Raw genomic sequence first — 144,179 nt, 5'->3', positions numbered from 1 at the left:
CATACTAAGCACACAGTAAATATTGATGGTAATTACCATAGTCTCCTGTGAGCCTATAACTGAGCCTATAATAAATAATATGTGTGTGACTCTTTATAATTTTCCATATAAACCAATCCCATTTAATCTTCATGAAATCCACATGCAATGTTATACGTATGGTTATTCCCAGTCCAGATAACGAATCTGAGAGTCAGAAGGGTTAAGTAACACATCCCAGGCTATAGAAACTGTTATTGTATGGTTTTGACTTGCACAAAGCACTCTTTCCTGTGTTCTTTCTATAGTTTATAGACTGTAACCTTTCATGTACATGTAAAGAATGATTGGTCTCACAGAAGAATCAAGGATCTCCAGATTGCAACCTCTTTTGGTATCTGTAGGTTTTCTCATATTTGCTTTTACATTAAGTTAAAAATGTTTTGAGGTTTGCAACTAAATAAAGGTGAAGGTAGTATTGTCCGAAGATATATACATCTGTTTGAGCCCGGACTACATTAAAGGTGAAAAGAGGAAAAACCTTATGAATCTCCTGGTTTGCAAAGTGGGATTATACAGCAAGACAATAGGATTGTAAACCAGGCTGTTGGTTTCAGAGAGAAATCCCCAAATGCCTTCTTGTCTGCTTTTACTTTATCTAGGGCTGAGAGGACCCAGTTCTTAACATATGATAGGAAAGACACAGAAGTAGCTGATCATTGGTAGGAGGCTTTAACTCAGGAGGTTTAAAGGAAAAGCCATTCTCTAACCTGGGGAGTTTGTTTGGAAGGAACAAAGAGAGAAATGGAGTGGGCAGATATACTCTGATGTTCCTCCCTCCAAGCCAAAAGCACAATCTGCACTGGATAAATGTGGGTAATATTAAGTGAATGGCTTCTGTTCTTATTAATTACTTTGGACTCTTAGAAACCTCTTAAGCTACCCTACGCTGTACACTGGGGCACAGTGTGGTTAGGCAGAGAGATGCAGAAGGTGAGGTAGAATGCTGGTTGCTGAGCTTAGCAGACATGGAACCCCACCTTAAGCTGAGTAGGGATGACTGGTCAGTGGGCCAGATGCAGAAAATGACAGAGACATGGGGGTCTGTAGCTTGTGGGAACTGAGGGCAAGGCAACCAGGCTTACACTAAGCTGCAGGAGAGAATGAGCTATGATGATTCACATGGTCCACCAGAGCAGAAAGGCAAGCAGAACCAAGCAATCAAGTGTCACAGCCTCAGAGACCAAAACAGGCAGATGTTGTTATGCCCAACGGTTCCAATTCTGCTTTGCTTTCTCAAGGGCTTCTTGTCCATGGCCTCCCCTGTCCATGCATCTCCAGACACTATAATAATGGAGGAACATAAGACGGAAGACACCATTCATGAAATGAAGCATTATTATTATTTTTTAAATAAGATTCACTGGGAACCATGTAAAAGGGCTTAAATTATTGGATTGTAATGAATTCAAACTGAGTTGGACATTTAGCTTCGCTTAGATTTTATTTTTCCTGCCAGCTGTCATGAGAGTTTGAGAACCCATACTGGGCTTATTAAAAAAATAAATAAGTTACATTTAATCTGCACATGTGAATTTCAAAGTGAGTTCATTTTGCCACAACCATAGATATATATTAAGATACCTTATTTTAAACAGCTCTTTATAGATTTAAAACACTGTATATATTGACATGTGATTCTCATACTATTTGTGTGACTTTGGCAGGTCATGGATTGTTTTCCCCCTTATCCTGATTAAGAAACTGAGAATTAGAGAAAACAAACTTCCCAGGAGTAAAGCTATGTGTGATAAGAAAGGATAGGACTTAAATTAGTATTCTGAATCTGAAGCCAGCATTTTCCCCACTATATCATTTGCTAAACTACCTGTGCATGGTACATATAGCCAAACATTATGTTTCCTGAGTGGTTATATTTTGAAGAGTATACATAAAAGAAAAAGTCATTCAGAATATGTGTAAGGGAAAAGCCATCCAGGGTGTTTGTTTAGGTGTCTGAAATAACAGAATCCTAAAAATGAGGAAAATGATTTAAACATATTGAATGTTTACTTTTATTTTAAGCACTATGTTAGGTATGTGGATTACAGAAATCAACAAGAATTATCCCTTTACTTAATGATCTTACAGTCTATTCTATAAAGTAGTTCCCAGTGTTACCAAAGTTCAGTGAACAATAGTGATGTCTAGCTTTGAGTAAATGTATTTGAAGAGAAAATAGCAGATTGTTTAAATTTATGGGTTTTAAAGTCAGAACACTGGATTTGAATCCCACTTGCATGATCAACTAACTTTAGTTGAACATTGAGGGAGATTAATTCATATCTTTACACTTACTTTTTTCTCTTAGTAAAATATGGGTGTAACATTAATATTTCTTCAGCATCTTTGAAGGATTTATATATTTTTAAAGTTTATTTATTTGAGAGAGAAATAGCACAAGCGGGGAAGAGGCAGAGAGAGGGAGAGAGAATCCCAAGCAGGCTTCCTGCTAGAAACACAGAGCCCGAGGTCAGGTTTGGACTCATGAAACCCTGGGATCCTGACCGGAGCCAAAACCAAGAGCCCCATGCTCAGCTGACTGAGCCACCCAGGTGCCTCCGAAGTATTTAACTACATAATCTAGGTAAAACTCTTAGAATAATACCCGATATATTTTAATAAGTAATGTTTGGCCTAATTATTAATAAATACTATTGTGTTCTGTTTTGGATATATTTTTGTCCAAATATCTATTAATAAAAAAGTAAAGATATAAAAAAAATAAATAAAAAATAAAAATAAGGAAAATATAGCAGAAATGTATAATTGTGCTTCTTCGGTATTTAATATCCTCCTGTGACCTATTCTTTTCCTGTGTATTTATTTTTATTCCACTTTGTCTAGAAACCCCTCTCCTTGAAGTTGTTACCCCTACATTCTGGAAAAGTCCTTAATCCAGCACTTTCCAAAACACGTGTTAGGGAACACAAGCTCCCTGGGATATAAATAGGTATAACAAGGGAAAAGAGTTCTAATGGCCAAATAAATTTGGAAAACACTGGGTTAATCAAATTAAATAGACCTCTTTACAAACAACTTTTTTAGAACCTTTGATGTTGCAAATGCTGTCTATGACTACTTGAGAAGTATAAAATATGGTACATTTCCCACCTTATTCGACCGTTTGACTGTTTTTGTCATTGGTCTTCTATATTACTGTGTTCTTTAAAGCACATGTTAACACTGCCACCTTAATCAATAACTCTGATGGATGGGAGAGAGTCAAGCTATGACATGGGTCATTCCACTGACCATTAGGGTTGATTCAGCTGACTGGATGGATGGATGGTTACATCCCGGTGCTACATGCTTCAGCACACAGTGCAATCTTCCCATGAGGACCATTATTAGGTCAAGTGACTATGGTACACTAAGATCTTGATTTCTGTTTGAGCACTACTTGCCATAATCCAATATCTGTGGCCATGAGTTATGATGGGAAGAAACCAGGTCTGGGTGAGAACCATGTCATGGAAATAAACCTCATCTATTAAAGCAACAAATATTTTTGAACACCTACTATGAGGCAGACATTGTGCTGTGTGCTGAGGATGCAGTGACAAATAAAGCATATTCATTCTGTAAGGGCATCCAATCTGGGAGGGGAGGGAAGATTAGGAAACAACATGGCATAGACACTAAAGTAGTAATCCGATGTGATATTATATAAGAAGTGTAGGCTTCAGTACAATGAGGCACAGGGCAAGGTGTGCCCTGGTCTGTTCAAAAGGATCAGGGAACACTTTGAAGAAGTAGTTATGCCAAGGCTGGGGCTTTGTAGAATGGGTAGTGTTTTTGCCTAGTGAAAATATACCATATCCCAAGAAAAGAGAAGAGCATGTGAGAGGAACTAGAATTCAACATGTACAAGAGGGCCCATCTTACATATGGAATATAGTAGCAGGCTTCTTCTAGGCAGAGGAATGGTTCAAGGTAGATCCATCACATGGGTAAAGTCATGCGTACCAGGACCCCAGCCTAGAACCACAATTTAGGCCATGCTCTAGTCTTGTCAGGGTATCTAAAACTAATCCTAACACCAAAATCAATGCTGAGCCTCATTAACTAAGCAAATGCTCCACGGATTCAGAAATGGACTACCGGCTATGGGACGACTGAGGGCTGGACAACTCATTTCAGAGGCCTCCTCCTCCTGGGGACTGAGCCCTCTTGCTAAATGCCTAATGGTTTACAACTATTATGTCATTTAGTCCTTATCAACGCTTGAAGTAGTTTCCCTATCGTTTTATACAAAAGGAAGCTGAGGCTTTGAGGCATAGCAGAACTTGCTCAAGTATACATAGACAGTTAGTAGGCAAGCCAGGGCAGACCCTGGTCTGTCCAACTCCAAAGTCTGATACAGTTCAGTGACCATGCTACAGTGGTTCTTGTTCTAACTTCCTGCCTCTCTGCAGCCTTGGTCAGTGTTGGCCAAAGGACTGCTGGGACTGAGACTCCCTTAGAGTTCCTTGATGCCAGCCACGCAGAACGGGGACAAATCGTGGCCCACTGTGTCTACTGGCAGTGGCACTCAAGGCTCACTTGCCTCATCGTCATGGCCTTCTATTCACTTCCATGCTCATCCTTTGTGAATGTCATCAGGTTCCTATGATAGCTTTCTCTAAAGAACTCAATACATCATGAAAAAATTATCTCAGTCCCCAGCCATTCATATGAAGCAGGAATCATTTCTAGTCCTTTATTTCCAGGTATCCAAGATAAAGTATAGCAAGGTCACTTCACAAACCTGGGGACTCCAGGATCCCCATCTAGGAAGAATATCCTGTTCATTTAATTTCTTTTCCTTCTTGAGGCTCTGCATCTTCTTCTATACCTTAGGGCCCTAGCCTAGCCATTTATATGGATCACTAAGATTGCTTAATTATCCATCGGTGAATTCCTACCAAATACCACTCAATTCAGATTGTGGCCCTAAGGGCTGACTATAGGTAAGACTCTTTCCTACTCAGAGCCTCAAGTTCCTCATTTATTAAGTGAGGGTATTAGCTTTGTGATCTTGAAAATCCTATTTGGCAATGTAATTCATATCCATTTTATAGATGATGGAATTAAAAATCATGAGGTTAATGATTCAAATAGTAAATTTCAGAACTGGAATACTTAGCCAGCTGGCAATGATTTATTTTCAAAGACATTAGCTGTTTAAAATATTTATTGAGCATCTATTATGTACAAGGCACTGTGTTGGGCACCAGGGATACATAAGTAAAAAGGAATCCTCCTGCTATCTAGACAAGTATTTATTTATTGGAGGAGAGAGATATATTAAAAAATTCCAACATGGTGTGAGATGAGTTACAGGAAAAGTATGAATGAGGTTTCACGAGAGAAGAAAGAGTTGTTACCTAAGTCAGGTACCTAAGAAAGCTTACAGCAAAGGTGGCACCTCATCTGGGAAGGGAGAGTTGACCTGTGAGTTAATGAAATTGACCTATGACCAGGTGCTCTTTGATAACATGTAGAAAAAGGCGACCTTATTTTTGCTGTTTTGGAATCTAAAAACTTCAGCAAATAGTCATAGTATCTATTCAATGGAGGAAGAACATAAAGAGATAATATACAAGAAAAAGTAGAAAGAGAACATCTTCAGAGATAGGGTAATATATACTTGGAATGCTTGCCTGCCATCTAGCAACAAATATGGCTGGCATAAAAATAAATACGTGTCTCTGACAAGAACAAGGGGAAATAAAAGGAAATGTCATTGATAATAACAGGAACCTGCACATTGTCCAAGCTATCCACAAAGCCTGGTGAGATTAGAATGATTTTAAGAGACAAACTCAAATTGATAAGGGAACACCAAGATGAGAATAGAGAGGGAGTTGACAGTAGGGACAGAGATAAATAACCTGTTTTTCAAGTACATGTCCAATAAGTCCTGGAAGGAGGGGTTGGCAGGGCCTCAGAGACTTGCCCAGTGTAATTTATTGACAGGGAAAAGTAGACATTCCTTTAAAAAATTAATTATTTGTCTTGGTGACTAGTAACAGGAGAGGTTGGGGAATGAATTCTGGGAGTGAACATAAATACCTTCTAGAGGGGAGAGAGTAGCAGTTGGAAGAAATAAAGGTGAATCCTGACAAGAAGAAGTTGATTAAGAAGTAAGCGCACTCAGAGATTGAGAGAGTGGTCATCCCTGGAGTGATTGATTGGCGGGTCTCACAAAGGCACGTTCTCAGTTGGATGTCTGAGCGTCCCTGGACATTCAGTGGTGGGTTGGGGATGTATCAATATGGGTTAGGAGCCTAGGTCTCAGGCACTCAGTGAGCTGCTTCCCTTTTGATGTACAAGAGGCTGAGAATGAGAGTCTGTTGAAAACGAAGTACATGCTCGGCAATGTGGTAGATGCTTTACATACATTGTCTCATTATTTTCTCATCATCCTCTGTAAGGTAGGTATTATTATAAGAAATCTGAGGGTCAGATAGATTAAATAACCTGTCCACGTTGACATGCTAAGTAGCAGATCCAGAATTTGAAATCCAGTCTGTCTGATTATAAAATCAATATACGTTTCTCAGGGTGCCTAGGTGGCTCAGTTGGTTGAGCATCCAACTCTTGATTTTAGCCCTGGTCATAACCTTATAGTCGTGAGATTGAGCCCTGCTTCATGCTCTGTGCCGAGCATGGAGCCTGCTCAACATTCTCTCTCCCTTTCTCTGTCCCTCCCTCTAAGTGCCTGAGCTCTCTCTCTCAAAAATAAAATAAACTAAAATAAATATACTCTTTTCATTCAGTGAAATACTCTTATACTTTTTGTTTCCATAATGAATATGTCAAGGCTAGTAGGTGGTAGGAGCTCACATAAAGGTAACTAGTAAAAAACAGAAGTAGGAATATCAAGGGGGGGGTCTGTGTAAATGGATCATAACACCTGTATGACTGAAAGGGAAGTTGTGAGAAACAAGATGATATATGGTAAACTCTGTCATAGGGTCAGCAGCCTAATAGTTCAAACACTAAGAGGTCCTTCTTTGGCACTGGACACCTTGTATCATACTTTTCTGTGTGTGTTCTATATGTTTGAACATCTCTAATAGGGTACCTGAGGGTAGAGATTTGCCTCCTTCATGTCTGTATTTCTCATTGGACTTTGCACGTAAAGGACTCTGGTCAAGATTTATTGAATGTGGACAAGTACAAATGAATGCATATTAGAAATACATAGTGTAAAAATTCCATCTTTGTCTTTACAATTACTAATGCCATTAATATTATTATTTTCTTTATTCCTATTAACATATCTACCATGCTTTAAATATATACACACGTGTGTGTGTGTGTGTGTGTGTGTGTGTGTGTGTGTGTATAATATCGCTTACCAGGTGCTTTATATAGATATATAACCAGTTTACTGAGGAATCCAAACTCAGTGATGTATAAACATGATTTTCCCCCATTTACTGCTTACAACATATTCTAAAATCTCCTTTCTCATTCCTTAATGATTTCGTGGGCAGAATTCATAACCTTCCATTTTCTGGAGTTAATGTTCATCCTGAACATTGTGACTTGGGAAACTTGGTGGGAGAAAGGTGTGTGGGGCTAGTTCTGGGATACTTCTCCCTCCCTTCCCCGTGCTCATTTCCTCTGGTGTTGGGGGCTGGAGGGGCAAACATTACTTTCTTACCAACCCATGGTAACTATCCTTCCCTGCTAGTTGGTTGTTGCTGCTTCCATGAGGACCCTCACTGTCCTTCATTGTCCTCTGTAAGGTATGGATGCAAAAGCTGGGTATATGTAGGGTTCTTGAGAGGCTGCAGTCCAGTAGACCCAGAACCATTTGACCTCTGTCACCTCATGTGTCATAGATCACACCAAAGCCTCTTGTTGCTGGGACCCTGATGAATAATCAAGACCACTCAAGACTAGCCAACTTCTGTCACTTTTAACCCCCCAGAACATCATTCATCCTTTCCAGGGCAAACCTTGGGAGTCAGGGCTGATGTGGGGTCACTCCCATTTTCTCCTCACCGTTTCTCCCTGGTTCTCTTGTCACATGGGCACAGGAAGCAGCTCGGCCAGTCTACTGTATGAGTAGCTATCTAAACAGGAAATGTCTGGGTTTCCCTCTTGTAGGCAACAGTCTCTGTGAGGGATCTCCTCAGCACATTATCTCCCTTGCCTTGAGGGCAGGCAGGTGGTGGTTCAGGAGGTGAAGGAAAAGCCCTCTGCACCAGGATGTCTGCCCTTCCAAGGCCTCCGGTGACTTCTTCCTCAGCACTGCTCCCCTCCCCCGAATTTGTTTTGCTTTGTTTGTTGTAAATGAAGGAGGGGAGAAAGGTAGAAGTGGTTTCAGAGGAGGGGGGGACAGCAAAGTCAGTTTTGCTGTTTTGTAATAAGTCCTAAGGGAGATGACTGGCCTCGGTTGTTGATGGCAGCTTCTAGATGTAGATTCTTTTGTCACAGCGTTGAGTTCTAGCTGCCAATTCTGAGGCAAAATGAAGAGTCTCAGTCTATCAATCTACACCTGGTTACAAACTTTTAACATACGTGTGTGTACCCTGTGAGGTAAAATTCATCATCTTCCTTTCAGTTAGGAAAACCAGGCTCAGAGAAGATAAAGCAAGTTGTCGCAAATTACACACAGTAAATGGCAGAGTTGGCTTCAAAGTGGGTCAGCCTGATTCCAGAATCCACCCAGAGTACCGGAGGGATGCTCTCTTAAGCAGAGGCAGGAAATAGTGGGAAGAGGTTTGGGTGGGGAGACATAGATCCTTTCATTCCCCTTTTGGGTGCATAACTGGAGAAAAAAGTGAGAGGGAATCATGGAAGGAGTCAGAGAGACTAGCTCTCCAGGTAGACTGCTCCCATCTGGCAAGGAGTCCGCTAGACAATGGCAATGACACAATGGCCCCTGGGACATAACCTTTAGAGCAGGGCCTGAAAACAAAGGGCCCCATTTCCTCTGGTGCTACTGTTTCAAAGACTTTCAGACATAGCAGGGCAAGCTGTTCCCCTCCCCAGTTAATGGGCCTAAAGCATCAGGGAGCCAAGGCGAAACCTTTACGTGACTACATCTGGTGACAGTCATCAGCTGAATGGGAAAGGCCCAAGTGACCAACACTGGGGACTGATGTGTTTTTAAGGGGCAAATGGCCCACAGCACAAGTCTAGTCCTGGGACTGAGCACAGAACGTCTCCTCCTATATTACATTAGTTAGCATTGTGGTTCTCAAAGTAGAGTTCCCAGCCATCAATCTCCACATCACCTGGGTTTTGTGGAGTACAAATGCAAAATCTTGCCTCCTCCCTGTCCCTAGACCTAAAAGAGAATCAGAAACTCCAGGGCTGAAGCCAAGCAATCTGTTTCACCAAGCTCTACAGGTGATTCTCTTTCATTAGTTTCAACCCAGGTTTACTGCAATATAATTGTCACACAGAAAACAGTTTGCCTTCTTCGATGTAAAATTTGAATAGGTATGATAAATAGGTCCAGTTCAAGCACCAAAATAAATATGTAAAATATTGCCATCACCCTCAAAAAGTTCCCTCCTGCTCCTTTGTAGTCACTATACTCTCCCCAACCTCCAATCCCTGGCAACCGCTGATCTGATTTCTGTCCCTTAAGTTTTGCCTTTTGTAGAGCATTGTGTAAATGGAATCATACAGTAGGCAGTCTTTTATGTTAGCTTCTTTGACTTCACATAATGCTTTTGAAAGTATCGATGTTGTTGCACATATTAGCAGCTCACTCCTTATTGCTGAATGGTGTTCCACTGTGTGAATGTACCTAAATTTTTTTTTTAATTCATTCCCCAGGTAATAGACCCCTTGTGTTGTTTCCAGTTCGGGGCTTCTAGGAATAAAGCTGCTACACATATTCATGTACAAGTGTTTTTGTGGACATTTATTTTCATTTCCCATGGGTATATAGCTAAGAGTGGGGTTGCTAGATCATCAAGTAAGTATATTTTAGCTTCATAAGAAACTGCTAAACTGTTTTCCAAAGTGAATGTAACGTTCGCATCCAACCAGTGATACAGTAAATAATACCTTTACTTGATCCGCATTCTCTCCATCCCTTGGTATTATCAGTTGTTTTGTTTTTTTGTTAACAAAACCGTTCTAATAGTTGTCTAGTGGTATCTAATTACAATTTTTTATTTCCCTCATGATAAATTATGTGGAGCATCTTTTCTTATGATGATTTGTCATTTACATCCCTTCTTTGATAAAGTGTTTATTTAAACTTTTCCCCATTTTAAAAATTGTCTTCTTATTGAGTTGTGAGAAGTCTTTGTATGTTATGCATACAAATCCTTTAAAAGATACGTGTTTTGTAAATATTTTCTCCCAATGCAGTTTATCTTTTATAGTTTTTTTGTCTTTTATAGTCTTAATAGTTTTTTGAAGAACTGAAATTTTTAATTTTGGTGAAGTTCAATTTATAGATTTTGTCTTTTACAGTTCATACTTTTTGTGTCCTTCATAAGCATTTTTCCCCAACCTATGATTGCACAGATTTTCTACTGTTTTCTTCTAGAAATTTTACAATTCTAGATTTTCAAAATAATGTTTACATATGGTATGAGGGTTTTTTTAATTTTCATATGAACATCTAACTGTTCTGGCACCATTTGTTTAAAAGACTTTTCTCCACTAAACTACCATTGCACCTACTTAGTAAATCAGTTGACTGTATATGTGCACACCTATTTTGGACCCTCTATTCTGTATCATTGATGTATTTTCCTACCTTTATAGCAATAGCCCCTGTCTTGATTGCTGTTGTTGTATAGTAAGTCTTGAAATCAGATAGTCTAAGTCCTCCAATTTTGTTCTTCTCTTTCAAAATTATTTTAGTCATGATAGGTCTTTACACTTTCATATAAATTTTGTAATTAACTTGTCAATTTCTTTTAAAAGTACCTACTACAATTTTGATTGAAATCACATTGAATCTTTCGATCAATTTGGAGATTATTGATTTGTTAATAATAGTGCGTTTTCCAGTTCACTGACATAGTTTATCTTTCCATTTGTTTAGGTCTTTTCTAATTTCTATCATTAATTCTTTTTATGATAGCAGGATCTGAATTTGCATTATCTTGTTAGAGTTATCCCAAGGTATTTCTTTTTTTTTTTTTTCTTAATGCTATTGTGGAGGATTAGCTATTGAAAAAAAAACAAAAACCAGTAATGGTATTTTATCCATAATGTTCCTTCCAGGATCCAACCGTGCCCAGCAGTGGTTAAGGTGGGATCTTTGCTATCAAACAAAACTATGTCTAAATCCAGGATCACCATTCTGGAAAAGCATGTGTTGAAGAGCCCACATTCTAGTGTCAGTCAACCTGGTTTTAAAGCCTCTCTCTACCACTTACTAACTTTATAACTGTGCATTCTCCAGAGTTCAGTTTCTTCACTGATAAAATGGGCATAATAATAATACCTATCTCTGAGGGTTGTTAAAAGATTAGATAAACAGTGTAAATCAATGTTAAGCATATAGACATAGCTCAAAACATGCTAGGTTTTATTATTTCTTCCTAGCTGTGTGACCTTGGGCAAGCTAACTTCAAAAAACTCCATATCCACATTTATAAATTAGAGATAATAATAGTATTAATATTGTTGTATTGAGGATTAAATTAAAATAAAACATTGAAAGTACAGAACACAGTGCCTGGCATATAGTAAGCCCTTATTAATACTAGCTACTAATAGCACATGTATTGACATGAAGCAAATGAATATTAAAAAATAAAACAGCTTCTGAACAATGAAGACTAACCTTGGAGAAAAGCTTGTAGGGAAAATTCAAAAGTTATAGAAGTAGCTGCTAGAATATTTAGATGATGCACAGACTGACTTATTGAAAACTGGTCCTTTTCAACCATTCATGCTAAATGGTTTTCTGTGGTCATCCAAAGAACTACTCCTCCCCCTACGTTGCTTCTAAACTCATTGCAGATAGTGGTGTTCAAGCTTCAAACTAAAATCAATCTATTTATTGTAGTGACTTCTAGTTACATACACCCAATTACCACTGTCATTAAGAAAGCAGTAGCTGCCGATACTGAATAGAAATGTGACATTAAGCGTTCAATGCTTGTTGTCCAAAGTATGTCCTCCTTACCAAGGAAAATTAAAAAACACTCAAGATAATACCTTTTGTCTTTAACTCTTTGCCTACTTCCTAAACAAAACAACTTTACCAACTAACTAATTTTGCACAAGACAGGGATGTGTGGTTCTAAAAGATATTAAGTACTGATTGAGCATTTTAGTTATAGCATAATATTGGCATAGATGGTAACATAATCTCTAGAGAAATTAGCCAGTTTGATGCTCTAGGCATGTATTAAGTATGTTTGCATGGATCTAAGCACCCTGGTTAATATGGGAAATCATAAATCAATGATTTATGGAAATATTGGCTCAAGATTTAAGCCATCAGTTTGAATGCCTAGCTCTGCTATGAGATTTATAAACTTGTGTGTCTCTAGCCAAGTCCTCTGCCCTGTCTTTTCATGGTCTTCACCTATAAAATATTGGGCTGGTGTAATGAGGTTGATTAGAACTTAATGATTCAGGTTTTATTCTCTGGTTTTAAGATGCATTATCTGCCTCCAAACTTGTTGCATTGTAGTTGGAAACAAGGGAGTCCTCCTGAAAAGGCAAATAATTGTCCTAAATACTCTTTGACTAAGAATGAAATTAATAACCTCCAAGGTAGTAAAAGTCAACATTATTGGAGGTATGAATTAAATGAGCATTGTAGAATATTTTCTCAGCTGTAAAATAGGTTTAATTATAATTGCTTTGCAGTGTGTAGAATTAGTGAGTTAATGTTTTTTTGGACTCCCAGAATATTAGAAGTACAATAAAAGTTAGTTGCTTTCCCCACTGAACCTATTGTCTATTTAAATCTCCCAAGATATTTTATCTTGATATAATAAGGAAAACTGTGCCCTGAAGACATTTGAATCATAAGTCTGCCCCAGGATGGGACAGATCAGTTTTACTATCTTCAAGGGACCAAATTATCTGATATTTTTAATACATTTACATTTTGCCCAGTTTTACCAGCACTGAATCATTTGTGCATTTTCTTCCTCGGTTCTTTTAAGCAGATCTAAGGACCCAGCTTTATAACTATACCATATTGGGGTCTGGTAAAACAACAACAACTTTGGAATCATATTGCCCTGTGTTTGTATCTCTTCTCTGCGACTTACACAACTGTATGATTTAGGTAAACTGCTAATTTTCTGGGAGCTTCAGTTTCTTCATCTGTAAAATGAGAATATCCTCACTTCATAGAGTTTTGGTTTTTGTTTTCGAGATTTTAAAGAGACCAAATAGGTAAAACCTTCAGCAGAATGCCAAGCCTATAACCAACTAATATGTATTGTTAGGTACACTTTCACACCATAGCAAAGTGGCAGTGGGTATTCATCAGATCTCATTCCATTGGCTCTAATATTGAACTCTACAAATAGCTTAAATTGAAGTAGCCTAAATGAAGCACCTTATTTTTTAAAAAAATTTTAATGTTTTATTTATTTTTGTGAAAGAGAGAGAGAGAGATGGAGAGAGAGAGCGGGGGAGGGGCAGAGAGAGAGAGATGGAGGCACAGAATGCGAAGCAGGCTCCAGGCTCTGAGCTGTCAGTACAGAGCCCAGTGCAGGGCTTGAACTCACAAACCACAAGATCATGACCTGAGCTGAAGTCAGATGCTTCACCGACTGAGCCACCCAGGGGTCCCAATGGAGCACCTTATTTTATCTCCAACCCTATAGAATATGGTTATTCTATATCTATCTTACAGAAAATTATTCAGCAGTAACATTAAGTCAGTAATATGAGGTATGTTATAAGGGAAGTTGAAAACATAATTAGGCACAGGCACCTGGGTGGCTCAGCTGGTTAAGTATCTAACTCTTGATTTTCACTCAGGTCATAATCTCATGGTTTGTGGGGTCAGGCCCTGCCTGGGACTCTGCTGACAGCACAGAGGCTGCTGGGATTCTCTCTCTGTCCCTCCCCTGCTCTTGTATGCATGCATGCACTCTCTCTCTCCCAAAATAAATAAATAAATAAACATTTTGAAAAAAGAACACATAATTAGGCAGGGAAAAATGTATATATACTGTGATACCAAATATATGAAATATGTATAGAACAAAAGGTTGGAAAGAAACAAGGCAGAAGCTTTAAAGTGGGTGGTAGTGAGAATATGATGATATTTTTCTGTTTTCTTCTTTTCAAAATATGGACAATTTTTATACCCTTAAAATATGGGTAATTTTTTTTCTTTTTGTATTTTCCACTTCTCAAAATTTTCTATTTTTTTAGACAGTGGACGTATGTTAAACAAATTACGAAATAGAAAGCCACATCTACTTGAATGCATAGGAACGAAGAAATCTATGTATATCAATTGTTAAAGAAATTTTGTACATAGTAAAAAAAAATGTTAAGATTATACCCCTCTCTGACAGGACTATGGTACTTAATAATCATTTTTAGTTTGGTGACTATTTATCAAATTTTCTCATAATCTATTTCAATTATCCTTCTTGCCTTTCCACCTTGGCCTTCTCCTTGGTATAACTTTAATTTAAGTACCTCTGCCGTGTGTGCACCAGATCACTGTGTTAACAGTGTATGAGGAATATAACTAGCCTATTATTGACATAATGTGTATGTATTTTTTAATTTGAAACGTGGAAACGCCAGGTGTTCAGAATCCCTACAACTCCAGTTTTGGTTCTTGCAATAGATACTCAGTTTGAAGCCATGGCCTCCCACTATGACCTCCAGGGGACTATCTAGCAGTGTGCACTCCTCAGGTCTAAAGATGGCTTAATTAGGCATGATTATTTTCTTCCTTAAAGTATCATTCTTCTATTTTAGCATTAGTCATTGGTAAGCACGGTGGAGAGATCAGAACCGTAAGAAAATTAGGAAATGGCTTTGAGGGTCTCAGACCCCTCTTCTTGGGGCAAAGTGGCACACAGTCTCCATAGTTAAACAAAGTTAAACTTCTCAATAAAATTTTGGCATTCAGACAGAAAAAACTTTCTCTCTTCCCCAAACACAGAGCATATAGTGTCTACTCAATAAATATTGGTGAATTTCAATTTTATCAACAGGCTTTTAAAATGTTAACACTGTTAAGAATTTTTATAAAGGAGATGGAATGATTTGGAAAAACAGAAATCATATTTTATTATCATTCTTGGGGCACCTGGGTGGCTCAGTCGGTTAAGCATCCAAGTGCAGCTCAGGTCATGATCTTGTTGTTTGTGGGTTCGAGCCCTGCGTTGGGATCTCTGTTGACAGCTCAGAACCTGGAGCCTGCTTTGGATTCTGTGTCTCCCTCTCTCTCTGCCCCTCCCCTGGTCATGCTTTCCCTCTCTTTCTCTCTCACTCTCTCTCTCTTTCTCTCTCTCAAAAATAAATAAACATTAAAAAAATTAAAATGTTGATCTTTCTTTTGCTAGCAAACAACAACAAAAACAGACAAGGTCTCTATGATGGATTTTCATGGCACTTAAAATAACCCTTAACTTTGGCCTACAAACCTTATGTGAATTGGTCCCTCCCAACCCATCTCTCTGTGTTTACCTCATAACACTGCTACCCTCTTTTGTTTTGCTCCCAACACATATTTTGTGATAAATATGCTGGTTCTTACCTCTGAGCTTTTGCAGTTGATGATCCCTGTGCATGGAATGCTTTTCTGTTCTTTTTATCTCCCTGGCAAATTCTTGTTTAGGTCTTATTATCTCCTCAGAGAGGACTTTCCTGATGCACATATGCGAAGTTATTCTCCTCAGTCACTGATCTCATCACTGTTTTATTCTTTCATAGAATTGTTCTCTATCTGAAATATCTTTTTTTTTTAAATATTTGTTCCCATATTTATTCTCATCAAAAGAAAAACTCACTGTAGGCAGGGGCTTTCTTGTCTTCTACTACTGATTCTCCCCTCCTGTAGAATATCTGTGGAAGGAAGGCAAAGAAGGAAAGAAGGAAGGAGGGAGGGAAGGAGTTTAAATCAAGTCATCCTTACAACCATCCTATGTGGTACAATCCATAATCTCAATTTTACAGATGAATAAACTGAGGTAAGGGAAAGTTATTTCTTTATATAGTCATCACAACTAGTGAATGGAATAACTGGGATTCTAAATAGAATCTTCTTGGATTCGAGAACAGCTCTTTATCCTAAAAGAACATTCTGGAACTGCTACTCCAACCGTGTTAGAATAACTATTACCAGATTTACCCTTGCATTGTAAACAACTAGAAAACTAGACAAAGTACATAAAATAGTTGATTTTAGGAGAGGGGTAATAGGAAGCTCAGAAATGTGATCCCTAATATCAAGGAAACAACCAAGGTGAAAACTGCTTGTTCTTGCTTTCTGCCTAGAGTACTTTCTGAATTGCAGCAGGCGGAAGGAGAAATCAAGCATAGCAGGGCAAAATGGAGGTGAGGAGGTTATGATCAGAATTCAGTGAAACTGAGGTGTCTTAAAGTAACAGGACAGAGATCCAGAGAAGAGGTGGGCATGTAGAAGAGCTCCAAAAATATGCATATGGGTCCCCTTTAGGCTGTTTACTGAATACAGACCTATGAATGTGGAGGGTACACCCCTACTCAGCTAAGCAAAGAATAACTAGCGAGTTGTAAACCAAACAATTCCCAGAGCTGACCAGGGAATTAGAGTTCTGAGCATCAAGAGTAGAGAGATACCAACACCCAGGAAATTCCTTAGACACCCAAGAAGGATCATGCCTTAGTGGTTGAGCTAAACACATTCTAGAGTAATGGCTACTCTAGACCTGCCATGACAAAGCTTAAAAACAAGCCTTGAAATGATCAGGCTGATCCACAAGTAATTGCCAAAATGAACTTTGACACTCTTTAAAGGAAGACAACAAAATCAAGAAAGTCAAAAACCAGAAACGTTTATAATAACCAACATCTAAGAAACAAAACAACAACAACAAACAAACAAAACTTATAAGACATGTGCAAAAGCAAGAAAATGTGACCTACAATTAGAAAATATAAAGTTAGGGGGCACCGGGTGGCTTAGTCGGTGAAGCATCCAACTTAAGCTCAGGTCATGGTTTGTGAGTTCGAGCCCCACGTCAGGCTCTATGCTGACAGCTCAAAGCCTGGAGCCTACTTTGGATCTGTTTCTCCCTCTCTCTCTGCCCCTCCCCTGCTTGCTCTCTCTCTCTCTCTCTCTCTCTCTCAAAAATAAACAAAAATTAAAATAAATAAATTTTTTTAAAAAAGAAAGAACAAAAAAGTTAGTAAATAAACACATAAGAAATGGCAGGCATGATGGAATTAATAAACAAGGACTTAAAAATAGCTATTATAAAAGCTTGTCTTTTAAAGAAAACATTGAACATGAGAAAGAAGAATGAAAAAATATATAAATATATTTAAGACTTGATCTAATATATGTAATTATATGTATACATATGTATATATAATTATATGTATATAATATTATCTGTATATATGTATACACATCAAATAGAACTTCATTTTTTATAATTTTTCTAATGTTTAATTGTTTTTGAAAGAGAGAGAGAGAGACACAGAGTGTGAGCAGGGAGGGGCACAGAGAGAGGGAGACACAGAATCCAAACAGGCTCCAGGCTCTGAGCTGTCAGCACAGAGCCCGATGCGGGGCTCAAACTAACAAACCGTGAGATCATGACCTGAGCTGCACTTGGATGCTTAACCGACTGAGCTACCCAGGCCCCCCTCAAATAGAACTTATAGAGTTGAAAAATTATGATATCTGAAATTTAAAATTCACTGAAAAGGCATAACATTAAACACTATTAAAGAAGAGATAAGAGAATTTTAAGACACAGCAGTAGAAATTACCCTAAAGGAAACACAAGAGAAAAAATACCTAAATAAATTTCGGTAACAGAAACAGTGAGGCAATATTCAGTGATTTATATACATACAATTAGAATCTCAGAAGGGGAGAGAGAGAGAGAGCAGAAAAATTATTTGAGGAAATAATGGATGGATTTTTTTTCAGGATGGCTGTAAACTCACAGAGAAAAGAAACTAAATGAAAATCAAGCAAGATAAACAAAAATAAAACTGGACCAGGACACATCACAGTCAGATATCTCAAAAACAGTGATAAAATGAATATCTTAAAAGAAGCCTGAGGAAAGGCACACATTAAATATAGAGGGGGAAAAAAAAAGAAATTCAATGAACTACATTAAATGTAGCTAATATAAGTGTAAGTAAAAAGGTAGAGATTATCACACTGGGTTAAAACTAAGGCCTAAGTACATACTGTCTACAAGAAACTCACTTTCTTTTAAAAAATTTTTTTTAATGTTTATTTATTTCTGAGACAGAGAGAGACAGAGCATGAACGGGGAGGGTCAGAGAGAGGGAGACACAGAATCTGAAACAGGCTCCAGGCTCTGAGCTGTCAGCACAGAGCCCGACGCGGGGCTCGAACTCACAGACCGCGAGATCATGACCTGAGCCGAAGCCGGCCGCCTAACCGACTGAGCCACCCAGGCACCCCGAAACTCACTTTCAACATATAGACACAAATAAGGTCTAAGTAAATAATGAGAATATTCAGATCATAACAAAACTGGAGAAGCTATATTAATGCCAGAAAAAGTAGGTTTCAGGACAAGAAACATTGCCAGGGATAACAATGAACATTGCATGATGATAAAAGGGTCAAGAATATATAACCAACCTACACATTTAAACCCATAACAACAGAGCTTCAAAATACATGAAGCAAAACTGAAATTAATAAAACCACTGAAATTAATAAAAAATTAATAAAAATTAGTTAAATTTAGAGATTACAACCCTCCTCTTTCAATAATTTATACTGACATTTTATAAAACTCAAATCCAACAGCAGCAGATTACACATTCTTTCCAGGTTCTCGTCAAACATTAATCAAAATAGGCAAGAAGTTAGATGTATCGGCAAATTGTTGGCAATAAAAAAGTTAGCAACATTTATAGAAGAAATGCAAAGTTGATTAACCCATTATATATTAAAAGTTGCAGGATTCAAATTCAGTATTCAAAAACTTACTGTATTTCTGTGTAAACAGTGAAATAAAAAATACTTTTCTTAACTACAAAACCGCCAGGCCTGCGCAACAAAAACTACAAAGCATGGCTGAAAGAAATTTTAAAACACTCAAACAAATGAAGAGCTTTACCATATTGCTGGATTAGAAAACTCAAAATTTATTGAAGTATAATTGGCAAAAAAAAATCTTATTAGTTTCATTTGTACATCAGAGTGATTTAGCATTTTTATACATTATGAAATGGGGCGCCTGGCTGGCTCAGTCAGAAAAGCATGCAACTCTTGATCTTGGGGTTGTGAGTTTGAGTCCCACGTTGGGTGAAGAGATTATTTAAAAAGAAAATCTTTAAAAAAAAAGAAATGAAATGAACTGCACCATAAGTGGTCCATATTCCCTATGCTATATACCTCCATGTCTCATTTATTTTATAACTAGAACTTTGTACCTTTTAATCTCCTTTACCTGTTTCGCTTGCTACCCTCCTCCTCCCCTTCTGGTAACCAGCGGTTTGTTTCCTTCATCTATTAGTCTGTTTCTGTTTTGTTTGTTTGTTTTTGCTTCGTTTTGTTTTAGATTACAAATGTAAGTGAAATCTCATGGTATCTGTCTTTCTCTGACGTTTCACTTAGCATAATACCCTCTTGGTCCATCTATGTTGTTGCAAATGGCAAGATTATATTCTTTGTATGACTGAGTAATACTCCTGTGTGTGTGTGTGTGTGTGTGTGTGTGTGTGTGTGTGTGTGTATCACTTCTTTATTCATGAATGTGTCAATGAGCACTTAGATTTCTTCCATTTCTTAGCTATTGTAAATAATGCTACAATAAACATAGAAGTGCATGTATCTCTTTGAATTAGTGTTTTCCTTCAGATGGATACACAGAAGTGGAATTGCTAGATTGTGTGATATTTCTATTTTACATTTTTTGAGGAACATGTATGCTGTTTTCCACAGTGGCTGCACCAGTTTGCATTCCCACCAACAATATATGAGAGTTCCTTTTTCTCCATGTCCTTACCAACACTTGCTATTTCTTGTCTTTTTCATACTAGCCATTCCAGGTGATGTGAGGTGATATCTCATTGTGGTGTTGATTTGCAGTCCCTTGATACTTAGTGATGCTGAACATCTTTTCATGTGCCTATTGTCCATGTGCATATCATCTTCGGGAAAATGTCTCTTCAGATCCCCTGCCCATTTTTAAATCAGGCTGGGTTTTTTTTTAATATATATTTCATTGTGTATGTTTTTAAATAGATTTTGGATATATTTATTAACCAATCCCTTATTGGTTGTATGATTTGCAAATATCTTCTCTCATTCAGTAGTTTGCCTTTTTGTTGTGTCGATGGTTTCCTTCACTGTGAAAAAGTTTTTTAATTTGATGTAATCCTATTTGTTTATTTTAGTTTTTGTTGCATTTGCCTGAGGACACTGGTCAAAAAAATATATATTGCTAAGACTGATGTCAAGAATTTACTCCTTATGTTTCTTCTGGGAGTTTTATGGTTTGGGATCTTATGTTCAAGTTTTAATCCATTTTGAATTTATTCTTAATTTTTTAATGTTTTTATTTTATTTTTTAGAGAGAGAGACACACAGTGAGAGCAGGGGAGGGACAGAGAGAGAGATGGAGACAGAATCTGAAGCAGGCTCTGGGCTCTGAGCTGTCGCGCAGAGCCCGACATGGGGCTTGAATTCACAGACTGCAAGATCATGACCTGAGCCGAAGTCGGACGCCCAACCGACTGAGCCACCCAGACACTCCTTGAATTTATTTTGATATATGGTATAAGATAGTGGTCCAGTTTCATTCTTTTTCATGGAGGTGTACAGTTTTTCAGCACCATTTATTGAAGAGACTGTCTTTTTCCCCCTTTTGTATTCTTGGCCTACTTTGTCATAGATTAATTTACCATATATGTGTGGATTTATTTCCAGGACCTATTGCATTGACCTGTGTTTCTGTTTTTGTGCCAGTACCATACTGATTTCATTACTATAGCTTTAGAGTATAGTTTAAAATCAAGATGCATAATACCTCTAGCTTTGTTCTTTCTTAAGACTGCGTTAGTTATTTGAAGTCTTTTGTGGTTTTATATAAATTTCAATTTTTTTTCTAGTTCTGTGAAAAATGCCATTGACATTTTGATGGGGCTTGTATTGAATCTGTAGATTGCCTTGAGTGGTATAGACATTTTAACAGCATTAATCCTCCCAATCCATAAGCACAGGATATTTTTCCATTTTTTCATGTTGTCTTCAATTTCATTCATCATTGTCTTTCAGTTTTCAGATCATAGGTCTTTCATTTCCTTGACTAAATTTATTCCTAGGTTACATTTTATTTTTTGATGCAATTATAAATAGAATTGTTTTCTTAATTTCTTTTTTCTGATAGCTCATTATTAGGGTATAAAAATGCAACCAATTTCTGTCTACTAATTTTGTAGCCTGTGACTTTACTGAATTCATTTATTAGTTCTAATAGTGTTTTGGTAGAGACTTTAGGGTTTTCTATATATAGTATCACGTCATCTGCATAAAGTGACAGTTTTACTCCTTTCTTTCCAATTTCGATGCCTGTCATTTGTTGTTCTTCCTAATTTCTGTGACTGGAATCTCAGTATTTTTAATGTGCCCATTCTCTCCCAGTGAACCACAGATCAATGCAGTCCCAAGCAAAATCACAGCAAGCTTTTTTTTAGCATTAAAATTGACAAGCCTATTCTAAAATTTATATGAAAATACAAAAAAAAAAAAAAAAAAGCCACTAGAATAGCCAAAACAACATTGAGAAAGACAAAGTTGGAAGACTTCTAATACTTTATTTCGGAACACTGTAAACTACAGTAGTCAACATAGAATAGAATTTATACAAGTATATTATTCAATGGAACAGAACAGAAATTCCAGAAATAGACCCACACATATATAGTAGTGCCCCCCATCCCCAATTTCACTTTTCATTGTTGAATTACCCACAATAAACTATTGTCTGAAACTAGGTGATCCTCCTCCTGACATATTGTTAGAAGGTCAATAGTAGCCTAATGGTACATCACAGTGTCTACGTCATTTACCTCACTTTATCTCATCACACAGGCATTGTCTTACATCATCACCAGAAGAAGACAGGCGAGTGCAGTATGATAAGATATCTTGAGGGACGAAGACCGCATTCCAATAACTTTTTTTACAGTATGTTTTTATAAGTGTTCTTTTTTACTATTCATTAGTGTTGTTAATCTTTTACTGTGTCTAACTTATAAACTCTACCTTAGATATGTATGCACAGGGAAAGAGTATATATAGGGTTCAGTACGTCTGTGGTTTCAGGCATCCACTAGGGGTCTTGGAACATACCCACCATAGATAATGGGGAATGACTGCATGTTTAATCAAATTTCACCAAAGTTGCTAAAGCAACTCCATGGAGAAAAAGACTCCTTTTTACCAAATAGTGATCGAATAACCGAATATTCATATGACAAGAAAAGTACTTGATCCTTGTCTTACACCATAAACCAAAATGACTTGAAGTGGATAATAGACCCACACAGAAGAGCTGAAACTATGAAACTTCTAAAGGAAAACAGATAAGCAAATACGATAACCTTCAGTTAGGTAGTGTTCTTTAGGACGCAAAGCATGAGACATAAGGAGAAATAGATAAATTTTGCTTCACCAAAATTAAGATGTTTGCTCCTGAAAGACACTGTTAAGGAAAAGAAAAACCAGAGAATGAAAGAAAATATGCATAAAGTAAATATCAGATAAATGACTTGTACTCAGAAGTGTGTATGTATGCATATATATATATATGTATATATATGTATACATATATATATGTATGTGTATATATATACGTATATATATACACATACATATATATGTATATATATACACATACATATATATGTATACATACATATACATATATATAAATATATGTATACATATATATACATATATATATTGTATATATATGTATACAACCCTATACATATATACAAATATATGTATACATATATATACATATATATATTGTATATATATGTATACAACTCAATAACAAGAAGATAAACAATCTTACTTTAAATGGGCCAAATATTTGAACATTGGCTTCACAAAGAAGATATATGATTAGCCAATTGGTACATGTAAAGATGCTGTTTCAGGTTCCTAGGGCACTTGTAAGTACTGTGAACTGGGTGACTAAATAGAACAGAAATTGATTCTCTCATAGGTCTCCACACTACAAGTCTGAAATCAAGGCATCAGTAGGGCTATGCTCCTTCTGAAGGCACTGGGGAAGTAGCTGTTCCATAGCATTCTTTTAGCTTCAAGTGGTTGTTGGCAACACTTGGCATTCCTAGACTTGTAGATACATCACTCCATTCTCTGCCTCCATCTTCACATGACATTCTTCTCTGTGTGTGCCAGAGAAGTGTGGCACAGAGTGTATATCTACATGAACTTTTTGTAAGGACTGGCCATTGGATTTACAGCCCACTAAAATCCAGTTTGACTTTATCTTAACTTGATTACATCTGCAAAGACCTCACTACCAAATAAGTTCACATTTATAAATACTGGGTGTTAGGTTAGGTCTTTAACGTATCTTTTTTGGGGGAAAAATCCAACACATAACAGATGCCCACCATCATCAGGGAATTACAAATTAAAACCACAGTTAGAATGCCTACTAGAATGGCTAATAGTTTTTGAGAATACTAAGTGTTGACATTGTAGAACAAATAGAATTCTCATGCTTTGCTAGCGGGTGGTAGAATGGTGCAGCCATTTTGGAAAATAGCCGATTTCTTATAAAGGTAAGTATGTTATCACCATAGGCCCAGAAATTTCACTCCTAGATATCTACCTAAAAGAAATTAAAACATACATCCAGACCCAGACCTGCACGTGAATATTCATAGCAGCTTTATGCACAATAACCAAACCTGGAAACAATTCAAATATTCATTAACAAGTGAATGGATAAACAAAATTGTTGTAGATCTACACAAGGGAACAACGGCAATAAAAGGGAATAAGTTTTGGGTGTATGTAAGGACTTGAATGCACCTCAAAATTAGTATGGTAAGCGCAAGAAGTCGGAGACTAAACATTACATAATGACTCAATTTATGTGACTGTCTAGAATAATCTATAATGACAAAAATCAGATGATGCTTTTCTTGAGTGGGGAGTGAAGAGGGGAAATTTTCTGAAAAACATCCGAAAACAACTTTTGGGAGTTGATGAAAATGTTCTATGTCTTGATTGTGGTGGTGGCTACATAAGTGTATACATTTGCTAAAACATAATGAGTATACTTAAAATAGGTTCATTTTATTTCATGTAAATTATGCATCAATAAACTGATTTTTTAAATATAGCCATCTGTTACTGGAATGGAGCTCCTCTGGGATAACTGCTCTTCTCTAACTCACATTTAAGCCAGGCACTTATGAGAAGTAAATAGAATAACACCCACTAACATCCTGTGCCCGCCCTATCATAAATAGTCAGAACACGTTCCTGTTTCTGGAAATTTTAGGACCTATGACATAGTGTTAATGTTTATATTTATATTTATTCAGTGGTTGCTAGTTATTCTATTTCACAGATGTGGACAATTATACCATTTTCTGAATTTTGCTGGTCTTGTAGCTTTCATAAATTACAAACTCTTAATATAAACTTGATTGTAGTATAGTGGAAAGAACCGATAGGCTTTAGGGCTAATCAGCTTGTGGTTTAAATTCTGGCCGGGCCATTTACCAGCTGGACAGCCTTCGTTCCTTTATTTAAAAATGTGTGTTAAGCAATTGTGATGTACCACAGGGGATGTGCATTAAGGAGATGTGCTCCTAGCCTCATGGAGCTTAAAGTCCCCTCCTTCAACTTGTTTTCCTTCTCCAGGTTGCTGGATTTTACCGTCTGTAAATTGGGTTGTACTGCCATTTTTACAGGGTGGTCGTGAGGATGAAGTGAGCGGACTGAATAATCTACTCAAGTTTCCTCTTGCCCTGCCTGTGTGTCTTTCCAACTTCTTACTGTGCTCTCCTTCTTTCCTGTCTATCCTATCATGTCCTATCCTCTCCCATCATGAATTTTTTTCATTATTGAAGTATAATTGACATGCAATGCTATATTCGTTTTACACGTATAATATATTGATTCAGCAATTCTATACGTTATTCAGCATCCCCCACGATAAGTGTAGTCACCATCTGTCACCGTACACATGATTACAATAATATTGACTAAATTCCCTATGCTGGGTTTTTCATCTCTGTGACTTATTTATTTTATAACTGGAAATTTGTACCTCTTAATCCGCTTCACCTATTTTACCCACCCCCTCTCTACCTCCCCTCTGGCAACCACCAGTTTGCTCTCTGTATTTAAGAATCTGTTTGTTTTTGCTTTTTGATCTTTTGTTTTCTTAGGTTCCCCATATAAATGACATCGTATGTTATTTGTCTTTCTCTGTCTGACTTATTTGCTTAGTGTAATACCCTCTAGATCCATTCCTGTCACAAATGGCAAAAATCTCAGTCAGATTGGCTAATATCAAAAACACAAGAAATAACAAGCATCAAGGAAGATTTGGAGAAAAGATTTGGCAAAGATTTGCAGAAAAGGTTTGGAGAAACAGTGCTCATGCACTGTTGGGGGTAATGCAAATTGGTGCAACCACTGTGGAAAACAGTATGGAAGTTCCTCAAAAATTGAAAATAGAAATGCCATACGATCCAGTAATTCCCTCATGAATCTTATTCATGTCTCCTTCTATACTATATAACACATCAAATTCCAATGCTTGTTTCTTTTTTTTAAAGAAATGCTATTTATTTATTTATTTATTTATTTATTTATTTATTTATGAGAGTGCATGAGTAGGGGAGAGAGGCAGGGGGGAGGGAGAGAGAGAGAGAGAATCTCTTTTAGTTTTTAATTTTTTTTTTTTTTACATTTATTTATTTTTGAGAAACAGAGTGAGACAAAGTGTGAGTGGGAGAGGGGCAGAGAGAAGGAGATACAGAATCTGAAGCAGGCTCCAGGCTCTGAGCAAGTGGTCAGCACAGAGCCTGATACAGGGCTCAAACCCACAAACTGTGAGATCATGACCTGAGCCAAAGTCGGACACTCAACCAACTGAGCCACCCAGGCACCCCAAGAGAGAGAGAATATCTTAAGCAGGTTCCACACTGAGCGTCGAGCCCAAAGTGAGGTTCTATCCCACGACCTTGGGATCATGACCTGAGCTGAAATCAAGAGTCAGACATTCAACCAACTGTGCCACCCAAGCACCCCCCAATACTTGTTTCTTTTCTCAGCTAAAATTATTTACATTTCTGAATGAATTCATTCAGCTGTTTTCCTATTTAAATTATTTTATTGTTAAACTTATATTGGATGATATTTAAAAAAAAAAAAAAAAGTTCCTGGAGTGATTTTTGGGTAACCAAAGTTAAGTAGACTATTATATTCCTTAACAATACCTGTTTATATTTGTATGGCATTTTACCTTTACAAAGCTTTTTTGTATCTATCATTTCATTTAATGATCTCAATAATCCTGTGAGGTCAGTGAAGGGATTATCATGTCTACTGTCTAGATTAGTGTACCAACGCATATCTATATTAAAAGAGTATTTACAGCAGAGACGTAATTTGAACCTGCTTATGCTTTTTATTTGTGTATGTATTCAGCCACATTTATTGGCTAGTGATTGTATCCTGGCTATAGTGTGATGCTGCCCTTAAGAAGTTAAATGTCTGTGAGGGCGTGCAGCCTGCAAATGGAGAGCAGTGACAGAGTATGGATGCACATACCAGATGTAGGTTGTCAGTAAGGAGCCAAGGATCAGCCTTGTAGGGACATGTGGAAAGGGGATTACAATGTGCCACTTAAGCAGAGTATTGAGGCTCATTGTGATTTCCCCATGTAAATGAGGAAGGAAAAGGCCTTCCTAAAATACGCCCAAACAAGAACCCTTAGGAGTCGATATTTAATCTCTACTCTCATTCATGCAAAATAATTCTTCACTATGATGAAAGAAAGAAAGAAAGAAAGAAAGAAAGAAAGAAAGAAAGAAAGAAAGAAAGAAAGAAAGAAAGAAAGGAGAAATGAAAAGAATCACAGAGAATAGTCACAATCCAGGCCCTCACCAACTATGCCCCCTTTTCTGGATAAAAGGAGGAAACAAGACTGGTTTCCTGCAACTATTTCTTGGGCCACTTTCCCTCAGACCCTGGTCCTGCTCAGGCTGGACAAAGCCTGTACAGGGAGGTAGGGAGAATGGTGTTTGTGTTCATCAGTGTACATTTCTTGAAACTGGCCACCAGTGAACAATCAAATCACCTTGGAATATTCTTAAGCTTCCTACATGTTTGATTAGTTTTTCCCAGTAGGAAATGAAATAAAAGAAGCAGTTATTAAGAGAGCTTGCTCTCTGCGTGGCCTAAGACTGGCTCCTGGAGTAACAGTGATCTTCAGAGCAGACAGGAAAGTCAGAGTCATTCCAGGTGTTTAACGGAAAGGCTGGAACTGGATGTGTGTGGTCTTCATAGTGGATGGGAGCAGAGGAGGGCGGGAGAATCTGAGGTCTCTTTTTGGCTGATCCACAGACTGATTGACACTCTTGGCTCAATTTTCCTCTTTGTAAAAGAAGATTATCCATGTGTAAGATTCTTCCATGTCTTCATTCTCTTGGTAGCCCACAGAGCATGGCCCTCTGCTAGGTGTCCAGCATGTAAGAGTAAGACATAAGTAAGATTCAGCTCTCTAGAGGAGTTCCTGCTGAAAATGGGGTGAGCCAACATAAAGGCTGAGGGTGGGTGAAGGGCACTGTGGGCCTAGATGATGGGCCAAGTCATCATGGAAGAGGCAGGGAACTGCATGGGAATGTGAAAAGGAGAATCCTGGCTGATGGTGTGGCCAAAGAGCAATTTTGGGGGAGAAGAGAAATATCTAAAGAAGACCTTTCATGTTTGGGCATGATATGTGATATAAGACCTCTCTTCCAAGACCCCTATTAAATATTAAGTAAAATTTATACTGCTCATTAATATTTGGTGAAGTGGATCATCTTTGGAAAGAAAGAAAAGAAGTACTGAGACCTGCTTCATGGTTTATGTGGGACACAAGAGACAAGACACAGGAAGAAAGTAAGCTTATATTTAAATATATAAATAAATACATACATATATATTTACATATGTGCATATATATACACACATATCTCTGTAACTAATCATATAGATCACATGTACATGTGTATGCACACTATCTATGTATATGTGAATATATGGTATATATGTACCTCTTCCTAAAAAAAAACTTCTCAGAGAACAAAAAGCAATGTTATCTGGATAACATGCTCTTAGTGAATGAACGTGAGCTAACACTTAAATACTTACTATGTACCACGTCCTTTTCTAGGTACCTTAAATGTAATATGTCTTCTTCAATCCTTACAATAACTTCATCAGGTAGGTACTACAATTATCATCCTTTTGCAGAGGAAGGAGGAATCTGAGAAACAGAGAATTTCAGTTATTTGCCGAAGGACACATAGCAAGTAAGAAATAAAGCTGAGCTTTGGATCCAGGCAGCCTGGATCTAGGACCTCAACTCTTAACTTCAGTGCCCTTAAATTACATAAGATGTGATTCACTTGTAATAGTTTTTGAATCCTTTAGGGAGCCTTAAGTACTGATGGAAGAATCAAGGCAGCTTTGATTCTCAAGTAGTCAAGTGTGGGGAACAGAAACTCCCTCTCTTCTTGGTGGCTTTAAGTGCATTGCTCCCTGAATTCAATTGTAGATCCTTAGACAAGATTTGCTAATTTGGTTCTTTTATTCAATAACTATTTACTGAGTAACCACTATGTGCCACAAATCCTTTGATGTTGTAGAAAAAGAATAGTAAAAAAAAATTATAATAAGCAAAATCCTGGGGCGCCTGGGTGGCTCAGTCAGTTGAGCATCCTACTTCGTCTCAGGTCATGATCTCACAGTGCATGGGTTTGAGCCCTGCGTCAGGCTCTGTGCTGACAGCTCAGAGCCTGGAGCCTGCTTTGGATTCTGTGTCTCCCTCTCTCTCTGCCCTCCCCCCTGCTCAAAAATAAATAAACATTAAAAAAAATTTTTTAAATAAGCAAAATCCCAGTTGTTATAGAGTTTACATAAAGACAACAGAAGAGCATTTTGATGGTTTGTAGAATCGTGATAACTGCCATAGAGATAAGGGGTGCATGAGAGTGCAGAGGAGGGAGGGAAGCTGCTATAAAATATAGGTGGTCCAGGGAAGACTTGTTGACATGGTGACTTTTGAGCAGAGACCTAAGGGAAATGAAGGATCAAGCCTGCAGTATCTGGAAGAAGAACACTGCAGGCCGAGGAAATGGCAAGTGGAAAAGCCTTGAGGTTCAGTTGAATTTAACACGTGTGAGGAGGAGGTGGAGACCAGTACGTCCGGAGTAGGCTGAGCTAGAATCAGAATCAGAGGGGTAAAATGGCAGGTGAGAAGTTGAACGAAGACTTTGGTTTTTCACTCTGGGATAAGTAACCACAGGAGTGCAGAGGCATGAAGCCATGGTTTTGTTTTTGTTTTTGTTTTTGTTTTTGTTTTTGTTTTTTGTTTTGTTTTGTTGTCTGCCTTGTCTCTTAAAAAGCTAATGATAAAGGGCAAGAGTGGACACAAATTATTGTTGCAAAAATTCAGGCAAGAGATGATGGGAGTAGTGTGGGAGGTGGTCAAAAGTGGTTGGGCTATATTTTGAAGGTAGAGTTAATCACATTTGGAAGTTTTCACTCCAAGGGTGATATGTATAGATGATAAAACAGGCTAAGATCACTTCTGGACGAAGTCTTGGTAGAGAAGGAAAAGTATTCATGGATGGAAGCCTGGGCACCTCTGACCTTGAGAGATTGAAGAGACAGGAGGGATCAACAAATGAGAACAAGAAGGAGTAGCCAGGGAAGAAAGGAACACTAAGGAGAGGAGCATGCTGGAAATCATGTAAAGAGTGTGCTTCACGGAGGAGGGTGACCAACTGTGCTGCATGATGCTAACAGTCGATAAAGACCGAGAACAGAGTGGTGGGTTAACAAAATGGAGGTCACTGGTGACCTTGACGAAAGCTGCTCCTGACTGGAGTAGGTTTAAGAGAAAATTGAGTTACCCGTGGACATGTTTTCACATGAGACTTTGATCTGAGTGAAAACGGAATCTGCTTTCACACTCCTCAGAGGCCTGAGTCTTGTCCTGACAAAACCAAGGCTCAGAGGCCCAGGGCTTTAGAAATAGCAAATAAGAAAGTGAAACCTTTGAACTTGGAAATAGTATTAAAGTTGTCATCGAGGGCTTGAAATGTTGGAGTCACACATCTTGCTCCAGGAAACAAAATGGACCAGTTGTTGGATTTATTCTGGTCCTCTGCCTAAGACAACAGCTAAAGAATCTCCTTTATGTATTTATCCAGGGACTTTGTCCTCACATCCTCCCTTGACAATAAAATGTAGTGTCCTCCAGAGTCTGGACTCCCTGGGAAAAAAAAAATAATTGTATCTCTCTGTCTCTCTCTCTCTCTCTGATGAAAATTTCTTCATCATAATTCATAGTTGGTGGAGCATGCTCTAAATGCCGGGTGTGGGTAGTGTGAGTGTTGAGTCTGGACATAGGGGAATGAATTCAATACTCTCTCACTAGTTTGTTGTGCAGAAATAATTATACCATTATATCCTTGTGTGCCTCAGCATCTCCATTTAGTTTGGCAGGATAACTTCCATATTCCCTTGAGTCTTACGTTCTCTGATCCATTCTAAAATTCATTTATGTTTTCCAAGTTGCTAATTTATCTCAGCCTTCCCTTATTTATATTAATCACACTTCCTCTTTGCAAGAGGAATAGGGACATTTTCCATCCAGTCATCTTTATGAATCTTGCATCCGTTTGGATACCTATAAATTGTGGAGAACAGCATTCAATCTTGTTTTCTCAGAAACTCAAGACTGGGCAGCTGAGACCTGGGGTCCTGGCCCCTCTGGTTGTTTGCTTTGACTCTTAGTGCTGGTGTCAGTGAATTCCCAGCTACCTTTGGCTGGCTTTGTGTACTTGGTCAAGGTAATTAACCTCTCTGTGCTTTGGCTTTTCAACTGAAAGAGGAATATCACTATCACATGTGTTGAGAAAACCTATGTGAGAGTCCTTGGGACTTACCTGAGAGTAGCAACCATTAGTGAACTCTCTACTTACCTGATAGATAACTGCCAATTGTAGCTATATGGCCATATCTACTCTAGTCAGAGTTTGCTATGCAAAAATAGCAAGAGAGGTTCTCTCAACTCAGGACTTGATGGAAACAACAAAGAAGTTAAATGAAAATCAAACACATGATCAAGAATGAAAGTCCTCCTTAAATGTTATTTATATATATCTTTGGAAATAAACCACTATACCCAGTTGTCCATGATAGCAATGGTGCTGTCATTTTAAGGCCTATCATCAATGAAAATAACTCCAAATTAACAGTAAATACTAGAATGGATTCCCTGAATGCACAGGAACTGACTTTACTAAGGCAAAAATAGTTCTTGCTGTCATTGTCACCATGTTCAGTGAATATTATGAGAATCAATTCACAATTGAATCAGCTGAGGTGGTTTTTCCTAATGGAAAATCACATACCTTTCCAGAACTGACTTAATGAAAGGAGATGATGATATCTGATCCAATTAACAAATATGTTGGAACCAGAGCAATTCCAGAAAATCCTGCGAAACTTCTGACTGGGATGGATTTAAAGTCAGAAGTCATAGGTTATGGGAATTGGATTGAGATTGAAATCTCTCCAACCAGAACTGACATTATCCATGCATGTGATATTGTAAAAGATGGAGCTATTGCTTATGGATATAGCAACATTCAGGTGGCTCTCCCAGAAACATACACTGTAACTAATCAGTTTCCTCTTAACAAGCTCAAAGGACTTCTAAGACATGACAGGGTAGCTGCTGGATTCACTGAAGACTCGGCTTTCGTCTGTGCCCCCAAGGAGGTATTGCTGATAAACTTGGTTTCGACATCTCTGCAACAAAGGCAGTTCATATAAGTGATCCTACAGCCATTTAATTTCAGATGGTACACATTGCCCTTCTTCCTGGCCTCCTAAAGACCATAGCCACAAATTATATGATGCCCTTCCTCTAAAACAAATCTCTGACACTGTAGTAAAAAATGCTAGCAGAGACGTAGATGAAAGAAACTACAGGCATCTCTGTGCTATTTATTACAGTAAGAATCCTTGGTTTGAAATAATCCGTGGGTTTCTGGACAGAATTATACAGCTGCTTCATGTGCCTCCTGGTGAAAAGAAGGGGGATGGTGTGATCACAGCATCAGAAGGCCCTTCCTTCTGGGGCATGCATCGAGATGCTTGCCAGCGATCAAAGCATCAGGAAGCTTAGGGTCAGTCCTTCATCCTGATGTCATCACCAAATTTGAGCTAACCTTGTCCTGCTCCTCCCTGGAAATCAGTATCGGGCCCGTTTTGTGAAGAGGGGTCTCTGTTGGGTGATTCTCTCCATGAGGCTTCCCTTCTCCTCCCCTGATGTCCTTTATTTGTCCCCACAGGGGACATCCATTTGTGCTTTAATGTTTAATTAAGTGGAAAGCAGTGAAAAGAAAAAGAATGAAAGCCCTCCTAAAAGTGTCTACCAGTCTGCATACTCTACAGTGGGTTTTGACATCAGCTTCCAGTTTGCCCTCACTTGGGCCCTATGATCAGGGGAGCCATGTCCCTTCTGGTGGGTCTACAACTCTCCTCCAGATTCTGCTGGCTGCCTTTCCCTTTGTCTCATGCTGTTTCTTTCCAGTGTGTGCACTGACACTGGTTTCTTCCTTTGGGCTCTTAGTACAAGGGTCAGTGAAGCCCCAGCCTTTGTAGAAGCAAACATTTAAAACCTACTTAAAAAACTTTTTTTAATGATTATTACTTTTCTTTTGAGAGAGAGAGAGAGAGAGGGAGAGAGACAGAGCGTGAGCAGGGGAGGGGCAGCGGGAGAGGGAGACCCAAAATCTGATGCAGGCTTCAGGCTCCAAGCTGTCAGCACAGAGCCTGATACAGGGCTTGAACACATCAACCATGAGATCATGACCTGAGCTGAAGTTGGACGCTTGACCAACTGAGCCACCCAGGGGACCCTAAAACCTCTGTTAAGGACTGAGATTACCACTGCATGGCTAGAGAGGCTATAGCAACGTGTCTGCAAACTTCCTGGCTGCATTCAAAGTGCTTCTTATGACACCCTCCATTCTCTAGTCTCTGTCACACGCCTCTAAAGGGAAGAGGCATTTTAAACTCCTTTGAGGAAAAGAATTCAATCATTCAGTTCTATTTGGGGTTTCGGACACTGAATGCAAATAAGAATTATGTGATACAACCTGGATAATATCATTATCCATTGTTATCCATTGTTATCCATTGTTTCCTTTGCTCCTTTGACTACCAGGGGGCGAGAGTAGTGGAGTGGGTGATGGTACCCACTTACACCCTTCTATCGTCTCCTCTTCTATAAGGTGAGCCCTTTAAGGAAGGGGTGCTGCCTTGCACTTCTCCATGTCTGATGTCTAGCTCAAGGCCTGGCCCCAACAAGGAACAGAGTCGATAGCTGTTGGAATGAATTGCTGCAGTGAACCCACCATCCCTGCTTTGGGGTATAGTACTAGGCATCATAGCATCATGGAGTCAAAGATAAAGGACTTCTCTTCTGGTGGTCCAGGAACAGAGATGGGACAGGGTGCCATGAACTCAGCTCTGGGAAATCCCAGAGAAGGTCATAGTTTTCCAAAGATTTACAGGCTGAGGAGGAATTCCCCACTCTGAAAACAGTGCTTCCAAAATCCTGGTGCACAGATTGATGCTGGCCACCAGTGAAATGAAAATGGACAAAATAGTCTTTTTTTTTTTTTAAGTTTAGTTTTCATTTTGAGAGAGAGTGAGTGAGTGAGCAGGGGAGGGGTGAGAGAAAAGGAGAGAGAGAGAGAATCCCAAGCACACTCCACGCTGCCAGCTTGGTGCCCAACGTGGGTCTTGAACCCACAAACCGTGAGCTTATGACCTGAGCCAAAATCAAGAGTTGGATGCTTCACTAACTGAGCCACCCAGGTGCCCGGTGTAGTCATTTTTTAAAAAAACAAAGCTGAATTAGTTTTTTAATCTGAGCTTATGGCCTTCCTGAAATGTTTTCTCATTTAGTGTAGTCCTGCTACACTAAAATAACCTTTTTGAAATTGTAGTGATGGTAAATGGCAAATGTTTTAACTTAATATATTCTATTAGGGGAAAATTACCCTTACCTTACGTTACTGCCCAGTTTAATTTCATTTTGTTTTGGCTTGACATTTTTCTGCCCCATGTATTCTCTCTAAGGAGCACTGTTAGGCCTGTGGTTTCTAACAAGACACGGACCATTTTGAGAATCTGAACTAAAGTTTTTGACCCTTTCTCCACAGAAACCTGTTTATGTGCACACACACAAACTTTTGCAGGTAATTTTGGAAGGTTCACAGGCCTTTTTAAGACCAACTGTGAGCTTCTGAAGAATCCAGAAAATCCAGTTAGGAATTCCTGGACAAGAAGGAGTGACAGTCCACTGTTGTGAGAAAAATTACCTTTCCCCATTCGTTTGCTTTTTAATGAAATATTTCATGTAAATAAAAAGTTTTCCCTCATTGCCCTCTAGGGCCATTAAAAGTCCAAGGAAGCATTGAGATCAGGGAGTTAACAAATATTTTGCAAAAGCAAATGGCGTGCTAAGGGAGCTGCTACCCAGCATTTGAACCAGCATTCTGTGGTCTCGGTGGGCACGGGAACCCCCTCCTCCCTTTGGCATTTTTTGCTGAGCATACATGGCAACCCGTCACCACTGACAGGGCTCCGTGCATCTCCCAGGATGTCTGGAGGAGTCTTTTTGAAGGCATTTCAGCCATCTGTTAGGGTTTCCTGCTCTCAAGGGTGCTTTGATGCCATGAGGAGATGTGACATGACATTTGGAATCTGGGCCCATGCATCACAATGCCAAGGGCAGGGACAGCCGCAGGGTGACTGACTCTGGCCCATTGTGCAGGGATGAGCATGTCAATCAAATACATCTGGCTGGGTAGTCATACTGGCAGCTGGGCTGCTCAAATTTAAAGGGGAGAGGGAAATGAAAGGTCGCAGAAAACTTCAGAAGAGAAGGACAACCCCCTTCCTCTGAGAAAGCTCATCTTCCTCTGAGAAAGCCTTGGGGTGGACGTGGAGACCACAGCTGGAGCAGTGAAGTCAACATTGATCACAGGATCTCAGAACCATAAAGATGGCCAAATCCAGAATTTCCCAAACTTCAGTTATTCCAGCCCATAGCCATGATTTTTTGCTCTCTGTGTGTCACCAATAATTCATATTTGCTTTAAATAGGTTCACATTTTTATTTAAAAACATGTATTTTTAAAGAAAATTTATAGAACTAACTAAAATCTGGCATTACTTGCTATAAATATACTGTAGTCAAAAATAAATGAAATGAAAACAGAGCACTCTTTGGAAATTCTAGCTCAACGCTTTGGTCTGCTAGCTCATTATTAAAAGGGGAAGTCAGCAAAGATTTTGGGCTTGTTATAGGAACTTACTCAGACTTTCTCCTTGATGTAGCTGGCCAGATTGAAAGCAAATTCAAAAGTGAATCGTCATCACTTTATGTGCTCAAAATTTGTTAATACCACATCTAAGAATTTACTAAAATTTATGTGCTAACTAAATTGATTTTACGTGCTACTGGAGGGCTGGATTTCACTCTGCAGGGCACATGGATCTGATCCAAGCTTTTTACGGAGGTGAGGATACCCAGAGGATGGAAAGGACTTGTCCAAGGTAACCATGGTTCTATATCTGTCCTGGTACCTATATACTGTTTAGCCAGGTAATTTTGCAGCTTCTGCCGGAGGCAGGTTGTACCTGCCTACACCTTGGCTTTGGACTCAGCCTTGTGACTTGTTTTGGCCAATGGGATGTAAGCAGATGCGACACGGGCAATGGCTTCAAATTGGATCATAGAGCTGGGCTTGCTTTCTTGCACTTGACCATGAAGAGGACACACCATGATCAGCCTGTCAGTCTGAGAATGATAGACTTGTGCAGGCCTGGATTCTGTCCGTGCAAAGATTCAGTATTGGACTCCCAGTTGCTCGTTCCCCTTTTTGGTGCAGTACGTGGGGCGTGTATGTGTGTGTGTATACGCATGCATGTTTGTGGTGTGAATATGTATGTATGAGACAGACAGACAGAGACAGAGAGAGGAGGGGGTGAAGAGAAAGGGAATGGAAACCTGGGCTGGGAAGATCAGTGTCCATATCTCCTCCATCTTCCGTCTTCTCAGAGTCTAACACAAGCTCTCAAAAATGTAGATGGTTAATAGATGCTTTATCTTTTACTCAGAAACTTGTAGAATTCAGGAAGTATTTACCAAGAACTCTGTTACATACATGGGACTGTGCTAAATATACCTGGGGGTACAAAAGAAGTCATTTTTGTGTCGTAGGGAATTACAATGTGTTTCAGTGGCAAAGGCACACCTGCATGGTGTGAATAAGCACCACTTCAGAGCTGTATTGTTCCTGTACAAAAGTGGCAAAGCACAGTGTTCCTCAAATATGGCAGCATCCTCTTCTGCCAGGCCTTGACCGTGCTACTCCCTCAGCCTACAGTGCAATTCTGGAACACCCCATGGAGAGGTTACGTTCTCCACAAAGCTGTACTTCCTGTCTTCTTCCTTCCTCTCTTCTTTTCCATACAGGCATTTCTACTTCCTTTTGTTGTGGTGGTTCTTTCTGCCTTTGACCCGGAATATTCATAGGACTTGCATACCTTTCAATGAGTTACTCTCCTGTCTAGTTGTTCTGCAACCTGGCACCGTCCTTCCCATTCCGCTCCCTTCTAGGAGTCCCGTGGAGTTGCCTGCAGTTCACATGTGGAGTCCATTTTACTCCATCTCCTCCCCCACTGCCATGGCCAATGCCCTTGTCATGCCTCACCTGCCTGGTTTCTTGGTATCGCCTTTGCCCAGGCTGTTCCCCATAGGGTAGTTGGAATAACTTTGTAAACTACTAATCTGATCATTTGATTCCCTTCCCCATAGGGTAGTTGGAATAACTTTGTAAACTACTAATCTGATCATTTGATTCCCCTGCTAAAAAGTGCCCCAATGGCATCTCTTTACAATTAGAAGAAACAAAACAAAACAAAACAAAACAAAACAAATACCTACAGACTCATTACTGTGTCCTATAACACTCTGCCTGATGTGGATGCTGTATAGATCCACTTTGCAAATCAAACTGAGGAGATATCACACAGGGCAAGTGGCACACCTTCTGACTCCCATGCCATCCATCATTCTTCATGCCAAGTAAGCAAACCACAGTCTTAGTTACCAGTTACTGAGTACGTACTCTAAGATGCACATAATTAAGCTCTTTATACATATTAACTTCTTTATTCCTCAAAGTTCTGTGAAGTAGGGACTATGTTTATCCCAGTTTTACAGATGAGGAAACTTAGGCACAGAATGTTCAAGTAATTTCCTTACCACATAGCTTGAAAATGACAGAGCTAAGATCAGAACCCAGACATTATAGCTCCCTTACTGCTGTTGGGCCATGCAATAACCATAAGACTGACAAATATGGAAGGAATATCCTCAAACTGCTACCTGCTTTCCCATCCCCATCATTTTTCTGGCTAGCTCTCCAGCTATCCATATCTTTCTATAGCTCAGGATGGTATTGGTTCTCCATCCTCAAGAGACGGCTCAGTATAACAGCAACATCAACAAAAATTAGGAATCAACCGTTGAAAATTGATAATGTCTCCAAGGGCTGAGATGGTCTTCCTCCAAAGAGGTAATTATGGGAATCTAGTAAGAATGGAAGGCTTTTTGCAGAAAATAGAGTATGAGCAATCCTCACAGAAATGTCAAAAGGATATTGTGTTTTGCAAATGTTTATTGCAAACAGACAAAAGTAGGTTCAATTACTCGTCACAGCCTACACATTTCTCTCTTTGTTGGCCGGAAAACACTCAGGTGTTTTGTTTGGTTTGTTTAATATTCTGCAGGATGGCATGGCGGTATTTTTAGCTTTGAAATTTTGATTGTGAATTTCTGTGGCCTATTAAAAAAAATGCCCATGCAGCCTTGCAACATGAAAAAGAATGACAAAAGCTGGTGAACATGATTAATCCACTGGACTTCATATATCATCTGTCCTTTGCCCCCTCCTTCCTCCATTCCCTGAGCTCTCTAAACATTTCATCTGTGATTCTGGGCACTTTGAAACCAGAATCTGTATTCAGCACATGTCCCTACATGATTAAATAAAAATAATAATCATCTTTCTCTGCTGTTGCCTCAGCAGGAAATAGTTTTTAACTCCACCTCCATTGCCAGTACCCCCAGTCTGGCTTGTTGGAGTGAGAACAAACATCACAGGCTTTGGAGAAAACTGGATGTTAAATCTTAATAATAGGGGTGCCTGGGTGGCTCAGTCAGTTAAGCATCCAACTTCAGCTCAGGTCATGATCTCATGGTTCATGGGTTCGGGCCCTGCGTTGGGCTCTGTGCTGACAGCTCAGAGCCTGGAGCCTGCTTCGGATTCTGTGTCTCCTTCTCTCTTGCCCCTCCCCCACTCCCGTTCTGTCTCTCTCTCTCTCTGTCTCTCAAAAATAAACATTACAAAATTTAAATCTTGATAATGGTGTGACTTTGTGCAAGTTTCTTGTCCTTGTTAAGTCACAGTCTCTTTTGATATCCACTGGGAATGATGATGGCTGCACCACAGGCCAGGTGGTGGTGATAGTTAAGTGAAATATATTTTATTTTATTTTTATTTTATTTTATTTTATTTTTTTAAATATGAAATTGATTGACAAGTTGGTTTCCATACAACACCCAGTGCGCATCCTAACAGGTGCCCTCCTCAATGCCCATCACCCACCCTTCCCTCCCTCCCACCCCCCATCAACTCTCAGTTTGTTCTCAATTTTTAAGAGTCTCTTAGGGGTGCCTGGGTGGCTCAGTCAAGTGTCTGACTTCGGCTCATGTCATGATCTCGTGGTTTGTGAGTTCAAGCCCCGTGTTGGGCTCTGTGCTGGCAGCTATAAGCCTGAAGCCTGCTTTGGATTCTGTGTCTCCCTCTCTGCCCCTCCCCTGCTCATGCTCTGTCTCTCTCTGTCTCAAAAACAAATAAAAGATTAAAAAAATTTTTTTTTAAATTAAGTGAGATATATTTTAAATGTCTAGTGCCAAGTAATATTTAGCCATATTGGTTTGAATCCTTATTGTGTGCTGGCACTCTGCCTTTATTATTCATTTAATTTAACTTCATAAAGTAGGAATTATTATTCCTATTATACAGATAAAGAAACTGAGGCTCAAAGCAGTGAAATAACTTGCCTCTTACAGGTTGAACTGCGCCCCTCTCCTCAATAAAAGACATATTGAATCCTAACCCCTGGTAGCTTAGAATATGGTTTCATTTGGAAATAGAGTCTTTATAGAAGTAATCAAGTTTGAATGGTAATTAGGGTAGACCCTCATCCAATGTGACTGGTGTTCTTATGAAAAGGGGATATTTTGACATAGAGACAGACACTCCCGGAGGGAAGACAATGTGAAGACACAGAATGAGAAGAAAGCCATGAGACTGGAGTGATGCAGCTGCAGGTCAAGGGGCACCAAAGATTGCTGGCAAATACAAGACACTAGTAGAGGCAAGGAAGTATTCACCTCTAAGCTGTCAGAAAGAGCACGGCCCTGTTAATGCCTTGAGTTTAGACTTTTAACCTCCAGATCTCTGAGATGAGATTTCTGTTGTTTTCGGCCACCCAGGTTTTGGTATTGTTATAGCAGCCCTGTAAACTAACAGATTCCTTAAGGTCACGCTGTGAGTAAGCACCAACACCAGGATTCAGGTCCTGGTCTGACTTACACCCGGGACTCACCCATTCCACTACCATTGCTTCTCAAACTGTGGTCCACGGACAAGCAGCATTGGCCTCACCTGGGAGCTTATTAAAAATGCAGAATCTCAGGCCCCCAACCCCAACCTACTAAATCAGAATCTGAATCTTGACAAGATGCCAGGAAATTCTTAGGTACTTGAAAGTTTGAGAAGCACTGTAGACAACCTTCCACAGAGACCAACAAACATGAATTCCTTTCTCTTCCTTTCCCTAGGTCCCCCTTTGTGTGCAGGTGCAAGTGAGTCTTTCCCTTTCTAGTGTGTTCTCTTTCTGACCCATTTCCCACTCTACTCCTCAATCCCCCAAGGCTAAGTTTGTCCTTTACACATGGCAGGGAAACTGGGTGCAGTGAAAAGACCACGGGCTTTGGGAGCCCTATTGAACTTGTTTCAAAATCCTGCTTTACTACTCAGAGGGCAAGTTGCTTATCTTTTCTTTTCTTTTTAATTAATTGTTTATTTTGAGAAAGAGAGAGAGAAAAAGAGAATCCCAAGCAGTCTCTGTGCTGACAGAGCTGACAGCACAGAGCCTGATGCAGGTCTCAAACTAACGAACTGCAAGATCATGACCTGAGTCAGATGCTTAACCGACTGAGCCACCCAGGCACCCCCGTCTTCTCTGAGCTTCAACTTTTTCATCTGTTCCTAGCGCCATTACCCTGGTGGAAGCCATGGTCATTATGTTCTGCCTGGACTACTGAAGTAGCCTTGTTGGTGGACTCCCTACCTCCCCAAGTCAATCTCAATCTGTTCTCCCCATTGCAACCTTAATGATCTCTCCAAACAGCAAATCTCCTTCTGTCATTTCCCGTGATTGCAAACCCCGTCCTGGTTAAAGTCTGAATTCCTGAACATGGCTCCCTGTCCTTTGCATCATGTGCCCATGTCTGCTTCTCCCCTCTCATATCTCCTGCCACTTCCCATGCTTACTTTATTATTTACCTTCTATGTGTCCTAACCTTCCTCTACATTCTCAAGCCAGCCATCACCTCTTCAGGGTCTTTGCCTACACCACACATCCCTCCCCTGAACTCCTATACTTTGCATGCCTTCTCTGTGCTTTTCTTCATCATATCAACCAAGCGTTTTATTAACTGCAATGTTGATTTATCTATATTCCTCATTAGACCACATGAGCATGAGGGCAAAGACCACGATGATCTTTGTGATGCTTGTATTGCAGCTCCTAGCCTGGTGTTGGGATATAACTCAGCCCTCAATATGTATTTGCTAAACAGATCAAAGAAATTGGGAGATGCCTCAGTTTTTAGGCCAGCATTGTGCATTCTGTTGAAGAAACATTTATTTCTGAAACCCCACTGCTGTTTTACAGATCAGGTGCCAGTTGTAGAGTGAGTACAGGAACAGCCAGTGTGTTCTTTCTGAAGTTTCTTTGTTCTTTCCCGCATGATTAAGCCGCCTAGATCCTACCTCGTTGAACAAAGCTAAAGTATTTACTCCTAATTGCTTTAAGTAAGGTCTGTGTGATCTAATCACTAATCAGATGCTTGCGTTTAAGAAAGAAAAATGGCTAATTAACGGAAGCCAGTACCTCCAATATTAAGGATCAGAGCTCTCTATGTGGCAGCATGGTAAGGGAAGACACACAGTGAGGCTTGGAGAGTCTTTGGGGCTTCCTTGGTTTTTTCAGGCCTCATTTCCAGAGAAGTTGAAACAACACACCCACACCTAATAGGAAGGAGACATTCTGAATGAATCCTAGGAAACTGTCCCCTCCTCCATGCGGTCAATAGTAAGAAATGCTGTGAGTTTGAAGTTAAAAGTTACGTTTTGTATTGTGAGAAATACAAAATGAGAATGCATGAGCCAGTTGTGAAATTTGCACAAGAATAACAACAGCGGTTAAGTTTAGGAAAAACAGAAAATCTTATTCACACAAGATGGGCCAGTTTGGACCTTGGATATACCACATGTTCAATAAATTCTTTTGTTGTTGTTAAAGGTTTCTTTATTTTTGAGAGACAGAGAAAGAGGGAGACAGAGAGAGAGAGACCACAAATGGGGAGGGGCAGAGAGAGAGAAAGGCACCAAGGATCCAAAGCCAGTTCTGTGCTGATAGCAGCGACCTTGATGGGAGCTCAAAATCAGGAACTGTGAGATCATCACATGAGCCGAAGTGAGACACTCAACCGACTGAGCCGCCCAGGTGCCCCATGCTCAGTACATTTTTACTGAGTGAATTTCTTGTCACACACACACACACACACACACACACACACACACCTTTATTAAAAAGCATAAAAGAGGGGCGCCTGGGTGGCTCAGTCATTTAAGCATCCGACTTCGGCTCAGGTCATGATCTCGTAGTTCATGAGTTCAAGCCCCACGTTCAAGCCTCCTTTGGATTCTGTGTCTCCCTCTCTCTCTGCCTCTCCCCCTCTCATGCTCTGTCTCTCTCAAAAATAAATAAACATTTTAAAAAATGTGGGTCACTCTGCAGACCCTGCTCTTTGAAAGAAAGAAAGAAAGAAAGAAAGAAAGAAAGAAAGAAAGAAAGAAAGAAAGAATAAGAGAAAACCTGAATAAATGGAGAAAACCTGAATAAATTTTCATGGAAGGGAAAACCAATACTATAAAGATGTCCCTTCTCCCCCGGTTAATCTAAAGATTCAAAGCTGTTGCAATCAAAACCCCAACAGAGTTTTTCAAGGAGATTGACAAGCTGAACCTAAAACTCACATGGAAGAGTAAGGGGCCAAGAATAGCCAAACATTTTTGAAAAAGGAGGAGATAAGAAAGAAAGAGTACTGACTTACTCTACAGAAAGATTTACTCTAAAGCTCCATGTAATTTTGAACAGTGGTTTCATTTTTGTGTTTGTTTGCTTGTTTTGCAAGCTCGTCATCCAGGGAACTGATTTTTGGCAAACTTTGCTACAATCACTCTACACTGAGGGATCTGAATGGAAAGTGAAGGCATGCAGTGTGAATTTGCTCAGCTCTGACCTGTGAGAGCTGCAGTTCAGGGAAGGGGAAAGAGCCAAGGTCAGATGCACCACGGCTAAGCTCCAGTTCTGCCTTCCACGCTGTGAGTTTTAGGGTCGGTTGCTAAACTTCTCTGAGTCTCCACTTCTTTTAATCTCTAAAATTCAATTAATAAAAATCCAGGTAGGAAAAAAAGATCTTGGTTGGGCTCTGTTGTAGTGCTTTTAAAATCTGTTTATTTGCATAGGAAATGGGCTTTCTGTAAAGTAGGTATTGCCTACTCAAATGTCTGCAGGGGCCAGGCAGTTCATTCACACCCACAGGTAGCAGTTACACAGAAGATAATGGGTAGAGGGATTAGGGCAACCTTGAGTGAGGGTAAAACAGAGCTGCAGCCAAATCAGCCCACACATCCCCAGGCTATAATTTCAGTTCAGGAGCCAAGAACCCAACACGGGAATCAGAAGAGGGACAGAGATGAACTCTCACTGTGGCTTTGCCTCAGACAGTGACGTGACTCCGGGCACATTATTTCACATTCTGAGCCCCATTTTTCCACCTTTAAAATGGGCACGTCAGACTTCCTGAGGGTGACAGTAGTTCTAACGTTATAAAATGCGTGTCCAGGATTCTAATTTATGGATGCGCTTGCCAGTCTCACTTCTAGAATTGGAAGACCAAGGTTCACACCCCAGCACTGACAATTGATAAATGCCACCCGAGAGTGTCCCAGGGCTTCACTGCAGTTCAGTTTCTATCACTAAAAATATGGAGGAAAAGTAATCATAATCTTTATGGAGCTGGGGTGACAAGTATGATAATTAGCTATCAAAATGTTTAATACACTGGACAACAGTGCAAAGGGATGTGGATTAACATAACGGAAAAGAAGGTAGATGAGTGGTCTACCAAGTCCCAGGTCCCTAATACCAACATTCTTTGCAAATCCAGCCTTCCTGGTACAGAGGTCCTGCTATACTCATGTTACAGATGCAAAAACTGAGATTTCAAATCATAGACCCACACAGGGGTTGAAATCTTTTCCTCCTGGTTCCAAGGCCCATGACTTCTTTCTTTCTTTTTCTTTTTTTAACATTTATTTATTATTGAAAGACAGAGTCAGAGCGTGAGCAGGGGAAGAGCCGAGAGATGGAGAGACACAGAATCTGCAGCAGGCTTTAGGCTCTGAGCCATCAGCACGGAGCCCGACGCAGGGCTCGAACTCACAAACTGCGAGATCATGACCTGAGGTGTTTTTTTTTTTTTTTTTTCCATGACTTATTTCCCTACCTGCTGCTTTATCAGGTGGGCCAGCCATGTCCACTGCTAGGAGCCAGAAGTTGTCGCCAGGTCGGGGACCGTGTCCAGGGGGATCCGCTGAAGTTAAGAGCACTAGGCACATTTCCATCCACCAAGCTGGCCAGGCTTCACTTCCTGTAAATGAGGTGGTTAGCCATGTTTGTACAGAGCAAGACTGAGGGCTTTCTCTATGCCTGCCGTTTAAACTGTCAGGTTGGGTGTGGGCAGCCTGAGACCCACGGTTTCTGGACGTGGGCAGAAGGCCAGGGACCCAGGTGAACTCACTACTGACTCAGGTAGAGCAGACTGCTGACAGGGATCACCTCTCATTCTCTTTATGCGACCAACATGCTGTTCTGGCCCCGAGGAACACAGGTCAGCAACTTCATGAATTACCCTTTTGCTTGTAATCTAGTTGCAGTGGTGAAATATTATGTTGCCTAGGGCAGGGCTATCCCTGGCTCTTAGTTGTTTAAATTGCGAAGTTTCCTTTTTGGAAGGAGGGAAGATTTATTGAATGCTTACCAAGCATCAGGCATGGTGCCCCTCACTGTGCACCTATGATTTTATTTCACAAACTGTAGACATTAGATTCTGTTGCTTCAGTTTATCAGATGTTAAAAGGGAAGCTCAGAGGGGATAAGTAAACTTACTAGAGGCCACAGGTTTAGTAAATACTAGAGCCAGGGGATTAGAATCTCTGGCTCTCGGACTCCATAGCCTGACTCTTTCCACACCGCCAGTCTGCCCACTGGTGTGACACTGATGGCAAATATGCCTGTAAAATCCAAATAGAGTTTCATTTATTAATGGTCTGCAATGGAAGAAGACCGACAGCCTGGCCAATAGAAAGCTCATTTGTTTTGTAAACAGAGAATAATTCATTCATTTGCTAATGCTCTCTCCCAGCGAAAGTCTGAGCCAATTCTGCCTTTAATCTGTGATATAGCTTGAGAGCACGGATGTCCCCACAGCCCATGCCTTTGAATATTCCATTTGGGACACGCAGGAATGGTGCTTCCTTTGTCTCAACATCAAAGCCCAGGGCTTCATGTCTTGACAGGTGTACATACATGTTGAAAAATATAAATAAGTGCTGAATATCAAACCCCTCAGATTGCCCAGTTGTCCCATTTTCCAAGAAAATGAAAGAGAGCATAACTTAAAATGAATAAAAATATACTCCCCATTTGGAAGTCTGAAATTGACAGTGTTTACCAGAAATTGTATGAGCGCAGAACACAGGCTTCGATTTGATTGTGGGTTAGAATCTGTGCTGCCTGGGCTCTGAGATTCTTCCTTTGTGAGTGATTGCTACTGCTGGGGGAATTGGCAGTGTGACCAGGCCGAGGGAAGGGATAAAATGATTAGGTCCAAGACTTCATTGCGAAGCTTCTTCCTCTGAGATTTAGAAACCATCTTTCTTTCAGCCTCTTAATGTTTCCTGAACACCGTGAATTTCTCCAGGGGGCTTTATGGCCAGAACTGATCGCATTCAATTCTCCCGGGAGGAAATAGGCAGGTTTGTCTTATTTATTTATTTATTTATTAAGTAAAGAACAAGAAAAGGAGAGGAGAGTCCTCTTATCTTGATGGTAGTGGTAGAGGACGGGTACAAACTGTAGAGTAACTGGCCCTCCGCCTGAATCGCTTCCCCATCGGACCAAACTGCCCTTACCCTGCCCTTCTTCTACCCTGCCCTTACTCTTCATCATTTTCCCCCGTGCTCTTTTTCCCCCCTTTCTTTTTTTTTTTTTTTCTCTCTTTTTTTCTCTGTCCACTTCCTTCTTTACCCTAATCTTTTCCAACAGACTTGAAGCCTCTGACGTGGTCAGCTTCTGTAATTAAAAGCCACCAAGTCTCCCAGTGTCACAAGTAAAAGCAGATATGCCAGAAGGACTGAAGCCAGGGAGCAGTCAGGGCTAAGGGTGCCGGGCTGAGAAGGGGCATCTGGTCTCCCCTTCCAGATACGACAGCGTCTCAGTGCCTGCTGCTCCTTGAGCTTGAATTTGCTGCAGCCCCTCAAGGGTGTGACTCTTCTTTGTGGACCTGGCTCCTCCTCACCTTTCTGTGTCCTTTCACTTTTAGTTCCTACTTCTAGCTACAGTCATGCTCCTCATAGCTCCTAACTCAGATCCCTGACAAGGAATCTGACTGATTGCATTAGGGTTCTCCAGAGAAAGAGAATAGGATATAGATTTAGAGTATAGATATAGAGAGAGACAGGGTATCTAGATATAGATCAGGCTTTTATGGTTTCTATAGAGAGAAAAATATATATATATATATGTAAGGGCGCCCAGGTGGCTCAGTCGGTTAAGCATCCTATTTAGGCTCAGGTCATGATCTCACAGGTTGTGAGTTTGAGCCCCATGTCAGGCTCTCTGCTGTCAGCACAGAGCCTGCTTCACATCCTGTGTTCCATCCTCCCTCTGCCTCTCCACTGCTTGCACTCTTTCTCTGTCTCTCTCAAAATAAATAAATAAACTTTAAATATATATATATATATATATATATGATTTTACATATATATACATATATATGTATAAATATATACATTTATATGTGTAAATATATATATACATATATGATTTATTACAAGTAATTGGCTCACGTGATTACAGATGCTAAGTTTCAAGACCTACGATCAACACACAAGAGACATAAGAAGAGTTGATACTTCAGTTCAAGTCCGAAGGCAGGAAAAATCTGATGATCCCAGCTCTAGGCAGTCAGATGGAAGGAATTCCCTCTTTCTCAGCCTTTTAGTTCCATTCAGACCTTCATCTGATTGGATGAAGCCCACCCACATTAGGGAGGGCAATCTCCTTTACTCAGTTTATCAATTTAAATTTAAACTCATCCCAAAATACCCAGAATAATGCTTGAACAAATGACTGGGCCCGGTCAAGTTGATACATAAAATGAACCATCACACTGTGTCCCGTTGCCTCTCTGGTGGTCTCTCTCCTTTATTTCTTTCACTCCCTCCCACCTGGCCACCTTGCAGGTAGCTGGTCTGGTCAGCCTTTGGATTAGTTGCCATAGGACTGGGTATTCATCTATATCCAATCACCTAAGACTAAGCCGTAAGCTTAGGGGACATATCAGCCAGCCACCTTGGCTGACCCTTAAGCAACAGCTTCAGGGAAGCAGTCTCCTTTAGAGAAGCTTGGTATGGAATGCTCAAATTGTCAAGAGTAGCCATACCGTCCACAGACCATGACACCAGTAAATACGGGGAGTTTATGTGGCTAGCTGCCAAGTTGGTGATGAAATCAGATATTTTACTGAGCCACAGGGTCATGCCAGGTTCTGTGGATACAAAGGTAAAAGGATGTGACCTCTGCATCCAAGGCTGTCACAGAGGGTAGAAGATGCAAATCAAGTATCCCTGCAGCTTAGTAAACATAGATCACTTGGCTACAAGACTTCTTGGAGATCTAGTCCAGCCTTCTCTATTACCCAGGTCAAGAAATAGAAGCCCAGAGAGGTTAACAGACTTGCCTAGGGTCACACAGCTAATTACAGGTAGAAATCTCATTTCAATTACCATGTATTAAATATGCAATAGGTGGAAGAGATTAGCCTAGACCTTTTCATGTGTGTTACTTCATGTAACCCTTATTACAATGATGTAAGGTAGACTTTATCCAGGGGAGAGACCTGAATTTCAGAGAGGTACACTGACTCCCTCCGTGTCACAAAGATAGGTAGGAGATAAATGAAAGAAGATTTTTTGTTATGTCAGTTTTGCAAAAAAAAAAAAAAAAAAAAAAAGACAGTGTTAGAAATTGTAAATAGGACTTTAAAATGTCTTTAAGAAAAGCATCCAATGCTCACCAGCATGATACTTACCTGCTCTTTGCAAGAACAAATATTTAATAGAAAAGAAGCAGGAGGAAGGACATTTTTGAGAGACTCGATAAGCAAGGAAGGTTATAGAAACACAAAAAGGGAGGGGGGTGACCATCTTTGAGATGACCAATAATAAAGACATTTTAATTAAGGACTTTTAAATATCTCAGGAAAAGATCCATTTCACAGGTGAATAGGATAATTTAGCAACAAAGAAGAAAGGGACAGAATCGGGGTAGTGAGGCAAGGCCTGCTCAGTGTACTAATGAGGCATTCTGGCCTTATTTTCCTTAACCTCAAGGACCTTGACTTGACCAAAGGGCTATGTGAAATATCATGCATATTGATTTTTTCCCCAGGCCGGGTTTGTAATTTTTCCTGAAGTAAGAGCATTCAGACCAGAATGGGTACTGAGCTACTTGATTCTGCAGGATAGGAAAGTTCCACTGGTCAATTGAGCAGAACACAGGCAGGATAATGTCTCTGACTGAAGCACTTGCGGCAGTTGTTTTGGATTTCTATGTCTCCCTCATCTCCTTCCCCTTCCATACCTGTCTTCCCCCTTCCCCTGTTCTACTACCTCTCATCCTCCTCTGTTTCTTGCCCATTACTTCCATTGCCCTATAGATAGGGACAATGACTCACATTGCCATCTGGGTCAATGGGCCACTAAAATTAGGATATAGTGTATGGGATAGAGAGGACTGTGGACATTTGGAAAGTGCATGCCTAAACCATAAGGGCCAATGGATACTTAACTCCACCTAATTGTTGCCATACTTGACCAGGGACCCTGTGTTGCCAAGTCTTTTAATGTTGCAAAAGCACCTGGAAATCTGGATTTAACTTTTATGAAATACCCCGATTTTTAAATCTTAACAATTAATTCAATTCTTCAAATTCTTACAGGCTGGTAATGATCCATGAGTCACCAGCTTTTGACCTCTGGTATATATATCATATAGGAACCATAGTTGAAATCATAGCTTCATTGCTTCTAGCTGTGTGACTCTAAGCATGCCTCTTAACCTCTCTGAATCTTAATATTATTGACTATCAAATATATAGAAGGTGGCATATTAAGCGCGAGGCTTACCGTCTCATACCAAGTAGATACACTATGGATAACAATTCACTCTTTTCCATTCTATCCCCTGACCATAGTGTCTCAATCATGTATACATCTGATTCCAGAGAGGAATATTCAGCTTATTACAAGACCGATGACTTCTGGAACATCAGCTTGCCTTTCTCCTGCAAACAATCAAATCACAAGAGCTTACAGCATATTCTTACCCTGCTTTGTTGAGAGCCATTTCCCCAAAATGCATCTTATGTGGGCAATGAGTCTCTATTCATGCACAATTTCACATGAAAAGATTTGCCCTTTTCATTGTACGCATGGCTTGAATCGGCCAGCCTGCATGAAAATATTTCCATTCATTAGCATGCCAAATGATGTCACTGGCCTGGAACTTGGGTGGATATTGCATGGACTGATAGAATCCTATTGCTCTAAGGATTCTCAGAGGAGGTTGTCTCTTCCAACCTTCCATGTCCAATGCAGCTTAAAACACCACCAGAATATGGTGAGGGCTCACTATTTGGGGAAGCTATCTTGGCCACTCTAGTTACTTCAGATATCTTCCTTGTATCACATTTAAATCTGAATTTCAGTAACTTCTGTCTGTTGGTTCAGATCTACCAGGAATCTGAGAGTCAGATTGGTCATAAGCAACGTGCTATCTCATTAAATAATCATAATGGCGGGAACTTATGTGACAACGTCAGGTCTGTTCTTGACGTCTTACAGGTATTTAGTTACTTAACATTCACAAAAACTCTATGAAACAGGTAATGAAGCATTCTGTTTTTCAGAATGAGTAAATAAATGTGAGGCACAGAGCAATTAAATGACATACCCAAGGTCTCACGGCTCGTAAGAGAGAGAGGAAGGAAGGAAGACAGGGTTGTCTGGCCTCCATGTGGTTAGGGACTACATCCCCCTGCCCCTCCATCAGAGGGTACCTGCACCAAGATCAACTGCAGAACCAAGGGCTCTGACGTTATCCAGAGCTGATTTGCATACTGGCCCTCCCACTCCAGCTCACAGCAGACTTGTGCAAACTTGTCCACATCTCTGACCTTTTATGCCACCTTTCAGTGGTCTTGGGAGTCAAATCTCTGCAAATTGTCTAGAGCAGAGTCTGGCAAATAATGGACATGCAAAGGGTTCTTGTTGAGTGAATGACATTTATCAACACCCCAGACCATGCATCACCTGGTCTTTTATCCTCACTACCATGGCAAACGTTCCAAGAGCCCTCTTCATACTAACTGCTCACTCTTCTTTGGCCACTCTCCATTTTCTTCTGTCCTTTTCAGCATGAAGGATATTTCAGGGTGGTCTTCCCTCCCTCAGAATACAGTGGTATTCTCACTAGCTTAACTCTCTGCTCCCATCACTGCTGCTAAGACTGTGCGAATACACTTCTCTCTCAAGTATCTATTCTTCTCCAGGCTCTCCATTGGGAACTGAGAATAAAAATGATCTAAGACAAGATCTCTGCCCTAAGGACCCCTCAGGTAGAGTAGAATTCATGGTACAAAGAGTTATGGAAAGAGTGAAAAGGGAGTATGCAGGAAGAATGACAACTCTACTCAGGGCAGGGTGAGACATAAAACATTTTTGAATAAGGATGGGAAAGGAAAGAAGGGAAGAAAATGTATGGATTAGGGGGCATCTGGTGGCTCAGTTGGTTATGCATACAACTCTTTTTTTTTAATTTTTTTTAATGTTTATTTATTTTTGAGACAGAGAGACAGAGCATGACCGGTGGAGGGTCAGAGAGAGAGGGAGACACAGAATCTGAAGCAGGCTCCAGGCTCTGAGTGGTCAGCACAGAGCCCAACGCAGGGCTCGAACTCACAGACCCTGAGATCATGACCTGAGCCGAAGTCGGACGCTTAACCGACTGAGCCACCCAGGCGCCCCTATGCATACAACTCTTGATTTTGGCTCAGGTCATGATCTCACCCCCGCATCGAGCTCTGTGCTGACAGTATGGATCCTGCTTGGGATTCTCTTTCTGTCTCTTTCTGCCCCTCCTCCATTCGTTCTCTGTAAACAAACAAACAAACAAACAAACATCAAAAAAAGGAAATGTATGATTTAGAACCTTGGGATAACCTACATGTCATAAAACAGACCTTAAAAATGGTTGCATGAACTCATGGTAGAATATCTAAATGCTCTTAAAATGAGTTGTAGGGAAATCCATAAATATGAAAAAAGAAAAACCCTAACATGTAAAAGATAAGATTGGTAAGTTTTACCAGTTAAAAATTTTAAATTAATGTATTATAAAAACAAAAACATGGGCCCTTGGGTGGCTCAGTTGGTTAAGCTTCCAACTTCAGCTCAGGTCATGATCTCACAATTCTTGAGTTCGAGCCCCACATCAGACTCTGTGCTGACAGTTCAGAGCCTGGAACCTGCTTCAGATTCTGTGTTTCCATCTCTCTCTGCCCCTCCCCCACTCAAGCTCTGTCTCTCTCTCTCTCTCTCTCTCTCTCTCTCTCTCAAAAATAAATAAACATTAAAAAAATTAAGAAAAAACTAAAACATAAAAAGCCACTGTGTAGCAAAAGTTGCTGATTGTGAGATCACCTGCAGATCTGAAGACACTTTCATCACATATAGCAAAGGACAAGTATCTAGGGAAATGCTAAACCAGTAAGTAAAAGACAAAGAATATATAGAAAAATGAGGAAAGAAAATGCACAGGAAATTCACATATGAGTAATTGTAAATACTCCCCAACCTTAATAATCAATCTGGGGAATTCAAATTGAAATAATAATGAGAAAAATAATTTCTCATCCATCAGACTAGGAAACATTTAAAGGTATGAAAAGAACAAGTGTTGGTGAAGGAATAAGGGAAAATTAGGATTATCCTGAATTTCTAGAGAAATATAAATTGATAATATACTTGCAAAGAGCAATTTGGCTGTCTTGAGTGTATGCATTCCCTATGACCCAGTAATTCTGATGCGCGCGCGCACGCACACACACACACACACACACACACACACACACATTTATACAATATGTACATACACTTCCAGACTCACTCTAGAGAATATTGTGGACATGTGCACAAACACACCTATACCAGAAAATTCATTGCAATTCTATTTAAAATGGAAGAAAAATATAAACCATCTTCATGCCCATTATTTGAAGAATGGATGGAATACTTAAGAAGTATTAGAATAGTTAAGAAGTACAAGGTAATGATGAGATCTGAAACACATAAGTTAAGTGAAAAAGTGTGCTAAATTATGTTTAGTACATGTACAATATGATGTCATTCATGGACATTTTTTTTAAAAACCCACAAACATTAAACGATACTGTATATTCATACATACAATGTTTTCAAAAACTTCAAATGGAAAAGATACTTAATCCATGAAAGTGGTGGCTACTAGAAAGGGAAGAAGAAATGAGACTCACATCAAAAACCAGAGGGGATGTCAATCTTACCTAAAATGTTTGATTTTCTTATTTAAAAAAAAACATTTAAGGCAGTTGTGACAAAAATGTTAATAATTACCAATTATTTGTCATAGACCCATGGATATTTATAATTCTTTGTCATTTTTGCTACTTTTATAAATGTCTTCAAAATTTAAATACTATCTCAGGAGATGAAGAGCTACCTTGAAAGTCTTGAATGAGTCATTTTGATGCTTGAGGGTCAGGATTCAGGTCAGAGTTTCTCTTGTCATTCCCTTCAAACGGCCCTAGGAAAATTCAAGCTCCAGCTCATGGGAAAGAAAGGTAACACAACAATCCAAGTGATTTTTGATGATATGTTTACAACTCTCAGAGGAACCAACCATATAAATTTACTTTTTGGCTAAAAATCAAATATGAAATATGAAGCAAAGAAAATTCCATATTTGTGGGGTGCCTGGGTGGCTCAGTCGTTTAAGCATCAGACTCTTGGTTTCGGCTCAGGTCATGATCTCAGGGTGGTGAGTCTGAGCCCCACATCAGGCTCCCCTCTGACAAAGTGGAGGCTGCTTGGGATTCTCTCTCTTTCTCTCTCTCTCTTTCTCTGCCCCTTCCCTGCTCACTCTCTCTCAAAATACATAAACTTAAAAAGTTTAGCAAATTCCATATTTGTTTATTCAAACTCATGTAATTAAACTTCCAGCACACATTGGGGAGTACTTTCCCCTGTGGAAGGTACACATGGATAATAAACCACTTTCTTGGGAGTAGAGCACCAAACTCACATTTTACTGGGCAGATACCCTCACTTCCATATCTCCCCCAGGTTACCTTTCTAAGTATTGCGTGCAAAAATGCTGAGAAGGAGGTATTACTATTCCCAATCTACAAATTAACATATTGACAGTGAACTAACCCAAGGTCATCATCAATTAGTAAGTGCCAGACTTTATTCTCAGACTCAGATTTTCTGACAGGAGCTTCCATGTTGCTAGAGCAGACATTGGATGTTTTCAGAGAAGTGAGATGCATATTAGCACTCTTTTGAGATGTACAGTGTTCTGTAGAAAGCAAAACTTTCCAACCTTTGCTTTTGTCCTTGAAACTGAGAAATAAAATTGGAAGTGGAACTAATAGTCTTTGGAAGGCAGGCCTGCCTACCATTTAGCGTTCATTCCCACTGGGCAGGAACCATGTCATCGGCCGTGGTTTGCTCTGTGCTGAGGGCATGGATGCTCAGGTGGAGAGTGCCCTCCGAGCATGCCTTGCACCTGCCAGTGACAAATTGTCATCTGGGAGGTCTGTGAGTACCTAATTGACTCTTCTTCATTCAGAGAACACATGCCCCTCGTGCAGAGAGCCCAAGGAGCAAGGTGCTGAAGTGCACAGGACGTAAGATCCAAGCTCCCAAAGTCACGGTTTCCTTTCAGCTTCCTTTGTGAGTTTAGCCAGAATGGCCTTTCTGATCCTTAAAACGCCTGCATTGAAAATGGTGCCAGTTCTTAGAATGCCAGTATGTTGATGGGACTAAATGAACAGAATATGCTGGGTAACAAAGCAATTGTTGAGCATTTTCCGATGGTCTGTCTTGATCCTCAAGTCCCCATCCTCTGAGGTAAAAAGGAAAATTCCTAAAACCTTCATTTCATGGTAGAGACCTCAGAGAGGTTACAGGACACTCTAGTGAACAGCTCCCTGATTTCTGAGAGGTATTTTCAGGCTAACGAGTACACGTGAGCCTTGACAGACGATCCACCAGTTATTATTCTGAGGCCTGACAGCAGCCTTCCAAAGTTGCCAAACAGCTGCCTCTTTTTTCTGAGTTAGGTGCAGCTCAGCCCTGCTCGCATCCTCCAGAGGGGATATATATATATCCTGCATATATACAGGTGTAGCCACTGGAGGACCTCTGTGTGTTAAACCTTTTTAACTCAGGAAAGTTTGGAAACAACCGGAGCCACTGTAGACGCTGAGTCCACAAAGTGGAATGAATTGTTTATATGTTACCAGTAAGTGATGTGTTCAGGGGTAAGTGCACATTCACATCCTGGGGTATACGGTGGTGCACAACACAAGCACGTAGCGATGGCATACTTGGGATGTTACCTTTCCACCCGGTATACTTGCCAAGAGTGTTGTTCCCCTTGCTTTCATGCCACTTGTGGTTCTCTCTGCCCCAATTACCATCTTGGGCCACCCTGTCATCCCATCCCACTATGCTTGTCTAAACCCCACTCTTCCTTCACATCGCTCCTCAGGAAGGACTCCTCGGCCCTCCCATATCTAGATTTGGTCATTCCCCCGCGTTCTTGCAGATAGCCCCCACTTTCTTTTGTGACGTGTAGCTCATCATATGAGTAATTATTGGCATCGTCTGTGCTGGAGACAGAGAAGTGCACCTGGGGAGGGCTCAAGAGTTTCTCAAGGACACAGGCCTATACACAGAATGAGGTTCCTGCCCTCGGGGTGGTCCCCCCAGGCCTCCTCAGTCACTTCATGCGTGGACTTCCCTTCTCGTGTCAGTATCATCAGGAGAAGAGCTCACTGCATGCTGTGTGGTCCCCTCCCACCATATCTCCTGACACCAGCTAGAGTTAAGGTGACTCAGCTCGGTTTTCACTAGTCCCTATCTTGGCGATCCTGCTTTCTTATAGAAACCTATCTTCCCTAGATTCATTGTTAATGTTATTTCTAAAATACCGTGTTACCTATTTTTATATTTTTATCTTATATCCCACCACCCACTTGTTTCCACACCTGTACAATAAGACGGTTGGAGAATATAAATCTTCAAGGTTCTTCCCAGGCTAATGGTCTGAGTCTGTGGAATGTCCCCTTAGTGGGTTAAGCCAAAAGAAATATCCCCCCGGTTTAAGCGGCTACTGTCTGAGGGCCACAGAAGCAGCTTAAATGAACACTATTGATACCAAAGATACTGTTGCCTTACTTATTTTTCTTCCCTTCCCACCTGTTCCAGGTGCTTAAACCTCCACCCCCACGGGCCTTGTGGAGCATCAGTGCTCCTGCGGAGATCCCATACATATTACTTGATGAACGCTGTGACATGGGCAAGTTAGCAGTGATTAGAATCTATTTGCCTTCACTTCATCTCGTGGCAGATTATACTTGTATATTAACTTGATAATTCTCTGATTACCGAGGAGTTCAACTGAGGCTCTCAGTCTCCTCCGTCCTCATTAGCCTTGTCTAGCTGAGCTTGGGCTGGGCTGAACCATCACTACAGTGTCTCACTCGGTGGCGGGCGTGACAATGATTCGTTCTGGGAACTGTATCTCTGTTGCTGTAAACTATTTGCATACCATGCGGACTTGCACAGACCTAGCCTGTGCGAGGTCCCAGAAGCAGTCTGCTTTCACCTCCCCCTTATCTGAGAAGTGGCTGTGCATTATTCAGTAAATGGCCCCATCCAAGGCATTGACATCACTCATGAAACAGAATTTAAATCTCGATATTTTGAGAGGCAACATGCCATAGTGGTTGTGTGCACATCCTTGGGACCAGAGAGCTATATTTTAGGCAACTAGGTGATTTTGCTAGAGTTACTTAAACTTTCTAAGCCTCAGAGTACTTATCTATAAAGTCAAAATAATAATAGTGCCCACCTCATACGATCGTTATGAGAATAAAATGAAATATATATAAAGTATATAGCAATATATTTGAGTTTCCATTATCGTTAATAGTAAGCAGTATCTTTCTATGGAACGATAGAAGTGCAGAGAGGCAAGAGAAAGAATGTTTATTTTATGAATAAGGAAATAAAGGTAGGCGAAGAGAAATGATTTCATACCCTCCTTATCAAGCACGTACCATGGGCCAGTCCCTCAACATCAGTAGCTAATGCCAGTCTCTGCCCTCAAACAGTAAGAAGTAGCTTATGAAATGTGCCTGTGGGAACAGAGAAGCCTTCCCAAGGGAAGTGTTGACTAAATTGTCTTGATGAACCATCTTTTAATACCCTAACTCATTTCTTAAAACCATCTCTAATGTTACCTCCTCCATGAAGCCCTCGTTATTCCCTCTTCCCTGCCCAATGCATAATCAACCACTTTCTCCTCTATGTAATTTCTGTAGTTTGTCTACACTATACATTTGCATATAAAATGCACATAAAAAGTGGAGATTTTTAAATTCTTCGTCAGTTGTCTCTAACACCGGCACATAGCCTGGTGTCTATGATGCAGCAAACGCAATTGTAATTGCTCACAGAGTGTTTAATGTGCGTACTGTGCATAGGCACCCCCATAAGTACTAGATTTATAACAACCTAACCTCCTGGTAACTCAGTGAGGGTGCTGAGACACAGACCACTATAGTGATGTGCTCTAAATTACTCAACAGCCAGGATCTGAACCCAAGTAGTGTGGCCCCGGAACTCCTGATCCTAACCAGTGTGTAATAACTCTCCACAAATGCTTGCTGAAATAGACATAGTAATAGTCATCAAGTGCAAGGCACTTTACACGTATTCTTAATACTATTCTGATCCTCATATTATAAATGTGTAAACTGAGGCCCAGCATGTTTATGTAGCTTTTCTCCTGCTGAACAGGAGGCTAGAGTACCTATGCAAGTGCTAGAGTATGTCATTTGTAACACTAAGCGAATGGTAATACAGTTGGATTATCGGTGTGAGAAGTTGGTGCGTAGATGGCTAAGCTTGAGAAGCTCTGTATTGCAATTCCCTGCCCCCCGCCCCAACATGTGGAAAGAACAGTAATGGAGACATGAAAGGACTCCAGAGTGTGAAAGTAGCAAAAGTGTGAAACCAAGAAAATGTTTGTTAAGTTTCACACGAGGTATTGTCTGGATTTGTCTGCCTGGAACTTTGAGCCTCATTCTCTAGAAAATGGAGAGGCTTCAAAAGATTTAGGACCAGAAGTGAACATGACATTGTCTGTTACTATTCCTCTTTTAAAGTCATTGCATGTTTATTATCCCTCTGAATTTATAATAGCTTAACACCAGATCTCTGGGTAAATACCAATGGATAAACACTTATAAATACGCATTTGCCACTAGCCCCCTAAACACAGTGCTCGGAGACAGTGCTATAAAACCCAGATCTTCACGATGCCAGCCTTGATGTACATGTGTGATTCAGGGCCCACTTCTACCATTCACCTGCGCCTTTTATAAATTAGGGCATTATCCTCCTTTTAGAAGTTGCTTCTAACCACCAACAGTGGTAATCTTGCATCTTTGTCTATTTGAAATCGTAAAACTAATTGAACAATTCATTGAACCTAATGGCTTTAGAAAAATCAATAATTGCCTCCCGTTATTGATATAGTGGAAACGTGTGTAAGAAATTATCCAATATAGAAATAAGCCAGTTAAAATAAATAATTCAATAAGCTGCCTGGCAGTCTATTCAAATTTTGAACTTGAACGATGACACAGAGTTTTTTAAGTATAAATAATGAAAAGAATATACTCAGTGTTGCCAGGGCGTAGACTAAAGCTACGGGCAGCCAGACGCCAGTTCCTGGCATTTACCCCACAACTCCTGACTTTGTGATCAGTAAAAAGGCTGTTGGCTGTAAGGTGTCTATGTGGGGTATGTATGAATGCTGGCTCCCAGTTAGCATGGTTAGCATTTGAGATCAGAGCATGGCAGTAATAATGTGTTCCTCAAATATATCTAGTAATTCAGGCACCTGGGTGGCTGAAGTTGGATGCCTGAGTTAAGCATCCAACTCTGGATTTCAGCTCAGGTCATGGTCTCATGGTTTGTGTAATTGAGTCTCAAGTAGGGCTCCACTGCTGAGTATGGAGCCTGCTTATGATTCTGTCTCCTCTTCTCTCTCTGCCCCTCCCCTGCTTGCATGCTCTCTCTCTCTCTCAAAATAAAAAAAAATAATAATAAATATATCTAGTAATTTACAAAGCACTTTCACATCTAGTCATATCTAGCTATCAGTCACCTAGATATTTTGCAAATGGGAAAACTAGGGGCTGGTAACATGAATTGACCTGTATGTAGTTACATTGCTAGTCCATACAAGAATTGAAATTATAACTCAAGGTTTTTTTTTTTTAATTTTTTTTTTCAACGTTTTTTATTTATTTTTGGGACAGAGAGAGACAGAGCATGAACGCGGGAGGGGCAGAGAGAGAGGAAGACACAGAATCGGAAACAGGCTCCAGGCTCCGAGCCATCAGCCCAGAGCCTGACGCGGGGCTCAAACTCACAGACCGCAAGATCGTGACCTGGCTGAAGTCGGACGCTTAACCGACTGCGCCACCCAGGCGCCCCATAACTCAAGTTTTTAAGCTCTGTCCACTGCTCAGCTTACTATTATTATTAGCTTTAACTTTTTATTCCCTTCTACATTCAAAAGAACCTGCACAACCCAAGTGCCTGTTTTCAATCCAAGGAACCTACAGTTAAGAAAGGTCATTTGGTCAAGGTCACACGGCTGAAACAGGAGAGAGCTAGGATTTAAACATGACTCTTTGGACTCCCAGTTTAGGGTGCCTTTCTTATACTCTTCAGTTTAGTGTATCTCTTCAAAGGTAATGAGGTGAGCTAACCAGGGAGAACACAATCCCTGGCTAAGAACCAGAGGTGTTCCAAAGCAGAACCTGGAACCTGGGACTGAGCCCAACCTTCAGCCAGTTTTTTTTTAACTTTATTTATTTATTTTGAGAGAGACAGAGACAGGGTGTGTGGGGGAGGGGCAGAGAGAGAGGGAGAAGGAGAGAGAATCCCAAGCAGGACCCACATTGCCAGCCCAGAGCACAATGTGGGGCTCGAATTCACGAAACTACAAGATCATGACCTAAGCCAAAACTGAGAGTTGAATGCTTCACCAACTGAGCCACCCAAGCTCCCCCAGCCAGTTTTTTAAGGTGACCTGCTTCTCTTCCCTCATTCTGAATCATTGGGGATACAGACAGATGGGGCAGATGTTTGTACCTGACAGAAACCTGGGTCATGGGTCCTGATGTCTTGAAGGCAAAAATTGTAGGAGGACTCTGAGAGGAAAATAAAATGGAATGATAACACTTGTCTTTCCTGCTGGTCTTTTTCCATTGCCTCAGAGTCTCAAAATGGTCACATCACAGGTGGTGAGTGCAAGCAAGAAAACAAAACAAAACAAAACACAGGGCGGGGAATGGTCCAGTGTGAGCTGTGGTTCAAGATACTCAGCCTTTCATTCACTCATTTTTCTTGTTCACCATTATATCCTATGTGTACAAACTGAACCTAAAATATACCACTTAGGATGTACCAGGCATTGTTCTTAAGTGATCATGAATCTTAATTCATCTAATCCTCATAGTAACCAGTGGGTAGATACTTCTATTACAACCATTTAACAGACATTGGGACATGGAAAGAGCAAGTGCCTCACCCAAGGAACCATAGTGGATGAACAAGGATTCCATTGAATGTAGGCCCCAAGTCTCTAGAACCCATATTCCAAAGTGCCATGCTACCCTCCAGTTCCCAGTATTCTGTGCGTGCCATCTGAGATCTGGTCTCGCACATGACACTGTGCCACTGAGCTCAGGGGCTGCATCAATGGACCTTCTTGCCTTCTGGCTTCTGGTTGGGTTTGGCCAATGGAAAGCACCAGCAGGAAGTCAGATGGAAGAAGATGGGTTAGTGCAGTTAGTCTCCTGACTCCCTCCCTGCCAAGGCCACAGGTTCCTCCACTTGAGGCCACAGCTCCTATGGAAAAGCCCTCTCCAATAGCTACAACACTTACCATGTCCTCCTGGCTCAGGGTAATGCATCTACTTGGTCCCTGAGGCTTAAGTGTGGTAAAGCCCCCCCCCCCCGCCCCACTGTCGTGACCCTGGGTGTTTCACCTTAACCATAGCCACACTTATGTCATCTCCTCAGTTTACTTCATGTGAATGAGCCACCTGTTCCATGCTGGGACCCTAACTGTTTTGGACTAAACCCGATAGTTGTTTCAATCTCCATAAAAAGTCCAAAATCGGGAATCTAACCACCTGTCTCATGCAGTGTTGTTTGCACGAGGTTAGCCCTCAATAATTTATGTGTTGGATAGAGAAAAGAAGGGAGTGAGGAGGGAAGAGAGGGAGGAGGAGGGAAGGACAGAAAGACAGGGAGGGAAGAATTATAGGCCCTATAAAGAAATTTAGAACACCATTCCAGCTCACTTCACCTGGATTAGTCATTTCCTTTTCTTACAAATAATCATAACTTGGGTCACAAAGCTCTATGACATGTTATTTCACTTTGAGCAGATATACTGGCATGCCCACTTTACAGTTCATAAAACTGATCATCAAAGAGGTGAAATAATTTGTGTTAAGTTCACATGTCAATGAAGTATATGAGCCTGGACTCAGCCCAGAAATTATGATTCCAAAGCCAATCCATTTTCCTCTCTAAAGCTGTAATCTGAGCATTAGGTGTCTGCTCTGTGACAATGACCCAGATCTTCAAAGTCACACCCACCTTGGAGGAACATCTCTCACTTCACCACAGCTTCAGTCATAATGGGAGTTTGACTTAGGGCCATTCCCATCACCAATGAGTTCTGCCTCTTTAGGTTTTCTCCTTGCTCTATGGCTCCATTGAACACTAATCTTAACCGCACCTTTGGAAGGGGACAAAAACAGTTCAAATGTTGAGAGGCACATTGGTTTTGTAAAGTTCCTTTCATTTTCTTCTTCCAAGGTAGCCCAAGAGCCATTTTTATAAACAGCATACACCAATCCATGTAGGGAGGCACAAATGTGCTTTTCTGATAATTCACTTTGAAAAATGTAAGTCTTTTTAAAAAAGAAAAAACGTAGATATTGATATTTGTACAGATGGGTGGCATTTGAATGTATCACCATGAAGTCCCCTGAGGACTTGGAAGGTCTCTCTGAGAAATGTTTATTTTGAGAATCAAAAAGGCCATCCCTTCTCCACATCCCGTTGATTTCATTCTCCTGGAAGGACATCAATCCTGGGCCCAGACAGCGCCTTTACAGTCGATTGGAAATACCAGTCATTTAAGAGCCCACATTTTTTTTTTTCTGATAGGGGGGAAAATGTATGATTATGTCTTTGAATATTTAACATTCTAAACAAGTGGCCAAAAAATGAACCGTGTAAGCATCTATTTGTGTGAGCAAAGGTCAAAGATATGAGATTGGATGGCTTATTTTGGACTAAACCAAGGAGTAGCTTCATTTTCTATAGTCTCAAATCAGGAATTTCTTAACTAAAAGGGAAATAACAGAACCGGAAAGACAGCACATTCCCTCTCTTGTCCCTTCCACTCTACAGCAAGCTTCTTATGAGAGAGGCAATTTCTTTTTGCTTCGTTTTCTGTCCTTCCAGCTAGCATACTACCTAACAGGTAGTCAGTGCTTCTTACGTCATTACTGAATGATTAACTGACTGGCTAAATGAATGGTTCATAAAACCTCTTATTTTTATTTTCATTTACTCCCCAAAATTCCAGTAAGATAAGCAAGGGTGGGAATCATTCTTACTGTGACTACCCAGTAAAAAATGGGCCGCAGATGCATCATAGATCTTGCCTAAAGTCACACAGAAAAGTAGCAGCAGAGTCAGGAGTAAAATCTTGGTCTTCTAATGACAAGGTCAGCAGTCTTTATAATTCTTTGACCTGGGCTCACTTCCTTTCCTTTGTTTTAGCTTTCATGTGGTTTACTAGCTTATACTTTGGAGGTGAAATGGCTTTTGGAAACTGCGGGACTGAAAACAAAGCTCTTCCTCGGTAGAAACCATGAAATCCCCAAATGAAATGGGAGGCATTGAATTTCCTGATACAGAGATCAATGTAATAGAAGAGAAGTGAATGACAGATATGAAATTAATGGCATTTAAATTTATGCAGTTACAATAGAAAACAATTCTTCTGGAATGCCTTCCTGAGTCTTTGATACGTAGTGGTAATTAAAAGAGCTCCTTTAAATCATTTATTATAATTATGTTTTAAATGATCCAGTCCTGAATGTAACCAGCTTTTTGTTGTTTACTGGTAGCTGGTGACATTTGGAATTGACTAGACATTTGCAATAATTTGACTACTTTTCACAGACAGAGAACTGAACTGCCTCTTGCAATTGGGAAAGCATAACAGATCCTCTGTGGACCCCTCACTTTCTACTGGGCCTCAGTGATCTGATACACTCCCTGGGCAAAAAGAATCAGCAAGAGTTAAGCCACGATGGAACTGAAGATCAGACACATTCTGCAACTTTCACAGGCAAAAGGTTTTAATGAAAAAGTGGAGAGCTCATGACATGCTTTGGTTGTAAGACTTGAGCCTCTGCAGTTCCAGGCTGTGAGTGAGATTTGCAGAGTTGGCTAAAATTTTGTGCTTCTGGGGTAGGGTTAGAAATGCAATCCACATTCCACTGTTCAGTGCACTGTTTTTCTCCCATTTTAGCTGTCTGCCATCTTTGCTTAAGGCTTTGTGGCTTACAGGCAAAGAAACTGAGGCTCAGAGAGGTTGAGAGTTTTGCCTAAGGCCACATAGCTCATATTGAGTTGGTGGAGGGGACTACTTTTGGCTCTTAGTTAGATGCCTTCTCCAGCTATGCCCCCAGGGCTGCTTTTGTGATTGTACAGTATTTTGCAAGGATTACCACCGTGTAGTACTTGTAAACTTGTACCCCATTTAAATGGTCAGGTTCAGAGCAGTAATGTGGCATTCGCCCAAAGCCACACTTTGAGTGGCGAGGACAAGACTTTGATGCAGGCTCCTGAGTCAAGTTTATGACTCTTTGATCAAAGCACAGCTTCCTGGCTTAGAGAAGTCAAGGAGGTATATATCCTGGGTCATCAGGGAGCTTGGGGAAGGACATGGCTAGGTCAGCAAGAAGTCATTCCTTCCCCATGTAAGGGCTGTGTCTCAAGGATGTTCACATTTTCTGAACTCTTATGATGATATCTGGAATATTTTTTCTTTACTTCCCTTTCCTGAGCTTCCTCTTCCCAAAGCAAGCCTCTAGGTATGCTTTCTTCAACATGCCAACCCCTCTGTTTGCCATGTCTCCCCATCCCAGCCCCCACTTCATCCTCCTCACCCTCTCTGCTTTTCTTCTCCTTCAGACTCTGGACTCTAATCCACTTCTGGAAGAGCATGAGTTTTCTCTCAGTTAGCATTTGGCAAATGAATCAATCTCTCTGAGCCTCAGGTTCTTCATTGTAAAGGAGTATCTCTAAATTGCAAATATCTAAATCGAGGGTGGTCCCCTAACTTATTTATATTTGTGCCCCTAGGGCCCGGCTCAGCTCCTACACATAGTAAATGAATGACCAAATCCTATAAGGATTAGATGAGATAAACCTGGAACTGGCCTACCACAGGTCTTAGCACATATTAGGTGTGCGATTCATTCTTTCATCTGTGGAAAATCCATTGAGGGCCACAGCATGCCAGGAGCCATTAGGCAATTTGGATATAACATTGGATTAAACAGCTAAAGATTTCCATCCTCTTGGAACTTAGGTTCTAGGAGGACAAGACAGACCCTAAATGATACTCATACTCAACAAGTAAAGCAGGTAGTAAATACCATTGAAAATGTTTTGAAAGAGAGCTGAGAAATGGGGATCAGAAGAGAGGTTAGAGGGAGCAGGTTGCAATTTCAGATAGGTCATCTTGGGCAGCCTTATGGAAAAAGCAACACATGAGTTCAAAGGTTTCAATTTCCTCATCTTCATCCTTTCCTATCTCCCTCTCTTTTTTCTCCCTCAACCCAAGTTCTTCCTATACAATGCTCAACTCACTGACAAGGTTAGAAAATACTGGAGAACGTAGGCACTCAGTCCTGTTGTTCTAGCTGCAGAAGTGGACACATAATCTGCAGGACCGAGTGCAAGAGGAAAATCAGAGCCCCTTATTCAAAGATCATTATAGATGTCAACACGGCAATAGCAGAACATTAAACCAAGTTCAGGGTCCTTCTGCACAGGTCACACAGTGGCTGCTTGTGGCCTACAGAGATCTGCCGTGTCACCACTGGAATTGTGTTGACTCAGGCCCAGCCTCTCCTCCCTCTGGCTATGGCAGTCAGTCTCACCACCTGCTTTCCCTTGCACCTGTCCTGGACCTGGAGTCAGTCTCGTTTCTCACCATCCTCCTGGCCTCTTCTACATAGGGCCCTGTATGGGCAGACCCGACACACAGGTACTGAGGGATTATTAAAGCCAGCATCTGTCCTTAGGAATCAGTAAACCATCCTGTGCCGGGTGTTTATTTTCTCCAGATTTAATGGCAAGGGAACATAAGTGGGTGGAGGACTTCAAGATTTATTTCCTTCTGATCACCAGAGCACTCTCTCTCTTAGGGCCATTTACCTGATAAATTGTACCAGTAGGTCTCAATGCTGATGAGCCTCCAACCTGCTCAGGCTGTTGCCCTGTCCTGACAGTGAGTGATCTGTTCCTGCCTTGCCCAGCCCAACACAACACTAGATTAACAGAGTTGCCTTAAAGGAGCACAGCACTTCAGTTGCCCCTTTTCCTCTACCACCCTTGTCCCACCCTGCATCTTACAGGTGAGGATACTAAACCTTGAGAGGAGACCTGACTTGCACAACACCCCACAGTAACTGTCGTGAGAGTTCAACTGGATCTTCTGACTCCAGCACCACTGTTCTTCCAAGTGTTGCTTTATGATGTGTGCATTTATTTTGCATCCCCTGCCTACTTCCTATGAAAGGACTTGACTGCAGAAATCTTATTCCAGAATGCACTTCCCCCACTAATGCCCTTTATCCTAAAATCACATGAGATGTCAGAGACTGGAGGTGCCAGAATGCCTTTGGTTCCTTGCCCAGGCCCGTATTATTCTGAAGAAGCAAATATAGTTCTCAAACATATACACATCCCAGTCTAAGTAAACAAGAGGGACAGAAATAGAAAAAGGAGAGGGGAAAAAAACACTATAGGATATGCACTTGTGATCTCCATCCGTCTAGGCATTGAGTCCTTTTTTTCCTACTGCTTTAGTATGGTAAAGGATATATAACCAAATTTATCATCATAACCATTTTTACATGTATGTTTCTGTGGTATTAAGTACATTCATATTGTTGTGCAATCATCAACACCATCTGTCTCCAGAACTTTTCATTCCAATTTTTTTTCTTGAATATGAAATGCTACTGGCTGAAACAGAATGCAGCCCACGATGGTGTTTGCTTCAGTGATATGCCAATTTAACACACCCTCACAGGCTGGAAATCAGTACCCTTCTTCCCTGAACCCTGAGAGCACTGAGAACAGAAAGGCCAAGTGCCCCCCGCCCTGGCAAATGTAGCCACAGTTAGCTAACTGGGGTACCATGTACCTGCATTTAAGAAAGAGCTTAGGAGAAGTCAGAGACAGGACTTGGGAAAGAACAAAAACCCTGATTTTATGAGAACAGCCCTTCCATTCCTGTCATTCTTACATGGATGCGGAAAATTTCCTGTGTGTATGAGAGCTTTGTATTAAGTGAGCCAACCTGGAAGAGGGCTCTGCCCTGAAAGCATAGAGTCTTCTTCAGGAAGAACAAAATATTCTTTCTGGGTTTGAGGTCTGAGAACTTAAGAGAGGGACCCAGAGACAGAAGCAGACAAGCATGGAAAAAGAGCTGGATGCTATGAAACAGACAAGCACCCGGAGTCATACGACAGACATGCCAGAAAAACACACACACGCAACCAAAAATACACATAGTCACTGACATTTATTGAATGCTTACTCAGTGCCCTGTGCTGTGCTAAGTGAAGAAAGAAAAGTACGGAGATTTTAAGGAACTTGCCCACGGTCACACAGCTCATTTAGTGAGCTTCAAGTAGTGCACTGTAATGGTGGAATTTAAATGTGTTGAATTAAATTTGTAAATCCCGTGACTTGAAAATAGAATGAAGATTGTAATATTCATGTCAGAGCTTAGTTTTCACCTAGCAGGCCATAGGGAGCCATTGAAGGCTTTTAAATATGGGAGTGATATAGTCACAAGAATGTGTTCAAATGATCCCTGTGATGAGGCTGCCTTCGATGCATTGGAATGGGAGGGGCTAGCAGTGCTCCTCTCAGGTGGAGAGGTGGGTGAGTTGGGAAGGATAACTCAAGTGAGCGGGGTCTCACAGACCTAAGGCTACTCCTACTCAAAGTAGCCTCCAATCCATCATTTTGCTTCCATTTATCCATGTCAGGTGTGATGGGCAGCTTTCGGGCCTGTTGCTCTGCCTTTTCACCTTCTAGAGGATTCTTTCTTCCTCATGAATCACGCATGAGCCCTTAGGCTCCCACAGTTGGAAAGGCATATATGAAATGGCAATGCAGAAGAACGTAAGATATTGAATATATCACATTGGTTATGAGATGCTATGAACTTTCTGGGTCTACTTCTCAGGTTATTCAGGGATGGAAAGTAGGCTTCACTCCCACATGCCTGGTGTCACCAATGGGTAGCTCCTATTGGAAACACCACATTAAGAAGTTTGAGAGGGTGCTCTGCTCAAGTCTTGGTGACACCGTTTTGTTGGTTAGGCAAGCCTTTTAAGGGTAGAGGGAAGGGAATTGATAGCACATATGACAAATAATTTGCCACTATTAGGCTATTGGAATTAGCTTCTTTGGAGTTCTTTTCTGTTCCCAAGGCTGCAGCTTTTCAGGCTCTATATGGAGTTTGAGTGTACAACCAAATCAGTTTCCTAGAACTCAACATACATAGCTGGGGCACCTGTTCAATGTATGGCAGACTCCTTGCTGCAGTCTCTATGTAAGGTGCAAAGTACTCCTTGCTTCTGGATGTTATGCCTATTCTTTTGAGACAGTACTGATGAGAAATGATGAGTCTCTGTATCTAGAAATTCTGCATACAAAGACTGAACTGGTTTTAGAAGACTTCATGCCATTGAGAACCTTTGGCAGAGGGTGGGCTAAGGGATTATTTAGCCTAGCTTAAAGTCTCTCCTTGGAAAAATTATATATTCACTCTATGTTTGATTTATTCTTCTATGTGTTTTAGAATAATAACTATGATGATATAACAAGAAGAGAAGAACGTATCTTAACAGTCTATTTCCTTAACCAACTGGTGAGATTAATCAACATTCCCTTTTCCTTCTATCAGTTGTGCTGCTGGATGCCCCCACCCTCGCATGCCAAATGCTCATGAGTAGGAGCCACTCTAAGGTGTACCTACTTACTTGTGTTGCAAGTGACCAGCTGCTAGTCATAGTCACATATTCTAAGAGGTTCCTTGTTCTCCTGTGCCCAGAAGCAGCATGGTCTAATGGCGAAGAGCCTGGATCCAGAACCCAGATTCAGAAACTTGGTTCAAATCCTGCTGTGTCACTTACTAGATGGCCTCAAGCAGATTACTTATCCTCTTTGTGCTCAGTTTCCTCATTTGTAAAATGAAAAAGTTAATCCTAACTATCTCATATGGGTTATTAAGAGGACTGCATGAGTCGGTATTTTTAAAGCACTGAAATAGTACTTGGTGCATACTAAGTGCTAATTACTGTTTTTTAAGGAAAATCAAGCATCTAGGCACTTGGTGGATTCTTACATATTAGATCTACCTTTCCTTCTAAATGCAAGCAGGAGGTTTTTATAATTTGCTGCTGGGTTTTGAAGAAAAGTATACATCCAAAGATGTTGGATATTTCGACTCCAGGCAATACATCGATTGTAGGAAGTGGTCTCCAACTAGCAGGATTGGGGTTCATTGCTCAACCATTGTTTTCCTTCATTGAAAATATCCTTTGCTTATGGCATCACAGGACTCTCTTGACAAGTTCCTCGAGGATGCTGAGTGGGAAAAGAGGGTGGCTGCAGGCCAGGAGTGAAGAGCTGAGGGAAGTCTGGGGGTGAGGAGTTGACTAGAAAATTGTAACATCAATATTAGCAGACAGGCTAATGAAGGAATGCAATTTGCAGATGCCTATCTCGCACTTTCCCTCCCTTCCAGGGAGCTGGCATATGCTAATCAGGATCATCTAAGCCTGGCCCAGGATCAGTGCCAGCTTTGTATCGGAGGAAGGGCTTTGAGGATGGGAGGGTGACCTCCCTAGTTTGAACAAATGATGACCTTTAAATGTTTGAAGTCTCTGTAGGCAAACCATGCACACTGATAGAACAAGCAGACAGCTGGAAAGAAATTGGTCAGAGCTTGAAAAAATATGAGAACACAGGAAAGGAGGAGGGGAAGAGAAAGGAAAATAGCTCATATGTATGTTCTGTGTGGCAGGCATTCTGCCAAGCATTTGATATTAGCTTATTTGTGCTTCAGCACAACCCCATTAGGTAAATATTGATATCCCCATATTACAGATGAGGAAATAGGCCTGGAGATCCCACCGTCACACAAGTCACATGGCAAGGTTACGATAAATGCCCAGGTCCATCTGATTCCATGCCTCGTGATCTTCTCTCACACTGTACTGCCTTCACAGAATTAATTATAATAATAACAACCCTCAGGGACATTTTCCTATTGTTATTACTGGCAGGACGGGTAGTGGTTAAAAGCTGGGTGCCAGAGTCAGACCTAAATTCAGTTCCACCTTGACAGTTTACCATCTCTGCTTTCCACCTGTCCCACGTTCTCTGAGCACTGATTTCTCCACTTGTGGGATGGAACCGGATTGCTTTGGGTATTGACTAGAGTAATGGAGAGAGTGGGAGATAATAAAGTGACAGAGAATAGTGTGCAGTGGTACATCATAAGTGCTCAGTAAACAGAATACACTTCCTCTCAGTATTTTCAGATTCGTTATTTTTATTGTTGATTTGATTCATCAGCTTAGGTGCGCCGGTCTTATCAAGTTGTGTATGTCTGAGCTCCTTGAAGACTGTAAGCCGAAATTAGAGCATCATCAAGGTTTAGAGCCTGAGAGAACCTCTCATATGGGAAAAACTAATCTCAAAAAAGGGAGTGGTTTGTCCAAGGTCAGGTAGAATAAGTAACACCTGTAATATCATAACACCCATCATGCTTCTAGGCATGTAGAAAAGTCTTTAAGAAATAATTATTAAAGGGCACCAGGGTGGCTCAGTAAGTTGAGCATCTGACTCTTAAGTTTGGCTCAGGTCATGATCTCACAGTTGGGGAGTTTGAGCCCCACATCAGGCTCTGTGCTGACAGTGTGGAGCCTGTCTGGGATTCTCTCTTCTCCTCTCTCTGCCCCTCCCCCATTAAAGCTCATGCTCTCTCTCAAAGGAAATAGATAAACTTTAAAACAAAATTTTAAAGAAATAATTATTAAAATAATTCTGCTTTAACCTCAGCATGTTTCTGTGCTTTTTCCCATTCGTGAACTGGTGGTATATATTGTTAGGAGGCTGCATCTGAATCTGGGGAATGTTTGTGGCAATTCTGGCCCACCTGCCTCTGGCTGATGGCTTCTCTTCCAAACCCACAAACCCTGCTTCCATTTTCTCCAGGGGAAGGCAAGAAATTAGCAGCTGTATTGGCTCCTGTGAACAGCAGAGCGGTTTTGATGGAGAACAAGGAAGAGTTTGCAATGTTGTGGTTGTTTGTGGCATTTCATCAGCCAGCAATGTAAATTAAATTAATTAAAAAGCATTGTACATTTTAATTCCAACACTGGATTCACTCAGTGGCCATGGAAATTTTGAATAATGGATAATAGTCATTTCTAATTTCTCAACATATGTTTTTTCACTTACACAGCTGTGAAAAAAATTATATTTATATTTTTGTTGATGCATAATTTCCAGCTTGAAAACAGAATTCATATTAGCATTAAACTGCCAACAGGTGTCGGGGTTTTTTTCCCCCCTTCTTCTTTCTGGTGAGCTGGAATAATCCCTTCTTTGGCAGGAAGTCAGTATTTTTTCACAGTCATTTTTGCATCCTTAAGAATGCCTTTAACATTATTTTCTACTTGATGAAACACATCCTCTCAAGGCTTCATTATTTTCACCCTGGTGTTATCTGATTGAATATTTCAATCACAAAAAGCTTGAAGATTTGAGTCATTCCTACTCAAGACTGCATAGAACTACAGCTGGATATGTCAATAACATTCTGATTTTTTTTTTTTTTGCTAGGAAATAGCCATGACTTTAAATGACCCAACTGCATTTTAAGCCTGGATACTGTTTATTCTAACTCTTGATTACAAAGCATCTTTTAGGTACAAGGTGATCGAGCCAAATGCAAATGATTACATTCCATTCTACGTAGTCTGTAGAAAAGGAACAAATCCCATGAAACCTTGTCAGTTTCTTCAAAGTTGCTTTTTCTTCTGGTCTACAAATTTTTTTTCTTGGAATCCAACAGTTTAAGAATTCAAAGCAAAGCAGAATGGAAGCCTGACAGTTATCCCAAAATTATTCCACTTCCTTGGGTATTCCTTCCCAGTTAGCATTACATCATCCATCGTTATCTCCACCCAGCAACACCATCCTAGACCAATTCTAAATGTCCTTTAACTGTTTTGTTGCTCTCTTCACATCCCTAGTCATAGGTCTACCCTTCTGGTTGAGTATTCTGTGTAAAAGTACATTTAATTAGACTATCTTGCTTAGCACCATTCAGTGGCTCTCCCTTGTCCTAGGGAATTCTGGAGATGTACACACAAAGTCTTTCATGCATGACCTGGTCCCCTTTTTCCTAACTCCTTTTCCAATACCATCCTCAGTTACTAACCTTGTCAAATCGATGTTGCAGCCATGTTGTGCTTTCTGGAGTTCCAAAAATAAATCTGTGATTCCGTTTCAAGTTTCAGTGACCTTATTCAAGCTACCTCCTCTGCCCAGTTGCCCCATAAGACACACCTCGGGGAGCTTCTCCCCAGCAAAGCCTTCCCTGTTTTATCACCAGGACCATTATCACTCTGACACCCTTCCACCCACACTATACATAGAGTGGCTGTCCCTTCTGATGCTTCACATCCATCTTTTGAGGTCAAAATGGGATATATCGTAATAGTTAAGAGCTTGGGTTTTAGAGCCAGATTGCCTGGGTTCACATCCCAGCTGACACTCACTTACTAGCTCTCTGTGCTTGATTTGCCAATTGTAAAATGGGAGAAATAATTATATTTACCTGATAAGGTACTTGTGAGAATTAACTGAGACAATATATGTAAAGTACTTGAAACAGTAGCTGGCAGGTTGTACATATAGAGCTGATGATTGATATAGGTTGATTTTTACCTGTATCACTTTACTAGATTTGTTTAAAGTTTACTTCCCCCACTAGACTGAGAGTTCCTTGAGGGCTGGAATGGAATTCTCTCATTTTTATATCTTGAATGCCTGGTACTGTGCCTGGCATATAACAGGTGCTCAGGAACAGATGTAGGTGGAATGAATGAATAAATCAGTGTAGACAGACAATCTGGAAGTTCAGCAAGCAAAAACACAGCCCCCCCCCTCAGTTATATAATGTAGTTATGATGTCCCTGACACTTCTTGTTTTTTTTTTTAACTAAAAAACTCTTCTTCTTCCATGATAACTAGCTAAAACATGGGATGAATGTTTGCTGCACATTTGCAAGAGGGTTTGAGTCCAACATCCACACTCTGGTGTCCTGCCTTGTTCTATTTTACTTTCCTTTGCCATTGCCAAAATGAATATCCATTGAAGGGATTTCTAGTATTCATCATATGCAGCCACCAGATGGATCTGAATAGTTTCTCTAACAACCAATTTGCATTTGGACTCTGCTTCCAAAATGCCTTCCCAATATAGCTTCCATTCGCCCTCCACACACTCCAACATCTTCCACTCTGTTCTAAAGGCCACACCTCTAATTTTGGAAATCGTGGATCGATTTGGTACAACTGAGCTACACCAAGTCAAAACAACAATTGTCATTTATTGCCAAATCATGACTTGCTCATATATTTCAACTTCTACCATGTAAAATAACAAAATTTTCATTATAATCATTTTTTTGTAGCAAATCCCAAGATACTGTTGCAAGACTGATTTTTTTTTCCCCCTGCACTGCTCCCAAGCTTTCATCTTTGGGTTATGTTCCTTAGTGGGCATGGTCCTTGATCCAAGTTCTTCTTCTTAAGGTTGTTATGCTTATGTGGGGCTCTGTTAGGTTTCATGAACTTAAATGAAGAGTAAGTAATAAATTCATAGAGGAAATTGGGTTAGCATGTGATTAACATCCCGGCTGATGCAGACGGGTGTACCAATGATGGAAACATGTGCTTGTATCATGATGAAATGCAGATTAGAGGCCCTGGAGCCAACCCAAGGATATCTGCCCAAAACTGTTTCATCTCTGTCAGCTTTAATCTGATCGAAAGAGAGCATGCTTCAATGCAGTGAGAAAAATGTGAACTCCTAAAATAACCAAGTGGCACTCTGTTTTCCATGCAGAAGCTATTAAAGTACTCACTTTTCATTGTGTTACAGTAGAAAGCATACTGAACTACAACTTAGAGGACCTGAATTCAAATCTCATCTCAGTCACTAACTTGGGCTGTGAAGTCTCACAGGCCCTTAGTTTCTACATCTGTAAAATGAATGTGCTGGGATACACTAATGGTATTCAATAGTTTTTTTTCTTCCCTTCATAAAACAAGTGACAAATCATATTTGTACACTCCCCAGGGTTATGCACAATTAGCCATGTACTAGTTATCTTTCCCCTTTCTATCTGCTCAGGTAAGCGTATCAGAAAGCACATGAGTGAGATTAGCATTTTAAGATAACCTTGAATGTCTAATTTATTTTAAAAATTAAAAATCAAATAATTTGGAAGCTTGGATACATCATTAAATTTTAAAAGATGATTTGCTACACAATTCTCAAAAGGTATGCCATGAAATGCAATTCTAGCAGTCTCTTGTGATGTTATCATTCTACATCTCTGTGAGTTAATCAAGGTGCCAGTGGAGAAAGGTCCAAGGCTTTGAGTCTTTAACTATTTGCTATTTGCAATTAAAAAAAAAAAAAAAACCAAGAAATACGTGTTTGTAGATAGTCCTCACTTTGGTGAGCATTCTCATTTCCCTTTGGAGAATTGCTTGTCGCAAGAGTAACTTTGGATTCTTAGGTTGACATGTTAAGCAGAGCTCTGTTTCTAAAATGAGGTAATAACATCCTTACTTGAAAGTAAGACGGAATCTTTTTTAAGAACTGAAAATATGTAGTACTTGACTAAAATAGTAGTGAGTTGTATCTTGGAATGTCTCATCATGGAATATTTATCGTAGGGGGGAGAAAAGTTTGTAGTATGGTGACTATTAAAAACCAGAATAATAGGGGAAAGAATTAAGATAAAAATTGCCAAAGGAGCAAAAAGTTTAATATAAGATTTGAGTATAAAAATGACCTATACAATTTCCCATCTCCAACAAGATGGTGGTCAAGATAATCTGAAGAGCTTTACACTGTTAAATACCAGGCTAAGTAAACTTTGTAAATTTAAGACTGACCTTATAAGAAATGAAGGGAAACTATAAGAATTCTAAAACAAAGGATGAACCAAAAATAACAATCAGCAGGTTGGGATGGTGACAATAAAGCTGTGGAGTGAAGAAGTGACAATACTGTAAGTTGGGGGTGTAGGCTTTAAGTCTACATTGAGAAAAGAGACTAGCTCTTAGGTTCTCTCATGTGTAAACTGAGTAAATCATAAACCGTGACTTCACATAAAAGAGTGGATTAAGTAAAATCTACCTATCAGCATAGAAAGACAGTAGTGAAGATTGTGCATCCTGTTTTGGATTATGAATGGTGAAAAAATTTTCCTTTAAGAATTAAAGATCATGAGGGACACCTGGGTGGTTCAGTCAGTTAAGGGTCCAATTCTTGATTTTGGTTCAGGTCATGATCTTGTGATCATGGTTTGTGAGATCAAGCCCTAGGTTGGGCTCTATGCTTACAGCACAGGGCCTGCTTGGGATTCTTTCTCTTCCTCTCTCTTCTTCCCTCTTTCTCTCTCAAAATAAAATAAAATAAATATTAACAAAAAAAAGGATTAAGGATTATGGAATTAGAGACTTAAATATATGAAACTCTAAAACAAAAACAAAACAAAAGCTGTGATACCTAGCAGATGCAAATAGCAAACTTCTGAAGAATACATCTTTAATTCAAGCATCACAGGATTCGCATAGCAAAATATGATGAAGAAATCAAAACCCAGCGTTGCAAAATGATACAAGAAAACATACTACCATGAGTGAATGTTGGCAGGCACCAACCAAAAACATTAAACACCCAAGAACTCTAGGTGATACAGAAGTTGAATAGAGATTATTAAAGAGGGATATTTAAATTAATAAAATATACAATAGAATTCAAAATATTAATAACTAATAAAGAAACATGAAACAAAGAAAGGAAAATCTTTGAAATTATCTAATGGAACTTCTACAAATGATGGGGCTAGGTCAGTTAGAGCATCCTACTCTTAATCTTGGAATCAAGATTCCCCACATTGGATTCTAGTGGAGATTACCTTAAAAGAATAAAATTAATTAAAAAATGAAAGACATGGCCATTAAAGTAAAGTCAATAAATGGGTTATACAGTAGTGTAGACAGAGCTGAAAATATAACTAACTAACTGGAGCACAAAATACCTGCAATAAAAAAAGAAAGATATAAAAAAAATTAAAGAGTAAAAGATAGATATGGAGAATAGGACAAAAATCCCAACCTACAATGTAATGGGATTTCTAGAAGGACAAAATAGAAAAAAATGAGGAATTAAAAATATTTCAAGAGTTAATGGCTCAAATTTTTTGGAATTGATGAAACTACATGAATCCTCAGAATCAGAACACATATACGTATATAAAACATACAAATCTATACTTAGATACATGATCATGTGCATGTAAAGTGATACAGCGGATTTGGAATATAGTTGGAAAGTTTCTTATAAGATTAAATATACACTTACTATGCAACTCATAAAACACACTCCTGGGTGCTCATCCCCAGAGAAATGAAAACTGGTCCACATAAAAACATACATGTGACTATTCATAACAGCTTTAATTTTAACAACTAAAAACTGAAAACAACCAAAGTGTTCTTCAATAGTTGAATAATTAAACTGTGGTACAACCATACCATGGAATGCTGCTCAGTAATAAAAAAAAGGTATGAACTATATTGATAGATATAATAATTTACATCTCAAGAGCATTATGTTGAATAAAAGAAATCCAATTTCAGAAGGTCACATAATTGTAAGATTTCATTTATATACAACAAAGCAACAAAACAAACAAAACAACAAAATTATAGAGATGAGAACAGATTAATCATTGCCAGGGATTAAAAAAGGTAGTACAGGAGTAGGGAGTAGTGGAGGAGGTTGAGGAAGATCTTTGTGTTGACAAAATAGTTCTATATCTTGGGTGGAGTGATTATTACATTAATCCATACATGGGATAAAGTGGCATAGAACTATGCATGCACATTGTATCAACATCAATTCTTTGGTTTTGTATTGTACTATAGTTATATAAGATGTAACTATAATGGGAAGCTGCATAAAGGGTGTATGAGACCACTTTATAGTATTTGGAAACTTTTTGTGAATCTATAACTATATCAAAATAAAAATTTACAGGTGGGGGAGGAGGGCAGCAAACACTCCAGACTATGGAAAGTTCCAGAAAAGTAACCCAAGAGAAAAGACCAATTATCTGTGAAGAAATAATTAGACTAACAACAAACCTTATCAAAAGTAATGACAGGGGCACCTGGGTGGCTCACTGGTTAAGTGTCTGATGCTGGATTTTGGCTCAGGTTATGATTTCAAGGTCATTGGTTCAAGACCCACATAGGGCTTCATGCTGACAGTGCAGAGCCTGCTTGGGATTCTCTCTCGTTCTCTCTTACTGCTCCTCCCCCACTTGCACTCTCTCTCTCTCAAAATAAATAAATAAACTTTAAAAAAAGTAATTACAGAAATCAGAAGGCAATAAAATAATCTTTAGAGTTTTGAGAAGAAATAACTTAGAATTCTATACCCAATTACATTATTATTTAAAGTATGGCTAAAACAAAGACATTTGCAGACAAAAAGGTGAGAATGTCTACTAACAAATTTAAGCTATATACTTTAAGATACACTTCTGAAAAAAAAAATCTAAACCATGAAAGATTTAAGAAAATGAAGGAAAGAGATATCGATAAACCTGTGGGTAAGCCTCATTCATTCAGTCAGTCCAAAAATATGTATTAAGTACTATATGGTAACTTTGTAAAAGGGTATGCAGCAGATAGGAGAGAGAAATGGTAAGCAATCACTAATTTGTGGATTTAAATATAAGATATACCTATAATTCTAGTCAAAAAGTGAAAGGTAATCAGAATTACATGAAGAAAGGTGATCAGAATTATAATGAATCTAAACCCTTTTTGTTTGTTTTGGAGTAGAGAGAACTTTTTTATTAAGACTACATTTTAAGTAAAATATCCCTACTAAAAGGCTAAAAATGAATGAATATCTTCTAAGCTGGTAGAGAGAAAAAAGAGATAAAAAATGTAAACCAATAGAAAATAGAAAGGAAGTGGAAATATCCTTTAATGCTGAGTAAATAGCACAAACTGTTGTAACAAAGCATTAAGCTATCACTAGTCACTATGTACATAATCAGACTAAACTCTGTTAAAATACACAGGTCACATTGGGGTAAAAATTTCAACTATTTGTACTTAAAAAGTTTTACTAAATAAACCTCTGGACCTATAAAAATATCAGACAAAGTATATATATTTTTACTAAAAAAAAAATCAAAATGTAAGATAGTCACTACATAATAGCATAAGTAATAATTGGCCAAGAAGTTATCAACTTACATGCACTTAATAACATATGCTTAAAACAATCAAGTGACAATTGACAACATGGTATAGTCATTAAACACAGACTCTGGAAACAAATTGCCTGGAGCTGAAATCCTAATTTCTTACTAGGTGTGTGATGTACGTAACTTCTTTTTTTTCCATAATTTTCCCATCTGTAAAGTAGGATAACAGTACAAATATCAACTCCAAAGGAATAGTATAAGAGCATATACATTTGTACATGTATGGTAAAACTGTCAGTGTTATTTATATCATCATTATCAACAAATAGAAGAAACAACAAATCCAAATTTGTCGCAGGAGATCCTCATACACTTCTCATTAATTGATAAAACAACTAATTTGCTGGTCATTTGCCTATTTATTTTCAGATTCATCCCCTGCCCTTTTCTTGCACTGCTTTCTATTCACCTTCTCTGTTTTGTAGGAAACCATATATTCAAGCTTTATTGCCGATTAGCTTCCAGGGAAGCACCAACATAAAGAATAAAGAGTGGGAGGAGGAAAGAATACCAGTATATCTCCACAAGACTCTAGCATGGTGTCTCCTCCTTGGCTAAAGCTCCAGGAAGACTACCCTTCCCATTGGGGTTCCCTGTTGCAGTTCCAGCTCCTGTTAGATGGTCTTAGCTTCTCGGCTCTGCTAACACCACCACCACTCCTTGTTCCTTCAGAAATAGTTGTGTAAGTCGCTTCCTGCTTTTACTGATCTCTAGTTTGTTTCACTGTTCCTCATTTGGCTTCTCAGCTGTTCCATAACATATGTAAACAATTCCCTCATCAAAATACCTAGAATGGTATCTGTTTTCTTGACTGGAACCTGATTGATGTAATCAGTAAGACAAAATGCTAGTACAAAAAACTTTAGTGCCCTATCAGTAAACTTAATCCAATAGATTGTTCAAAATTAACAGAAGTGAATTCAAATGAAATTCCCCGAAATGACAAATTCTAAAGTGGTTTCATACTTTTATGGGAGAGGGGAAGGAACCATCTGAAAAGTATTCTTCATAGGAGTGTGGATACTGTGGCAGTGAAATAGAATGCAAAGGATATGTTTGCTCTCCAGCTTACTATTACCTCAGTTAGAACCATTTCTTCTCTCCTCAGATATTTCTCTATTATGTTCTTGCCTCTTCATAATCCCAGAACTCAACCTGAAACTTCTTTATATAATATATATTATTGTGTGTGCATAATTTAAATATCATTATATATTATTATATATTTTCTACTTTAGAAATGAATGCACGGTTATTCTCTCTGCATGGTTATACTTTATTTCTCTAGCATATAGATCCAAATAATGTCACCAAATATCCACTATGTGCAAAGCACTAAGTTAGACATAGAGCCAAAAGACTTAATCAAATTTATTCTTTACTCTCTGGGAATTCATAACCTATTTGGGTAGACAGATATGTTTACAAAAAGCTCCAGTGCCATTCAAAGAGTGAGAAATTCTACGAAGAGGTAAAATCACAAATTATAATAGCATAGGAAGGAGTCTCCAATTGTGAGGATGTTGGAAGTCAACTATGAAACCTTATCTTTTCTATTCATTTTAGGTCACAAAATGCTTCCCTAACATTATTTTATTTAAAAGTATGTAAACAGTTATCCTTACATTGTTACCATCAAATAATTGGAGCTATAACCAGAAGGCAAACCACTTAACTGCTTGGAATGGAAGGTTAGTTTGGTCTTAGAGCAGGCATTTATGCAATAGATTGTTTTAGTACCACTGTGAACAAAATACTATGTAAAGGACTATGGATAATATAAAGATGATAGGCCACAACTTGTGACCATTCTCCTCTTATAATTTAGTGCTATTTGTATAATACCACATTAAACAGTTCAGATTTTCCATTCCCAGTCGCCTATATATTTGGCTATAAAGAGGAAAGTCACCCTTTTGTATTGAGCATACATACATCTTCAAACATATATACATAGAGTGGTAAGGGAGCAAGAAAGTAGTCCAACCAATCAGATAAGCCAATTCTCCTCTGGAACTCAGTGGGAAGACAAATCTTATAGCCAAATTGCATGTTATAGCCAGATCACCAAGTCTAGCCCTCATTGTTCAAATCAGGGCTTTGAACAAATCAGGACTAGTTCCCAGGCCTTCAATTTGGAATCTAGAAATTCTAGATATTTAGAAAGAGAAAGAGAAAGAGAAAGAGAAAGAGAAAGAGAAAGAGAAAGAGAAAGAGAAAGAGAAAGGAAAGAAAAGAGAGAAAGAAAGAAAACAAAGGAATGAAAGAAGGTAGGAAGGGAGGAAGGAAGGAAACAAGGAAACAAGGAAAGATAAGAGGAAAAAAAGACGTTTCCAAAGAGGGCATTTAAGAGTCACACCAACTGGTAAATAGTAAGTTCAATAGACTAATAGATCTATTGGAAACATTTGCATAATGCAATTAGAGACTATTAGAATTGTCCTAGTTTTCAAATTCTGCTTTCTTTGTTAGATATGTACCAAATTACATATTGATCAACACAGGAATAGAGTCTGCATTACTTTTCTTGAGTTGGCTCTTTCACCACAATGAGTTCTCGTCAACTTGTATTTTAACAGGCTTTTTCAAAAGAATAAAGAGGTCTTGAATTCTTCTGGTTTAAAAAGGAACCAAAACTGGAGTTGTCCAGCTTCCTTTGCTGATCTGAGTGTTTTTATTTATTTGAGAATAGTACTCAGAATCGTAGCACCTCAAGTTTGGAATGTATCATAACTAAAATTTAGTTCACCTCCTATCTCCAATGCTGCAATGTGTATTACCACACAAAAGGCCTTCAGATCCAGGGTGGGTAACTTAAATGACTGCAGCTAGCTGGAATTCTACAAGAGGGGTTGGTGGGGGCTACAGCAAACTAGAGAGTGCTTAGCCCTTGTGGAATCTCTTCTGTAGCTTAGGAATTCAGGTCTATTCCTGACAAATCTTCCTGTTTTCCAGAAGAAGCTAGAATTTTATAAGGAATTATCTGACTTGTTAAAACAAATTCAAAAATATTATTAAAATTCTTCTGTGTGCCAAGCATTGCTCTTGGTTCTAATGATACAGAAATGACCAAAACATGGTCTATATCCTCAAGGAGCTCAGATTATTGTTTAATAAGAATGTAATGAAGAAAGTAAAGCCATTCAATGTGTGCTAACATAGAGATAGATGTAAAGTATTAAAGGAGAACATGAGAATTTGGATGACTTTTTCAGGTTTGGGAAAGGGTAGACTTTGTTCCAGGAAGTGACTTCCTGGAGAAGCTGTAACTTTTGAATTATGCCTTAAAAGATAAAAGGGGATGCCTGAGTGGCTCAGTTGGTTAAGCAGCCAACTTTGGCCCAGGTCATGATCTCACGGTTCATGCGTTTGAGCCCCGTATCGCATCAGGCTCTGAGCTGACAGTGCAGAGCCTGCTTGGGTTTCTCTCTCTCTCTCCCTCTCTCTCTCCCTCTCTCTGTGCCCCTCCTCTACTCACACTCTATCCCTCTCTCAAAAATAAATAGACATTAAAGAAAGATTAAAGGATACTTACCTTTGTATAAGCAAAAGGAATAGAGTTATAAATATCTATAGCATGTTTAGTAAAAGATGAGAGGGATGGAGTAGCTGGAAATAAGCAAAGTGAAGTAGGTAGTACTACTACTAGGTTGGAGATAGATTTATACTCCAAGGGAAGGAATTTGTTCTCTGTCCTGGTAGAATGGGAAACATACAATGACTGTAGCCAAAGTTATTATTTTTTGTGTTAGTAGTAGTATTAGCATTTTATTTGAGAAAATAACATAATGGAGACTAGGAGCGCAAGTTAAGAATATTAAACTGGAATCATGAAGTCATGAAACCAGTTGAGAGACTGGGAAGATCTGAATTCAGGTAATGTATGTGAGGACAGAGTAAGGAAGACTGTATCTAACAGGCAAAGGAGAAGAAGTCAAATTAGGTGGGAGACTGATGGACTACTATAGAGGCCAAAGTCAGGCAGCCCCCAAATGGGCCACTTGGCATACAGTTTGTACCCAGATGAAAACAATCGAGGCACAAAAGACCAGAAAGAAACTTTGGCCTCACCCTCACTTTCCACTACCTAAAATAATTTAGATAGAGGACCTGCTCCAGGAAGAGAGCTATAACCATACATCACTGCATTAGAATATAAACTAGACATGGTAGAGAAGGAGGAACCTAGAAAAACCTATTGGATCAAAATCCTCTCTATGTCCAATTGGTTCTGAATGTCCCAGAAAACATTTGTTCACCAAAATTTAATCTTTTTCATTTTTCTGTGAATTACATTCCTTCCCTTTAAAGTCTCAGACCCTTACTTCCTTCTCCTTAGTTCAGGATGACATGTATACCTAATTTTGCCTGGCTGACTTTGGGAGCTCATGTCTATGTAGATTCCTTACATCTAAAAAATTAAATTTGGTTTTCTCCTGTTAATCTGTCTCATGTCAATGGGATTGTTAGTCCAGCTATAAGAACTTTGTATAGTAGAGTAAAATTATTTCCTCCCCTACAGTGGGGATGCTGGCAACAAGTTAGAAAAGGAAGAGGAGAAATTCAGGAAGGGAGGAGAGCAGAAAAATGATGGGGAGAGGACAATAATACCATTAAAATGCTATCTTTGAATTTTACATTAGACTTTTTTTTCACAACTTTCATTTGTCCTCCTCTTTGAATTTGTTTTTAAATTAGCATCACTTCTATGAAATATCTCTCCATTTTGTTATGTATCCTCTTCATCCCGATATTCCACCCTAAGGTTTCTTGATTATGTATGGGCAGCCCAGTTTGGGGACATCAAGTTTATTCACAAAATGGGTATTGACCAGTTCAGTGTGATGAGTCTTCTCTTATTGGGGTCTGTAAAAGTAATCCTGGAGAAAGCCATTTTCTAGTAGAATGATTTAGGGCAACGTTCTAAAGTTGTCATCTCAGTTGCTTAATTATAAAGTAGAAATAATAAAGATAGCCCTTATTTCAATATTAGCCTTCATTTCAAGATGTTGTAAAATCCTAAGGCATTATTACAAGTAAAGAACTTACTACTGAGAACATGGAAAGCGCTAGATGAATGTCAATTTGTATTGTTGTCATATTTAGTGAATCGAATTTAGATCATAAACTAATGTAGGCACTAAATTAGAATTTTGAAGATACCACAGTCTCTTCTGAAATTAGGGAGGAGAAGGAGAAGCTCCAAATGCCAAAGATGTCCAGATGGCCCGGACATCTTTGCTAAGGGAGCTACATGCTGATGAATATCTTCATTCATTCATTCATTCATTCATTACCGTGTTCATTTTTCAGTCACTTATCTCTTCATCTATCCATTGATTTGCTTATTCAAAAAAGTTGTTGCAGGTCTACTATTTACCAGGCATTGAGCTAAATATTAAGAACCCCCAGAAAACGTAAGCTCATTGAAAACATAAATAAATTAGTGACTATAATGATAACATGGTAAGCAGTACATGGAGACCCCCCAAATCAAAGAAAAAAATCATTCATAGCACAAAGGAGTAAGTTGTTTTTCCTGAAGACAGAAATCATTTGAATTACATCTTAAGAGGGAAATTTTGTCAGGCAAAAAAAAAAGTGGGGAGGTAAAGTATTTAAGACCAGGAGATCTGTCTGTGCAGAGTCACAGAGGCACCAAAGACCAAAGTGCTTAAGAGGAGTAACCTCTAGGTAGGTGAGAGGGGAACACAAAGAGGTTGGAGGAGCTTGTAAGAGATGTAGCTAGAAATCCAGGAGCTTTGAATCCAATGCTAAGGGGATTGATTTCTTTCCTGTGGCCACTGGGGGAACCCTGGAGGTATGTGAGTGACACACTGAGACTTGCATTTTTATAAAAATTTCCCTGGTGGCAGTGTGGATAATAAGGAAGGAGGACAGGTTAGTGGCAGTTCTTCGGTATCTCCAGCGTCCCAAGGAAACTAGAAAGTTATCATTTACAGGCTATGTTTGTTGAGCCGGTGCAAAACTGAAGGAAATTCCTAACTCCATTCTACCTTTCCTCCAAATCTTTAAAATTATGTAAGTCTCTATTATCTTAGGTCTTGAGATGTTAATGACTTAACTAATTGTCAACACTGGCAATTACAATGACTGATACCTTATCATTTCTTACAATGAGCAATGCTAATTAAAATTGATTGTGCGAGAGCTTTAGCAGCAATTGTCCCCCCCCCCTTTTTTTTTTTTGTTTAAAACATGAGCTTACTGTGCTGATTTGGTGAACTTCACACAAGGCAGGCTTATTATCCTGGTGTTTACTTCCTAGTTCTGCTTGTGAACCATATTAGCAACAATTATGAAATGTCAGAGAAATGATAGAAATAACTGAATTCGTGCCATAAGAAAGATTCCAGATTTTGATTCATTCATTCATTCAAGTGCTAGAACCTGTATTGGACATCTTCATATGCTAGGAACCATGCTAGGCATAGAGGAAGCAAATGAACAAGTAAGTTGAGGGATTTGCAGCCCAGTGAGAAAGACAGCCTCATTACAGGATAATCACCTATGGTATGTAAATACTACAGTTGGCAGATGTTAGTGAAGAATAGTGGCACATTTCACACAGAAGGTGACTTTTTATTGAGGGATTCAAAATGCGAGGAGGGACTTCTTCAACTTTTATTATTATTATTTGTATATACCACATGGATTTGTAAGACTTTATAAAGTATCTCAAAAGAAGACCTGTAATACCATGATGATAAACTAGCCAGAGAATTCAGGATTCAAGACCAGAAATTGTGCCCTGGAAAATCTAGGCTGAAAAGAAAGAAAAGGCATGCCAGTCAGTTATCATAAAGTATATAAACACCTAAAGAAGGTAAAAGGAAGCAATAACCTTGTAGGGGAGGAATTTTTTTTTTCTTTCTCCCCTTCTGGGTTCTTTGGCTAATCTAATAATTAACTTAACATAAGACAGATTAACAAGAGGAAAACAAATTTAATTACAGTATGTAAGTACATCCCAACAGTCAGGTAATTGAGGTTTATATGATATCCTGAGGTAAGAAGAAAGGGGTAGGGGTCTGGGATTTCAAAGGAGAGGAAAACAGTGCACAGGAAGGTGGGAAGAGCAAATGTTTGATAAACAAATGTTTGCCATGTCCTTTGAAGAAGTCTTTTTAATATAAAAAGTGTTATCACCTGAGGTAATAGTTCTCTTTCTGCTACAGGCTCCTTATCTAAATTCTTTTAGGAAGTTAAGGAGGATGTTAAATGTTTTTCTTAAATCTGTTAGGTCTTGATTTTCTTCAGCTTGAAATGATCCTCAGGCCAAACTGGCACATTCTGGAGCGGCCTACTCTGAACCCCATTAACGTGTTCTGAGAAGGATGAAAAGATCATGCTCAAGTACAGGTTGCCTGGAGGACAGTGACAGACAGGCAAGAGTTCTGGCTAAACAGTTCACTTAGACAAACACCAGTTGAGCATTGTGAGGGTACTCTGCCCAGAGCCCACCTTTAGGGCTGAACCATGCATAGTCCCCCAGGTGCTGGGAATGTCATAGTTGAGTCCCTCTTTAGGTACTTCCCTTGGCACAAGGGAATTGTTTTGCCCAGTGTTAATTCTCTGCCCTAAGAAGTAGCCTGTATTCAATAACTGGTTGATGAGGGTGGGGCACAATGGCCCAACCCCTTTTCAGGATTTGAGACAATTATGAAGAGTCATCCCAACCCCAGAGCTCCTTGTAGGGTCAGCTGAGGTTTCTCTTCCAATGCATCACAGTTAAACGTGTCCCTCTGTACCCTCCTACTTGCCATTTCTGTTATAGATATGGTTTCAGAGAGAAATCCTTGTTAGAGCCCCTGCTTGTAGACATCTGGGGTCTTAAGTCCGTTCTCTGGAGAACCAGGTTTAAAACAGTCATCCACTATGTGCCCAGTTGGGCGGTGGGCCGGGGCAGGGAGTAGATTCAACAATGCAACAAATAAGAACTCTGACCTCAAATGATTTACAGTTTGGATGGAAGTTAGGGCTTCTCAAGACAATGCAGAGCCTTGGAAAACAGTTGAGCCTATGAAATACAGAACAGAAGAATGGGGAGGGGAAAAAAAGATTTCTGAGTATATAGTCTAAAATTGTGCTCACAGAATAAATAGTTCTTGGGAATAAGAACTATAAATTCAATGTCTCTATAAATTCAAGTATCTTTAGAGTTAAAGAATGTAGCATTATTAGGGACCATAGTGGGGGAAAATTTCCCTCCTAAGACATTTGGTCATCCAGGCCTCATTTTCCTTTTTAGAGGACACAGATTTATGACCTCCCAAGGCAGCACATTCCAAGTTTTCCTAATTGGAAAGTCCTTCCTTATATTTTTCTGGAAACTTCTCTAGTTCTGTTCTCTGCAATCATATAGACCAAATTGCCCTCTCTTCTTCTGCAAGAGCCTTTTATTTATTTGAAAAGAAAAAACGATACACACATTAAAATTGTTTTTAAAAATTTTTTAGGAGATAATGGTAATTTGAGCATTTGCTGTATATTTATTGGTATTAAGGAATTTTTTTAAGGTATGATAACAGTGTATGCTGAAGTTTAAAAAACAATTTTCATATTGTACTATTATTTTTTGTATTATATTATTTTTATATTTTATATTATATTATTATTGTATTGTATGATTATTATATACATATTACACATACTGAAATATTTAGGGATGCAATAATATGATATGTAGGGTTTGCTTCAAAATCATCTGGAGGGAGAAATGGGTGAGGTTATAGAAGAAACAGGTTTGGCCATGTATATTGTTGATGCTGGATAATGAGGATTCATTACACTTTTCTGATACTTGTAGAAATTCTTAAAATTTTCCAAAATAAACACATTTTAGTATATTTTTATCTTATTAAAATAACACTTGCACATCATTGAAAAAAATCCTAAAGACAGAGAGGCTTATAATGTAAAGCAACAGTCCCTGCATCCCTCCTTCCCATAGCCCCACTCTCCAGAGGTAACTAGTTCTAACTCTGTTATTTTCTTGGGAGGGAATGTCTTTCTGGAGGTACCTCTATGAGCCTAAATAAGCAGTGCCTATGATGGTCTTAAGTGTTGTCTCTATATTGTCTGTGCATTCCTGCAGTGACCAGAGAAGGATTTTGTCCATTTCTTAGACCCACTCCTTCTAGTATACACTACCAGTTCCTTCTTGGGTCAGCCTCTCTTCTCACAGCACAATTCACATCTGTTTATTGTCCCACTATCCATCATAGCCAGTCTACCTCAACTCCCAGTTTTATAAGATGATGCCTTTGCTAAGCTCACCCTTCCACCCACATTTCTCCCCTACATCCAAAATTGATAACATCTGTTTTCTGTCCTGCAATGATGACTAAGCCTTCAGTGAGTTATTGGTAGTTTTATTCCAAACCTAAAAATGAATCATGGAACTTGAATTATCATCATTGTGTAGTAGTGTTCACAGTGGAGACAGTATTTTGTCCAGATTAGACCTCCTTTACTTCAAATTCTATGTCTCAATCCTTGCATCACTCAGAGAAGAAAAACTGAAGCATCAGGTTTAAATGGAATCTCCTTTTGCACTCAACCAATTGCCTTTCTTAGGTACCAATATTTCCCAAGTTCTAGATGATATTATTTAATCTTTTGAACCCCATCACCTCCTCTACCTCTCCTTACATTTGTTTTTTACCTGGTGGCCTCCTTTCTGGGGCCCAGGCATCTAAGCCAATCTGGACTTTCTCATCTTTCAGCTGTCATCCTATGACTTCCTTGAGTCATATATTATGCTATTTGGGTCCCAGATCATTTTCTTTCTTGGCTTACTAACTTATTTTGCAAGAGAGCTTCTCAAGAAAGCCAGATGAACTCCCTGATTCCTTAGCTGTTCTGAGTCTACCTTCAGTTTTAATTAGCTAGGGAAGAAATTTAAAATAAGTCTCATTTAAAAAATTAGAACTCATTTTTCTTCAGAATATTTTGGTTTTAACCGTATTTCCTTTGCTTGCTTTTAAAAAAAATTTAAGTTTATTTTTTAAAGAGAGAGAGAGAGAGAGAACATAAGTTGGAGAGGGGAGAGAGAGAGAGAGAGAGAGAGAGAGAGAGAGAATATGAATATGAATCCCAAACAGGCTCTGCTGTCAGCACAGAGCCCAATCTGGGACCTGAACTCACAAACTGCAAGATCATGATCTGAGCTAAAATCAAGAGTCAGGCGCTTAACCGACTAAGCCACCCAGGTACCCCTAACTTTATTGTCTTAATCTACTCTACATTTTCCTTTTCTTGTATTGTTTTATTGGAAGGCATATTTTAATTTCCAAATGTTCTTATTTTTACCTTATTTTAAGTTTATTTATTTTGAGAGAGAGAGACAGAGAGAGACAGAAAGAGAGAGAGAGAGAGAGAGAGAGTGTGTGTGTGTGTGTGTGTGTGTGTGTGTGTGTGTGTGTGTGTGTGTAATTGGGGGAGGGACAGAAAGGGAAAGGGAGAGAGAATCCCAAGCAGGCTGGCACTATCAGCATAGAGCCCAATGTGAGGCTTGAACTCATGAACTGTAAGATCATGACCTGAGCCGAAATCAAGAGTCAGACACTTAAATGACTGAGCCACCCAGGTGCCCCATTTTTACCTTTTTTTTAAAAGGGCATATTTTGCTTTATGGTTTTGATATCTTCTCAAATATTTTAATGAGATTTTTTAGAACACTGTCTTCTGGTTCCTGAATATTTCTGTGGCTATATATAATGATGGTTCCTTTTATTGTTGTTAGTGTTCCTCAGGTATCTGATCATTCTTGGTTGGCTCCTTCTGTTTCAGAATGAGACATTAGGAAGCCAGTTAAGGGCTCTGAGGAGATGGATGTGGCCAATGGGTGTTCGTGAGATTACCAAGCAAGGGCTTGACTGGGGCAGATGTCTGTCTGCTGGCTATTTAGTGCACTAGGGTACAGGGCTCATTTTTCCATTTATAAGACTCTCATCAATATCCCTGTTTTTCACCTCACATCTCAGTCCACATCTTCTATCACACTGGCTTTTCTAAATATGGAAACTCAGGAATTTAGCAGTGCACCTAGACTGTCTTCATTCATCACTAATCAGCTTCCATCCTCTCTGGTTTTCAGAGACTTTATGAAATCTCTCACCTACTGATGGTTCCCTTTCTATGTTTGACATAGTTTTGTATTTATACCCTTCTTTCTTCTTATTAAGAGGGAAAAGAGATCAATCCAAGTTTTCTCTTTGCCATCTTGAAACAGATGCCTCTCCATTTATTTGTTTGTTTGTTTAATAAAGACTCCCATTTACTCCATCTACTTTCCCTCGTATCCTCATTGGCCACTTAGAAATCTGTAAACAATAGTGTTATGAATTGAAGTATGTTCCCCTGCCCCACCAAAATATGTTGTGAAGTCCTAATCCTCCATACCTCAGAATGTGACCTTATTTGGAAATATGTCTATTGCAGCTGTAATTAGTTAAGATGAGGTCATACTGGAGTAGAGTGGTCTCCTAATCCAATAGCACTGGTGTTCTTATGAGAAAACAGCCTTATGAAGAAACCAGGGAGAATGCCATGTGATGCCAAAGGCAGAGATTAGAGTTATGTAGGTGCCAGTCAGTGAACACCAGGGAATGCCTGTAAATCACCAGGAGCCAGCAAGAGGCAAAGAAAGATTCTCTCTTACAAGTCTTAGAGGGATCATGGTCCTGCTGATATATTGATTTTGGGCTTCCAGCCTCCAGAGTATGAGATGGTTTCTGTTACAGCAAGCCATCCAGTGTCCTGGTACTTTGTTATGGCAGACCTAGGAAACTAATGTGAGTAGAGACATACAACAGTTAGGGACTTGACAAGCATTCAATTTAGAGATAAGGAGGTAACTGGTAGAAATACCTCCTCATCCTGCCCAGAAAAAAATGGTTAAAATGAGTGTGGAAAGTGAGACTGGGGGTAGAAAGGAGGCAGAGGAGTATTGATTTTCATGACTTCTCATTGCTTTCTGTACCATAACATTGTTTTCACACACCTTCTTACTTCCCTAGGTATTCTCTGGTTTGTCATCTAGTTTGTAAAGATCTGTGGCAGTCAAAATAACAGCAACCCCCACCCAAGATGTCCATGTCCTAGGCCCCAGAACCTGTGAATATGATACCTTACATGGCAAGGGAGAATATAGGTTCAAGATAGAATTAAGGTTGCTAATCAGCTGACTTTAAAATAGTGAGATAATTCTTAGCCCAATGTAATGATAAGAATCCTCGGAAGTGGAAGAGGGAGGCACGAGTCACAGAGATATGTCGGAAGCAGATCATTGGAGTGATGGAAGGATGTACTGGCAGAAGGACTCAAGAAGAAAGAGGATGAAAGACACAAGCCACAAAATGTGGATGGCCTCTAGATGCTGGAGGAGACAAGGAAACTGATTCTCCCCTGGAGACCTAGAAAGGAATCAAGCCCTCATGATATGCTCTTAGCCCAATGAGACCTATGTCAGACTTGACCTGCAGAACTGTGAAATACATTTGGGTGGTTTTAACTCACTGAGTTTGTGGTCATTTACTACAACAGCTATAGGAAACTAGTATACCATCCCTTTAAAAATGCAGGCTCAAAGCTAAAGCATAGTACCCCAGTCTGGAACTATCCACTGCTGACACCTGAAATTCTTTTCTTTCCTGTCCTAGACCTTAATCTAATTATATAGCCAACATTTGTTTTTGTAGCTGCCATCAGATGCGATTTTCTCACACCGAATTTGCGGAAAATGAAAGCCCATCAGACTGCAAATGTCCATGGAGAGATGGAACTTACCATATTGCCAATTCCATCATAGCACACTGGCTAAGGGCATAGAGTTAGGAAGGAACTAGGCTCTAATCCCTCACTAGCCACTTACTAGCTGTGTATCCTTGAGCCGTTTTACCTCTTGAAGCTTCCATTTCTTCATCAGTAAACGTGAGCTAGCAACTGCACCAACCTCATGTGGTTATTGTATTGTCTAAATTAGATGATGTTTTTAAGACACCACAATGCTTGGCCCATGGTGAGTGCACAATAAATAGTATGTTAAACTTGAAAAGCGAAGGAGTGGGATAATATTGGGCTTACCCCAGAAACTCTGTGTCTTGTTGTTATTTCCAAAGGCTTAGGTTGAAAATTTTCTGACTCTCCCACTTATTTTTGTATATATGGCAATGTATATGGTGTCCTAGAATACTAACAGGTATGTGTGTGTGCTGAATCCAAAACATGGCTCACAACTTCTGTTAGCAACATATTAGATGAAGAGGTTAAATCAAAACACAAACTTTAACATTATTAATTCAGTGGTTAATGCAAGGCAACCACTCGCTTCTCTCCCTCTTCCAGTCCCCTGGCCCTGGCCTAAAGACTATCAATGGTACTCTTGGGATGGTGAAAGATGATGAAGCACCTCCCCTGTGCTTCCACCTGTGACCCCTTCCATAGCTCTTGCTCTGAAGTCTGCAGACCATTCAACAGTTAATAGACATCTTAAGCTATCAGCTACCTACTCATTCTCAAAGTAGTCTCCCTCAACCACCTACAAAACCTGTTCTAATTTCAAGACATAGAGGGAAATCTTTTTTTTTTACTTTGTTTTCATTAATTTGTCTCCCCACTTCATCATCCCTTACAAGAATACCTAAAATTAAGAGAAATGGCTATACAGTCTCCTTCAGATCAGACCTAGATTCAAACCCTAACTTTGAAAGTTGTTTGTTTCTGGGCAAATTGTTTAATTTCCCTGTGTTCCATGTTCTTCCTGTCTAAAGTAGGGACACCTGCTTCACACAGGTGTCACTGTAGGTGTCACTACAGATAATACATGCAAAACAAAGCAAGATGCTTGGCATTGTAAGGCTGAATAATAGTAATAGTAATAAAGTATTATTACTACTTCATTGTTTCTGTTTTCCCTTCAACGATACCCTTTAGCCTCCCTTCAGGCCTTTTCTCCCAGCCTGTCCCCTGAGGTCTCATCTCTAGGGACATTCCTCTCCTATGCTGAGTTATGCCTCTTATGATGTTAAGTGCATAGCTGGTCCCCATAGTTTATATTACATTTGTTTCTGATTCAAGCAAAGAATGTACTTCAATATGGCATCATGTAATACAAGCCTAACCTGCCCCCTACCTGGCAGAGATGATGGGAGCTTATTAAGATAATGTCTTCCTACTACTTACAGCCCCTTGAAAGACATTTACTAAATAAACAGTGGTATTCGATTTTTTGTGTTGTTTGTTTTAGCTCTTAATGCACGCTCTCTGAATTGTATTAATAGGTTCTCTGCAATGCTTCTCACAATATGGGCACTTGTTAAATGCTACTAAATGCAGAGTGGCAGTGGATGTTACTTATTTGTGCCTCTGCTTTGCTCTTGCTCTCCTCCCTCTCCCTCTCTCCTACTCTCTGCTAAACCTGGAACCCCCCTCCTCCTTCTAGGTTCCTAGTCCACTGATTTTCAACCTTGGCTATATATCAGAATCACTAAGAACGCTTTTTAAGACTCTTGATAACCAGACATTACCCTAGACGACTTAAATAAAAATCTCTGGAATTGAGTTCCAGGCATCAGTGTTTTCTAATGTTTCCTAGCTGATTTCATTGTTTAGCCAAGGCTGACTCTTATATATCCAACCAGATCCCAATCAGATGACATATGTACAGAAAATTAACATTTAATGTCTTTTTTCTGCTCAGCTGTGAGTTCCTCAAGGGCCAGTATGATCTCTTATCTTTTTGCTTCCAGTCACTAACAGTCCCTGGCAAAGAGTGAATACTCAGTACATATTTCTTTTCTTGGCTGAAAGCATAGCCTTCCTAGCTCAAAGGATTTCCCCCATGCTCTGGTTTCTGTAACAGTGGACGTGAGTACCTCTTATTCATTCTAATTGTCTATCATTTTGGTTGTTCAGATTCTCTCAGGTCAAAACAAAACAAAACAAAACATTTTTTGTACTGTTTAGCAGGGAAAACACATCATTACCATGTGGTAAGGACTGCTGTCCTCTAGGAGTGTGCCAGGTACTATGGCTGCAGTCCAGAGGAAGGCCCGGGAGGTCGGGATGTGGGTTAGAAAGAGTACCGGCCTTCCAATCACACAAACCCAGGGCCAGATCTCCACTGTATGCCTACGGGCACATTCTTTCACCTCTCCGAGCTCTAGTCTCCTCTTTGTGGAAGAAGGGAAATGATGCCTATTCCGGAGTTTAGGGTCACTAAAGGACATAATGTAGGAAAAGAGACACAGGGACCATCTTTGTCTGCTTGGGCTGCCATAACAAAATACCACAGACTGCGTGGCTTAAACAACAGATTTTTTCCTCACAGTTCTGGAAACTGGAAGTCCAGTAGCAAGCTGTCAACAAGGTTGCATTCTGGTGACCGCCCCTTTCCTGGCTTGCTGATGGCCGCCTTCTCACTGTGTCTCACATGGAGCTCTCTGGTGACTCTTGGAAGGCCACTAATTCTTCTTATGACCCCCTTTAATCTTTGTTATCTTCTTGTAGTTCCTGTAGCAGTCACACTGGGGGGCTAGGGCTCCAATATATGAATTTTAGGGGTCACAGTTCAGGCCATGGCACTGACAGAGAGAGATACAAAGAATATTAGTATTACTGAACTCATATTCTTTGTATCTCTCTCTGTATCTCTCAAGTTCCCTTGAGAGAATCAGAAAAACATCAAGGGAGAGAGATCACAACTAGATCTTGTGGGTTGAGTGGGGATGTCTTAGGCAAACAAAGGCATTTCAAGCAGAGCAAACAGCAATTCAAGTCTGTTAAAAGACATGGCATATTTGGGGATCAGTTCTCACTGATTTTTCTCACCACTTTTCACCAGAAATTGGAGTGGATAAGAGTAAGGTTCATGGTAGAAAATATAAGAGATGTGGTTTGGGGCATATCATTCATAATAGTAAAGGCCACCAAGCTGAGGACTTAGGAATTTTTCATTGGCATAAAGGATTACTATGCCAGTAGCTTTTTTTTTTTTTCCGGATACCTCTTTGTTTCCCATTGAGCTGGTTGGATTCTTGAGGACAAGGACCTTGCCAAATGTTTCCCTGTAATCCACCCCTGAGCCTAGGATAATTCCTTAAAAATGTAGCAGGAATGAATTGCTCCAAAACTTTGGCATATAAAAGCTATCACCTTTTTCATTTGTTCAATTTGAAATAAAGCCACCCTGCTTCCTCTAGGTGGTATGAAAGCCAGCATTACTCTCTTGGGATTCCATCACCCCTATCTGTTCCCCGACTGCCCAAGAACCCTGGCTAATAATTGTGGCCAATAGAAGGTCATCTCTCCCTAAAAGGTAAGGGCCCCCTTGTCTGCCTGTTGAAGCAGGTTTTCCTGATTGCCTTGTGGGTGGTCTTCAGCATGGTTAACAGCTCTACTACTCCTTTATCATATGTCCACACTGCTTCTCCCTGCTCTAACAGTATCTCCCTGGCTCTTATGCTGTATTCACTGGATTGTCTTAATGCAAACTCCACTCCACTCTTCAAATGCCTATTCCACCCTGGATGCCTGAGTGGTAACCCTGGTTCCACTTCTTACTTAGCCCTTTGTGCTCAGAATTATTACTTCCTAAAGCCATGGTCTCCACCTCTGGGTGCTACTCTACTACTGGCTTGGCTGTCTGTCTCTTGCAGCTCCAAATTTCTCTCTCCCTCCCCTTGAGTCTTGAGATATTTTTGTGAATAATCTTCAAAACACAAAGCTTTTGTTTCTCCCCTTCCCTTGGGCAATATGAATTAATTGCCTTGACGGGCCTGACCTCTGAAACACAAATGCCTGTTTAAAATAAAAGGCTGATTATTACATAATGAACTATATTCAGTTTACTAAATAGTTAACTTAAACATAAATATATGTATACATTTATGCTGAATAGATGTATAATTTATGCTAATGATAATTACAAATAATACAAAAGCATAACTGGTATTCATTACCAGTGCTTCATTCTGCTTCTGCTTAAGAGCCATATACTGACAATTTGACAGGCCGCTGGTACTATGCTGGGCACTGAGGACACAGAGATGGCTATGGTATCATCTTTGTCCTCAAAGAGATTCGAGTTTAGTGGGGGAGTAAGATGTATCAAATTAGCTAATGTATTATGAAAGCCCTCATTAAGAAATGATTAGGCTGGGGCACCTGGGTGGCTCAGTGGGTTAAGTGCCCAACGGTTGATCTCAGTTCCGGTCTTGATCTCAGGGTTCTGCATACAAGCCCCACGTCGGCCTACTTGAAAAAAAAAAAAAGATTGGGCCGACACTGTTGTTTTATCGTGACTCTGAAGAGGTTCCTTGTTTGCTGTGCTGTGCCTGGTATTCACTTGGTCCGTGTCTACATTGGCCTTCATTTCCTTAGTCACTTCCTTGTGAGGTATATTATTTAGGCTTGGCTATGCTATGCTGCTGAAACTAAGTAACCCCCAAATCTCTGGATGGGAGATGGACATAGCAAAGTTTTGTTTTTCTTACAGCGACTAACCCTAATGTGATCAGGGAACATAGCTGCTCCATGTGGCCACTTAGGGATCCAGGCTCTCTGAGCATCTTACTTCCCATAGGGAGAGGGTGGTGGCACCATCGTAGCATGCATTGCAATGGAAAGGTGCAGCAGTTTTTAACCATTGCTACGCAGAAATAACACACATCATTTTTGTCACAGGCCATTAGCCAAAAGTTGTAACAGGACCCCAAACTAACAACAAGAAAGGCTGGAAAATGTAGGGGAGCCTGTGGATTATTAGATGATTGCTGCTGTTGCTGCCACCAGAGTAGTGATTTGAGAGCATGAGCTTTGAAGAATTTGAATCTTGACCCTGTTAGTTACTTTTGGAGTCCCCAAGGGGGAGGGCACATAAATAGCAACACTCTTCTCTGCTGAGTTCTGAGCTTAAGTGTGTGTGTGTGTGTGTGTGTGTGTGTGTGTGTGTGTGTGTGAAATAGGTGATGGGATTAAGGAGTACACTTGTGATGAGCACTCAGTGTTGTATGGAAGTATTGAATCACTATATTGTACACCTGAAACTAATATTATACTACATGCTAACTATAATTGGAATAAAAACTAAAATAAGGAATATATATGGAGGCCAAAATATCATCCATATTAATGGTCAAAGACAGGTTGTAGGATGTGGCTTTATTCTACTAGTCAAGCAGACCCCCTGGTGGAATCCCAGAATTAGGTTGACCTCTGGACCAGGTATGGCATGGTGGAACAGTAGAGAACTCATGTCTTCTGCAAGACAGATGACTCCTAAAAGAGGAGGAAGAAAGTGGGGATGAGCAGAGCACGACTAGTTACACTTCAACTACTTACCTATTAGGTAGGATATCTCACCTCTCTGGGAATAGATTAAGTCAAGAAGCTAGAAGAAACACTAGTGAAGCTCCCAAAGAAAACTCAAAGTAAGGGAAAAGAGTTTTGTTTCGTTTCGTTTTGTTTTGTTTTGTTTTTTATAACTCTTACTAGTTGTGACATTTGAGTCAGTCACTCAGCCTCTCTGGTCACCAATTTGCTCATCTATAAAATGCAGATGATAGTATCTCACGATATCTCTTCTTGGGTCTTTTACAACTGCTAGAAATTAGGAGATGTGCTAGACTGGTAATGGGGAAGAGTTCTTCAAATGTCTTCTATAAAATGCTCATAAATACTTGAGATAGAATTACTTACAAGTTTATAGAAACCAGATGGTTTTAAACACATCCCCCACCCCCAAAACACACATAATTTGAAAAATCTTCTTGGCTGTTTCTTTCCAAACACTTGCCCACTCAACAAGCATTTCCTCAACAATCCTGTAGGGTTGTTCTTGTTCCTAACAGTAAATGTCTGAAGCCACCCTTTTCTAGCAAAAGCAAAAGCTACCCAGTTAATGTCTCTCTCTGAAGGTTTCTCTTTTAACTCTTTCGTAACTATTGCCATTGAGGGTTTGAGTGGCTTTGTAGAATGGAAAATACCCAAATCAAAATAGTCATTTTCAGAAAAGTGAGCCTTCCATTTTCCTAGTGAAATACTAATTATTCTATGACCCAGAGAGTCCAAGGTTGAGGCTTCTTAGATAAGAAATTACTTTTTTCACATCTAAAAGATATTTAAAAGTAGAAATGCTTTAAATGAAAGTATTAAATTATACAATTACATGTGTAGACTGTGCCATTGAGGGAGTTATTTTCATGGTGTAGGCTGAATCCAGCATAAAAATATTTACTGCTCTGAAATGTCAATATAAAATAATCAGAATCTAAAATTAAATATTTACTGTATAATCAGCCTGCATTCATCCATCTACAATGTTCCATGAAAAACACTGATTACACTGAATTTGACCACCTGGATTTTCCTAATATTTTCAGGCTTAAGAAAAAAACCGCCAAAGTCTCACTCACAGGCATTTTCAAACAACTTTTCAAGGGAAATCTTTTGGAACAGGGAATTATGCAATGATGACTTAAGGAAGTTCCAGATAACACACGCACACACACACACACACACACATACACACACACAAACACACACACACATACACACACACACACACCAGAAGATGAACCTCTCTGCTGATCTTCCTTCATCACATATCTTAGGTTCAGTTGCATTTCAGCAAGTCAATAAATCTTCACAGATATTCACCAATTCTGTGATAAAACTGTGCCATGCAGTAGGGATAAAAATGTGGTCCGGAGCACCTGGGTGGCTCAGTTGGTTGAGCTTCCGACTTTGGCTCAGGTCATGATCTCACACTCCATGAATTCAAGCCCCACATCGGGCTCTGTGCTGACAGCTCAGAGCCTGGAGCCTGCTTTGGATTGTGTCTCCCTCTGTCTCTGCCCTTCCCCTATTCATGCTCTGTCTCTCTGTTTCTCAAAAATAAATAAATGTTTAAAAAAATTTTTTTTAAATGTGGTCTGTGTTCTTGGGGCACTCAGCATCAAATGTGAGAGACAGATTGCTAAGTAGCCAGTTATAATGCACTGTGATAAATCCTACATTAAGCATAAGCCCAGTGGCATCAGGTAAGAAGGGTCCTGAAGAGAATCATCAAACCTACTCTATTATTTCAGAATGAAGCCAAAGGCAATATTATTTACTTTATGAATGTCCATGCAATTGGAAGAACCAAACTCAATTTTAACTCATTGTCAAGACCACATTTTCAACACTCATTCTGAAGATTAACATGGAATCTGCCAATTTAGTGATGTGGATTGAAATTGACTCTAGGGGACAATCTTCTGAAAGTGCCAGAAAGGTCAAAACATGACCCAAAAAGTCCTAGGCTAGGCAGGAAGTAGGGGGTTAATTTGTTTGATCTTAGGTTAAAGATAAGTGCTTTCTGGAGCACCTGGGGTGGCTCAGTTGAATGTCTGACTCTTGATTTTGGCTCAGGTCATGATCTCATGGTTTATGAGTTGAGCCCCACACTGGGCTCTGAATTGACACTGTGGAGCCTGCTTGGGATTCGGTCTCTCCTTCTCTCTCTGCCCCTCCCCCACTCACTTTCTCTTTCTCTCTCTCTCTCCCTCCCTACCTCTCTCAAAATAAATATATTTTTTTAACTAAGCGTTTTGTCCTAGCTACTGTTTTACTATCTGAAAATAAGCTGGACCTGTTGATCTCTTAGGTTCTTTCTACCTCTGAATACATATGATAACTACAAATCATTCCCGTTAAAAAAAAAAAAATTAAAACATCCTAGAGGTGCCTCATCAGGGAATGACATTAGCCTAATTCAAGTTACAAATTTCCTTTGCTTATTCAATAATTGATGAGACTACATAACACTTGGGTGTCCATCAGAACTGGGTTTGAGTCCAAGCTTTGTCACTTTCCTGGTTATGAAGCCATGAGCAATTTATTTAATTTTTCTGGGCCTTTTTTATGTAAAATGAGGAAGTTAAAGCTTATCTGAGATGGGACTTATGGGATTAAATAAGATAATGAATGTAAGAGCTTAACTAGTGCCTCACACAAAAAAGGCTTTCAATTAACAGAATCATTTTTAATTTTTTTTTAATGTTTATTTTATTTCTGAGGGGGAGAGAGAGAGCATGAGCAGGGGAGAGGCAGAGAGAGAGGGGGACACAGAATTGGAAGAAGGCTTCAGGCTCTGAGCAGTCAGCACAGAGCCTGACGCAGGGCTCAAACTCACAAACTATGGGATAACAGCTGAGCCAAAGTCAGACACTTAACCGACTGAGCCGCCTAAGGACCCCCAACAGTATTATTTTTAATGAGTTTAGCTGTGGAGTTCACACTGTCCACAGTGCTGAAGAAAAACCTTGTCCCTGCTTATACTCTGGAAAGAAAGATGTGTGAAATCATCATGCCTAGTACAGAAGAAAAATATATAAGAGAGGCATGAACAAAGTATTGACTTAGAGCTTGAGAGAGGGGTAGAATCTAGAAAAGGCTACACAGAAGAAGTAATATGTCAACTGGATCTATACATGAGATCAGCAAGGCAGCCTGGGGTCATTTTGTGAAAAGTCACATGAAGGAATTTGAACTTCCAATAAGTGAGAACCCATCAAAAGTTGATTTACCGCATATTCATTTTTAATTATTTTGACTTCAGATTTCTTTACTCAGTCTGAATCCATAGTATTCTGTTGCTCCATTCGTCTAAATCAGGAGTGGACAAACAGCTTGAAGACCAAATCTGGTATGTGGCTCAAGCTTAGAGTGCTTTTATTGTTTTTTAAATTATTATTTTTTTTAATTTTAACTCTAATATAGTTAACATACAGTGTTATATTAGGTTCAGGTGGATAATATAGTGATTCAACAATTCTGTACTCAGTGCTCATCATGCTAAGCGTGCTCTTCAATCCCTAACACTGATTTCACCCATCCCCCACACACCTCCCCTCTGGAAACCGTCAGTTTGTTCTCTAAGGTTAACAGTCTTTTTCTTGGTTTGCCTCTCTCTCCTTTTCCTTTGTATGTTAGCTTTGTTTCTTAAATTCCACATATGCATGAAATCATGTGGGATTTGTCTTTCTCTGACTGACTTATTTCACTTAGCATTATGGTAGTAATAGTTCCATCCATGTCATTGCAAATGGCAAGATTTCATCCTTTTTATAGTTGAATAATATTCCATTGTGTGTGTATGTGTGTGTGTGTACATACATACCACATCTATCTCTCTCTATATATATATACATAGGTGTATATTTATCCATTCATCTATCTATGGACACTTGGGCTGCTTCCATAATTTGGCTATTGTAAATAAAACTGCCATAAACAGGGTGCATATATTTTTTTGAGTCAGTGTTTCTGTATTCTTTGGGTAAATACCCAGTAGTGTGATTATTAGCTTGTAGGATACTTCTATTTTTAACTTTTTGAAGAAACACCGTACTGTTTTCTACAGTGGCTGTACCAGTTTGCATTCCCACCAACAGTGCACAAGGGTTCCTTTTTGTCTACAACCTCTCTAACACCTGTTATTTCTTGTGTTTATTTTAGCCATTCTGACAGCTATAAGGTGATGTTGCATTATAGTTTTGATTTGCATTTCCCTGATGATGAGTGATGTTGAGCATTTTTTCATCTGTCTTTTGGTCATCTGTATGTCTTCTTTGGAGGAATATCTGTTCATGTCTTCTGCCCATTTTTAATTGCATTATTTCTTTTTTGGGTATTGAGTTGTATCAGTTCTTTCTATATTTTTGGGTACTCACCTTTTATCAGATATGTCATTTTCAAATATCCTCCTTCACTCAGTAGGTTGCTTTTTAGTTTTGTTGATTGTTTCCTTCACTGTGCAGAAGCATTTTATTATGATGTAGTCCCAGTAGTTTATTTTTGCTTTTATTTCCCTTGCCTTAGGAAGCATATCTAGAAAACTGTTGCTACAGTCAAAGTCAGAGAAATTCCTGCCTGTGTTCTTTTCTAGGATTTAATGGTTTCAGGTCTCACATTTAAGTCTTTAATCCATTTTGAGTTTATTTTTGTGTATGGTATAAGAATGGTCCAGTTTCATTCTTTTGCATACAGCTGTCCAGTTTTCCCAGAACCGTTTGTTGAAGAGACTGCCTTTTTCCCATTGCATATTCTTGCCTCTTTTGTGAAAAATTAATTGATTATAGGGGTGCCTGAGTGGATCAGTCACTTGGGCATCTGACTTCGACTCAGGTCATGGTATCACGGTTTGTGAGCTCGAGCCCCACGTTGGGCTCTGTGTTGGCAGCTCAGAGCCTGGAGCCTGCTTCGGATTCTGTGTGTCCCTGCTCACACTCTGTCTCTGTCTCTATCAAAAATAAATAAACATGAAAAGATTTTTTTTTCATTACTTGACTATATAATTGTGGGGTTTGTTTTTTGGACTTTCTATCCTGCTCCGTTGATCTACGTGTCTATTTTTATGCCAGGACCATCCTGTTTTGATTCCTACAGGTTTGTAGTGTAAGTTGAAATTTAAAATTGTGATACCTTTAGTTTTGTTTTTCTTTTTCAAGATTATTTTGGCTATTCAGGGTCCTTTGTGGTCCTGTACAAATTTTAGTATTTTTGGTCTAGTTCTATGAAAAATGCTTGGGTAGGAATCGCATTAAATGTGTAGAATCACTTTTGGTAGTATGGTCATTTTAGTAATATTTGTTCTTCCAATCCATAAGCTTGGAATATCTTTCTATTTGTTTGTGTTGTGGTTTTAAGACTTTTAAATGGTTAATGTGAGTAACTACATAATATGCTTGATTTTGCCCCTTGGCCAAAAAGCATAAAATATTATCTGACCCTTTAATAAAATTTTTGCTGACCACTGGCCTAAATGACTAATATTAAACACATAATGGGGTTTTTTTTTTTGTCAAAAGGCCACAATGTCTATAAACTTTATAAATATTTTCTTTGTGCCTCACATGTGTCTAGAATTATCTTTCTTCCTGAAAACATTCTTTCATACCCAGCCTATCTTTTGCATTGTACAACAGGTTCAGGATTCAGTGATGAGCTTTGCTTTCCTGTATCCTTTGCCTTCTTAGCTATACTTTATATTTTCTCTTGGATCTTATGATAATTAAACAATGGGAGTTTTATGCCGTTCTACCTTTTCTTTATCTTTCCAGAAGATACCCAATAGTTCTACTGGTACTGGTACTTCTGTTTTCTTGGCCTGAAAATAAGAATTTCGCTCTTTTCTAAGTGACCTATGTTGCAATTTTGTGTGGGATCCACATTAGCTGGACTATAAGTGATTGACCCATACATATGCAAAAGAGACATCAAACAATGGTGACTTAAAGTAGAGTGTATTTCTCTATCTCATATAATAGTCCTGGAGTAGTTGGCTACAGCTGGGATGGGGGCTCTGCTCCATAAGGGTTTGCAGGGATCTGGGCCCTTTCTATATTGTTTCCCATTCTTAAACAGGTTTCCCTTTTATGAGTGGTGTGAGATGACTCACTTACACATTATATTCCAAACACTTGAATCAAAGATGAGGAGAACATATTACCTCCCTTGCAATATTGTTGTAAAATGATAGATATGTAATGCACCTGAGCAAATGCTACAGCTACCTGTTATTACTAATAAATAGGTAATTGAAAAGGTTCTGATGAAGTGCCAGTTATTTAAACCTGTGCTGAAGAAAAATAATTTCAGTGGAGTTGAATAATGAATTAAATTTAAAGTTGCATTTTTGATCTTCTCCTTTGTTCTGGGAATATGATGGCTATTATAATGAGTGTACTAGTATTGGTTACATTTGAGAGGAATTTTATTGTTTTTTGTTATGAGCCAAAGATTGTCTAAAGGACTTCAATTCTAGTAAATTCTGAATTCATGCATAACTCAGCAGCAAATTCTTCGAATCCCTGTACCTTTTTTCAGACTTTTTGCCTGTAGCCAAATCCTATTAGATGTATTTCCATGTCATGTTGTGCTTAAATAATGTGGCAGGACAGAGCCTTGACTTAGAAAATGACACCCTTCCTCCGAGGAGGCTTCTATCACAATCATCTCATACAGAAATCATATCTTGTATTCTGCCTCTGTGGAAATGGGCGATGTTGTTAAAAATTTATTTTTGCTGCAAGAAAATCTGATTCTTGGTTTATTGTGTCAAACAGCTGCTAGTATATAGTCTGGGCAGCTGTCCAGCTGTGAGGTTCACATAAATTAATTTAACCCTTGGGTATATTGTGAGGCCAATTAGAATAGTGCCCCCCCACCAGGTGCAGCAGGAAATTAAGAACACTTTTCATCAGGGAGATCCAGATGATTTGATGACGCCCAAAGTTCTATATGGAGTATTTTCCAAATATCAAGGCAAATAATCATGTAAGATATGTTTATGACAGCTTGAATCCATATTCATATGTAAATATACACACATACATATATATATATATATATATATGCATATATATATATATATATACATATGTAAACAAATGGTGTGAAGGAAAATCATAATACTTAGGCACATATCACTTTACAGAATGTAATGTATATTTTCAGGAATAATTCAAGGTATTTGAATAAAATTGCATTGAATTCTGCCAATCAAAAATACTCCCTTTTCTTTCTTCTCATCTCCTTTCTTAGAACTAATTCTACTGAGACAGTGTTGGATTGGCTAAGTGTTATGCTTTTACTCATTTAAAAGCAAAAATATAAAATAAAATTATGTGGACCTTTAATGTGCCTCCTGTGGTCCTTGGTCCCTGGCTTGAGAAACATTGAATTAAAGGTTCAGCACTGTCATCCCTATAGGTAATTACTAGAATAGTCACAAAAGCTGGCTTAGAAATCTCATAGCTTTGCCCATTTGCAAAGTATTCAACCATATGATTTATAATATGCATATGTCAATGTTTAGAATTATAATAGTATAAAAGGAAAATTGTAAATTATCATATAGAGTTCTCAAACACCAAATAATAGGGCCATAACACTCTCCAGGGATCTTCACACATGGAGTTTTGAGAAGCACTGAATCAAATCCAATTTTGAAACTGCTTATTTTAAGGTTAAATGGACCCTTTCTAGGATCTACAGATTCTCCTCTTAAGTCTTACATGCCATTTCACTTGATACAGGTTTATTAAGAGGCAATATCATATGATGGTTCAGAGCCTGGGCTTTGGGGTCAGTTTGAAAGGCTCAAGTCCGAGTGTGGCCCTGTCCTTTGCTTTGGGAATGTTTGGCCACCATGTCTCCTGTCAACTTTCCCTCTCAGTATTTATTTAATCTATTTATAATTCTCTTTTAGAGCCTATCTCAACACACATGTCAAAATGAAACCTTTCCTCAATGCACAGATAAGAACTGGTCCCTGTTTTATATACTGGTACTCTCTGTGTAATAATAGCAACAGAAACAGGTGTTCCTGGATGACTCAGTTGGTTAAGCTTCTGACTTTCGATTTAGGTTCAGGTCATGGCCTCACAGTTCATGGGATCGACTCCTATATCATCGGGCTGCACACTGACAACGTGGGCCTGCTTGGGATCTCTCTCTCTCTCTCTCTCTCTCTCTCTCTCTCTCTCTCTCTCTCTCTCTACGTCACTCTGGCCCTCCCCTGCTCGCATGTGTAGCACTCTCTCTTTCTCAAAGTAAATTAATAAAACTTTAGAAAAATAATAATAACAGCAACAAGAATACAATAATGGCAAGCAATACTGAGCAGCTATAATGTACCAGGCACTATATACGATGTGCTTTACCTGCGTTGCCTCATTTAAACCTCACAACACCTCTGGGAGGTAGGTGTATCATTATTGTCCTCTTACAGATGAAGAAACTAGATAAAATAAAAAGTATACTAAAAATATAATGCAAGCCACATGTAATTTTGAATTGTCTAGTACCCACATTCAAAGAGTATAAAGAAGGTTGCCTGGGTGGCTCAGTCAGTTGACTGTCCAACTCTTGATTTCGGCTCAGGTCATGATCCCAGGGTTATGAGATTGAGCCCCAGGTTAGGATTTTCTCTCTCTCTACTTCTGCCCCTCTCTTCTGCTTACACACACACTCTGTCTAAAAAAAGTTTTAAAATTTAAAAAAAATAAAAACAAAATAAAACGAATATTTTAAGAAGTAAAAATAGTTTAAGCAATATCTTATGCAGTGCAGTGGTTAAAGTGAAATGCCCTATGGACGTGGTAAAGTTGAGTTTAGTGGAAAATTATTTCACACTGCTTCCATTTTAAAATTTTAATCAAAGTGAAAATTTCAACATTCAGTTCCTGAGTCACACTAGCCGTATTGCAAGTGCTCAATAATCTCACTTTGCTAGTGGCTACCACGTTGATAGTGTAAGCCTAGGTTCTGAGTAACTCGCCATAGGTCTTTTACTCAGTAAAAGACTTCACTCAGTAAATATTTACCACGTGCCTATTACACGACAGGTGCGGTTCTAATCTCTAGAGACATAGTAGTAAAAAAAAAAAAAAAAAAAATAGACAAAGTCACTGCTCCCGTGAAGCTATCGTTACAGTGGGATGAGAGAGACAATAAACAAATAATTAACTAAAAAATGCTTTCAGGTCGTATTAAGTAGCATGAAGGAGAATAAAGCAGGTGGAGAAATGGCAGTAGACAGAGCTGTTGTGTATAGCTTGTTGGGCTCTACACCGCCCAACTCCAAGGGACACCATTCACATTGTTTGTGATGTGAATGCCACTCCCTGGACTAATGCAGAACAGTAGCCCTGGGACTTGGGGCTGAAATCTTATGTATATTAATCAGGAAAGGTGCTCCAATAATGGAAGGTCATTTTAGCAAAGATAGGAAGGCAATGAGGGAACAAGCCATCTAGAAGTACTTTTCAGAGAGAATAGCCGGTGCAAAAAGCCCCACGGCAGGAAGAATGCCAAGCATGTTGGAAGGAAGCAGTGTAGAACGTATTAAACAGGGGGACACATAGTAGGAGATGCAGTCACAGCAGTAGCCAGAAGCTGGATCACTATAGGAGTTTGGCGTCCATGATTAGTACTTTGACTTTTATACTGAGTAAGATGGGAAACAATGACTCGATCTCCATCTCTCTTGCTCTCAATCAATCAAATCAAATCAATCAATCAAATTTTTCTTTTTCTTTCTTCTCTTTTCTTCTCTTTTTATTTTCTTTTTGAAGAATTGGCCTGGCTACTTCGTTGCGAACAGACTGAAGGGGGAGGTTAAGTTTCCGGAAGCCAGTAACCACACTATTGTAGTAATCCGGGTGAAAGATGATGATGGTTCAGATTAGAGTCACAGCAGGGGACATGGTGAAAGCTGGATTCAGAGTGACCAAGCAAGGAGAGTATTTGAAGTGGGAGCTTGAAGGGTAGAACTGGGATCATAACCTAGGGAGCCTTATTCCAGAACCCACACTTTGCACTTTTGTGTGGTGGGCTTTCCCCCACTAGAACCTAAGACAGAAAAGAGGTCATGGTTTGTCCTGTTCACAGTTCTGCCCTGCTGTCCTGCTGGTGTTGAGCCTTCAGTATGCATTTAATGAACAAATGAGCACTTAATGTATAAATCAGGAAACTGAGTCCCAAGGAGATTGGCAATGAATTAGTGATAAGTGGGATTGGAATTCATATGTACTGGTTGCACAAATATTTGCTAAGTCTTACAGACCAGCCTGCATATCCCTCCCAGTTTCTGTTGTCCAGCAAATACCATCGAAGCCAAGGCCCATTTCTTGTGAAACCCAGTGACCAGGTCCAACTTTGTTGTTCCTTTACACATGGCACCAATCTGTTCCACAAGTTAGTTGAAGGAGAACGACAATGAGCCGCATTATGCCTGCCTGCTTTGACATTCTATTCTAATGCCTTTCTGTTCATTATGGTCACCCTCCTCCTTTTTTTCCCTAAGCTCACATTTAAAAGATAAAGAAATATAATTTATCTTCCTATTTCCTTGCATGGTTTTCTGCAGCTGAACATGCTCCCCATAAAATTGATTTAAGATTCCTACCAGACTTTAAATTGATTGCAAACTGCCTTTAACTTCTATTGCTTTGTTTTTCCTCCAGCAACTTTCTTAACTTAGTTAAATGGGCAGATACTCCTCTAGCCACTGCTGCTTCGAAGGCTAGCTCCTCTAGACTTTCCTAAGGGCGCAAGAAGATCAAAAACTTTTCTATTTTTATTTCATAGAGAGGGTTTTCCACATTATAAAACTAACCCATACTCATTGAAGGAAGTTTGAAACATACATACATATACACACCCACACAAAAGAAAAAAAAGGAAGAAAATATCCAACCGTGTAACCCCAAGGTAGTGTCTTTAAAACTTTTTGGTGGGGGCGCCTGGCTGGCTCGGTCCGTTAAGCATCCAACTTCAGCTCGGGTCATGATCTCACGGTCCATGAGTTCAAGCCCCGCATCGGGCTCTGTGCTGACAGCTCAGAGCCTGGAGCCTGTTTCAGATTCTGTGTCTCCCTCTCTCTCTGCCCCTCCCCTGTTCATGCTCTGTCTCTCTCTGTCTCAAAAATAAATAAACGTTAAAAAAAATGACTTTTTGGTGTATTTTCTTGCCATCTATTTGCGTATGTGAATGAATGAGTGAGTGTGTGTGTGTGTGTATGTGCACACACACTACATACTTGTTGTGACTCATGCTTTTTCGCTTAACAAGCCATGCACATTTTACTGTCTAGAATCTTACATATTGTTTTAATAGCCATACGTTATTTAGTAATGAAAACGTTGCTATATCCCACTGATAGGCATCTTTCCACTTATCTGTTCACAAATAATGCCACACTGAACATTTTTGTTTATAATATAGATTCTGTATTTAGAGTGATTTCTAAATCATCCCCCAAGGCAAAATCACTTCTTAATTCCCAAAAGTAAGATCATTTAGTCAAATATAGCATTAAATTATACCATTTTAAACTTCTACCTAAACTGTATGCAAATATCTACCTCCCTACTAACACTAATTATTTAATAGTTGTCTTTTGGTCTCTTTTTATTTCAACTGTGCTCATTTAATAGGTTTAAAAGCCACCAAATTTTATTTATTTGCATGTGTTTGATTGATTCTAAACTTGAATATTTCCACATACCTGCCTATTCATTGTATTAATTATTTTCTTCATGCCTTTTTTATTTATTAGAATATCAAAATATTCTTCTTATCAATTTGCTTAACTTTTTAAAAATTTTTTAATGTTTATTTATTTTTTAGAGACAGAGAGAGAGAGCACAAGCAGGGGAGGGGGAGAGAGAGAGGGAGACACAGAATCTGAAGCAGGTTCCAAGTTCTGAGGTGTCAGCACAGAGCCTGATGTGGGGCTCGAACCCACGAACTGTGAGATCATGACGTGAGCCAAAATCGGATGCTTAATTGACTGAGCCACCCAGGCACCCCTGCTTAACTTTTATAGAATAAACATATTGCATTTGTCAAAATTTCTATTCAAATTGGTTTACCAGAATGCTGTTTGTGTGTCCATGTTTTTTATGGCATGATTTTAATATACATTTGGGAGGATCAGTAGTTTCTAAATTAAAAATAATTATGGGAGTAATTTTAGGAAATACAAATAAACACGAAGAAGAAAAAAATTCCCCCACATGTTTATGATAACCACTCATAATATTTGGGGCATTTTCTTTCATCTTTTTTGTTACACACTTAAGTACTTTCTACAAAAGTGGTCTCATCTTCTACATTCTGCCGCCTTTTTTTTCCACTTAAAATGTTAGGAATTTATTTTAATGGCATAAATATTCTTCTTCATTATCATTTTAATGGCTTCATAATATGCATAGATCAAAATTTATTTATTCAGACCACTGTTGTCAAACCTCTTTATTTCTAATATTTCACTGTTATAAAGATGCGTGGACATCTTTATGGCCAAATCTTTGGACATATCCATAATTATTTATTTAGGAAGAATTTCTAAAAGTGGGTCATAGGTTTAACCAAATTTTAAGGCTTTGTTATATATTGCTAAATTGCTCTTCAAACCTGTGTCTTAAGTTTATGGTATAGGATTTATTTTGCCTTATAGTTGTAAATGTTTGCATAGTACTTGAAATAATTTAAAAGGAGCAATTTACCTAGCTCTGCATATATTGGGAAGGAAAGACAAATATATCTACAATATGCCAGGAGCCCAAATTTCCAGAGTCTATAGTTCACAATTTATAAATCTTAGAGTTAGTTGAATACATTATGTATGGCTTCTTTCTTATATATATTAGAGAAAAATTGGTTTTAAAAACTCAACATTTTACTTTGTCTACATCAACTTGTCTTTGTTCTCACAAAGCCTTATTTTCTAGATCAACTAAAGATGTGGAGGCAGTGACTCAGGGGCCTAATAATAGACCTACCAAATGCTTACATTTGGTACAAATGCTTACAAATGCTACATGTACGAAGCCCTGGCTGACATTCATTCTTTCATTTGATCTCAGAATAGCTTCATTTTGGGGAAGGGGATACTGAGCTTCAGAATGGTTGAGGGGCTTCCAATTCACACAGAAGTTGCAGAACGATATCTATTTCACTCCAGAGGAGTATAGTTTTCACTAGTCTATGTTGCCTCTTCTTGGACTCTAAGACTTCGTGGATTTTACTTTCTCCCCACCCCCATCCTATCAACTTACACTTGCATTTACATTTATATTAAAAATTGACCTTTGAGAATTGCACACAAGTTCTGGTTTCAGCCTTTGCTCTCTCTCAGTTCTTGTTTATTTTAATTAGCCATTTAAACTTGTACATAGCACCCCAACAAAGGAGATTTTCATATTAATGAGGATTAATCACATGCATACTATAAAATAATATAAATTAACCCCAACAATGGTTACTTATATATTCTGAGATGTGTCTTAATATGCCTTCTATTCAACATTGAATAATGGGTTGTGGTTTTTAAAAACCATACGGTAGAAAATTTGGGGAGGGAAAGATATTCAACACTCATTACCACAGATAATTTAAAATGTATAATCAACAAAGTAGGGTATCATACAGTGTAGTGAGATCAGAAAAAAAATGAGTCATAAATGTTCAAGTTATTGACGTTTAGTAGAAAAGTTGATGATCTGAGGTCATACATCCTTTGCATTCCATCTTGGCCTCTTACTAATGTGGGACTTTGGACAAGCCCTTTCTTATCTCTGAGAGTCTATTTATATATCTTTAAGATCTAATGATATTTTCTTCAAATACTTAAGAGGGTTGAATTCAATATCCAACAGGTACTCTAAATTGCAAAGTTATGTTACAGTATTAGCAGAGGGAGAGCAGAATTTGGAATGTCACTATAATGGTCAAGAATGAGCACAGACCCACCACCCATGGTATCTCTGAGGAGTCCTGTGACCTGCCAGGCAATGAACAAACTGGCCTGGGGTCCCAATAAGAGACAAGGGAGTCGAACACAGTTTGGCAGAAAAGTTTTCATCTAGGGAGTAGGAAACCTCATTTTGGTGTTTTCTGTGTGGATTTGGCCACATTTTATTCTCTGAGCTTGTTTCTTGGGGTTGGTGTGTGACTATCTTTAGCATAGTTTTGTTTGTTTGTTTGTTTGTTTGTTTTGGCATATAATAGGCCCTCAATGAATGCAAACTCTGTCCCTGGCTCTCTTTATTTATAAAGTAAATGTTGGGTTAAATGTTATCTAAGTTCCTTTCAAATCCACATTTTTAAAATTTTTTTTTTAACGTTTATTTATTTTTGAGACAGAGAGAGACAGAGCATGAACGGGGGAGGGGCAGAGAGAGAGGGAGACACAGAATCGGAAGCAGGCTCCAGGCTCTGAGCCATCAGCCCAGAGCCCAACACGGGGCTCGAACTCATGGACCATGAGATCGTGACCTGAGTTGAAGTCGGACGCTTAACCGACTGAGCCACCCAGGCGCCCCTCCAAATCCACATTTTAATGGATTCTTAGATTTCATTTCATTTTCATTATGCATTGTTGATTGACTAAGTTCATAATAATCCTGGTCTGGTTTCATTTGGTTCCCATAATCTTAAAATGTCATAGCTGGAAGAAACCTCAGGAACCACCCAATCCGCTTATTTTACTGATGAGTAATTGAGCTCATTAGTAGGAGCAGGGGGGAAATTGACTTGATCAAGGTCACCCTGTAGGTAGTGACAGGGTAGAGAACACCGTCCATGTTTTCTGACCCATCCCAAGACTCACCACCTACCCCTTCCCCAACCTCCCGCTGCTGCTGATACGTTCCAGCCTGCAAAGCAGCACGATTTGCTTCTCTTGTGTTAACATTATTCTAGCATGTAATGTCTGTGTTTAAGGCAATGACCTGAGAAATACTTTTATTTCCAGTGATGCACTTATTTTGCAGGGTTTATTAATTTTATTTATGTATTTGATCTCTCCAATGAAATAATAAACTAATTAGCGGGACAATTTACTGGTGTGTTCCTCCAAGGATGTTTTACAGCCTCAGTGCAAGCTTGTCTAACTGTGGTATCAGCAGATCCACTTTTGCCCTGCTGCCCTTAATTTTAGCCATCAACACACATGGCAGTCAGCTCCATGCTGGGTACTTGTGCCTCCAGGGGCATCTGGAGATATCAGGTCATAGGGCAAAGGAACTTTTGCTTGGGAGCCTCCCCAGAATTTATTCAAGAGACAGGCTGCTTCATCAGGCTGAAAGGGGTGGGAGTTGGCCTCCCAGAGAATTGAGCCAGTGTATTACCTGAACTTCCCAGAATGTGAAGGTTAGAGAATGAGGCAAAGCAATGTATACAGAAGTGTTGAAAGTCACAGATGAAAAAGCCCATAGTCCATTAAGACCAAGAGCAAAGCAAGGAGTGTGATGAGAAGATTGATATGGACAGTAGCCGCAGGAACATTGCAAGATGCAGGAGCAAGGGTGAGAGATGCCAGATGACCCAGAGTCATTGGAACAAATAGCACAGTAGTACTGAAGTTTTCATTTGGTTTGATTTGGTTTGGTTTGTTTTTTTTTAACTGGCTTTAATATGAACTACATGGACTTCCTTCTCAGACAGCCCCCATCTGTGCTCTCTTAACAGCCAATACTTTCTCATCTGAGAATTATTCATAGTCTCATGTCATTATTTGCTTGCCTGTCCCCATTTAACTATGAGCACCATTATATCACCAGGGCCTAGAACCATGCCTAGAATATAACATAGCTCAATAAGCATTTGTTGAATGAAAGAAGGAAAGGGTGGATGGATGGGTAGATGGATAGATGGATAAATGAAGAAGTGAATCAGTCTGTCAAAGCTACTGGAGGGTCAAAGACTTGTGACCTATATGATATTCATGTGTCGTCTTTGATGTACCAAGCAGAACCCAACGAGAGATATTTTTGCCAATTATTTATATTTATTATAGAATTACTCACCCATAGCAAAGAAGTATCCAATATAAAAGTGTTTAATCTATCTTGACTAAACCTTCCTTCTTATTAATGTTTAATTACACCACACACAGAAACATATTCATTTGGAGTAGAGGTCAAAGGTCACAGTACCCTAAAACTTTAGGGGGTAACTCTGCCGGCCCACTAGTTGCCCCGTGGGTATGGATGCTGACACTGTCGTGGCTGCCACTAAACTGTCACTGTGGGTTGCATCTAGCATGAGGGTTCTTGTCCGAACAACTTCCAGACCTCTAGCCAGAGACTGGCTGGAACATTAGGAGGAGGAAGGTGGGGTGGGGGGTCCTGCAGTGGGAGCTATGCAAGCTCAGAATCCTCTCACTCCGTAGTAGGAACCCCTTTACTGAGATTGGCTCCCTTAGGGATGTTACCTTTGTTATGATTGGCTGCATGCAAATTAGGAAACCCTGCTGTGTTCATCGCAGATAGAGTGTATTCCCATCTAGGCCACCCCTATCCAACTGGCTGTAGAGTTTTGGGAGGCTGTGCAAATGAAGTAGCCCTAACTTGTTGATGCTGTTTACACGTGGCGGGACATAAGCAGTCCTCATGTGTTGGCGATGATAAAGTGCTAGGGCCAGATCTGGGACTTGTGGTCCTAATTTATGTATTTACCTTCTGTATGCTCAGAGCACCTGGGATTCTAGATAGGGATTCTAGATTCCAGGCAGATACCAGGAATTGGGCATGTCTTTGAGATCTTTGGTGAATACATAGAATTATTTGTAAAACAATTTAATTATAAGGCCTGCCATTTGTTCCGTGACTACCACACAGCAGACACAATACCAAGGTCTTTCAATATAGTACTTAGTGATCACAATTCTGCAATTAGGTATTCTTATCCCATTTTAAAGTGAGGAGACTGAAATTCAGAAGGGTGAAATAACTTGTCCAGTTTCACACAGGGCCCATTGTGTTGATAAGAAAACATACTAAGTTTCATAAGGAGTAGCAATGATAACTGCCAAAGATGGAAAAACTGGCAAAAAAAAAAAAATCCTTGAAAAAGCAACTCTCCATTGGCTCTTTTACTCCAAGAACTAAGGAAGGTAGCAAAAATGGTGCATATTATATTTTAGCTGCAATATACCTACAGACAACTTGCAAAGCACTGGTGTTTTTCTGGAAGCTGTGTTTGGGGGCTCTGGGCTTATTCCCACATCTCCAAAAGCAGAGTCTGTCCCAGGCTTCCATACTGTCCAGCTGACAAATCATAGTCTCATTTTGATTCTGTGTCGTTCGTCAAGGACCAGACAGCATGCATGTGTGCCCACATCTCTCCTTCTAGATGACTAAAATAGACTCTCCTATGTAGTCACGACCTGGCAAGGAAAGGCTGCAATTTTATACGCCGTCCCTCATGGGTAGAGGTTCTTCACCAAAAGTTGTAAACTCAATAGATTCCAAGCATGAGCATTGTTTATTTTTTCTGCAAACTCTAGGTCTGGTGTATATTGAAAAGGAGTGTTTTTTTCATTGTTGTTGTCCCATTAGATTTTTCAGTTTATTGTATCAGGCATTAACACCTGGATGATAATCTGCTGAATGATCTTCCCCTATGTCACGTTTCTTCATGGCACTTATCATCTGGCATACTTTGTATTTATTGCTTTGTTTAATTTGGTGTCTGTCTCCATCCCCTGGAATGTAACTTCATGAGGGCAGAAATATTCATTTAGTGTGTTCTTGAATCTCCAGTGATCAAAGCAGTATTTAGCACAACTATGGTCTCAGCAAATATTTATGAATAATAACAATGGAAGGGTAGATGTAGGTATATATGGATAGATGGACAGATGGGTAGGCCCTGTCAACTGTGAAAATTTAGGGTGAAATTATAGTAATCAAGGTAAAACAGGTTTGCACAGGACTATGAAACTAGACCAACAGAATAAAATCTAGAGCCCAAAATAGACTTTACTGACTGAAAACTTTGTACATGATAAATATATCACTATAAATCAATGCAGAAATCATAGACTAAGATATAAATGGTACAAGGAGGATGCATAAATATACAGAAAATGTACTGAATCCTAACCTGACACCATGTAAAGAATATCAATTCCAAGTAAATTAAATGCAAGAGGCATAGCTTTAAAAACTTTAGAACGAATTATAGGACAATGTCTTTATGACGCAGGGGTAGGAAAGGATGTAATGAATAAAATAAAATAAAATAAAAAAGCACCTACCTTAAAAGAAGTACTAATAGATTGCCTTACATTAACATTTTAAACATTGTATATGTTTGTTTTTTTTTTAAAAACAAAAAGACACGCTTTGGACCAGGAGAAATGGTTGGAACATACGTAACTGCAAGAGGGTTGAATCCCCAGCATGCAGATTAGTATAGAACGTAATTATAACATATCCAGAGGTACCACTACATATTTTGATTAAATATTATCATTTTACCGTTTTGCTGTTTCTTTCCATGGCTTATGCCCACACCAAATTTAGGACTTTGCTAAATGTCATTTTCCAGGTAAGGTCTTCCCTAACTACCTTTTTTGAACTTGAGGTCTCACCTTAGCGCCTTCATTACCCCCTCTGCTTCTGCTTTCGTCATGACACCTATGATCATATGACACACTAGACATTTCTGCTTTCCTATATGTTTAGTGTATGTTGTTTCCTCCCTGGAACACCTCAATAGAAAAAAAAAAAGGGGGCATATGTTAAAGTAGCCAAAAAACCATTACAAAAATATAAAACAAAAATAACAAGAGAATGTTCAATGTCACCAGTAATCAGAGAAGTGCATGCTAATAATAGAAGATATTTTATATCCATCTTTTTGGAAAACTTTTAAAGTCTGGCAATACCAAATGTTGGCAGTGCTATGAACTCAGGCTAGATTCGTATGCATTACTACTGCCACACTGGAGAGCCATGTGTTACATCTAATAACTTTGAAGATGCATACACCATAGAGAAACCTCATACACGTGTGTCGAAGGAGTTTAACTGCAGCATTACTCCTGTTAGCTCAGTTTGGAAACAGCCCAAATGTTCACCAATATGAATGATTAAGTCAATCTAAATACCTAATAAAATATTACCTAAATATTAAAATGAATGAATGTAAGCCAATTCTATCAAAGTGGCAAAATCTTTAAAACATATTTAAGAAAATAAGCTTCAGATGGATGCCTACTGAGGGATATCATTTAAACGAAATTTTAAAACATGCAAAACACTGCTATATGTTTTTTATGGAGGCAAAGCATGTATTAGAAGCAAAAAAGCATGCATGGAAATTTAGGAGTATAGTTATTTTTGTGGAAATGGGAAGGAATTCATGGGATAATTTGTTTATATTTATAATGTTTATTTTTAAAAGAAAATGTTTAAAGCGAATATGACAGGGTGGTAATATCTGACCAGGCTGAGTGGCAGTACATAAGTTTTGGTTATAATTATGTCTGTGCTCAACTTCATGCTTGAAATATTTAATAAGAAAAGAAATAGGAGGGTACTTAAGTGTGACTGACAAGGAATAAAGTTTAAGCCATAGCATATCAAATAATATGGTGTGACATGGCAAAATTGTAAACTGAATTTTGTTATTAGACAAAGACTATATACAAACCCAGATTCAATGCCTTCTTTTCATAGCGGTTCATGAGATTAGGCTTTGGAACCTGACATTCTAGGTTCAAGTCTTGACTCATACTTAATAACTGTTTAAAATTAGGCATCAGTTTTCTCACCTATAAAGTGGAAAAATGAGATAAAATAGAAATTATTTTAAAAAGAGAGAAACTCAACAAAGCCAAGAGTTGATTCTTCAAAAGGATCAACAAAACTTACAAACTTTTAGCTAGAATGATTAAGAAAAAAAGAGAAGACACAAATTACTAAAATGAGAAACGAAAGAGGGGACATTACTACCAACATTACAGAAATAAAAAGGATTATAAAGTGGAAAAATAGTGCCTCCTCATAACAAATATTCTGAGGATGAAATGAAATCCTATTTGTGCAGTGTTCAACACATGTCATGGCACATAATGAAACCGAAGATCAGTATTGATGTAAACAGGCATAAGCTTGAAGTCAATTTTGAATGCCATGCTTTCTCTCATTTTATTTGTTTTCTCCATTAACCCTACCAAGTTGGTGTTATTATTAGCCCATTTTATATGTAAGAAAACTGAGCCTGAGAAGGTCAAATAACTTGCCCAAGATTTTCCATCTCTTAAAAAGAGAGATGAGATTCAAACCAGATCTATCTCCAGAAAAACATAACTGTAACTTAATGTCCTGGCTATATTTCACTAGTTTTATGAGTAAACTAAATTGAATTCATTTACAATAAAACATTATAATAATCTATCCCTTAGCTTTATATTTTTCTTTGAGTAGGAAGTCAACCAGCCATTGCTGATTAAAACTAATAACAAGTGTCTACTTAGTGTATGTGTATATAAGTTCACACATGTAAAGTAACTGAGTTGCCATAATGGGCTGTTGTTACTAGATAAATATTCCTGCCTTAAGCAGATTCTTGGGCTTGGAATATATTGGAAGATCAGTAGGCTGTGGTATTCTATTATGTTGAGTTTTTCTCTCTTTTTTTTTTAACCATGGGCTCTTCTTTTATTTTTATTTATTGATTTATTGATTGATTGATTTATTTATTTATTTATTTATTTATTTATGTTTCACTGTCTTACCAGAAAAATTGTTATCTCTCTGCTTTCCATCTTCTTCCATCCTCTGTGAATCCAAATGGAACTTAACTTTTATTGTCACTGATTATTTTGAATGAACATGTTTCTTAATGTAATTTCTGTCAGGTCAATTCCATTTCTTATGTCTTTTATTCATTCATACATTCATGCATGCATGCAGCACACATTGAGTGGTGACTATGAACTTGCTTCTGGATTAGGTTCCTGGGAAGTAAGGGTTAATAAGTCTGTAGAGAGAGGCAGAGGTGGAAATGGACAATCCCCGGGCAGTTTTATCTACTGGATGGAATTGGTACTACGGAGCATGGGGTCCCCCATTTTGATGGCGGGGGGTGGGGGAGGGGCGCGGGTGTGGAGAAGTGACACAGAAATGGTGATGTTGCCCCTGAAACTCCTATTTGTATGTTTATTTACCATCTAGAAAATAATGCACGATTGTAGAAAACTTGGTAAGCATAAAGACAAGAGAAAAATAACCCATGATCGTGCTACAATGAGCCACTGTTAGCAGCTGATATATTTTTTAAGACCAACTTGTACATGGATGAGCTCAAATTTTTAAGTAATTTTATTATATTCTACATATTTTCTCATATCCTGAAAATTTTTTTAAATTATTTTTATATGTGCGTTAATATTCTTAATATGTTAATATGTACAAACACTAACACTCATTTTATCATTCCTGTAACAGTTGTCTCTTTCTTACAAATAACATTGTGATGATAATCTCTGTGCATATTGTTTCCTTGAGAAGGAATCCTGAAGGCGAATTACAGATTAAAGTGTATGATCACTTTTAAGACTTTTGACATTTTCTCCAGTGCCCTCTTCTTTACTGATATCAAGGCAAGAGCTCATGCCTTTAAGAGAGTCAGATGAATTAGAAGTTGGAGAAATTCTTTAATAATTCCTACACATGTGTAGATATGCACATGAATGTGTACACACACATTTTAGGCACATACACATGTATCCTGACTCCCTCCTACCTGGGGGGCATTGTGTAACACCTCTTGCCTAGTACTTAAAATGGGCTGATTTGTTGATTTTGTTGTTGTTGGTGGTGGTGGTGTTTTTGTTTTAGCCACCTCTGTATTTCCAGTGCCTGGTATATGGTAGGAATTTAGGAAATGTTTCTTGAATGAAAGAGAGGAAAGAAAAATAAGGCCATTAAATAATTATTTACTTTCTTAAACATCTTATTTTATTTGTTTTCAGCCTTCGGCAAGACATGGTGGTGAACCCTGGCTCTAAATCTTCATGATTGAGGGACTCTTTGACACAACACAAAGGTAAATATTTGAGGCTGGTTGACTCACGGGTATGAGGAAAATCTTCCTCTCTGGGAAAATGGCTCATAAGTGTCTCTGAGTCCTCTTCAAGTGTGGCTTTGTGCTTTGTGTTCCTCCTTAAAACATCCTGGAGGGTTCATGGAGCCTTTGGGAATTGGAGCTTAGGGTCACTTTTCTCTGGTCTATTTTGTGTTTGTGCTTAGAGAAAGGGAATAGTGATTCCCTTTCTTCTCTTCTTTAACTATCTAGGAAGTGTCATTAGGAGTTTTAAGTTTTCCTGCCTGGGTTTTAGCCTCTCCCAGTAGGTGATCTCAAAATGGTTTGCTTTTATTTTTATTTTTTTTTCAATATATGAAGTTTATTGTCAGATTGGTTTCCATACAACACCCAGTGCTCATCCCAAAAGGTGCCCTCCTCAATACCCATCAAATGGTTTGCTTTTAAACACAACTATGTTAGCTCTCCTCAAATGCCCTCTGTTTCAATATATTTACCAACAGAAGGAACCATTTTCAATTGTTGAAACTAAAGTCAAACCATATGTAAGATAAATGTTTCTACATTGAAAACAGACTCGGAGATTTACGAGCTTAAGGAGCAAGTACTATTATTTTGAGGTCCTAAACTTTTAAATGATGGCAACACTGAAATCTGTACTTCATACGGGGAGCCAAGAAGACACAATTGAAAATGCCTATTCTTTTGACAAATTAGAAGCATTCATTGCAGTATCTATTTCTTGTTTACCAGGGATAATGCTGAATGAATCACAGACTGGTAGATGGATGTCCCTTCTGAACACTTTTAATTAGCACTGCCTATTAGGATGAACAGAGTGTTGCTTTCCTGCCATAGATTACCCCCAACCCCCCTTAAATGAAATAGAAATCTTATTCTCCACAAGGTAATATTCATCTCTTCCCCAACCAGACAGGCATAGAAAATTAAACAATGGTCCGTTAAAAAGCCCAGATAATGTATTTATCATTTCCAGTTTATGTGAGTTTGCAAGGCAAATAGGAGTAGCTATTCGTTATGGGACCTTGGGGAACAACAGCGGGACTGGGGAGGGAGCTGAGAGGCTGGAGGATCTGAGACTTGTAAAAATTCATTAAAAATATGAGGTACCATTGGAGATAGAGGAAATTAATTACTCTCAGGGACTCAAATGTCACTCCTCATTTAAGTGACCTGGCAAGGAGGCTGAGAAACTTGTTCTGTGAGGGTTTCTGTAGTGGAGAAGGCTGGGAGCTGGGATTCCTCAGCTGTCAATTTTTGCATTTCCTTGGTGACTTATTGACATGTTAACCTGGCTTGTGCCCTAGCCTCCTCTAATGAGTAGAGTTAAATGAGAAATGGGGGTTTGGAGGTGGGGGAAGCACTCTCCCCTGTAGCTGGCCAGGTTATTCAGACCAGCTCCCCAAGCATGTAAGCAACTTCAGACCTGGGGGAAGCCTGTGATTTACCACAATGGAGAGAAGAGACTGATCATTTGCAGCTGGACTGAGTTTGGTCTTTTATTATTGCTTTTCCATCCACAAAGCTATTCTCTGAGGGGGAGTGAATTTGGAAAGACAAATTAAGGTTTTCTACCTAAGGAGGACGGGGGGAGCAGTAGCTTCTGAAAACAGTCATCTTTTCTAGATTGCCTGTCCAATAAATCTTTCTAATGCATTCTGCCTATAGACAGAGGTTGAAAATATATAGATATGTGATGACTTAAAAGTTTAAAATCAGTAAACCCCCAGAATAATGGAGTAGAAGCTTTCTCAGATGTGTGCCTTACCTAGACTGGGAATGCAAGGTTTTATTCTTGAACTCTGCCATTAATCAACTGAGATGTTGCACAAGCCATCACAGTGCTCCAAGCCTCTGTTGTATTATTTATAAAATGGGAACAATAATATCTATCTTATGTGATTATTAAGGACAATGTGCCCAAAAGATCTTTGAATGGTAGAAATATACAGGTATGTATAACACCTATTGATACAGTTTGTCTTGAAAGTCCTGATTTTTAAAAATTAAGGCTGCTCAGTGGTCTGTGTTCCTCTGTGGGTCAAAGTTAAAGGGCTCTGAAGTATTTTCTTGGCTTGTTCAATTAGGAAGGGTGAATCAACAAGCCAAAGAAGGAAGCACTGCTTTTGGGAGAAAGTATGCCCTGGTGTTAAAAAAAAAATGTGAAGCATAGCTTTGGAGGAAGTTGGAGCCCTGGAAGTTCACCTCTGGGAGCAGTCCTAAGAGCTTGTCTTCAATTCAAGAAAGTCCTGTCCTTTTGAAGCAGAGACAAATCGTGCATTGAGGGTGGCAGAAGAGATATTTGAAGATTATTCACCTATTCCTAGAAAGAGATGATGATGAGATAAACTTGGGCAGGGTCAGTGGGGACAGAGGACAGAGAACTTTGAAAGGCCTTGGAAAGGAAGGAATTCTAGGCTTTCACATAGTCATGGTGGTGTGCACTTTGTGGAGGGTGCAATGCAGTGACTAAGCCACAGAGCATCCCCAAGGTACTTGTAATGTTATTAATAGAAATGTGAGAAAATGCAGGATACAGTCCTTCTGCTCAAGTTGCTCAGAGAAGTCAGCAATTATCATACAGACCAGACAGCAATAAGCCCAGAAGAGCAATGCTGGAGACAGCACTGAGAGGGAGGTGCCTCAAAAGATGAGCAACACTTTGCTGGGTGAGAAGGGGTTTGAGGCTGGGCATTGCACAAAACAGCTGCTCCCAGCCACACGGAACCATAGCTGCTCAGCCACATATTACAGATGCTGGTTTGAGAGCTGTGCACTTGACCTGTTACATTTCCTCAGCAACCAGGTTTTGTACGCCAGCTTGCACTCAGTGATTTTCCAAGGCTTCTGTGCTGTTGGTGTCTCCTGAAAGTAGACTTGAAGGACCGTCTGCCTGTTCTCATCAGCCAACCCTATAGTGACCCACCCTAAGCATGCAGAGAAGGCATCCCTGGGAACCCAATTCTGAATAGTTGCTAAAACCACTGTCCCCATTCCTTGGTGTTCTTTTGGAGCTTTTAGGCCACTTACCTTTAAAAATTGCCTGAAAGCCATCTGTTGACATAACTGAGCCGTTGGCTCTTTATTTCTTGCGTTAACTAGATGTGTCCATTTGAATTCATTTATAGCCATGGTGTCATCATGGTGAGATAGTAATAAGACAAGAAAAATTTTTCTCACCAGTCTTCCTCCTCTTTTTCCTCCTTTTAGAATTCCTAGTGTCTCCTATTTGCCGACTTGTTGATTTTCTCAGATCCTGTTTACCCTTTTACTTTTCCTCTCCTGATAAAACCACACATTCTTCAACTTGGATGGAAGTAAGAGATTCTTGACACCAGGGGGTTCAACTGTAAAAACCTTAAACGTGTTCTTAACCACATGGCAGTTCTCTTTATCTGGTATGTTTGATGTTTGTGGTGTTGCTTTCCAAAGTGGAATGTCTTAGATTGCAATCCCCGCTCCAACATGTAACAGCTGTCTAACATTGAGCAAATCAATTTCTTTAGGCTTGAATTTTCGCATCAGTAAACTTAAGGTAACAGCAATACTTTTCATATAGGATTGTTGTAAGAATTTAATGAGAGAGTCCATGTGAAAGAGTCTGGCTGTTATCTATTGTCAATGAATGTTAGCCACTGTTGCTTATAACAATACATGCCATTATAAATTTTTGAAATGAAAAGGCAGATGTGTTGATCTTTGGCAACAAGGAAGAGGGAAGCTAGAAAGACACTCTCCCACTCTTTGGCTGGGCTTAGAAAAGGGAAGTCCCTAGTGATGAAGACATTGAAAGCAGCTAAGTCTGTGGGTGCACAGGGAGCCCTCCCTGTCCAGACAGTGGCCTGGCTGCTGAACAGTCAGAAGGTCTGCTGGGCTCCCTGAGCTGCTTCTGGGCATCTGAAGAGTATCTAAGCCAACCCTGCCCTATGTACAGTGTTCATCGCAGATAGTATGGTGGTTTTGTAATATGTCAATGTGGCAAATGGGATTACCTTACTCAGAATTCAGTTTCCTATATGTTTCTAGTTAAGTGAGCCATGGGAGAGTTTCTTGGGAGGTCGGAGGATGGAGGGAAGCAGCAGCCACTCTGCAGCTCACCTGTTGTTGGTGATCTGTGGACTCACCCTGTCGGCACAAAGCGGCGTCTGGGCCCACAACTGCTCTTCCTTTCCCCATATCCTCCTCCCGCTTCCCAAGGCCTCATCCAGATGTGTGTGTTTAGCCACTTAAGAAAAGGCCCCGGTTACAGCAGGCCATCCACATCGGCAAGCTGGGAAGCAGTGAAAGCCAAGGTTCCAGTAAGTTTTCATGGAGTTTCAGTGCCTGTTTGTGGATTCCAGGCTGCTCTTGATTCTCCCCATTTATAACCATCTTTCCCTCCTAACCGCCTGCCCAGTGGACTTCAAGCTCCATCATCAGACATAATTGAACAGACTTAAAACTGCTTAACCAGTTCCCGCAATCGCTTGCCAAATTCCTCTATTAAATAAATAATAAATATATATTTATTTTTCATATATATAGTACATATAGTGTGTATGTGTGTGTGTATAGATACATATGGCATTTATTATCAGACGAACAGAACCAAGCACTAGGAAATTGTGTGTGTGTGTGTGTGTGTGTGTGTGTGTGTACATCTAACACTGCTTGTTTCTGTTTCCATGATTGATCCCCACCTGATACAGCTGCTCATAGCTTTCTATAATGCAGAATTCTCCACTCACAAGGAAAGCCCATTCCTGTTCTACCTCCCATCCACCATTCCTCTTTCTGTCCGTCATGTAACAAAAGAGAAATTAAACTCATAATCCAAAAATGTTGTTTTTCAGCCCAGGATATATCCCACTTTTTCCTCAGGACTTCTGCCCCTCCCAACCTGAAATAGTTGCATAAACTCACTGCTGTGACCTCATCCACGGAATTTTTTTCTCTCTCGCTTCTCATCTTTTGAAGCTTAAGAATCAGACTCTTCATGAAGTTAACCCAATAAATGTGAATATACTAGAGAGGTACTTCTAGTCGTTCAGTTTCCCCAGACCTGTCTCCTCTTCATCCTCCCCATGCCTTGTAAAGACAATACCTTGATTCTGAATGTTTACAAAGTATCCTGTGATATGGTGGGAGGGGACGGAAGCATGGAACTTAGAATATGAATACCTGTGCTTGTCTTCTGCCACCACAGAGGGCTGACTGCATCTGCTTGTTATGTAGTTTCTAATGGCTTCAGTTTCCTCAGATGTAAAATAGGTATACTAATAGCCAGCCTGCTATTCTCAGGCCCTCTGTGAGTCCAGGGATCCCTGAGCAGCTCTGGATATGTGAGGCCCTCTGTTCTTGACATCTGTGTCCCAGTCTCAGATTAGCTCACACCTCGGTTAGGGAAATGCCAGTTATGATGAGATGTTAAACCTTAGAAATCACAAGAGAGTAGCAGATCAGGGCACTCTTATTTTTTAATGAAAATAAACACCTTGACATGTTCGTAACCTGATTTCTTACACTATTCAGGGTCTACCATAGTAACTTTTTGCCTAAGTTGTTTCTTGAAGATGCAGATTGAAGAAATTGAGCGAAGAGTGGTTTCTGTTAAGATGGGCATGTATTTCAAAAGCACTTGTAAAAAATATTACAGAGCTGACCAAAAAGGGCAAGAGGCTTCCAATATGAAAGAATGACTAAAAATTCTCCTATGTTTGTTAAAACTAACAAAAATCAAATGCAAAAAATAGAACATGACAGAACAGCCTATTATTGAGATGACTGCAAAAAAGAACTCAAAGTTATAATGGAGGGAGTTTTACAAAGTGACACAACCAAGTGATGAAATCAAGAATATACAAAGGAAACTGTTATGAACGGATAACGTAGATGTCCATTCAAAGAAAAGAGCCTCTCCGTCATCTCTGGCACAGGAGGGTCTCCGTGTGAGTAGGACAGATGGCTCTGGGAACATCCTATTCTTAAGTGTGACATAGGCAACCAATTATGAGCTCACAAACCTGGTTAGAAAAATCTCAGTAATTGGCAGGTGTATGACTTCCAGATAAAGATGTGGAGGATGTGTTTGACAGCTGCAAGCCACATTTGTGGCCAAGCCTCACCCTGTTCCCCTGCACACATTTATCATTGAACAACAGCCAAAGTTGAAAAACTAGCTGGCTTACCTTCCCTCTCACTGCATGTGTGTGTGTGCGCGCGCACACACACACACACGCACACGCACACACCCTGCCTTCTTACAAGGATCAAATGAGTACTATAGCACAATGGCATGTTGGTGGGTTCTCAAGAAGGTGTTTGTTGGATGGATGTGTGTATTAATGAATTGCCTAGGAACTCAAGGGGAAAGTCTAGAAATATCAGTAGACATTATGACAGCATCCTGGACAAAATGAAATGGGGAAAAAATGCCCAGGAGAATTACTTTACTGAAGATTTAACACGTTGATGTTCATAACACCTCACCTGCCAAAGGTATCCTATTCAAAACGAATGAAGCAACAGAACAGGATTAAATTGGCACAGCTGGAGGAGGTCTGCCTGCATGTGAGGAGCTGAATGTTATCTCCAGGCAACGGATGGAGTTGTAACATGAGGATTCTTATTTTTAGTGTTGGGGAGAAAATGAATTTGAACCAGAAGACACCGAGGGTTGATAAGGGAAGAACGGGGCTTGAGGGAGGGAGTGGATGTATAATAAGCCCAGACCAAGAGGGCTAAGCAAAGAACTGGAATCAAGGGAGGCCTGTGGAAGGGGATCTTGTTATTTCAGAGTGGCACAATAAAGCATAATGAGGTCCGCTAGGGCATCTGGTCAACTCAGACCCCCCTGCTTAGGACAGTAGACACCTAAGGGTCAGAGAATCAGTTTCCTATGGGTGAGGAAGACCAGCATCAATCCTGTGTGAACATGTCTGTATCCTTTGGGGAGCGGTGAAATTCTTTATTAAATCAACTAGCATGGTTTATTGCATTCTTCTCTCACTCTTAATGTCCTATGGGACCAGGTCTATAGTTTTTTTGCGTTTTTTTTTTTTCCTGAATCTATTTCTAACATCTAACTCTAGGTATTAAAAAAAGAATCACTGAGAACCCCCATATGCTAATGATGATAAACCCCAACCCAGACATGTAAGGAAGCTATTGTTACCCCCATTTATAGGTAAATGTCAAGAGGATCAGAGAAGTGAAACAATTTAGTCAAAGTCCTGCAGCTGGTAAATTGCTACGCTAAGACTTGAAACTAGACCTGTCTGACTGAAATCTGTGATCTGCCCACTATCCCCCTAAGCCTCAGATCCCACAATTGAGTAGATGTTCCCTAAAGATTTCTTAGAGAGGAGGGAGAGAAAGAGGGATGATAGATAATGATAAGGTAGAGGAGAACATTTGGGTACAAACAGCCTTTTGGAAGATCTGTTCTGAACAGATTGTAGACAAATGTGCCTAACACATGTATTATTCAGAGATCATCCAGAATGGACTGAACCTCACAGAGAGGAAACTGGGAGAGAGTTAAACCACTAAACTTTGGGATACACCCATGGAGAAGCTAGAACGTGGCCAAAATCAAGTGTAAGAATGTCAGAATGTTGGGAAAGGGAATGAGACCAAGTCTTGGATAAAGCAGAAAACTCTGCTGACTGGCTTTTCTGCTGTGAACTAACCCCACCCACCTACCCCACCTCTACCCTCCTGTCTCATTTTGCTAGTTTTGCTCCTATAGCAGCCTTAAGAGGAAATTATTTTCATGTCTAGAAAATTTTCATGACAAAATTAAGACTCAAATTAAGAGTTTTGTGGAACTCACTAATGCCAGAAGTAAGTTTGAATGCAAACCACCAGCACTAACCTACCTAGGCACCAAATATTGTGAGAGTGTCTCCATTTGCTGTACGATGATTCTTTCAAAGGAAATTTCTGTAGGAATTTTATTTGACAGGTAATTTTCTTGAGGCCAAGCATGTATCTTCCTGGGAACATTACCAGGGGAAATAAAAAGACCATCTAGAGCTTGTGTGCCCCTAGATTTTTCACCTTTCTGTGTTTAACACGTGGATTTAATGTTACTGAAATGCTGGTGTCTTTATTTATCAGCGTCTCTTCACTAGGGACACTAGTTCTGGATGTCCCACTGAAGGTAATGCTTCCAGATGGCTTACAAATTAGGTTCAATAAAATGTAGTCATTCTTCCTTTTAGTGAGTTCTTGGTGCTGAACCTATTTGACTTACCTAATATCCTGTTTGAGTTGTTAAATCCTAAACATAGATTGATTAGAACAGGAGAATAAGCTGTCGGGTTAATGCGTTGAGCTTTTGAAGTGGATAAAAGAACCACTTTGGCACTAAAAGGCTGACTTAACGTACACTTCGCCATTTGTCTGTGTGGACTCAGTGTCTTGTATCTCCTCCCTCTCTTGCTCATGTAACTGCAAATCCCCTCACCTATAAAAATGGGAGTCGGAGGTGACTGGGAAGAGAAAGTGGTACTGTGCATGTGAAAGTACTTGGTAAAGTACACATGGTTATAGAACTCTAAGTTGGTGTAATAAATTTAAATACCAATTGTGAATAAGAGTGTATTATATCCCTGGAGATACACTCGTTCATTCAGAAACTTTAGGAAGCAAAAATGGGATCAGGACATTCTAGGAGTAGAAGGGATCTCAGAGATTATCTGCTTTAGTTTCCTTGCTGACAGACAAGGCACTAGAGTCTGCAAGCGAGGTAGTAACTTCTGCTCAATCCCATAACAAATGCTACGCAGAGCTGAGCCTGCAACTCATGTGATTTGCTTCTCCATTCTTGTCCTTCTGCCCATGAGCCTCTGCGCTGTCCCTTGTCATGCTTCTGTGGACTCTATCCACTGTGGCCCTTGATGGAACTATTCAAACCCCGAGCTTCAGACTTCACATGCCAGGGAGAAAGCCCATACCCATAATGCCTGTCTTTTCCAGTGTATATGTGGGAACTTTCTTTTAGCTGCAATTAAGAGAATGAATGTTGTAGGCTTTGGAATGATAGCCTATCTATTGTGACTTCTGCTGGACTTCGTGGAGTTTGTCCTTTTAAGCACTGAAGAGTGTGTTAAAAGGACCTGTGGATTCTGCCTCTGAAAGATACTGAAACATTTCCTTCTCTCTCCAGCGCATTATACTATAAGCTCCCTGAGGGCAGGGACCTTGTCTGTCTCCCCTTTTGCAGTATATCCCCAGTGCTTAGCAAAGCAGAATGTGTGGCTCATAGCAGATGCTCAAAAGGTATTCGTTCAATGAAAGAGTGAATCCCAGCTGCCATTACCTTTGTCCAAGGTCACATCGTCCTCTGAGCCTCATAAGTGCTCAACCTTTAGTCTCGCTCCTTCCAAACACTGCTCTGTCCTTTATCCTGCTAATTACAGATATAAAAAGGCTACTCCTCTGCTGAAAATGTGTCAGTGGCTCCCCTTTGCCTAGTGGAATTGGCAAAGTGTCTTAATGGAGACTTCAGAGGTCTTCATAATCCGGCCCTGTCCTAACTTCCCAAACTCATCTGTAGAATCTTCTCTGCCATTCCCACCTTTCAGTGTGTGCGTGCGTGCACACACACACTTATTTGCTTCTACCTGTAATACCCTATCCTGCCTTTACCTAATGTGGTGAATTCCTACCTATTCTTCTGGCCCTTCCCAGAGGCTCATTCCCTACCTTCTTTGGTGTCTTCCTCAGTTATTAGGCAGATCCTTCCAGAGCATGAGCTGTATCTTTAATCCCTATGGATTAGAAAATGGGAGATAATGCTGAACGGTTGCCCCCTCCCTCCAACATGGCAGATTACTGAGATCAGGTCAAAACTTAGCTGAGTTGTAATGAGAACAGTATTTGGGCCAGATCTAAAGTGAGAGCACCAAGAAAGGAATCGTTTGTGAGCCAGAACCTGGAGAAGAGTGGGGCTGGCTCACTCTCTCAGAGAATGTGCCTTCTCAGTGGGCCCCAGTCTTGTGACCTGACACTCCTTACCCAGGACTGCTGAAAACCTGTACTTCATAAGAAGAAAATAATGTAAATACTGATTTTTATCTCCTCATGCAACTCTGATAAAGTTATCATACGTGATATATTGTTTTCATTAATTAAAAATAACAAAAATATGCTTTTGTAAGCAACTTTTTGATTTTTTATCATTAATTTCAACTTTAAAACTAAACATATTACATGATGTTAATAAATTAGAGAAAAAACAAACAAAACCCATGATCCATCATTTGGGTATGTTCCTTTGAGTCTTTATATAGACATATTTTATATATGTTATATGTTTATATATTTTTTTATATGTTATCAGATTATACATATAAATATAAAGCCTGGCTTATTTCACTCATATCATAAGCATTTTTTATGGTGCTAGGTACTGTTCATATCAATCACTTTAAATGACTGAGTAATATTCCACTGAGTGAATGGACTATTAGGTAGATCCACCATAATTCATTTGGTCATTTCCATATTGCTAAAGGTTGGTTTCCTTGCAATATTTTGCTTTGTCAATAATACATGAAGATTCCTTCATAGACAGTGATTTCCCCCTCTTTGGGGTTATTTCCTTAAAATGACTCTGACCCCAATTACTAATTTGCACACACTTCCTCTGTTAAAGCCACTCAGTAACCCCTCACACCCTTCCTCTCTGCGTGGTAGTTAACCCCTCATTCCACAAGAAGGAATTTGAAGGCCTAGGGATTTGAAGTCCCAGAGTCATAAGTTGATCACCCTTGCATCTCCTGGTAGCCCCAACCCCCTGACTTGTCTACTGTCCTAACGCCCACCAACCTGTCCTTTCCTCTCTGTGCTGTTGCTCATGCTGGCCCTGTGACTTCAATCACCCCTGCACATACCCTGCATATACCAACCCTTTGCCTCAAACCCATACCTGATGGCACCTCCTTTGGGAAGCTTCTGCTTTTCCAGTGAGATGATTTAGGCCCCCCTCTCCAGGGATTCCAAGATTCCCTATGCACGTCTCTGTCATCACCCTATCACACTGTGTTGAAAATGCATGCTGGTGGATCTTTTTCATCGTTTCCCAGTTACCATCACAGTACTCGACACTTTGTTTCCCCAGTTACTAGCACAGTACTCAACACATAGTTCCTTTCTTTCCTACTCCACCTGCCATCCACAAGCATGCTGTGCTGACTCAACCTCCGACCTACATTCAGAATTCAGCCCCCTCTCACCACTCTCTACGGCTACCACGCTGGTCTGAGCAGCTACCATCATTTTTCCTGGATTAGTGTAATAATCTCCTACCTCATTTCTTAGCTTTCAGCCTTGCTCCCGTATTTAACACACCAAAGCAAAAGTGTCCTTTTGGACATCCCATCCTTACCTAAAGCTTTCTAATGGCTGCCCTTCTAAAAGTCTTTGCTGTTGTCTTTAGTGTCCTGGGGCTGCCATAGCAAAATAACAAAAGCCTGGGTGGCTTAAACAATAGCCATTATCTTCGGGCAGTTCTGGAGGTTAGAAGATCTGAGATCAAGCTGCCAGCTCATTTGGTTTCTGGTGAGACCTGTCTTCCTGGCTTGGAGATAGCTGCCTTCTCCCTAGTCCTCACAAGGCGCTTTGTCTCTGTACACGCAAAGATAGCTCTTCTTATACGGAGACCAGTCCTATTGGATTGGAGCCTGACCCTTCCAACTTTATTTAACCTTAATTATTTCCAGAAAGGCCCTATCTCCTAATATCATCACAGTGGGTATTGGGGCTTTAACATAGAATTTGAGGGGATTCAACTGAGTCCCTAACACATGGCCTACAAATTCCCATGTGATCCACAGCGAACTCACCCCACCTCCCTTAGCTGCTCCAGCCAAACTGGGCTCCTTAACGGCACCCCGAACATACCCAACATGCTCCCATCTCAGGAATATTAGACTATCACCCCACATGGACTGTCCTCCAGACATCTGTCTGATTCACCCCTTGTGTCCTTCAGGTCTCTGTTCAAGTGCCCTTTACTGGCTATTTCTTCCTTGACCATCTTTTACAGAATTGCACAGCTGTTCTACCTCAGCCTGATCCTCTTAACCTCACCTTACTTTTCCCTAATGATTTGCCTTACTTTTCCCTACTTTTCACTACCTGACTTTATACATTTGTGTATTCATCTCTCACTCCTCCACTCTAGTGGCAGAAACACAAGCTCCATGAGGGCAGAAGTTTTATCCTCGCTTGTTTACAGGTGTATTGCTGGCACTTAGAATAGTCTGGGCACGCAAAAGATACGCAACAAATACTTGTTGAATGAGAGCATGAATGAATAGAAATTTCATTCATATCCATTATCTTATTTCGGCCTAAAACAAAACCTGGAAGAGGATGGGGTTGATGTGTGTTCTATTTTCACAGATGAGGAAAACTAATATTCATAAGAGTAAGATTTCATATATGTAGTGATAATTTCATTTGCCAAGTGTTTAATATTGCCAAGGGATATGCATACTATCATACTGGCTTTCATTTCATCCTCGGACTAATCCTGAAAGATTATATATTATTATCCCTATTTTAACACAATTACGCCTTAGAAAGTTTCAATAACTTGCCTAAGGGAATCACTACTAAGTGACAGCCAAGATATGAACCCTAATCTGACTTCAAAGAGCTTGTTTTTATCTATTATTATAGTTCATATCCTTTTAGCACAACACCATGTGCCAGATACTATGCGAACTCTTAAAATAACACTGTGATGTCCGGACCACTATTATCTTCACTTTGCAGATGAGTTAACTAAAGCTCAGAGATGTTAACTTGTCCAAGGTCATACCCCCCTGACCTAAAAGTCTGACTGTCGGCTCTTAGCCACCTCCCTCAAAGAGCTGGTAGGAGGCCGGACACTCCTTACCTTCCCTTTCTCTGCCTTTGTACATGGACTGAACTGCCTGAATTAGCCCCCTGGTCCAGGATGTCCCAACTATGCACACCTTAAGTTTATATTTGCAATGCTGATCTCAGTGATCCTTATGAGACAGAATGCTTTGGCTGATAAAGCAAATTAATTTGTTCATTAAAAGTATTGACAAATGCTACATGGTGTAATCATTTTTAAAAGAAAGCATAGTCTCCATCAGCCTCTTCCAGATGAGGTCTGTGTTCTGTACCTATTCTCTCTCTTCTTAGATACCTGGAAAAATGTATGTGTGATTCACTCAACCTCTCTCGCTGCTTCTAATGGCACAGCGTAGGTCAATAGTGGAGAAGGATAATTGAATCTATTTTTCAGACTTTCATCGGTAGGCTCTATTCTGGGCACATATTATTAGAATTGTGAGAAACAGACATTTCTTTAAAGTGGAGTGTTGGGCTCCACTAGAAAGATTATTAAAAGACTTTACAATGCCAGCCTTAGAAATATATAGGGCACCTAGATTCCTCCCTCTGTCCCTCCCCTCACAGCACAAAGCCTATTCAAATGCCTTTCCAGGATCAGCCTTCCTCCCTCCGCCCGTCCTGTGTAGCCTGCCCTTGCTGCACACTTGCTCACTGGTATTGGGCCAGTGGTTCTCCAAGCGTGGTCCCAGGACCAGCGGCATCGGCATCACCCGTGACGTCGTTAGAAATGCAAATTCTCAGGCTCTGCCACAGACCCACAAAATCAGAAACTCTGACGTTGGCGCCCAGCACCCCACCTGTTTTCACAGGCCCTCCAGATGATTTCGATGCAGGCTCAAATTTGACAGCCCATGTATTAGGAAAGTGTCACTTCCCCCCACCCCACGCCCCCCGGCTGGCCCGCTCCTCACAAGGACACAGCTGCTCTAGATCCTGCTCCTTGGTTGCAGCCGCAACAGAGGTGACAAAGAGGTCCGTTAGGGAACTCCATTCCTGGCATACATGGTACAGTTTTACGCATGGTTTTGGCAACAATATTTTTAACTGTAAAACATACAGACCCGGCACCTTTACTGAGTAATTGTTGTCTGCTTTAGGGAAAGGTTATGACTAACCTTTTCTATTTTGGTCATATCTTTAGTCTTATCTAACAGACCATAATGATAACTACTGTTTACTCATAAATATTCTGTTTTAATTTTTAAAAAAATTATTCGTATAATACATTTAAAACAAATAGTACTACAACCCCTATTGAAAAATAGCAATCCTCTATGTTTCATAGACCCAGCACCGCGAAACTCATCATTTTTCCTGCCGCTTCTGCTATTTAACTCCATGTTTCTAAAGAGCACATGTCTGTTGCTGTCAATTTCAGACATTGCTTCCTGGCTTCCGCTTATTGTAATTAGGAATTAATTTTCCTGGGGCGCCTGGGTGGCTCAGTCGGTTGAGCGTCCAACTTCGCTGAGGTCATGATCTCCCGGTTCCTGAGTTCGAGTCCCGAATTAGGCTGGATGCTGTCAGTGCAGAGCAGAACCTGCCTTGGATCCTCTGTCTTTGCCTTCCCCCTGCTCTCTCTCGCTTGCTCTCTCTCTCTCTCTCTCTCTCTCAAAAAGAAATAAGCATTACCAAAAAAAAAAAAAAAAAAAAAAAAAAAAGAATTTTCCTTTCTGTTACCCCCTCACAGTTTTTCTCTCCACTGTTTCAGCTCCTCCCCCACCTTACTCTGTCTCTCCCTTCTGGGTGGGACTTCCTTCTAGGTGAACGAGTGTGCACACTATTGGCATTCAAGCCCCTACCCATCCCACCCTAGATACTCTGCTAAGTCCTACCCCTCCTCCTTTTGCTTCCAGGCTCCTAGGGTACACTGAAATCTCCCCTCTGTGGTGATCATGCTAAACTCACACCAAGTTATGCACAAATACCATTAAGAGAAGATTTACTTTGTTTTTTAATAAATGTTTATTTTTCATAACTTACCTGCTAATATTTTATACTAGAGGAGTGTTACATTTTATATAAATTAGTATTTTCAAGTGATGTTTTGGGTTATGGTTATAAACTTCTGTTTTCAAAATGCAAGTTGAATGTTGTAATTTTTAAAATTCTCTTTTTACCACTCTCTCACTTGGGATATGCTGAGTTCTTAGGTTTCCAATGACGATCCTAATAATCACTTGGCTTGAGAGGCATATAGCAACCTGAACTCTTACCATGGACTAGGGGTTATTCTAAACCCTTCACATATATTAATCACACCATTCTCTTTACCACTGTGTGAGTTACATGCGCATTGTTGTTAACACCATTGTACAGATGAGAAAATTGAGTCACGCGAGGTTAAACAATTTGCTCTGGGTTCCATAGCTATGCAGCACTACCCTGAACCACTTCTTGTAATAATTCCTGGTGTGTAATGTGGGGTCCTCAGAGATTACCAAATATATAATTCTTCCAGCAGGTCTGCGATTTAGGTAGACTAGGTGCCTGGCCTCCCTATTTCAATACACTTCCAGACCATAATCTCCCACTCCCTGCAGGTCATTTCCTCAGAAGTCCACAGTGGAATATTTGTTGTACCTGACATCACACTATCCCACTTCCCTGATTAATAAATCTGCCAGATCTCCTGATACTAATAGTGGCTTATGGTCTACCAGAAGGCCCTCTATCCTGCTAACATCAAGCAGGGAAAGTACCAATCTCAAGTGAGAGAAAACTCGGACCCCTTTGCTTCTGCTCATTTGGGCTACTGACCCCTCCTTTGAGTCCTGGTACATTTCCCTGCCCAATAGCATGTTAATTTCAGTATGGCTAACTCCATTTTAGTGATTACAATGCTGCAGCAAGATAATAATTCTGTTACTTCAGTATTTATTTTACATACTATCAATATTTTATTTTCAAAGTGCACAGAATTTATAAAATAGAAAGCTCAAGGAAACGAAATTATTTAATGTACTTTAAATAAAAAAAAACATATAAATATGTTACAAACAATGGGGAAAATGTAAATTTACAAAAGATAAACATTCTAACCATAATATAAATTATTGGCGAATAAAAATTCATTAAGATAAATATTTACAATATAAACTAAAAAGCATATAACTCAGGAAAACCTAATCAGTTATGGAAGTTGAAAACAAAAATATTGTTTGCTCTTTTTAAAAATGTGGTAGTTAAATAATAAAGTGGGTCAATGACATCATTGGGTTGCAAATGTATTTTTGTGCAAGCTTTTCTTGCTGCTAAAAAAGCTCTTTCTGGTGATTTTCTGACCACTCAGAAGAATGGTGAGGAAATACTTAGGGACTAACCCTAAATATTTTAATCCAGATTTCATCTTCAAATAATTTTATTTCTTGTTATTTACAAGGAGTTCATTTTTTTTTTATTTGAAAGAGAGAGAGAGCACAGCAGCGGAGAGGGACAGAGAGAGAGAGAAAGAGAGGGAGAGAATCTTAAGCAGGCTTTATGCTGAGCATTGAGCCCGACTCAGGATTGCATCCTGTGAACCATGAGATCATGACTTGACCTGAAATCAAGAGGATGTTCGGCTGACTGAGCCACCCAGGCACCCCTGATACTCAGGAGGAGTTCTTGTTTGAATAACTGATTCTCCCACGCCCACCCCAACAAAGACTAGGTTTCACATTGATAAGGAGCTACACGTCCCACCCCAGACCCGCCCCTGCCAAAGAAAACATTTGATTTGCCTTTGTCTTCTGCATTTTCATCATAGATATTTGCTACATCTGATGCCCGAGTACCTGGACTCATTTCCGTGCTCGCACATTCATATTCTACTTTTCAGAAATTCTTTTCTTTGAAGTGCAATAATAATTATTCCTTCAATAGGAGCTTTGCAAGACCACAATGTGGTTGCTTATTGCTATTCACACAGGCCTGGAGCTGTCTAGACTTGTCTTTTCACATCATTTGAATAACTGAACCATTGATCTTGCTCTCCAGATATTAATAACTCGAATTTCAGATGTTTTAAAAATTAAAATAGCGCACCAACAAATATGTGGATATTTCAGACTTAAAAATAGTACAGTGTACTACTGTCATACCACAATTGGGTATTCACGACTTTCTCCTTACAGGGAGTACCCAGCATGCTTCAGGGCCAAGCCTCCATTTTATAAATGGGGAAAATGGTGCTCAAATAAGTGAAGTAATGAAGCTCAGGTCGCACAGCTAGCAAGTGTCAGCGCTGACATTTGAACCCAGTTCTTTGGACTCTAAAGCCACAGTAGCCTATACTGTCTCTTATTCAAAAAGTTACCCAGTCACTGTTCTATAAATAGACTCCACATTATCTGCCCTTTGGGTGAAACAAATGACCCGCATTTTTTCCCAGCCCAAACACTTAGCTCTAAGAGGCATCTTCCTGAGGTGAGCATTGTCGAACACCAGAATGGGCTCTTGTGGCAGGTTATACAATTTCCTCTTCCGTCATTCTCAAAAATAACCGAGATGAGGAGTTGTGACATTTACACAAGTTCCAGATGACTCTCTTGAGGTCTCCCCACTCTATGAATTCAGCAGGACTATGAAAATTAAGAGGCAATTGAAATCTGAAGTCAGTTCTGATATCTGATCCTTTAGCTGTTTGTTACCATACAAATGAAACATCTGGATGACAGAACTGAGTGACTTTCTCCCTCTTGTTTTTGAGCCTCATGTAGCCACAGACTTTGCTGTCTGTTGTGCCATTATCAAAGCATCCAGGTGGAAGGGATATCTCGAGAAATTGGAAATAATCTTGGTTGTCTTTCTTCTATTTGCTCCTTTCATCTTTTTTCTGTTTAATAAGCACAAAGTAAACACAGAACTGATTTTTTTATTCTGAAATGTTATGAGCATTAAGCTCTGAGTATTATCATGGGAATGAATTTCATTTGAACTACAAGGAGGCTTAATGTAAATTTTTAAAGGAAAACCTCAACATTAGTAATGCTATGACGATTTCTCTGTGCCACAGTGGATCTAGAAGGCCTCCCTCTGGCAGGTCAAATGTTTCCAAATCAGTTCAGGTTTTTTCAGGTCTTTGAGGTACCTGTAGAGCTCTGTCCTGACTCCATAGGCAGCATTTCAAAGGTTTGAGACTGTTTAGTTGTGGAAATTTCTATCACTTGTCAGTCACCCACTGTATACCAGATCCTATAGTGAGCTCTCTACGCGGGCTTCTTTATTTAACTCAGACACTTCTACCAATTAGTTCAGATTATCCCATTTTACTGTGAAGCCAGCTATAAATCAGAGCAATTGAATGCTTTGCCCATAAGTGACAGAACTGGAATTTGAATCTAGGCTCTCTGGTTCCTGCACTCAGACTCTTCCTGCCATAGCACGTGGTCTTAGTGCTTCTATTCCTGGCCAGTTCCCCTCAGTCCTGCTTCTCATGTCTGTATGCCTAGGTTCTGGATCTGGGCTCACAGTTGGTCAAATTTTGCCTTTACCTTGAAAGCCTTCCAGCATTCTGGTCAATTGGTTTGAAGATACTCAGCTGGTTTCTTTTGAGAAACCTGACACATTCCATCTTGATTTCACTGGTGAGTTATCTTAAAATCCTGCTGGGCTCGCTGCACCTACCCACTGCTGGGTGACGGGAATATAGAGAAGAGAGTCTCCCGGCTGAGAAGTTCCCAGCCTAAGGGTCAGGGGAGGGAATGGGCACAGCCTGGAGAAAAGATAATTACAACACAGTGCAGCACATGTCGTAAAGAGGAATAAACTGTGTGATATGAGAATGCCTTCAATTAACCTTACCTGGGAAAACCTAGGAAGGCTTTCCAGAGGGAGTGATACCGGAGTCAAGTTTTAAAGATGTTTGTGATGGGCTGAATTTTGTTCCCCCCAAATTCATATGTTGAAGCCTGACTCCCAGTGAGACTACATTTAGAGAGAGGACTTTCAGAGCTATAAAATTGAAGTTAAATGAGGTGCCATGGGTGGGCCCTAACCCATTCTTACTGGTTCCTTTTAAGAAGAGTAAATTCAGACACACAGAGAGACATCAGGGTTGTATCACACAGAGAAAGCATCATGTAAGGACCCAGCAAGAGGGCAGCCATGTCCAAGCAGGGGAAAGAGGCCTCAGGAAAAACCAAACTTGTAGACACCCCAACCTCGGACTCCCAGCCTCCAGAGGCACGAGAAATAAATTTCTGTTGTTTAAACCACTCCGTCTGTGATATTTTGTTATGGCAGCCCTGGGAAACTAATATAATATTCCAAAACTCTTCCTCCTTTTCCTTCTTAATTGAGTTGTGTTCATTCCTACAGTTTTCCACGAATGCCCGTCATACCTCCTGCCTCTGTTGTGCTCCGGAGGACCTAGGCATGTTTCTCTAACTACTGATAGGTAGGTGGGTTTTTCATGTGAATGCTCCAGCCAGTGGTCTTGTGAAATCCACAACGGTTTGTAAATATCGATACCGGCAGGGCACAAATAGCTCCTGGCCATTTGTAAGAAATGTATGTGTTTCTGGTGTATTTTATGTAATCTTTTCCAAAATAAGCTCAGAATTTCTACAACATGTAACAGTACATGTGTCACTTTTGTGTCGGGCAATATGGAGCAGAGAATTCTTCATAAGAATTATATGTATTTCTGAAGATTTAATCACTTACGTAAGTTGTGCGTTTTTATACATTTATGCTTTTATTTAAAGGTTTATAATTTGCAAGAAGTATAAGAACTCTGTGCAACTAGGAACACGCTTTGGAGACATGCAAGGGGAGCTCAAATAGACTGCTGATCCTGTCGGTGTACATTCAGTTTCAGAATAGCACTGGGCACAAAGTATGCACGATATCCATGTAAGATGAAATTACTGCTTTGAGACAAAGTTGAAACTCGTCAAACACAAAGACCCTCCGAAAATATTTTAAAAAATAAGAATAAAAGGAAATGGAAAGAGTAAAACTTTGTAAAATTAATATGATAAAAGTACCAGGTAAAATAATCAGTAAGCGGTAACATACAGAAGCAAACTAGGCATGGTAGGTTGCAGATGTGAATGCTCTAGTCTAAAATAGTCGATAATGAGTAAAACACATTTTGAGGGGTAACCAGGACAGAGGTCCTATGTGTTCAAATAAGACAGGTGTTTGATAATAATTTTCAATGTACCTATCTCCCCAGGAGGCAATGAGCTTCCTAGGGGAAAAGATGGGATCATATCCTTCTTCATTTGAATATTTTCAGGGTCCGGTACCTGATACAGAGTGGCCACTTAGTATGTGAGTGAAGGACTGGCTATAATTCACAGGCTGGACAGGAAAGGGGTGGAGAGGTGCTCACTAAGACGGCCATGGTAGCTGCCACATGTCTGTCCCTATTTGAACTGCCCATTTCCTTGTATTTTCCCACTGTAACTTTAAAACCTGACTTCTTAAAGTAATAGCTAACACTTTTGCGGCAGGTTATACAACGTGTAAATGCTTCTTACACGTCAGCTCATTGACTTGGATCTTAAAACACAGCTGGAGTGTTAGACAAAGCCAGAGTTCTTCTCCTCTGGTACAAATGAGGAACCTGACACCCAGGGCTTGCTTCATGTCACAGAGCTGATATCAGGCAGCCTCAGGACTCAGTTCCAAACCATCCCAATCCAAAGCAGGTGCTCTTTTCGCTTCACCATCAGCTGTGGGACACAGAGGAGGCCACAGCTGTGAGAGCAAGTACAGAGCCTTCCCAGGGAGGTAACAACTGGCCCTTGAAGCAGAAGCATTTTGCATTGTCTTCTACCAGGGTAGCCAGCCCCCAGCACAAGGCGTGATAAGTTCAAGGATGTACTAGGAGAGGAAGAACTAGCCACAGGTACAAAAAGGTTACAAGCATGGGCTGTGCAGTCAGACTTGAGCTAGAATCTTACTCATGTCCCTTACTTGTTATGGGATCTTCCAAAAATCCTTTTGATTAAAACTATTTAATGAACACTTACTGTGCACTATTCAATGACTAGGTTTTGGGTGTATAGTGGTAAAAAAAAAAAAAAAGAAAAAGAAAAAAGCATTGCTTTTCCCATTACTAGTTGTCTAATAACACTAAACAAGTGCATCAGTTTATGTATAATTATGACACAAAGTGGTTGCGAGGAATTAAGTAGATAATAAAGCAGTGTGCCTAGGGAGCACTTGGGTGGCTCAGTTAGGTGATCATCCAACTTCGGCTCAGGTCATGATCTCATGGTTGGTGAGTTCGAGCCCCACGTCAGGCTCTGTGCTGAGAGTGCAGAGCTTGCTTCAGATTCTCTTTCTCCATCTCTATCTGCCCCTCCCCTGGTCTCTCACTCTCTCAAAAATAAATCAGCATTTAAAAAAATAAAAATAAAAGCACTTAACAGATACCTGGCATGCAATAGTGCCTCTGGCAATGGTAGCTGAATACAGGTGCTTAAGAAGTTAGGGGCGCCTGGGTGGCTCAGTCGGTTAAGCGTCCGACTTCGGCTCAGGTCACGATCTCGCCGTCCGTGGGTTCGAGCCCCGCATCAGGCTCTGTGCTGACAGCTCAGAGCCTGGAGCCTGTTTCCGATTCTGTGTCTCCCTCTCTCTGACCCTCCCTTGTTCATGCTCTGTCTCTCTCTCAAAAATAAATAAAAATAAATAAACGTTAAAAATTTTTTTTTAAAAAGAAGTCATAGGAAGGTTCCACTTGTCCACTCACCCCTACATGGCTCTGATGTGGTCCTATCACTGCCTGTCTACACCTGACATCAAATCTTGATTAGACCACCTTCTAATATTAATGATTCCTACAGTTAGGTCTCCATTAATCTCCAAGTGCCTTCATATCTATTAGTGATTTTAATTACTACCACCATCCACTGTGGTGAGTGTGGTTCTCCCCTAATAACAAATAAGGGAAATGTAGGCCCATAGTTTGTGACCCACAAAACACAGCAGGCTAGCCAGGAATGGCCTCTGTGCTCCGTGTGTTCCTGCAGTCCCTGCACAGGGCCCTCACCTTCTCAGAAACCTTTGCTAGCTCCTCCCTGCTTCCCAGCGACAAATACAACATCTCTGACACTATGTGCAGTCCTGCTTCCCACACACAGATCCACAGAAGAGTAGAGATCCTGGTGGACAATAAACTCTTCCCTCGAGAAAAGGGCCCTATAGTGAGCTTTACGAAAATCTAAGTGATCCCTTTAAACTAATATCCTTTATTCTGATTATTTCTCTTACTAGTTCTGGTGCTAAATGTCATGTATTTCATAAAGTTATGATGCTTATAGTTGATTTTTTAAAAAAACTATTTCTATTTAGTAAATAAAGAGCTTGGGGCACCTGGGTGGCTTAGTTGGTTAAGCGTCCAACTCTTTTTTTTTTTTTTGCTTTTTTAAAAAATTTTTATTTATTTATTTATTTATTTATTTATTTTATTAACTTGTTTTATTTTTTATTTTTTTTAATTTACATCCAAATTAGTTAGCATATAGTGCAAAAATGATTTCAGGAGTAGATTCCTTAGTGCCCCTTACCGATTTAGCCCATCCCCACTCCCACAACCCCTCCAGTAACCCTCAGTTTGTTCTCCATATTTAAGAGTCTCTTCTGTTTTGTCTCCCTCCCTGTTTTTATATTATTTTCGTTTCCCTTCCCTTATGTTCATCTGTTTTGTCTCTTGAAGTCCTCACATGAGTGAAGTCGTATGATTTTTGTCTTTCTCTGACTAATTTCACTTAGCATAATATCCTCCAGTTCCATCCACGTAGTTGCAAATGGCAAGATTTCATTCTTTTTGATTCCCGAGTGATACTCCATTGTATATATATATACCACATCTTCTTTATCCATTCATCCATTAATGGACATTTGGCTCTTTCCATACTTTGGCTATTATTGACAGTGCTGCTATAAACATGGGGGTGCATGTGTCCCTTCAAAACAGCACACCTGTATCCCTTGGATAAATGCCTAGCAGTGCAATTGCTGGGTCGTAGGGTAGTTCTATTTTTAGTTTTTTGAGGAACCTCCATACTGTTTTCCAGAGTGGCTGCACTAGCTTACATTCCCACCAACAATGCAAAAGAGATCCTCTTTCTCCACATCCTTGCCAACATTTGTCATTGCCTGAGTTGTTAATGTTAGCCATTCTAACAGGTGTAAGGTGGTATCTCATTGTGGTTTTGATTTGTATTTCCCTGATAATGAGTGATGTTGAGCATTTTTTCATGTGTCCGTTGGCCATCTGGATGTCTTCTTTGGAGAAGTGTCTATTCATGTCTTTTGCCCATTTCTTCACTGGATTATTTGTTTTTTGGGTGTTGAGTTTGAGAAGTTCTTTATAGACTTTGGATACTAACCCTTTATCTGATATGTCATTTGCAAATATCTTCTCCCATTCTGTCGGCTGTCTTTTAGTTTTTCTGATTATTTCCTTCACTGTGCAGAAGCTTTTTATTTTGTTGAGGTCCCAGTAGTTCATTTTTGCTTTTGTTTCCCTTGCTTCTGGAGACATGTTGAGTAAGAAGTTGCTGCGGCCGAGATCAAAGAGGTTTTTGCCTGCTTTCTCCTCGAGGATTTTGATGGCTTCCTGTCTTACATTGAGGTCTTTCATCCATTTTGAGTTTATTTTTGTGTATGGTGTAAGAAAGTGGTCCAGGTTCATTCTTCTGCATGTCGCTGTCCAGTTTTCCCAGCACCACTTGCTGAAGAGATGGTCTTTATTCTATTGGATATTCTTTCTTGCTTTGTCAAAGATTAGTTGGCCATACGATTGTGGGTCCATTTCTGGGTTCTCTATTCTGTTTCATTGATCTGAGTGTCTGTTCTTGTGCCAGTACCATACTGTCTTGATGATTACAGCTTTGTAGTATAGCTTGAAGTCTGGGATTGTGATACCTACTGCTTTGGTTTTCTTTTTCAAGATTGCTTTGGCTATTCTGGGTCTTTTCTGGTTCCATACAAAGTTTAGGATTGTTTGTTCTAGCTCTGTGAAGAATGCTGGTGTTATTTTGATAGGGATTGCATCGACTATGTAGATCGCTTTGGGTAGTATCAACATTTTAACAATATTTTTCTTCCTATCCAGGAGCATGGAATCTTTTTCCATTTTTTTGTGTCTTCTTCAATTTCTTTCATAAGCTTTCTATAGTTTTTAGCATATAGATTTTTCACCTCTTTGGTTAGATTTATTCCTAGGTATTTTATGGTTTTTTTTGTGCAACTGTAAATGGGATCGATTCCTTGATTTCTCTTTCTGTTGCTTCATTGTTGGTGTACAGGAATGCAACGGATTTCTGTGTGTTGATTTTATATCCTGCAACATTGCTGAATTCATGAATCAATTCTAGCAGTTTTTTAGTGGAATCTTTAGGGTTTTCCATATAGAGTATCATGTCATCTGCAAAGAGTGAAAGTTTGACCTCCTCCTGGCTGATTTGGATGCCTTTTATTTCTTTGTGTTGTCTGATTGCAGAAGCTAAGGCTTCCAATAGTATGTTGAATAACAGTGGTGAGAGTGGACATCCCTGTCTTGTTCCTGACCTTAGGGGGAAAGCTGTCAGTTTTTCCCCATTGAGGATGATATTAGCATTGGGTCGTTCATATATGGCTTTTATGATTTCAAGGTATGCTCCTTCTGTCCCTACTTTCTTGAGGGTTTTTATAAAGAAAGGATGCTATATTTTGTCAAATGCTTTCTCTGCATCTGTTGAGAGGATCATATGGTTCTTGTCCAACTCTTGATTTCAGTTCAGGTCATGATCTCACAGTTTGTGGGATCAAGCCCCACATCAGGCTCCACGTTGACAGTGCAAAGCCTTTTTGGGATTCTCTCTCTCCCTCTCTCTCTCTGCCCCCTCTCCCAGTCATGTGCACTCGCTCTCTCTCTCTCTCTCTCTCTCAAAATAAATAAATAAATAAATAAATAAACTTAAAATAATTTTTTAAATAAATAAAGAGGTTGATGTAGTTTTTTAAACTGGTCTGCGAGATCCAAAAGCTAGGACTTTATAGTCAATACTGGTGTATGGCTCCAAGGCCTTCTCAGATATCCACTCCCCCTCCATTCTGTGCCTTTATTCCCTCCCCTCCTGACCCTACTCTATCTTCCCTCCCCTCTCTCTTCTAATCAAGTAGTGCCTGAGCTAATATGCTCACAATTCCTTAAACTGTATGATTGCCATGTCTTCAGGTGAGTCCCTGCTGATTGCCCTCCTTGGTCACTTCTTTCCATTCCATGAGGTATACCTCAAGGCTTCACTTCTCTTTAGTTTCCCTCGACTCTCCAGACAGTGCTAAGCATTGTTCTCCCAAGGTGTTTGCTAATTCCAGTGTGGCGGGTCCCCTTTCCTGGCAGGGTGCTGGTTTCTCCACATGCCTCTCCCATGAGACCTTGAGCCCCATTAAGAGTGGAGCTGGAGCCACAGCTTTCCTCTTGTCCACTCCTTGTGCCTAGCCCAGCAGCTGGCCTGTCATTGGACCATGTGGATGAGGTCGAGGGGAGGAGATGGCAGGAGGGAGAGGAGGAATGAGGAAAACAGACAAAGAGGAAATACAGAGAGAGGCACAGAATGGAGAGACAGGGATACACACAGAGACAAGAGACAGAGCCAGGGAGGAAAGACAAGGATAGAGCAAAGAAACTAAGAAGGAGAAATAGAGAAAGAGGAGAGGAGGGGGAGGGAGGAAGAAGGGAAGAAAAGAGCTGTGTTGTGAAAGAGAGGCATTGAGGAAAGGGCAAAAGAAGGAAGGAAGGAAGGAAGGAAGGAAGGAAGGAAGGAAGGAAGGAAGGAGAGAGAGAAAGAGATGGTAGGAGGAAGTTGGCTGCTCACGAGTGAACAATTTCTGTCTGTACCTGGCAATCTCCAACCTCCATTGTTGCTGACTCAGCAAACCTGCCTTCTCAGGGTGCAAATACCTGCCTTCCCATCATTCATCTTCAACACATGCAGGGGGCTTTGATTTGCAGTCCATCTTTCATCCTCTAATTGTTTGGATACATTTGCATTAAATTATATTTACATTTTTATCATCTCCTTAATTTTCCAAGATAAATAGAAAACTTTTCTTAAAAGTGAAAATGCTATAGACCATGTATTTGGCCTTAGAAAACTGTCAATACAGTAAAGAAAGAAAGCATTTCTGCTTTGGCAAATATATTTTATTCCAGAGAATAAATTTTAGAATGATGGGTCTTTTTTTTCTTTTTAAGAAAGGTGGCTGGGGGCTGGGGGGGGG

The 144,179-nt window shown here is 39.7% G+C and overlaps 1 long non-coding RNA gene and 1 pseudogene across 1 annotated transcript; both read left to right on the top strand.

The window, feature by feature from the left end:
• Nucleotides 1–31,589: 31,589 nt before the first annotated feature.
• Nucleotides 31,590–32,725, top strand: LOC102959233 (annotated as a pseudogene).
• A 13,189-nt stretch (nucleotides 32,726–45,914) lies between these two features.
• Nucleotides 45,915–137,355, top strand: LOC122241149. The gene is made up of 3 exons (XR_006221139.1): nucleotides 45,915–45,993; nucleotides 118,003–118,076; nucleotides 137,274–137,355. It is a non-coding gene; the product is annotated as an uncharacterized LOC122241149 (long non-coding RNA).
• Nucleotides 137,356–144,179: the final 6,824 nt, after the last annotated feature.

Source organism: Panthera tigris, chromosome C1 (assembly GCF_018350195.1).
Source record: "Panthera tigris isolate Pti1 chromosome C1, P.tigris_Pti1_mat1.1, whole genome shotgun sequence".
Taxonomy (NCBI): Eukaryota; Metazoa; Chordata; class Mammalia; order Carnivora; family Felidae; genus Panthera; species Panthera tigris.
The sequence above is the reverse complement of the archived record's forward strand: the minus strand, read 5'-3'. Positions and strand labels throughout refer to the sequence as shown.